General features: G+C 36.9%; 3 protein-coding genes across 3 annotated transcripts; 2 read left to right on the top strand and 1 right to left on the bottom strand.

Moving 5' to 3' along the window:
* Window positions 1-2641: 2641 nt before the first annotated feature.
* LOC106875792 (structure-specific endonuclease subunit EME1) lies at window positions 2642-36463 on the top strand. The gene is made up of 11 exons (XM_014924060.3): window positions 2642-3205; window positions 6284-6833; window positions 10404-10526; window positions 15654-15824; window positions 18762-18854; window positions 21648-21763; window positions 24840-24921; window positions 25778-25893; window positions 31144-31318; window positions 31655-31711; window positions 36288-36463. The coding sequence occupies exons 2-11, from the start codon at window positions 6390-6392 to the stop codon at window positions 36396-36398; spliced, it is 1488 nt and encodes a 495-aa protein (XP_014779546.1). The 5' UTR covers window positions 2642-3205; window positions 6284-6389; the 3' UTR covers window positions 36399-36463.
* A 3041-nt stretch (window positions 36464-39504) lies between these two features.
* On the bottom strand, window positions 39505-59896 carry LOC106875805 (uncharacterized). The gene is made up of 2 exons (XM_014924077.2): window positions 59578-59896; window positions 39505-39884 (listed from the first exon to the last, which is right to left on the bottom strand). Exons 1-2 carry the CDS (start codon window positions 59894-59896, stop codon window positions 39616-39618), a joined length of 588 nt encoding a protein of 195 aa, XP_014779563.1. The 3' UTR covers window positions 39505-39615.
* Window positions 59897-60009: 113 nt separating this feature from the next.
* Window positions 60010-81241, top strand: LOC106875804 (cytosolic Fe-S cluster assembly factor NUBP2 homolog). Its single transcript, XM_014924076.3, has 8 exons — window positions 60010-60143; window positions 68921-69045; window positions 69806-69894; window positions 73697-73806; window positions 75010-75164; window positions 77710-77820; window positions 79635-79704; window positions 80970-81241. Exons 1-8 carry the CDS (start codon window positions 60128-60130, stop codon window positions 81095-81097), a joined length of 804 nt encoding a protein of 267 aa, XP_014779562.1. The 5' UTR covers window positions 60010-60127; the 3' UTR covers window positions 81098-81241.
* Window positions 81242-121896: the final 40655 nt, after the last annotated feature.

The following is a 121896-nucleotide window of genomic DNA, read 5'->3' as shown; positions in this document are numbered from 1 at the left end:
CAGAATTCACTATTTTTAAATGCACCATTATCTTGCACTATGTAACAGGTGCTTGTTTGCATTTTAAGCATGTCCCAAATAATAGAAACCTTATTGTTGATAGAATTTTACTTCTGTAATATAACTGGCTGCATTAAGGCGTCTGATAGGTTTGTATTGGCTCTGACATGCCAACACAAGCCTATCAAGAGCAAGCAATATCCTGAATGTATTTATTACCTAAATATCTAGTCCAGTTTTTATGGATTTATACTAACATAAGGCAAAAAGGAATTTATAAGTGTTTCCTATCACACAAAGCCACTTGAATTGGTTACCATGACCTTTATAAAGCATTCAATGTTTATAAAACTGAGTTCAATTATTCTGGCTGAAGGAATGAAAAAGGTGTCTAAATGTTGAAAAGAAATAAGTTTGAGTTTCTTTTCAACCACTTCAGTTTCTTTATTGAAACCTCCAGTATGTCTTTGAATAAATCTACTAATGATTTTAAAGTGAAGATTTTTATAACTATGAGTTTTTCTATTTATAAGTTTCATATGAATACTGTTAATCTTTTATTTGATAATTTTATTAGAGAAAGTGCTGCTGTAGTAAATGGTTTATTTGTGCATAAATTAACCAGCTATTATGATTGAAGTAAATAAAAATCTATAAAATGTATTCTGGTTAAATATTTATGATATAATATAGTTCGTTTTTACAGTTTGTCTTGTCTCATCTGAAAAGATGAAAGATTGTATGTTTTGAATTGATTTAAACTTAGAATTATATATAATTCACAGAATTGCAATATTCACTAAACGATTTTGCTTGACAAGTCAAAAATGTTGAGATTGGTAGAACTGAAAGACACTTCTAACTTTGCATAACCTTTTCTATATTGCTAGCTACTACTCTTTCTTATTACTCCTTATATCATCAGTACATATTTTCATTGTTGTATACCACTTCCTCTACATTGTAGAAGACCTGTTTAATCCATGTTTAGCATACAAAACTATACGTGCATAAGAACATGTATACAAACACACATGCATGCATACACACATGATGGCTGCAGCTTGTTTTCAAGTAATGCCACTGTTTGGTCGTTCTTTTAAACATGAGCACCACGGATGTAGTTTTTCAGTCTTGCTAGGGACTTAAATGCTTTTGTAAAGATGTGGCAATGATTGGTGCATATAACACAGTAGGTGTTATAATATTGAATCTTCATGTGATGTTTCAGTCCGTCTCCTGGCACACATAATTTTTCACACTCACTGCAAAGAGAGATGCCATATTAATGCATAGTTAACTTGCCTCTGTGTGTGTGTGTTCCCTGATGACTTCTAAAACTTGCTTTACTAAGACAGACCTGCCCACACTCACTACATGTTAAATTGAACTGTACACCAACATAATCAAGCGGATTAGCATCTCTTTTAATGCTGCTTGTAACATGTAACCGAGTACGACCTGCAGCATGATTAGGTCGTTGGCAACTAAATTGGCATGCATACACACATGCATTTAAGGATATATATGTGAATGTCTAGACATGCAACTATATGCATGAGAATACATACATAAAACAAAACATACAAATCTACATATGCACTGACTCTAAACACTGCACATATATACATACATGCACAAACACACTGTTGATGTTGTTGAAATTCCAATGAAGGAGCTTTGGATCTAGGTTAGAAGCTAGCTCTTTCTTTATTTGCAAGAAATCTCGAAATAAACTGAATGACTTTCAAACATAGGCGTAGGAGTGGCTGTGTGGTAAGTAGCTTGCTTACAACCACATGGTTCTGGGTTCAGTCCCGCTGCGTGGCACCTTGGGCAAGTGTCTTCTACTATAGCCTCGGGCCGACCAAAGCCTTGTGAGTGGATTTGGTAGACGGAAACTGAAAGAAGCCCGCCGTATATATATATATATATATATATATATATATATATATATATATATATATATATATATATGTATGTATGTATGTGTATATGTTTGTGTGTCTGTGTTTGTCCCCCCAACATCGCTTGACAACCGATGCTGGTGTGTTTACGTCCCCGTAACTTAGCGGTTCGGCTAAAGAAACCGATAGAATAAGTATTAGGCTTACAAAGAATAAGTCCTGGGGTCGATTAGCTCGACTGAAAGGCGGTGCTCCAGCATGGCCACAGTCAAATGACTGAAACAAGTAAAAGAGAGATACATACATACACACACACATACATATCCCCATATGTGACATTTACATGCATTAATCTTGGATGTATATATTGAATTCCTGCCTAATTTGTATGAAATGTAATATGAACTGCAAAGCTTATATTGCTATTTCTTGTGGAATGATATAAGAATTGAAAAGAAGTGTGAATAAATTAACATATTTAAGATTGTTTGAAATCTTTTAAACTCAACAAGATGACAATGAGAATTATATGAATGTAAACTCTATTTTTGTCTGTTAATCAATAAAGAGTAGGGAGGTAAGCAATTCCACTGACATTTTGATGTATGACTGGTATTTGTCACTGAGAACCACAACAATTTTGATTTGTTCTTTTGTATTTCAACATAAAATTGTGTTAGAACAACTTTTTTTTTATATATCAGTTTACCATCGGTATACTCTTTCAGTTTGGCTAGTCAGCACAAACTGAAGGAATCTGTGTGATTGCTAGATTTGCTAGAAACAACAGCCAAATCTCCCTTAAAGCACCCTGTTGTCTTTCTTAAATAAAGAACATATAGGATAATGCTGTCTTAGATATACTCCCCAAAAGATGGGTGAACACAGATGGAATAACTCTGATCATTCCTGTTCAATCAGGGTAAACTCGGGGCTAAATAACAAACGAATTAAAAATTATAACGCAATGTGAAAAGAACCGATGTGGACAGAAACGATAGAACGGGTTAAATGCTTTCTCTAAGAAAACAATATAAATGAGCCTACAAGAAACGTCTATGTAGACATTCCACTTTCTAGAAATAGCAGTCAAATCTCCCTTAAATTACACCTTACTACCTTGAAAAGAGAAATCATATTGGATAATGAAGTAGTATTGTTAATAGGTCTCCTGGATCAGGGTTGACATCGACTAACCAACAACAAACAATATAAAGGCGGAAGAAAATTTGACAAGCCACTGTTTAAGTCATCACCGTTTTAAACCTACTTCAGGTATTAGATTCAAAATAAAGAAGGTAAGTATTTGTAATAAAGATTTCATTAATTTTCAGGAAATGTTAAAACCCTCTTTTCTGTGATATTTTCTTATCATTGCACGATTAAATCAGTAAAGAATCGCAAGTATTCTTTTAGTAAACAAGAGCGGTTACTTTGAAATTATCAAGTTGAGACTTTGACAATTGTTATTTGGTGATAAGTACGGAGAAAATATAATCACGGAAGGAAGAAAATATATTAAAACAAATAGATAAACAGCTTGGAAATAGTTATATGCTGCTATTAAAATTTATGATTTTATATGAATATGAAAACAACTTCATTTTTGTAGCATATTTTGTATTCGGATTAATGCCGAGAGTCTGGAACAAAATGCAATCGAAACATTTTCGACTTCCTTTTCGAACAATCTAAGATTTAAAGTTTCGTTTAGTTCCCGCGCTCGCGAAATTTTCTGCTTGTCCCGAACGAACTCCGCATCTTCTTTGCTCTTAGGACCTGTGTCGTCTTATGTAGCTGTGCGATATATTAAGGGTTACTTCATTCAAGGCTAGATTAAGTGTAATAGAGGCACTAAGCACTTTGCTACCCCCATGTATATGTAGTTTAAATATAAACAATAAACTGTAAAATAAATTTTTACGTTTCAAACATTAAACAAAGCTAACAGTAAGATGGAAAATGATCCTTTCTAGTATAGTTACAAGACCTGAAATTTTGGGGACGGAGACTAGTCGATTACATCGATTCCAGTGTTTCACTGGTATTTAATTTGTCGACCTCTGTGGAATTTGAACTCAGAACGTAAAGGAGGACGAAACGTTGCTAAGCATTTCGAGTTAAACTCTAGTGTTTGACCCGAGCAAAAAAACAAGAAAAAAAGAAATAGTGCAATAGGTGTAAAACAACATGTAGTAAACGGATATGAAAAAAAAAAAAAAAAATGCGCGCTGGCGAACGGGAGGCAGAGGAGAGGGGACTCGGAAAATTCACTTGCTCAAGGCGCCATGCAGTGGGACTGAACCCAGAACCGTGTGGTTGGGAAGAATATCCATTTTCTTGAAGGAAAAAATTAGATCGTGTGAATTGCCCTGGTCCTCACACGATCCGATTTTTTCCCTCAAGAAAATGGATATTCTTCCCAACCACACAGTTCCGGGTTCAGTCCCACTGCATGGCGCCTTGGGCAAGTGAATTTTCCGAGTCCCCTCTCCTCTGCCTCCCGTTCGCCAGCGTTCATTTTTTTTTTCATATTCGTTTACTACATGTTTTACACCTATTGCACTATTTTTTTTTTTTTTTTTTGCTTGGGTCAAACACTGGAGTTTAACTGTATTTTGTCTGGCCTGTTAACTATCCTGCCAGTTCGGCGCCTTAGTAAGATGGAAAATAATGTTTATCCCTTTGCACTTCCAATTTATTTATATTTTCAAAAAATTTCCACTTTTTTTAATTGCAAAGTCTTTGATCAGATCCTCACTATGAAACCATGAACACCTTGAATTTATGTTTCTGATCATACAAAAAACTTTGAATATTATTCTGGCAAGTTTAAAATGCTTTCTTTTGTGCCGTGAACCATATACCATTTCTGTGGCGCCCATCATTTCTTTGATTCCTTAAGCATGTGCTTATTTTGCATAATAGTTAATCCAGCGCTGACTTCATTAATTGTTAGGTAGACTGAATGGAGGTTGACTTGTTCAACGTAATAAGATAAATTTAATTTGCAAGTGAATCCTAGTAAAGCTAAATATCTACTCAGTTCCAGAACTGATTGTTTCTATTATCTATGCAAGATGAAACATTTCAGATAGGCTTATCCATTTTACCTGGGATCAAGGTATATGCTTTATATGCAATGCTACATTTAGTGTTGGTATTCTGTTGCGAAGAGGAAAGAGCCAAGTGTATTACAAGAATTATAATAGGTCTCCATAGACTTAGGGAGAATGGCTAGAGAAAAATATTGAGATGAATAGTCAAGATGTTTTAATCATCATCATCATCATCATCATCATCGTTTAACGTCCGCTTTCAATGCTAGCATGGGTTGGATGATTTGACTGAGGACTAGTGAACCAGATGGCTACACCAGGCTCCAATCTGATTTGGCAGAGTTTCTACAGCTGGATGCCGTTCCTAACGCCAACCACTCCGAGAGTGTAGTGGGTGTTTTTATGTGCCACCGGCACGAAAGCCAGTCAGACGGGTACTGGCAACGGCCATGCTCAAAATGGTGTATTTTACGTGCCACCTGCACAGGAGCCAGTCCAGTGGCACTGGCAACGATCTCGCTCAAATAACTTTTCACGTGCCAGGAAGGCAACGCTGGTAACGATCATGCTCGAACGGTGGTGGCATCACGATTTTGCTTTCGCTTGCCCCAACAGGTCTTTGCAAGCCGAGTTTAGTGTCCATTGAAGGAGACGTTGGCATGGGGGCCAGTCATCGAATTTAGTCCGATTTCGATTACACTTGTCTCAACAGGTCTTTGCAAGCGGAGTTTAGTGTCCAATGAAGGAAAGGTATGCATAAGTGGGCTGGCTACATTCCTGGCAGAGGCGTTGGATTTTGGTCTCACTTGGCTTGCTGGGTCTTCTCACGCACAGGATATTTCCAAAGGTCTTGGTCAGACAATTTTTAAAGTTATATTTGTGTGTGCTTTCATGTAAAATTAGTTGTGGGTATGAGAAAGTTTGAAGTGAATTGTTATGTATGTGTCAAAATGAAGGGCATGCTGCACAAAAGAAATAGGTTTTATGATCTTTGGACTTGTAGCATGAACAGTCATTACATTTTTTTCACTGAATTTTTTTATAACAATAACCTGTGAGCATTCTCATGGTAAGTTGAAAATGTTTCTGTAAATTATATTTCTAGAAGTTAATGCCTTCCAGATGAATTTTCTTTCATCCTTTCTGAGCAAATAAAATATTTGTGGTGATTCATTCCACTGTACTCTTTATGCCCAACAAAACTATACTCTATATTTCTTATTAAAACTGTACTAGAATTTTGTTAAAACTATCAATATTAAAGTCGTTGCCGTGGGCAAATTTAAAATGTTTTATTTTTTACTTTTTTGATTACAGATCTGAGTGGAACGTGAGAATAACTATCTTCCTTCAATTTAATCTGTTATTTTTTTTTTTCTGAGAAAAATAACCCACAAAAGAATAAAAGACATTTTAATACACAATGGATTTGGATGTAGAAATACCACTCAAGGAGAGAGTTTTAGGGTTATCTTCTAAATTTTCTCATGCTATCATTGATCTAGACAATGAAAATATATATTTTGATGATCATTCACATGCTAATGTTCAGTTTGATGAAGCTCCCAATTTAACTCAAGAAAACAGAGATCTCAAATCTGGTTCCATAGTCTCAAACTTTGTAGATGTAAATGAGGAATGTGCTGATAGTGATGATTCTGATTCCTTACCTGCATATACTGAATTAACGAGTTCTCACAGTGATGGCAAGTTATCAGAATTCCTAAAGAAGCACACAACTTTAAATACATTGCCACAAACAGAAGTGATAAAACACACAACTTTAAATACATTGCCAGAAACAGAAGTAATAAAGAAGAAAAAATGCTCATCAGAAAAGATGGCTGTGAAAAAAGTCCAGAAGGATGTGAGTTTAACATTATTTTTAAATAACAAAATAAAAAAATTAGTGTTCCAAGAAACTAGTAATAGTCTTCATTAGTAAAAACAGTTCATGTGATGAATTTTTTAAAAGATAATTTTGTGTGCCATAAGGAGAAGATGGTTCTGAGGTTTTGCATACAACCCTTTGAAGGAATGAGAAATATGTTAGAAGGTTCTGAATAATGTTGAGTAATACAAGGAAAAAAAAATAGCTGATGACCAGGTATTAATTGAGTAGTAGATCAATGATCTAAATGAACTATATGTGTTATGCTTGTGTGTATATGTGTGTGTGTGCACATGTGCATGTGTGTGCACATGTGCATGTGTGTGCACATGTGCATGTGTGTGCACATGTATGCACATGCATGTGTGTGTGTGTATAGACTTCACCATCTGTTGTGATTATTGGTAATCTGTAAGAATTCAGTACTGATATTCAGTGTTCTTATTTCTTACCGATAGGCATGTTTGTATTAAAATTAATGTGAGTTCACTGCAGAGAAAATATCTTTTGGGATTTGATTACTCCCTATCTGGTGGTTGTGTGCAAGCTAGCATAGCTTGTGATGAGCACAACATGGGAGAAGACATCGATGTTTGATACTTTATCTCATCGACTTAAGGCTGATATTGAAGAAAGTGTTCAGTTTCTGTTCGTGTTTAGTATGTTTTGTCTATGTTTTGTTGCCATGCCAAGAGATTACTGATTATACAATTGTTCTTTATTAGCATCTTGGTCTTGAGAATGAGTTTCTGATTCATCTAGACACATGAGTAAGCAAACCTAAAGTAGATGTAGCTTTCCCAATATGATTATTCGGAGACCTTTTTACTGATAGTAGGTCTGATGTATGTGAATTAGTATATGTGAGCAAGTATACTAGTTCCAGTTTCTAATAAATCAAAGGTAGAGTGTCATTTAAAGGATGATAGTCAATCTAAAATCTTTGCAAGTATTAGAGAAAAGGTCCAGAAAACAGTGAAGTTATTTCTTATTGGATGAGGACACTGGAACATAATTGCCTTTGATTAAGAACCACACCCTCCTTGGCTCCCAGTCTTGCACAGCTGACATTGCGCAGCTGTCTGTTAGTTTTGGTATGCAAATGGACTCCTTTGGTTGAAGTCTCAAAAGATGTTTGAGAAGCAGATAGGAAAAAGAATTTTGAAACTTTGTAGTGCTATATGTAGCCTTGATTCTCACTGCTGTTGATGTCTAGAGGTCCAGATGAATTACTATTGTAGTTGTATTCGGTTGTTGCCCTTGTGTCGTCATACAAAGATAGAATCCTGCTGTGTAACTTTGAGAGACATTCATTCTTAGGAGATTTAATCAAATTACTTACTATGTCACTAATATTGATAGATGGAGGCTTCTGTTCTCTACATTTCTGAATTTGGTGATTGTACTGAAATGCAATGTGAACATATTTCACCATTTTTGTAGACAAATCAGCACAGCTCCTGTGAAGGGAAATTGCTGTGTAATTACTCCTATTAGCTTGATTAGTGCATTTTTTGATAATAGCTGCCTTTCAAATGTTAATGGTTTCTTGGAGGTTTTCCATGCATCTGGTCAACTTTGTATGGATGTTATAAAATCACAGTTACAGAGTGAGCCTTTGAGATTTTTGTTTTCCATTTTGCTTGTGTGGTAAGTTACGCACTGTTTGTTGGAGTTTCTCCATTATCTTCATGGAACAAATGAGGAAGGTGAACTATGATGAGTTAACACCTAATTAGTTGGTAGTTGCCTTGTTCAATATGGGTGGTAGTTGTCCATTGACATTGAGGGCATGTTTGGCTGTATGGTTAATAAGTTTGCTTCAAAATGACATAGTTTCATGTTCACTTATGCTGTCTGGTCTGTCACCTTGGCCAGTGTCTTCTGTCATAGCTTTCAGGTCTTCATTATCATCATTTAATGTCTGTTTTCCATGCTAGCATGGGTTGGACGGTTTGACAGGAGCTGGTAAGGCCAAGGGCCACACCAGCTCCATTGTCTGTTTTGCCTGGGTTTCTACTGTAGGATGCCCTTCCTAATGCCAACCACTTTACAGAGTGTATTAGGTACTTTTTACATCACACTGTCATCAGTTCTTTTTATGTGACACCATTCACCAGTGCTTTTTTTTGTGGCACCAGCACTAGTATTTTTTACGTGACACAAACTCTTTGAAAGCTCAGCAGAGCTTCTTGTTTTGTGGTAGACTTAATATATCATCTGGTTCAATACCACCACCTGGTTCATGGGTACCTCAGTTGGCATGCACTCTGTTGCTAATATTTGGTCAAGGTCTCTTCCTTGAGGATAACTTCTCCCATCAGACTTGGAAGTCTTGAAGAGGTCAAGGATCCTATCTTCGTCCTCTGATTAAGTCGTTTAAAAATATTGCAAATTTCTTTCAATATCCACAGCAACCATTGGTACTACATTGATTTAGAGTAGCAAAACCTAACTTTCCTTGTTATGGTGATGTTGATACAAAGTTAGAGAGTTCTTCTCAGAGCTCTAGCTTTCAGTATTATTGAGGACCAGAAAGGCAGCAAGCAGAATCATTAGCACACCAGGCAAACTGCTTGGTGGCATTTCATCCCTCTTTACATTATGTTCTGAGTTCAAATTCTGCTGAGGTTGATTCAACTTTACCTTTCATCCTTTCAGGGTCAATATGATAAGTACTAATTGAGCACTGGGATCGATGTAATTCACTTAACCCCTCCCCCAAAGTTGCTGGCCTTGTGCCAAAATTTGAAACCAATATTATGGAGGCCAGTTGGTAAATCAGTTAATTTAGTCCTTTACTTTCTGCTGTATCCTGATCAAAGTATTTTCTCTGGCTATTACTTGGATTATAAGTTTTTATGAATTTCATATGATGGATTGTAGAAATGATATTGTATGTAGATCATCTGACTTTTTGAAACATAGAAAAACATAAAATATCTTTAAGTGTCCATGTTAGCAGGTTTGAATTCAAGTTTGTAAATTACCAAACATTCACTTCAACATGCTAATAGGATAGAATAGTGGGAGAAGAGGAAGTAAAAGAATAAGAGAGAGAAAAATGAAAGAGTAAAAAGATCGTATAGCATGTGCATCAGAATTATTAAGATAAAACTTACTTGGAAGAGGATGCATGGCATTCAATCATATAATAATATAATTAATATATATATATATATATATATATATATATCTGTAAATAATATGTGACAATAATTCGGTAGCCATGATAAAACTCCGAGTTTTGGATGCCGGGGTGGAAACCCATGCCACCATCTCTTCAGTTATCTGGCCATTCTTCGATGGCCAGATAACTGAAGAGATGGTGGCATGGGTTTCCACCCCGGCATCCAAAACTCGGAGTTTTATCATGGCTACCGAATAATTGTCACATATTTTTTACAGATAAATTCCTCTATTTACATAATATCGAGATCTTTTTCTTTCTTTTGTTGTCTTACCTTTTCTATCTATCTATCTATATATATATATAATATATGTAATATATGTATATAATATATATTTTTTTAATTGAATGAATAGGTGGTGCAGAAAAGTGATCAAAATGGAAAAATAACAAAGAAGCACATGAAAGAAAAAGCTGCTCAAATAAGAAAAGCTGAGCAAAAGAAGCGTTTAGCATATCAACCAAAAGAATGTCTGAAGGTTTGTGTTTCTAGTTTTACTTTGATATTTATCAACTGTTAGTTTTGACTTAAGAGCTCAGAGACTAAGTTGTCTCTCTCCAGGTTGAGCAGTTACTTCTCCAGATCGAGAAGACACAGCTCCAGTACTATGGAAATGGGGTTAGAAATGTTGCAGGCAAAAAATGATTAGATGGATTCTTGAAGCTGAGCTAATGGGAAGGAGACCAGGAACAGACCAAGAACAAGATGGTCGGATGATATTCATAGTCTCTGTAGGTCACATTTGGGGTGCCATGGATGAGATGCCTGAGAACTCTACCACAGGAATAGTGCATAGAGAAGATGGATGGATAAACTATTGGAGCCAGAGAAAGATGAACTGTTATTAAACTAGACTTCCATTTTATAGGATTTAAGCATTGAAGTTGTTTATTGTCTTTAAAGGTTTATTTTACTATGTCATCAGTATCATCATCATCATTTAATGTCTGTTTTCCATGCTGGCATGGGTTGGACGGTTTGACAGGAGCTGGCCAGGCTAGTGGCTGTACCAGTAACACACACCCATTTTGGTCGACCAGAGACTGTACTGGGGCTCTGTTGCAATGTTGCACCTCCCCCACTCAGGCCCATCAAATGACTTTCATTTCCTTGTGTCTTAGAACATGAGCCTTAGCTCTGACAATGCAACCTTCATGCTTAACATTGAAGAATTTGTCAAGGGCCAATCTCACTGTGAGCACGCTGGTTGTGATGCCTTTTCTAAGCACCTCTTTTAAGTTTCCATCCGTTCTATTTCTTTCTATCTCTAATGCCTTACTAAACCTAATTGATTCTACTCTAATTGCACTTTTGGTTTATTTTATACAACTGGATGCTCTTCCTAATGCCAGCCACTTCATAAAGTGTACTGGGTGCTTTTTACATGATACCATCACCAGTGCTTTTTATGTGGCACCAACACCAGTGTTTTTAATGTGGCACCAGCACCAGTGTTTTTAATGTGGCACCAACACCAGTGCTTTTTACATGGCACCTGGTAGAATAGTTCATCGAATCAGGACATTTATTAATCATTGCAACAAGTGTTTAATACTGAACACTTTTTCTGATTGTGACGTAGACTTGAGTAGACTCTCATTTTTTTTTTTTTTAATATATGCACTTCCATTAATGTCTTTAGTCATATTGTTTGAGTAATATGAAGTTCTAAAATTATGATGAGAATCAAAATATCTTGTTCTGGGTCCTTAGCTTCTTCTGAAGTTGTAGGAGTGCTGTGATGATATACAACATGTCTTGGACATTATTAAGTCTTTTGGAACTTATCCGCATCCAGGTCTGACCATACCCAATTTCTTTCAGAGGGGGTGGGGAGATGAAAAGAAAGAGGAGGGAGTGGAGATCCTCTGTACAGGATAGGTATCTTATTTTATCGAACTCAAACTGGTGAAAGGCATGTTTACTTAGCAATTTTTGAACTTGGAACCCTGCAAGCAGGAATGGATACTGCAGAGTCATTATGCCATCAGATAGATGGTATAATGACTGCTAATTTGCTATCTTCATATGACCTCAGAATGTTGAACCTTTCGGACAAGATGACAAAAGACCAAGATACTTGGTACCTTGTCTAAAAGACTCATTCTCCACAGCAGAAGTGTTAAGGCTGCATCCCCTGGTGAAGAGGATTGGCCTGTAAGAGTCTTGTACTGGTGCCACGTAAAAGCACTCATGCCGGTGTCACATTAAAAGTACAGAGTACTCACTGTAAAGTGGTTAGCATAAAGAAGGGCATCCATCTGTAGAAACCAAGTGAAATCAGGCTGGAACCTGGTGCAGCTCTCTGGCTTGCCTGCTCTGGTGAAACTGTCCAACCTATGCCAGTGTGGAAAACAGATGTTAAAGGATGATGATGATGTCTTGTGTTTAATATATTAATGTATACAGTATGTTTTGTAATTACATAGTGATTAAAAAAATCTATGCGAGCTGTTTTAATTTTTTGCACTTTCCTGCTTCAGTATTTATTGACAAGTCTTTCTAATTTTGGCGCAAGGCCAGCAATTTTTGAGGGAAATGGGCAAGTTGATTAAATCAAGCCTAGCACTTGTCTGATACTTTATTTTATTGACCAAGAGATGCTGAAAGATAAAGTTAACCTTGGTGAGATTTGAGCTCAGAACATTAAGTGCAGGAAGAACTGCTACTAAGTATTTTATCCAAATTCTAATGGCTCTGCTAGCTTTCTGTCTTAATAATAATGGTTTCAAATTTTGACTTAAGGCCACTAAATTTAGTGGGCAGGGATTAATCAATTACATGAAACCCAGAGAAGGATGAAAGCAAAGTTAACCTTCGTAGAATTTGAGCTCAGAATATAAAAAGCTCAAAAAAATGCCACAAAACAATTTTCCCAATTTCTCAATTTGCTAACAATTCTGCCAGCTTGCTGATGTGAGTGTTTACTAATAATAGGAACTCTGTCCAATTATATTAAAAAGTTGCCAATTCTTTCTACTTATGTTCAGTTATGGTTTTATTTCTCTCATGGTTACAATTTTCCAAAAATATGTAATCAAATTAAGTTCTCCTTGTTACCCCATATAAACAAGGCGTGTAAGAATAAAAAGTCACCATGATAGTTCCTTTTAGTTAAGATATATCAAAGAAAATATAGTGAATTCAACAGAAAAACATAGCATTATTCAGGAATGATATTTAAGTTGTTATATATTTATTATCATCATCATTGTTTAATGTCCGCTTTCCATGCTAGCATGGGTTGGATGATTTGACTGAGGACTGGTGAAACCGGATGGCAACACCAGGCTCCAATCTGATTTGGCAGAGTTTCTACAGCTGGATGCCCTTCCTAACGCCAACCACTCAGAGAGTGTAGTGGGTGCTTTTACGTGTCACCCGCACGAAGGCCAGTCAGGCGGTACTGGCAACAGCCACGCTCAAAATGGTGTATTTTATGTGCCACCCGCACAAGAGCCAGTCCAGGGACACTGATCCATGTAGGATTGTAGTAAAGTAAGCATTGTTAACTTCAGTTTCTGATAGAAAAAAGTATAGAGAAACATGCTTGAAGGTTGCCTGGTTGAAACTTGATAGATACAAAATAATTGATAGAGATGTAGTAACGCCTGCGCATGCGTAGTCTTACGCATGCGTAAAATTAAACAAGCAAGCGTTTGCCGCCCAATTCATTCTCTTTCACGCTGGCCAGCGATTGAGCATGGACGTATGTTTAAAAGCTGTCTCTACATCTTTCGGTCTTATACTCGACAGCTAGTTATTCTCACCTCTAAAGATGTATAACTAAAGATATGTTTGTTTTACCAAGTAAATAAATGTTGTTTAAGTTGTTTAGTCTAGAGTTCAGCGTTCCGTCTATTTCTTTAATATTATAGTAGAAAGTCAGGTATACAATCTAAAGATGTATAACCCACTTTCTACTAAAGTGGTGACCCCGACGACTTTCTACTAAAGTGGTGACCCCGACGACTTTCTACTAAAGTGGTGACCCCGACGACTTTCTACTAAAGTGGTGACCCCGACGACTTTCTACTAAAGTGGTGACCCCCGACGAAGAAAAAACGCAGCATGAACTACGGATTACCAACTTATAACTGGTGAACCTCGACTAAAGAACAAATACGGCTATGGAGACTGACTCATTACCAACATCTCCAAACATAGTCAACACGACTCAACAAGCGCGGTTTTTATTCTCGTCTCTGTTAGAGTGGATTTTTTCCACTCACGAAAAACAGACAGGATTTACGGCCTGCTTTTTATGTTTTTATATGTCGCATTTTACACTCTCACATTACACATACATCTTTTATGTCACACAATAACTCTTGTTAATCATTTCGCACGGTCGTTCTTTCATCTTGGGTTAAGAAAATTTTTCTTCGAGGTTTTCGCTAATGGTCGTACAGAAATTGTGTCTGTCGATCGTTCTGTAAAAGCGTACCTCTTCAAACACTCATCACCAAACAGCCTTTTCGCCACCAGCGTCGTGCGCCAACCAAGATTACCACCGTGACGACAACAATTACTACTATCAATTACAAGCTTTCCCCCCGACGTCGCCAAGTTTCAACTGAATCATTACCACCACACATACAGAACACAGCTAGAGCAGTTCCTGCGCCGACGTTTTCATCAATGTACTCTATCTCGGTGTTTTGGGTTTTTTTTTCGCAGTCTATACTACAGGCACTTTCACTTGTTCTGTGTTTTTTTCTCACACACACACTTGTGCACTCATACATTTTCTTTCCTTTCAGGGAAAACAAACTCTCAGACTTTTACATCTCGTGATTCCAGTTTCCTGGACAGTTGTCATCACGGTTGTTTTGTCATTGTCATTTCATTTATACGTTGCATGCATGTATTTCACAAGTGTACATTTCATTTCTTTGTGTGTGTTTGTACCACATCTTGTGGGTGGTTTTTCAGTGGCCATCCTGCCTCAGGCGTTCTAACAGATTTTATTTATCGTGCGTTTCCGCTCTGGTGAGGGAGCTCTGTAGTAACGCCTGCGCATGAGTAGTCTTACGCATGCGTAAAATTAAACAAGCAAGCGTTTCCCGCTCAATTCATTCTCTTTCACGCTGGCCAGCGATTGAGCATGGACGTATGTTTAAAAGCTGTCTCTACATCTTTCGGTCTTATACTCGACAGCTCGTTATTCTCACCTCTAAAGATGTATAACTAAAGATATGTATGTTTTACCAAGTAAATAAATGTTGTTTAAGTTGTTTAGTCTGGAGTTCAGCGTTCCGTCTATTTCTTTAATTTTATAGTAGAAAGTCAGGTATACAATCTAAAGATGTATAACCCACTTTCAAGGCCAGTCAGGCGGTACTGGCAACAGCCATGCTCAAAATGGTGTATTTTACGTGCCACCCGCACAAGAGCCAGTCCAGGGACACTGATCCATGTAGGATTGTAGTAAAGTAAGCATTGTTAACTTCAGTTTCTGATAGCAAAAAGTATAGGGAAACATGCTTGAAGGTTGCCTGGTTGAAACTTGATAGATACAAAATAATTGATAGAGATATATATAGTCAAATATAGTAGTCATACTGTTATTACAACTTCTTTTTTCTTATGCTTTGTTCAACAGTCTATGACAGTTGTCATTGATCCTGGAGTGGTTAACCAGCCTGGTGTCGGAACAGCTATTTTCAGTGCCTGTGATGATCTTGAAGTTACTTATAAAATTGAATCTCAATTCATGCCTTATGTTGTTTCTTGGAAACGAACTACACTGTGTTATGATACCGAAGATCAAGTGGTAATGTATATATATTTTTTCCTTGTGTCTTGGAATTTGTAAGCAGAAACTTTTATCTTGATATTCAAAACAAATTACATTATCTTAATTAAAAAAAAATGAAATAATTTCCTTTACTGTTCATACATTATGTGACTAACGATTGCTTAGAAAAAAAAATTGATGAAAAGTTTGCTTTCCAACTGCATAGTTCCAGGTTCAGTCCCACTGCGTAGCATTTTGGGCAACTGTCTTCTACTATAGCCTTGGGCTGACCAAAGCCTTGTGCATGGATTTGGTGGACGGAAACAGAAAAAAGCCCATCATATGTGTGTGTGTGTTTGTTTTTTGCACCCCCCCCCCCACCTTACCATTTGACAACAGGTGTTGGTGTGTTTATGTCCTTGTAACTTAGTGGTTTGGCAAAAAAAACAGATAAAATAAATACCAGGCTTAAAAGAAAGTATTGGGGTTGATTGATCTGATTAAAGTTCAAGGCGGTACCCCAGTATGGCTACAGTCTAATGACTGAAGCAAGTAAAAGATAAAAAATAATGAATAATGATTGATCTTTCATTTATATAGGCACAGGAGGGGATGTGTGGCAAGTAGCTTGCTTACCAACCACATGGTTCTGGGTTCAGTTCCACTGCGTGGCACCTTGGGCTAGTGTCTTCTACTATAGCCTCAAGCCGACCAAAGCTTTGTGAGTGGATTTGGTAGACGGAAACTGAATGAAGCCTGTTGCACACACACACACACTATATAATATCCTGGAAACAGCTGTAAGACCTTTTATTTATAAATGTTCTAAAATCTTCACAGCCTTGGTTTTTTATCTCATTCTGGAAAAAAAAAATTATATATATATAATATATATATATATATATATATATATATATATATGTGTGTGTGTGTGTATGTTTGTGTGTCTGTGTTTGTCTCCCCAACATTGCTTGACAACCGATGCTAAGACCGATGGAATAAGTACTGAGCTTACAAAGAATGTCTTGAGACTGATTTGCTCGACTAAAGGCAGTGCTCCAGCATGGTCACAGTCAAATGACTGAAACAAGTAAAAGAATAAAAGATTATGTTTAAGAAAATTCAAATTAATGAAGTAAACTACCAGAGAAGTAATCATGGAAAAGTAATGAAAATTAATAAATTAAGTGGCCAGGTGCAGGTATGGCTGTGTATAGGCACATACATAACTGTTTGATTAAGAAGCTTATTGCCCTACCATGGGACAAATATCTTCTATAGCTCCAGGTTAATGAAAGCCTTATGGGTGGATTCAGTTGACTGAGAAAAGCATGTCAGGTATATACATACAAGGGGGTGCTGAGAATCTCAGGTTGTAAGAAGCCACCAAGGAAACTGGCTAACCTTGCCATATGCACCTACAGCTGCAGGTCCTTAGCAAGGGGTGACTGGCTTGAATCCCCTGATGGAGGAGAGAAAGATGGACCTGTGCAGTTGTCGTGTGGTACCCGTGCAAATGGAAGAGGCCACTTGGAAGATCTCCAATCATGTGGGAAGATGATTTAGGAAAGGTGTTTGGAACAATGTGGAGGAGAATGGCAAGAGCACGAAGGGAATGGAGCAAATACTGTGGCCAGCAGAGCCAACTCAGCACCAAACAGCCTGGCTGATCCAGGTGATATTTCTTCCATTTTGTTATGGGGGAAATTAGGTATCAAGTCAAGTTCATTGATTTGGTTGTCATATAAAACCATTTAAACCCTGAAATCAGAGGTAAGACCTTCAGATTGTTCCCTAACAATCAGTCAGATTACTGTCATCTCATTGGCTTATTTGAACAGAACTAAGCAACAAAAACAGTTGGTTTTGTTTGAAATTGATCTAGATTCTATCTTCTGTTCTTATTTTCAGTATTAAAAACAGAATTTAAGTCAGCAAGCTGGCAAAGTTGTTAGTACATCGGACAAAATGCTTAGCAGTGTTTTATCCTTCTTTACGTTTTGAGTTCAAATGCTACCTAGGTCAACTTTGCCTGTTATCCTTTTGGGAGTGAACAAAATAAGCACTAGTTGAATACTGAGGTCGATGTAATCAACTTGGCTCCTCCCCTGAAATTGCTGGCCTTGTGTCAAAATTTGAAATCAATATTAGAAACAGAATTTTCCCCTCAAGTGTAATAAATTGATTGAAATATTCTTTGTCCATTCTGTAGAACCTTGTATGGCCCTGCTTGCCTGAGATTCGAAACTGAATCTGGAATTCTCCCTAGCCATACGACCTATTGTTTTTTCAAAAAGGAATGCTGATTAAAGCATTTTCCGTTTGACCCTTGATGTTGCTATACTATAAAGAGTTTTGGTAAACAAGTGTGACCTATATTAATTTAGCTGTAGTTAAAATGGTACATCCATTTTCCTAACTAGTCTGCACAATTATAAATATTAGCATTTTGTAAAGAAAATGCAGTGGGTGAGAACAACTGACAGAGAGCAGGCTGACTGGCTCGAAATACCGTCTCGACAGAACGTCATAGAAGGACAACTATGGAATCCACCAGTGATACAGTTGTCTTGTCCACCACTAGCTTACCTTTCTCACTCACTTTCATTTCGACAGTATCACTCTGTCTCTCTCTCCACTGCTGCTTAATTGACGGGGACATGAAAGTCTCATACTATTGACTTTCTAAACTTACCTTCACTCTATCTTCATCTGACCCCTATTTTAGCATCTAGTAGTTAGCAAACACGAAAACAGCAACATTCATACAAGAAACTATAACTCGTGTTGCCTCGTTTGCTTTCCAACTGTTTTTATACATGCCTGCCTGTTGTGGTTTGGCTATACATATTATGTAACGGTAAATAAAATTTGATTATCTACAATTTTGGCCACTGTCCTTCTTTCTTGGAATCAACATCATCATTTTTGCCTTCCAACTTATGCATTATCTGTTACAATTCTTATCTTCAGGTCAAAACTTGGAATTTGGACGTTGATGAAAAAGATATTGTGATAATGATACCATTAGACATCTTTACTGAAATGTTAGATCACTTTAAAACGGTAAAAAACATTTTCACTTCAGTCCCTTTTTTTTTACATGTAAAATTATGTAAAAATTATCATTGTAAAAACAATTTTGAAATGTATCATCAGATGGAAAAAGTTATTGTTTTAAATTTGCATAATCTGATAAAACTTTGTAAATTAGTTTTACTGTGAAGAAAAAGTTTCTCAGTTAAAAGCCTAGTATAAAGAGAAGTTGTGTAATTGATTGAGTATGAGAGATAGTGTTATAATTTTGACTCTTATTGTGTTCAGTCCATTTGATGGGATAGAACAAAAGCTGTATGCTAGTTTGCTTATATATTAACACTTTATAGAATTTGATATATTGAATTTAATATGTTGAAATATTTAGATTATGTTGTATGGTTACATTTCAACTCAAGATTAGCTAGTGTCTGTAAAGGTATTCATTGTTTGATTGCTGAGGTATATTTTTATGTTGATGAACATCATTTAATATGTTTTGTGGAATTATAGGAGAAGATTTACTGACACTTTGTTTGGTTAATGTTTTGTTTGTAACTTATACTGTGAATATTGCACTGATGATGTTTAGAAATGAGTTATGATAATGCAACTTGAAGTGAAGGAACATATCACTTGATGAAGTTGTTTGTAAAGTTTATTGTGGTAGCATGGAAACAATGCTGCTCTACTGACAGCTCAGATGGGCAGGCCATGTCTCACACATGGACAAATCCAGAATGCCAAAGGGCATTTTCTACAGTGAGTTCAGCCAGAGTAAGACAGACAGAGGAGTCCCTTGGGAGCATTTTGTGGATCAGTTGAGGATCAGTTTACCCAGGCAAGAATAGATTGCACGAAGTGGAATGAAGCCATCGCACAGAGGGAGGTGTGAAACTGGAAACAACTTTAAGAAGGCCAGAGAAACTGTGATGGATGAGAAATGCCAAAGAAGGAAAGACTCATTGTCATGATCTCTATCTGATCAAAGCCTTTATATTTACCTCAAGTGTGACAGAGCCTGTCATTGAAGGAATGGTTTACATAGCCACTTAAGGACTTGCTTCTCTTCTTCATGAAGTTTGGACACAAAGAACTGCCATCACATTATACTTAAAATGCTTGTCTTTCTGATGTTTAATGTGTGTCAAGAATAGCTTTTGGATGTTGGTCAAAGACTAGAAAAGATGATGTCTTATACTTGATGTTCTTTCTCTTTGTATTGTCTAAGTTGTACTGCCTGTCTGGCCCTCATGCCGGTGACACGTAAAAGCACCCGCTACACTCTCGGAGTGGTTGGCACTAGGAAGGGCATCCAACTGTAGAAACTCTGCCAGATCAGATTGGGGCCTGGTGCAGCCATCTGACTCGCCAGTCCTCAGTCAAATCGTCCAACCCATGCCAGCATGGAAAGCAGACGTTAAACAACGACGATGATGATGGTGATTGTCTGTGACATAAGTAGTTCTTTCATTTATCAATGTTACTACAATATCCTTATATGGTACAAGGCGGCGATTTGGCAGAGTCATTAGCATGCTGGGTAAAATGCTGAGTGGTATTTCGTCTGTCTTTATGTACTGAGTTCAAATGTTGCTGAGTTTGACTTTGCTTTTCATCTTTTCAGGGTCGATAAAATGAGTACGAGTTGAACACTGGGGTCGGTGTAATTGACTAGGTCCCTCCCACAAAATTTGAAACCAGTGTCCTTGTATGGCACTGTGACTAGCTGTACCACTACACTCACTTGTTAGATTTCAGGAAGAAGTCTCAATAGATTAAGGTGAATAAGTATATGTAAATAGTTCAACATTAAGGTTAAAGAAATATAACAAAAAGATGTGATTATACTGGGGGTTTCTTTTGGAAATTTAACTTAATTTTCTCATCTCCTTTCTTTGAAACATTCCAATATATTCTTGAAATACAGTTTTATATTTAAGAGATGAGGAATTATGTATAGTACTATCCACTCCAATTATGAAGAAATGAAAGGATGAAACCAATAAACGGTCCACAGTCTGTCTACCCTATGTGAAAAGTCTCTCCGAAAAGATACAAAAGATATGCGGCCCATATGGCATCAGGACAGAATCATGAATAATACAACACTTCGCAAGTATCTCCTTTGAGTAAAACCATCAATAGAGGAGAATATGACCAAAGACTGCATGTACTCCATCCCATGCAGCTGTGGTAGGTTATACAAAGGCGAAACATGCCACCCCTTCAAAATAAGAGTAGACGAACATCGCAAAGCTGTAACATGAGGAGATATTGATAAATCGAGTATAGCTGATCATGTATGGAAAAATGGAGACCACCTCCCCCTGTGGGATGAAGCTAAAATAATGGACAGAGAACACCACTGGAAAATACGAAAACTAAAAGAAGCAGCACATATGCTAGGATACAACAACCTCCTAAGCTGACCGAGTGCAGATATGAGTAGCATATGAGAACTGGTATTAAGGAAGGATAGGAAAATATTAAATTTATAAGCCCTAAAATTCACTCCATAATTGCCCACGGGCATATGGCATAGTGGTTAAGAGCGTGGGCTACTAACCCCAAGATTCCGAGTTTGATTCCAGGCAGTGACCTGAATAATAATAATAATAACAACATCAAAAAAATACCTTCGGAACGAGAACCCAGGTTTGAAATTTCCCAAAGACACCTGATGAAGGCTGGAGGGTATATCAGCCAAAACGTGTTAGCGACAAACGAGATGAGGACAAATATCTGTCAAATGTAAATAATGTATTCTTGAAATGTTTTGAAGTTTTTATAGTTAATGTATTTTTTCTTAATTCAAAACAGAATAGTATGGCTATGAGTAATGTGTCATCATTAGACCAATATGCTGAGAATATCCAGTCTCTCTACCCAGGTTACTCTGTGATGTTAGCAGTCATTGGATCAGATATTGGAAGCCAGTAAGTTGATAAAGACAGTAACTTTAATATCCAATGATTTTTGCTCTACAAAATGTTAATGTGTTTGGTCTACAATGGAACATTGTCTTGTATGATTTATTGTTGCTGTTTAACCCAAAGTCAGCTCTGACTGAGCAGATCTAAGATCAAAGGCAGTTTGCCTTTGGCAATTCCACCCTTTTTTTTTATATATATTGAGAACTACATTGTTCAATGTGTCATCCCTGTTTAAATATTGTAGGATATGATTTAAGAGTATTTGGCTGCTATTTCTAGCAAGCCAGATGATCACATAGAAGCTCTCTTTGTCATCATCATCATCCTTTTACATCTGCTTTCCATGCCAGCATGGGTTTAAGCTGTTTAGAGTTACTACCTTCGTAGGTAGGTTGAAGTTCCATGCTTTGCTTGTATGTTTCATTTTTTGCATGGCTTTCATAGTTGAATACCCGTTTTTAGTCACTAACCATTTTATAGAGTGTATTAGATGCATTTTATTGTAGTACCAGCGCATGAGAAGTTGTTATGTCCTCAGCAAAATTAAAAGAGTCCTTTCAGTCCTATCTCAATTCAATCACTAACCCCTTCACAGAGTGTATTGGAAGTGTTTCATCATAGCACCAACACTAGGGAGGTTGTCATATCTATGACAAGACTAAAGAGTTCTCTTGACTTTATATTGTCTCTGCTTGTTTCTAAACTGCTTTACACTGTGTGTTGGGTGAATTCTATCATGACATTGTCTTGTATCTTGTAACACTAAAATAGTCCTCGCTATTCTGTGATATGTTTGTTTACGTAAGGCAAATAATTGAGAGGCTAGATAGAAGAGAGAGAAGGAGAGAGAGAGAGAGAGAGAAAGCGATGATAGAAGAATGAAGAAGGAAGGAAATGTGGATGTTAAAACAATGATGATGATGATGGTAATTTGTCTGCCTCCTTTTCAATCCCCACATGCCCTTCTATGACAAACGCTGGGTTAGGATATGCTTGTGATAAGTTGAAATTTTCTACATTTCATCAGGAGCAAAGGAGAAATCCAATAAAACTATGCTTTGGCGATCCTCCGGGGAATGGTGCCATGTAAAAAGCATCTGTGCTGGTGCCACATTAAAAGCATCCATGCCAACAACACATAAAATGTACCCATGCCGGATTCATGTAAAAAGTGTCTGTGTTAGTGCTGTGTATCAAAAGAACTTGTGCTGGCACCATGTAGGAAGCACCTGTGCCGGTGCCCTGTACAGAGCACTCATGCTGGAACCATGTAAAAAGCACCTGGCCAGCCCCATGTGGAAAAAGCAGCCATGCTGGTGCCATTTAAAAAGCACCCAGTACACTCTGTAAAGTGGGTGGCACCAGGAAGGACACCCAGCTGTAGAAACTATGCCAAAGCAGACATCTGGAGCCTGGTACAGCCCTCTTGCTTGGTAGCACCTGCCAGACCTGTCTGACCCATGCTAGCATAGAAAAACGGATGTTAAATAATAATGATGATGATGAGGATGATGATGATGATCCTTTGAAATCTTTTATTATTTTTGTTATTTTAAATTATTTACATTCCAATCTTTCAAAAAGAAAAACAAACTGAACAAAAAAAAAAAAAGAAAAACTTGAGTTGTCATGTAACTAGATTTTGTACATATTCATACTGATGTATTCTTTTGACCAATAATTGCTATCATATCCTTCCTTGTTTCTCATAAACCTGGAGGAAAATGGAGAGCAAGAAAGCAGTGTTATATAAGAGGCATTACCATTGATGTACATCAGTTTTTATTTCTTGTATGTAAACTCCACCTCTAATACTATCGAGAAACATGAGTGTAACTGGAAGTTCTAGAAACTGGGAACTGGATACAGGGGACATAAAGCCTAGCAGAAGCTATCACTAATTGGTAATTGAGTCAGTGAGGGGGGCAGCTATATGATTACTTAATCTGCTAGAAATAGCAACCAAATCTCCCTCAAACCACACCCTGCTGTTTTAGAAAACTTTGCAGTTGGGAATGAGCCTAATCTTTGGTAAGTACAGTAACAACTTAGGACATGTTTCCATTTTATTAAACCTCCTCAGCAAAGTATAATCTTGTCAGTATTTACTAGACTTTAGAATGAATTTGAGAATACATAGGTTTCTTATAACCATTCTAAGTCCTTGTAAGCACTGTTAAGACTTATTCTTCACTTGTAAGCACTGATAAGACTTATTCTTCACTGAGGAAGTCTTAAGACGAAACACATATCCAGAGTTGTTACTTTACCAAAGACTCACTTCTGGCTACATTTCTTTATTCTGATTTTAATCACTTTGAATTTCTGAGAAAAGAATTGGTACAAATTCAAAATGATAACAAGCATAACTAGATAACTAGATATTAAGAGAAATGTTACTGAGATTTGCACAAACTATTACTGTAAGTATGGGTTGATAGTAGTTGTTCATAGTAATATAGTTAATTATGTGTAAATATAATGTAGAATGGCATGGCTGTGTGATTATGAAATTTGCTTACTAACCATGTGGTCTTGGGTTTAATCTCACTGTATGGCACCTTGGGCAAGTTTCTTCTTATAACCCTGGGCTAACCAAAGGCTTGTGAGTGGTTTTGGGAGATGGAAACTGGAAGGAGCCCACCATATGTATGTGTGTGTGTGTGTGTACATTTTCTTGACCTCATGTGATGGTTGTAAATGATCATCATTGTAATTCAAGCAAAGTTGTTCCATTTCCTTGTCTTCTGTGAGAAACACGTCTGGCCATATGGAAATATTACTTTGGAAATAGATGTGGGTTGGCAGCAGGAGGGGCGTTAGACTGCTGAAAATCTGCTTCAACAAATTCTGTCCAACTCATGCAAGCATGGAAAAGTGAATGTTAAATGAAAATGATGCTGAGGTTGGTGAATGATGGGAGAAGAGCTAAGGGAATTAGGATTGAATGAAAAGCTGATTAAGAGTTTGATAGAACAGACATGATAAACATATAAAGCAGTGTAGGAAAGCTATTAAAAAGTTTTAATGATGTATATAGCAAGTTTAATAAAATACTCTATATTTTTTTCTTTACCAGAGTCAGTAAAAGAAGTGGTTCACATCAGTCTTCTCAGAGAAAAGCGAAAAATGGAATTGATGATCGTCTTTCCATTGAAGAGGTTTGTTAATGATTAATTTTCTTATTTCAGTGACAGTGACTGAGAATTTAAGTGGTGCCAGGTGTGTGTGTGTGTGTGTGTGTGTGTGTGTGTGTGTGTGTGTGTGCGTGCGTGTTTATGTGTTTGAGTGTACCCTTGTTCTAACATCATGTAATGATAGTTAACAACAGCACCATCATACAAGTGATGTCATTTGACACAAAAAACATGTCTGGCCATGGGAAATATTACCTTGTTTGAAAACAGGTGAGGGTTGGCAACAGGAAAGGCATCTGACTGTAGAAAATCTGCCTCCACAAACTTTGTATGATCCATGCAAGCATGGGAAAGTGAGTGTTAAATGATGATATTGACAATGATAAAAGGATTTTTAAAAGTGAAATAAGATATATGATCAAAGTGTAAACTTGTTTTATTTTCTGTAGTGTTTATTTCCAGCTTGTGTGTGTGTGTGTGTGTGGGTGTATGTGTGTATGCAAATATATGTATGTATTTGTATATATGTATATACATACATATTCGTGCCGGTGGCATGTAAAAGCACCCACTACACGTGTATACACACACACACACACGTGTATACACACACACACACGTGTATACACACACATACACATGTATACACACACACACAGATGTATGTGCGTTTATATATATGTAAGAAAGTCTTCTTATATACTTAAAAAGTCTTCTGACTTTTTAAAACCATTTTAACAATTCTAGTTAGTGTTCAATAGTTTGTAATCACTATATCGTAATGTCTATTTACCACTGAGATGTTTTAAATTAAGAAAGAGATTGTTAATGTACATGTGCAATGAATCTTTCTGTTTCTAATGTTAATTTTCCATTGCAGGCATTTTTAACTCTGCAATTAAAGAATTTGTTTAATTGTCAACTTATACAGTCAAGCTCTGGCATTACTAATCTCATTAAATCATTTACGAAAGCTGTTGGTGAGAAACCTGGAAAGTAAGACCACTTTTGTTACCTACATTGTCATTATAGTCTTCTGATAATTATATATTTTACTAACAGGAGAACTGTGGCTGAGTGATTATAGTACTAGAGATAATTGAATGTGAGTTCAGTAGGCACAGGTGTGGATGCACCTGTTGTGGTAACAAATTTGCTTGCCAACCACATGGTCTTGAGTTCATTCACACTGAATGGCACCTTGGGCAAGTGTCTTCAACTATAGTCCCGGGCTGACCAAAACCTTGTGAGTGGATTGAGAAGACACGTCAAGCTAAATGAAATCATGGAAGGTCATGTAACCCTCTTACACACACACATTCACACCCAATCTGTTCTCTGTCTAAACTCCCTCACAACCCATCCTTCCAACATAACTCCATCCCATCATGCATGTACACTACCCACTGGCAGGCCCCCTCCTCTTTCCCTCATGTGCTTACCTGCATACTCTTCATACCCCCACATATCTACCATACCTCACTGCCAGCCACTTCAGTTTCTCACCATCACCTTGACTGCTAAATATACAAACTCTTTTTATTCTCTCTCTGTTTATTTTCTCATATTCCTTTCTGTTGAAGAGCATAGGCTCGAAATGTAAAAGACTTTCTCACTTTCCCGAGTGTGAAACTAATACACCTGCTTGTTGTTCATACACCTGTCTTCGTCTTTATTTTTTACTGTAAATTTCAACTATATATATATATATATATATATATATATATGCTCCGTTGGGAAGCCAGTATGCTCCGTTGGATGTGTAATGTCAATGTGAATACCCGTCAGAGTGTAAGTATCTTGAGAGAAAAGCTGAACATTAGAAGCATCAGTTGTGGTGTGCAAGAGAGACGATTGCACTGGTATGGACATGTGGTGAGAATGGATGAGGATAGCTGCGTGAAAAAGTGCCACACCCTAACAGTTGAGGGAACCCGTGGAAGAGGTAGGCCCAGGAAGACCTGGGCTGAGGTGGTGAGGCAAGACCTTCGTACATTGGGCCTCACCGAGGCGATGACTACTGACCGAGACCTTTGGAAATGTGCTGTGCGTGAGAAGACCCGGCAAGCCAAGTAAGATCGTTGCCAGTGCCCCTGGACTGGCTCTTGTGCGGGTGGCACATGAGATGCACCATTTTGAGCGTGGCCGTTGCCAGTACTGCCTGACTGGCTCCCGTAGGATTTTCAAGTGAGATCGTTGCCAGTGCCCCTGGACTGGCTTGTGCGGGTGGCACATAAAAGACACCATCTCGAGCGTGGCCGTTTTCGTGCGGGTGACACGTAAAAGCACCCACTACACTCTCTGAGTGGTTGGCGTTAGGAAGGGCATCCAGCTGTAGAAACTCTGCCAAATTAGATTGGAGCCTGGTGTTGCCATCCGGTTTCACCAGTCCTCAGTCAAATCGTCCAACCCATGCTAGCATGGAAAGCGGACGTTAAACGATGATGATGATGATGATGATATATATATATGCATATATATGCATGTGTGTGTGTGTTACTGTCACTTTGTCTTGATTTCATGTGATAGTTGTAAACAAATGTCACCATCATGCAGGCAGTGTCCTTCATATCTTTTGAAAAAACATGTCTTGTCTTGGAGAAATATTACTTTGCTTGGAAATAAATGAGGATTGGTGACAGGAAGGGCATCTGGTTGTAGAAAATCTGCCTCAATGAAACTTCATCCAACCCATGCAAGCATGGAAAAGTGGGCATTATAATAAAGATGATGATGATAATGATCTAAGACTTAGTCACTAGAGTTTTGGGTGCAGGTGTGACTGTGTGATAAGAAGCTTGCTTCCCAACCACATGGTTCTGGGTTCAGTCCCTCTGCATGGATCCTTGGACAATTGTCTTCTACTGTAGCCTAAGGCTGACCAAAGTCTTGTGAGTGGATTTGGTAGATGGAAACTGACAGAAGCCCGTCGTATATATACATATATGTGTGTGTGTGTGTATGCCCCCCCCCACATGACAACAGGTATTCATGTGTTTATGTCCCCATAACTTAGTGGTTAAACAATAGGGACTGATGGACTAAATACCAGGCTTAAAAAACAAAGTACCTAGTAGTACACTCTGTAAAGTGGTTGATTCATTCGACTATAATTTCTTCCAGGTAATGCCCCAGCATGGCCACAATCTAATGACTGAAAGAAATAAAAGGTATAACGTAAAACAAGACAAACACTAATTCTCTTAGAAATAGATTTTATCTTTGACTTCACTACGTCATTGAGATAATTAGTTGTTGCCAACAGCGACAGTATTTTCTATCTTCTATTAAAAATCTATATTGTGTGTATGTATATGTTTCACGAGCCCCTAGGCATCAGAACAAAGCAATTAGCAAAATACAGAGAGGGAGAAAACAATAGAGTAAGAAGCTAACAGAATAGAAGTAAAACCACAGCCAGTAAGAGAGGCGAGGGGAAGAATCACCTGTGTTGTTGTACAGTCACATGACTCTTCAGTAATAGTATATAATCAATACATTTCATTGAAATGCAAGCAATGGTTTTTTTCCATCTTCCTAATTCACAAACGATTTTATTTGTTTTTAAAACGTCCAGTTGTGAAGGGAATTTACAAAAAAACTAATCTATTGTGCAATGATACACTGTCGTTAATGGTGTTATAAAAATGTTGTAAAAGTAGAAATAAAAAAAAAGAGAGAAAAACACTTGAAATTATTGTTGGGACATTCTATTCATGTGTGTGTGTTTGTGTGTGTGTGTGTGTGTGTGTGTGTTTGTTTGTTTAACAAGTGTAAATAATTATTTATGTGAGACTGTCTTATCTTTCTATTCATCATCAATGTTTAATGTCTACTTTTCTAATATTTGCATTAGCCAGACAATTTGTTGAGGCAGATTTTTCTATTGCTGGATGCTTTTCCTGTTGCCAAACCTCACTTGTTTCAAAGGGGGGTAATATTTCACCATTGAAACCTGGAAATGAACATCATTGTTTGTATGACATTGATGTTCATTTACAATTATCAAATGATATCAAGACAAGGGTACACCCCAAAATATATACATACTTGTATATAAATATTCAATGGGCTTCTTTCAGTTTCCATCTACCAGATCCACTTACAAGGTTTTGCTTTGCTTGGGGCTATAGTAGAAGACATTTGCCCAAGGTGCTATACAGTGAGACCGAACCCAAGTCTGCATAGTTGGAAAGCAAGCTTCTCAACCACACATCCATGCCTGCACCTATAGACACAGCTCTGAGAGTGCCAATAACTCTATAATACCTTGTTCTGAAAAGAATAAACATCAACTTAATCTACAATCTTAGTAAAACTCTGCTATTCTAAAGAAGGTCTTAATGGAATGAAGAAAATTAACTCAAAGCAAAGCCAACTCCTGGAGATGACATCAGTTTTACTTGCCTGGTCCCTATTTTTTTTTTCTTATCTGTGAATGACCTGATAAGTGTGAGTGAGTAAAAGAAAGCATTGCAAAGGTATAATTCATCATCATCATCATTTAACATCTAGTTTCCATGCTGGCATGAGCTGGACAGTTTAATCAGAGCTGGTCAGCCAGAGAGGTGCACTGGGTTCCATTTGTCTGTTTCTATGGCTGGATGCCCTTCTTAACACCAACCACTTTACAGAGTGGACTGGGTGCTTTCTATGTGGCACTGACACAGGTGTTTTTATATGAATGCATTTAACTGGTAATTGCAGTTTGCTCTTGTTGAGCTGCCTTATAATACAGGGGTAACCAGCTAAATACTCAGTGGTAGAGGAAGCATCTAATTCAGAAGATTTCCATGACTAGATAGCTTGCCATAACAATACCGTCTTTGGAATAAAACCTTAAACCTGCCTCATTAATTTAACAGAGATTTCTTTGAAGGCAAGTTAGTCTGCTACATTAATTGGTGTATTGGCCCAGCTTGTTCTTGGATATTATTTTTGTTTTATCTGTTGCCTGGAGACATACTTAGATTACTTAGATAAGTTTTAACCAAAGTTGGCCAAGCCATGTCTCATTTAATAGTACCACCTGGAAGAGATACACAGTCAGCTCTTGGGCACCATAGCCCGTTCAAGCAGAGAGTTATTGTTTTCAGAGGTGTATCCGGGTGTTGTATTTGTTGGAAGTAATCATCTAGGGATTGTTTGAATGCCGTGAAATCACTTTTCTCCTTTATGTAGGCTGGCATGATGTTGAAGAGAGCAGGGCCAGTTGAGGTGAAATAGTTCTGTCGTAGTGTTGTGATACAACACACACATGGTTTCTGTAGCGGATGGATGGCACGGGGGCAATAATATACACACAATATATAGATATTCTATATTCCAGAATGTCTTAGATATAGTCTATGATCAGATTAAAACCATTCCACTTCAGTGATACTGAGTTCTAGAAGTGCTGTATATATATATATATATATATATATATATACACATACACACACACTTATACTCTCCACCTACACATTTCAATGATTGACACTTTCCACCTAAATGTACAAAACTACATCTCATAATGCATGATGCCTATCTCTACACCACTTACTCCTGCAGCCTAATCTCACCATATCATCTTTCTGTCCTGTCCTCCTTCCATGTCATTACTATTCGGTCACTTCTCCCTCCATCTACTCTCTTCTGCATCTCTACCCTCCCGAATTCATGACTCTTCGGTCATTATCTTTCAACCCTCCCTAACTTCTTTTACAAGTGCAGCCTACCACTTCATCTCCTCCTCTTCTGCTTCCCCTTAGAATCTTAAAATAATGCCACTTACTTGTACTTACCTTGAGCTTTGAGGGGCCACCTGGACACCGTCTCCTGCTGATTATTCTCTCCCTCTCCTACAAACTGAGTTACCATGCAGTTCTTGTACAAGAACCTGCTCATACTCTTACCTCTTGCCCCATAGCATAACCCTCAACTCCTTTGGTATTCATAGTTTTGTGAGCTGCATTGTGATTTCAATAGTGCTGTTGGCATGATAAAAGCACCAAATACTTTCTGTAAAGTGACTGGTGTTAGGAAGGGCATCCGGTCACAGAAACCATACCAAAGCAGACATTGGAACATGATGCATCTTTAGGCCCAATGGATCCTGTCAAACTGTCCAACCCATAGCAGCATGAAACATGGAGATTAAATTATGATGATGATTCTGTATGAGATCTACACCATTGTTATAAATGTATCTATATCATAGTTTTCATCTCTCATAATAACGTTGCTTTCAACTATCACTTTTAGGAAAGATCGTTTGCAGTCTGAGTTTTCCTTTCACAATGCGAAAGGTAATAACACTCACGGATCATCTAATATACAAGGGATGTGGAAGTTACAACTCCAACAGTTCAAGAATGTTAGTTCTGATATTGCTAATGCGATTGTTTTCCAATATCCTACACCAAAATCTTTGTTTGAGGTTAGTATCAAACAGTTTGATTTGTCAATGTCTACCATTCCTAGTATTCTGCATGTCTTGAGTGTGATATTGTAATTGGTATGTAATATTTATCAAACATACATTCTATAAATCTACACAACTGAAGCACATTCATTTTGTCTATCAGATAGTCTAGTAATACAGACAATAGAGAGTTCAAATAGAATTTTCTTTATTTTATATTTTTCCTTGGAGGTCATTAAAAAATATGCAGTGGGATCAAATTGTTTCATTAAGAAAGAATTAATTTTCTGGATAAAATTTATATTCAATATTTTTGCAAATGGTGTACTCTATATTTCCTGATTTTCTCAGGCATATGAAAAATGTTCCTCAGAGAAGGAAGGTATTAAAGTACTTGAAGATATTACGGTAAATATAAAACCAATTATTTGCTACTATTTTAAGTTTAAAAATGTTCTTATTCTGATTTCATGTCATTTTAATTTTATATAATTTTAGTTATTGTGGTGTACCTGAGTACTGTATGCAATAAGCTCATTATTATATTATTACATTTACATTTACATTTACATATTTGGCCTCGTGACTGACATGAACGGATTAGATTTTGGGATCGATTCAGTACTGGACAAGGATTCTGGATTATTTTTCTGGTGTTTTTACTTAATTTTTGAGTGGTCAGGTTTATTTTTAGCATTCTTGTTTGTGAGAGCAGTCGAGTTTATTTCTGTTATTCTCATTTTAAAAAGTAACTGATTGATCATGAGAGAGAGAGAGAGAGAGAGAGAGAGAGAGAGAGAGAGAGAGAGAGAGAGAGAGCCATCATTTAACACTCCAATTGTATAATATCTTAATGTAAGAATATGCTGTGTATTTCATGTGTGAAGTGTAGAAAACTGGAAGCTTGTTACATTGAGCGTGGCCGTTGCCAGTACCGTATGACTGGCCTTTGTGCCGGTGGCACGTAAAAGCACCCACTACACTCTCGGAGTGATAGGTGTTAGGAAGGGCATCCAGCTGTAGAAACTCTCCCAGATCAGATTGGAGCCTGGTGCAGCCTTCTGGCTTGCCAGTCCTCAGTCAAATCGTCCAACCCATGCTAGCATGGAAAGCGGACGTTAAACGATGATGATGTGTTTGTTTTGCAAGATTCTTGATATCAAATTGTGTGTTGTAACTTTTACATTTATATATAGGTATGGTCATTTTGTCAATAAACACATGCACTATTTATTTGATCTTTAATTTAGCTTTATATTATTATTACCTCCGCCTTAGCAAAGGCGGAGGCTTTGTTTTCAGTCGCGTTTGTTTGTTTGTCTGTGGACAAGATATCTCAATAACTGCTGGATGGATTTTGATGAAACTTTTAAGGATATTTGGCCTCGTGACTGACATGAACGGATTAGATTTTGGGATCGATCCAGTACTGGACAAGGATTCTGGATTATTTTTCTGGTGTTTTTACTTAATTTTTGAGTGGTCAGGTTTATTTTTAGCATTCTTGTTTGTGAGAGCAGTCGAGTTTATTTCTGTTATTCTCATTTTAAAAATAATCTCTGGCTAATTGTTGAGAGGATGTTGGTGTTGCCTTTGGCGGAGATATGCCCTCTCTGAGTGCTCTTATTATTATTAGTTTATTCATCAGAATTCTTTGGTCACACATTCTGTGACCTCTTCAGTGACTATCTCCTCTTCTCTCTGTTCAAAATAGACAGGACAAGACCAGAGAAAAGAAGAAACACAAAGAACGGAAAGTCAATTAATAATAATAATAATAATAAAGCTAATGTGAAGATAAAATAAATAGTGTGTGTGTTTATTGGCAAAATGACCGTCCCCAAATATAACAATATGTTATTATTCAAATAGTAAAATATTGGTTTATTTAACTGCTTTCAGTTATTGTAGATGAATGCCTTCATCTTTGTTTGAATAGCTTTATGAAATACATAAGTAACTGATTGATCATGAGAGAGAGAGAGAGAGAGAGAGAGAGAGAGAGCCATCATTTAACACTCCAATTGTATAATATCTTAATGTAAGAATATGCTGTGTATTTCATGTGTGAAGTGTAGAAAACTGGAAGCTTGTTACATTTATTTTGTTGGTTAGCTTTTTACTTTCTCTGAACATTTCGTTACTGGTAGTTGCAACAGATATGATCAAGAAGGAGTTAGTTGCAAGGTAGCTTTGATTCTTTGTTCTTGGTGACAAGAAAGGCTATTAGTTATCCAGTACAATGTGATAGCTTGTTATTGGAACTCAACACAATCTTCTGCCCTGTCAAACATCCAACCCATGGAATATTGAAGTTAATGATGATATATACTCTTTTACTTGTTTCAGTCATTTGACTGCGGCCATGCTGGAGCACCGCCGTTAGTCGAGCAAATCGACCCCAGGCCTTATTCTTTGTAAGCCTAGTACTTATTCTATCGGTCTCTTTTGCTGAACTGCTAGGTTACGGGGACATAAACACACCAGCATCGGTTGTCAGGCGATGTTGGGGGGACAAACACAGACACACATACATATATACGACGGGCTTCTTTCAGTTTCCGTCTACCAAATCCACTCACAAGGCTTTGGTCGGCCCAAGGCTATAGTAGAAGACACTTGCCCAAGGTGCCATGCAGTGGGAATGAACCCGGGACCATGTGGTTGGTAAGCAAGCTACTTACCACACAGCCACTCCTGCACCTATATATAAATTTATATCAAGATATACTTTAATGAAAATGTGAAACATATCCATTAGTAAAATATAAAAATGGGCTACTTTTGTGAATTATTTTTTTAAAAATGTATCCATACTAAACTCTCTTCACTTGGAAGTAGTTGAAAACTACCAAACTGCCTAAGGTATTGAAAGGAAAGGAAACCATGTTCAATTAGCAAATGTGTGGATACAGCATATATTTTAATAGTAAACATAACTGACAAGAATTATAGCAAAAAAAAAAAATCAATAGCCTTTGCTAATTGGAATAATATAATTGGCAGTTGCATAGTTTTAAAAAGAAACAGCTGTATATACAATTCAGTTTTTGGTTGAGCTAATTCATTAAACTTCTTTCTTGCTGAATTAGTCAACATTTTTGACTTAAAATTTCTTCTTTCTATTCCTTGGCACAACTGATATATCTTTGTTTTATATTTTTTTTTCTCTCATTTTAGTTACAGTACAAGAAATTGATATAGAAATATTGCTGAGGTGTTTGTAATGAGGATGAGATGTTTGGGTGTTGCTCACATGTTTGACATCGGACATTTGAACCCTTTAACATTCAGATTATTCTATCAAATATAATGCTTATTTATTCATTGTTTTAAATTAATCATGCATTATCCTGTAACTTTGAGATTTTGATGATAATCATCATCCATCATCATTTAGTGTCTGTTTTCCATGCTAGCATGGGTTAGATGGTTTGACTGGAACTGGTAAGCTATACCAGGCTCCTGTCTGGTTTTGCTTGGTTTCTACAGCTGGATGCCCTTCCTTAATGTTAATCACTTCAAGAGCGTTGTGGATGCCTTTTATGTCTCCTCAAGCATAGCAAAAAACCAAAGGTCTTGTGCATCTGTCATTGTCTCTGTGAAACTCAACATCTGAAAATCATGCTTCACAATCTGGGTCTTCTACAGGTTCCCTTCACATTTAGAGATTGGTACTTCTTTATGCAGCTGTCCTCAGCCATTTTTTAGAATGACATTGTAGGATAGTATGTTCACTGTTTATATTAGTCAAACTCATGTCCTCATCTTTATTGTTGCTTTCGCTATGTTTTTGGCTGGTGTACATTTCAGCTTTCTTTAGGTGTCTTGTGATTCACCTTAGTGCATTGCCTGGGATTGAACTCAGAACCTTCAGGCAACTGCACTGCATTAACCAATGCCTTTATCCACTATGCTATGCCTGTAGGTAGTGTCAGACTGAAATTTTAAGGCTTATAAATCTCCATCGATGCCTTATGGTGGCTCTGTACTGATTGGACAATACAATTCTTTATTTCTGAGATAAAGAATCTATATTATGTGCACTCTCTTTTACTTGTTTCAGTCATTTGACTGTGGCTATGCTGGAGCACCGCCTTTAGTCGAGTAAATCGACCCCAGGACTTATTCTTTGTAAGCCTAGTACTTATTCTATCGGTCTCTTTTTACCGAACCGCTAAGTTACGGGGACGTAAACACACCAGCATCGGTTGTCAAGCGATGGTGGGGGGACAAACACAGACACACATACAAATATATATATATATATATATATACGACGAGCTTCTTTCAGTTTCCATCTACCAAATCCACTCACAAGGCTTTTGTCGGCCCGAGGCTATAGTAGAAGACACTTGCCCAAGGTGCCACGCAGTGGGACTGAACCCAGAACCATGTGGTTCGTAAGCAAGCTACTTACCACACAGCCACTCCTACACCTATATATATTTTTTATTCATATTTTGCAGAAGTAACATACGTTAGTCAGACCAGTGTCTTCATCTTGATGGTTGCTTTCACTAAATTTCTCATCTCAGAAAGATATAATTGTATTGTAGAATAGGTGTGAGGGGCTGGAACTGGCAAGTTTGAGCACAAAACATGTAGAGTATTTGGGCCCGATATGTCCAGTTTAAATGCTAAAGGGTTAATGTTCTTTTCCTTTGCTCCCCTCTTCTCCCTGTTGATGTGTGTGAGCCTATTTCTCTGACAAAAGGGAAAGATGTTTGCATCACTCATGTTCAATAAATAAATTGTAATGTATCGCTTGCTCTTCCTTTCTATTTGTATGTTTCTGCGCACATAAGCTTGTGCGTATGTGTTTGCCTTCAGCACCAAAACATTCTGAATGCCCAGTCAGCTGTACCAAGTTATCTGTATCCAAACAGCTGCACCTAATCGTTTCATTCGGGTTAGCAGCATACATTGAATATGTGCCTTTCTAAATATAAATATCTTAAGCTTCTCTGTTTTGATTTTCCAGGTAAGGAGACATGCTGGTGTGTTGCAATCAACCAAGCGAATAGGTAAAGAAGCTGCACGGAGAATTTATCAGCTCATGACATCAAAAGATCCAAATTTATTGTTAAAATAAATCCTTTTAGGCTTATTTTTACAATGTATTTTTTTAAAAATTAAATATATCCGTTTTTAACCGTTTCTCCAGACTTGAACTAAAATTGTTTTTGTTTAGCCTCATATTAGTCCTGTTTGAGTGGAGGCGCAATGGCCCAGTGGTTAGGGCAGCGGACTCGCGGTTTTGATTCCCAGACCGGGCGTTGTGAGTGTTTATTGAGCGAAGACACCTAAAGCTCCACGCGGCTCTGGCAGGGGATGGTGGCGAACCCTTTTTTAGTATGTTCAGTTTTTAAACACCATATAGAAATGGAACACAAGCTAAATAAAGTTATTTAGCTCCAGGCAATGCTAGCTGGAGCAGAGTTTATGATCAAAGCTATTTCAGCTATTGACCATCCTGCCTTTTTAGAGATATGTACACTCTTACTTCTTGTTTCTGTTGTGCCTGTAATTCAAAGGGTCAGCCTTGTCACACTGTGTCACGCTGAATATCCCCGAGAACTACGTTAAGGGTACACGTGTCTGTGGAGTGCTCAGCCACTTGCACGTTAATTTCACGAGCAGGCTGTTCCGTTGATCGGATCAACTGGAACCCTCGACGTCGTAAGCGACAGAGTGCCAATAAATAATAAGTCCTGTTTGGATAGACCTATATAGTCAAAGATGTTCCAACAATGACCATCCCATCCATTCTGAAGCATTATATTATCCAGCCTCCTTTTTTTTTTTTTTTAAGTCAGTAAGGTATATCTGAGGAATATTTGACTGCTATCTCTTGCAGTACAAGTAATACATGGAGGATCTCTTGTTTAACTAAAATTGTTTAGTCCCAGGTCAGCCCTGATTAGATATACTCATGGTCAAAAATATTCCAGTTGTGAACATCCTGTTTTTTTTCTTGGAGGTAGGGGTTATCCTATACTACATTATCTCATGTGTCCTTCTGTTTTTTTAAAGTCAGTTGGATGTGATTGAAGGAGATTTGGCTGTTATATCTAGGAGGTTAAGTGACCACATACAGGTACCTTTATTGATGCATTTAACAAAAGTATGAGAAAAGGCAAGATGATCACCTTATGTAGGCATTAATACCAATTAAACTACATTCATTTTGAATATTTCATTAGTTTTTATAAGGTACTGCTATAAATTTTAGCTATTTGAGACTAATGCTGAAACCCCCTTTGGTCATGACTGACCATGGGATTGCACCTAGAAAGTTCCCTTCCAAGGTACAAGTCCGGGAAAGGTTGTTTATGGAAGACCAGCAGTCACCCATGCATACCGGCCTTCCCTCTCCACACCACCAGTGTCATCCAAGGGAAAGGCAAAGGCCGATACAGCTTGGCACCTGTGACGTCGCAGCTCATTTCTACAGCTGAGTGAACTGGAGCAACGTGAAATAAAGTGTCTTGCTCAAGAACACAACATGCAGCCCAGTCTGGGATTCGAACTCACGATCGTAAGCTCGACGCTCTAACCACTGAGCCCTGCGCCTTCACATTAAGACTAATATTATCCTAAAAAAAAAAAAAAAAAGAGGGTTTGTATATTTGTAAAAAAATATATAAAAATCAAATTGTTTTTAGAAGTAGATAAAGCTATAAATATTAGGATAAAAAGTCAAAGGCTGTCTGTTGGACTTGAACCCATATCTATGAACTTTTTCTAAATGTTTACAGATGTGGGTTCAAGTTAAAAGGGCAGCCTTCAATTTTTTTTCATCCAAGTGTTTTTTTAACCCAGTATTATTTATAGGTTTTTTCTTCACGCTCATTATTATCATTATCCTTTAACGTCTGTTTTCCATGCTGGTATGGGTTGGATGGTTTGATCTGAGCTGACAAGCAGAAGAGCTGCACCGGGCTCCAATCTGATTTGGCTTGGTTTCTACAGCTGGATGCCCTTCTTAATGCCAACCACTTTATAAAGTGTACCGAGTACCTTTTATGTAGAACATGGTCTTTACGGGTGAAATTATGTGGTGCCGACATGGGTGCTTTATACATGGTGCTTTCAAGTTTCTTGAAGGTTCTAAATTCTTATGACGTAAATAAAGATCAACATTTCAAATAAAGAAGGCTGCTTTAAAAGAATGATGTACACAATATATAACACACAGACACAGACACACACACACAAATCATATCTCCAAGAGCCATATGAATTCATAATGCTGTTGCTTGGTGACCGGTTTTGTCAACTGTTACAAAAGGTACAGAAATGTGCTAGAGAATGGTGATTCCTGAGCCTCAATAGAACAAGTAATGATGATGGTGTAGCATGTTAGAACAAGATAGAGATGAGGTGAATAAGATACAGTTTGCATCTGTACTAGACTGTGTGACAATAGCTCTTATATTATTGCTTTCTGATTTAGGCATAAGGCCAGCAATTTTGAGAGGAAGGAACTAGTTCTTGACTGATACATTATTTTATTAACCCCGGAAGGAAGAAAAGCAAATTTGATCTAGGAGGAATTTGAATTTAAAGAAAATGCTTTGTGATATCTCTTCCAGCTCTTTTACATTATGACATTAACAGTTCTGTCAGCTCACCACATTTATAGCTTTCTATATTATTGAGAGCTACAAAGAATATATGGTAAAGGACAAATGACTCTACTTGAAATTCATTGGCCTAGACATGCTGTTAAGTTTTGATCAATTAGTTTCTGGTGAAAGTATCATTACAGCAGTAGAAGAATTTGGCAGCATGGAGTTGAATAATTTTAGAAGAAAAATGGCTCTGTTACTGTAAAAAGTATATAATCCATTCCTGGTATGCATGGTTAGAATTAGAATTCAATAGTTTATAAAATTTGTTTTGGGATCTTAACTTTAGATAATGCACTGGAATAAATACCAGTTATTACACTGGATTGCTGTTTATGATAGTGTTTCTGTAATGATTGACGAGAAAATTGAGATACATTTTTAAACTTGTTCAATACTATAGCAAAGGAAGAATTATATGGATGCAAAATCTGTTTTGTATTCTCACAAATAAAAGAGGGTTGGGAATATAAATATTTTTTGGTTGGAGAAGAATGGTATTTGAAAAAACACTGATTCATATCAGAGAAAAAAAAAATGAAAATAAAGATAATGAAATACAAAAAGTTCCCCCAAACATTTATTCATAAGTTAATAATTTAGTAAACAACAATACAACAGTTAAGATAAATAATATATAACTTATAGTCTCTGAGATACACATCTGCTAACAACTGTTTAGTTTATAGAATAGAGATTCATTTGTTGCTTCATCTCATTGATGTCTGCCAATCCAAATTTATCTCCTTGAGCTTTCATGAGATTAAACATTTCCTCCAACTGGTGTCGTTGAATCGCTCTCTCTTCTTCTAACTCTTTCTCAGAAAGTTGTATATTTTTCAAAGTGAGGCGCTGTTTCGCTTTCTTCACTTCACTTGGAATGTGTTGACAAAATTGCATTGGGTCTATTTCTGAATTGGTTTGAGGATTTTGGGTTTCTTCACAGCCTGAAAATAAAATAAATGAAATGCTTTTAAGTATACACAAAAACAAATAGTTGTTAGAGAGTTGGACAGGCTTCTGCACAATATTTGCTTTGACTCCTTGCACTTGAGTTCAAATATAACTGAGGTCAACCTTGCCTTCCATCTATTGAAGGTCACTAAAAAATTATCAACAAGGGTGGTGGATTACAGAACTGTAAGATTGTTTGGATGCTTTGTGGTATTTGTTCTGGTCCTCAGTATTTTGAGTTCAAATCCTGCCATGGCTTACTTGGGTGGTGGGCTTAATCTGTCACTTGATTTAACTCCTCTACCTGGTACCTTGAGTGCTTTTAGCAGAATCCACTTTTTGAAAGCACTCAAGCAAGGTGTCTCTAGTTTGTCCTTTCTGTCCACTTATCTCAAATGCTTTGTAAAAGGATTAAAATAAAACAAGAAAAAAAAAAAACAACAAAAAAAAAAAACAAGAAAATAATTTAGGTAGCAACCTCATCAATTAGGTGGTCCATTAATGAACTTTTTCTAATGTGAAATACAAACACAAGAGTTTAATATTTGTGAATTTTTTGTCTGCCTCTAAAGCAAAGGCTGCAACATTTTAGTTTACGAGACATTTATTTTAGGGAAAGGGGATCAGAAATAGCTCTATCCAAAAAGTGAACTTTGATTGTTGGGGTGATTACTTCCAATATATGATGTATGCATCAGTTTTTATTAACATTAAAACTTATAGTAATGAAGACTAAGTTCAAATGTCAGTGAACTAATTCTATGACCCAGTTTTCAGTGTTGTTTGAAGACATTGCATTTCTGTTATGTCATTAACCCTCTCAGACCTGAGCCCCTATGTCTAACTTTACCTTCAACCTGGGCTCCCAAGCCAAAAGACGCATATACAACTCGAGTGTAACGATTGCAGGCAAACAGATGGACAGAATTATCTGCATCTTTTTTCTCTACATGTGGGGTTCATTACCATTTCACTGGGAATTCAGCAGAGATGATTTTTAGCCTCTTCCTACTACATGGGAATACAACATGGCAGGGTAAATATACTCTTGGTAAAGTTATGAATATCACAATTCCTTTTTCTCTTTTATCAATTTGGATATGAAATCACAAGTAAACTTTTTTAGTATGTTCAGTTTTTAAACACCATATAGAAATGGAACACAAGCTAAATAAAGTTATTTAGCTCCAGGCAATGCTAGCTGGAGCAGAGTTTATGATCAAAGCTATTTCAGCTATTGACCATCCTGCCTTTTTAGAGATATGTACAGCTATATCAGCTAAAGTGTCCTATCCTTATAGAAAATGTCAGGGAATGATTTATGTAAAATTTGGTTGTTATTTCTAGGAGGCTGAAAGGTCACATAGTAGATCCTTTGACAAAGATAAGGGCATGAAACTATTTAACTTGGAAAATACCTTACTCATAAGCTTATAAGACATTATGGAAACTAATATATTTTGCATTATTGAGATTCCGGGATTGGTGGGGTGGGACCCCACCTCATTTTTAGTGAACCAAAATAAGGGATTTGCAGCATATTAGGAGGTCAGGGTACTTGATTCCATGCAAAAAATCAAATTTTTAATTTTTACTTAGTGAAAATCGCGTGGATGTTAATATAGAAATTTACCATAATGTTGTTATTTAGCCTCAAATCAACCCTGATACTGCAAACGTATCATCAAAGACATTCCACCTTTCAGCAACCATCTTTTTAAGGATAATCTAGGACATTATATACAATGGGCATGTGATTCAGGTAGGGGGATACTTTGGCTGCTATTTTTAGCGTGTCGAGTGACCAGGTAGAGGCTCTTTCATTGGTTCAATTGTGTGATGAGATTTTTTTACACATGTAATATATATCATCGGCAGAAGTTAGAGAGTAAGTCAAAAGCTGAGAGTTTCATGTATTGGCACTTATCAAACACGAATTTGTCCATTGTTACATTGTAACTTCTGACAAAATAACTTCTAAAATACAAAATTTTGTCAAAAACGTTAAGAGTAAACCCTGTTCTATGTGACACATTCTACCAGTATTGGAAGTTTGAAAGTGTTTAGTTAAAAAAAATTAATTGAATAATCTGTACATCAGAATTTGAACTCAGAACGTAAAGACATGAAATACCGCTTCTAAAATACAAAATTTTGTCAAAGATGTTAAGAATAAACCCCATTCTATGTGACATATTCTACCAGTATCAGAAGTTTGAAAGTGTTTAATTAAAAAAACATTAACCAAATAATCTGTACATCAAAGTTGACCTCGGCAAAATTTGAACTCAAAACATAAAGACAGATGAAATACTGTTAAGCATTTCACCTGGCGCTCTAACGTTTCTGCCAGCTTACAACCTTAGAATGCAAAAATTCATTATAGAAATATATTCTTTATTCTTATTGCTTAAGCGTTACTTCTTACTTCTTTACTGACATTAAATTTCGTATCATTTTACCTCTTAACTGTTTTTCTACTAATTTTTGTTCAATGCGACTAATGATTCTGAATTTCTCATGCATTTTTCTATCATTTAAGCCTAAGAAAGTATACTTTTAATCTAAAATTAAAATATTTATGTTAATTGAAGATGAATATCTGCATTACTGCTCCACTTGAGGTCTGACATATTTTGATGTAACTTTTTTTCTACTGAACCAAATCTCAAACTATTTATGCTAAAGTGTAGCTGAGGAGGAGCCCTCTTTAAAACTATTAACAGTTTGCAATTTAGTTAAAAACTGAATTAGTGGTGAAGCTTGGAAACTGCTACGATTGATGAAATGGAGGACTTAAGAATATATTCAACCACTACGTGGTTTTGAAATTTACAGACAAACAAAAGACGAAGACAGGGCTATTAACAACAAATAGGTGTATTAGTTTAACGCTTGGGCAGGGGAGAAAATTTTTTACGTTTTGAGCCTATGCTCTTCAACAGAAAGGAACACGAGGAAATAAACAGAGAGAATAAAAAGAGAATAAATACACACGTATATATATACACATACATACATACATATATAGATACACACACACATACATATATATATACATACATACATACACACACATATCTATATATATATACAAATATACACACACACATATATATATATACACACGTATATGCATACACACACATATATATATATACATACACACATATATATATACATACACACGTACATATATATATATATATATATATATATATATATATACACACACATACATATATATATATATATATATATATATATATATATATATATATATATACAAATTCCTTCCACTGTTTGGGAGTGGTATTTCTTCACACGGCTCTCCTCATCCATCCATAGTACATGACCATGCCAACACAAACATCTCTCTTGCACACGACATCCGATGCTTCTTATGGCCAACATTTCTCTCAGGGTGTTTATACTCTGTTGTGTGTGCACACTGACATTACAAATCCAGCAGATCATGCTAGCTTCATTTCTTTCAGGCCTATGCATGTCTTCAGCAGTCATGGCCCATGTTTCACTGCCGTGAAGCATGGTAGTTCGCACACATGCATTGTACAATCTACCTTTCACTCTGAGCGAGAGACCCTTTGTCACCAGTAGGGGTAGAAGCTGTCTGAACATTGCCCAGGCAATTCTTATTCTAGTTGTAACACTCTCTGAGCATTGATCCCCACTACAGACTTGGTCACCTAGGTAGCAGAAGCTATCAACTACTCCTAGTTTCTCCCCCTGGCATGTGATGGAATCTGTTTTCTGAGCATCTGTGGTGTTTATTGCTCCTGTGCATCTGCTGCACACGAAAGCTATCTTCCCAGTTAATCTTCCTTTGATGTTGCTGCACCTCTTATGCATCCATAGCTTTCACCGAGTATATCTTATGGAGTTTCTACCTACACCTTTTCTATAGATTGAGCAGGGCCACCTACCTGAAGGGGTGTGTGATGTGCTCACTTTCCTACTTACTAGAAGTTTTGGTCTTTGCGACATTGACTATAAGGCCCTTCGACTCTAAACCTTGCTTCCACACCTGAAATTTCTTCTCTAGTTCTGGTAGTGATTCTGTTATGAGGGCCAGGCCATCAACAGAGGAGGTCCCAGGGGTAACCTGTCTTGAATTCCTCTGTTATTGCCTGGAGGACTATGATGAATAAGAGGGGGCTGAGGACTGATACTTGGTGGACCCCTGCTTCTACCCGGAATTCTTCACTATACTCATTGCAAACCCTAACCTTACTAACAGCATCTTTGTATAGGGCCTGTACAGCCCTTATGAATCATTTGTCAATCCCCAGTTTCTGCATAGCCCACCAGATACACATTCATATACATACACACATACATACATATACATACACACACATATATATATATATATATACATATATACATACACATGCATGCATATACATACACACATACATACATATACATACACACATACATACATATTTACATACATACACATACATACATACAGACACGTGTTTCTGTTGTACCTGTATTTCAAAGGTCCAGCCTTCTCACACTGTGTCACGCTGAATCTCCCCAAGAAGAATATTATCATAAAGTCAGTAAAGAGTTAATAAATAACTTGTGACTAAACTGTGCAAACAGTTACTAAAAGAGTGCAGCTTATCATGTCTTACATTTGATGAATGGAAATAATATAGTTCCATTAGAAGCCTTTACAACAATGATCTGCAAACAAAGATTAATCCATTGTTTTCTTTGAATAAGAATAACATGTCTCAACAGATCAGATTAAAGAATAAAGTTCAATATGTTAGTGCAGCAGTTACAAATAAAAGGGATAATCTAAATAAGAAAGGACTGACCTTGGGCCTTGTTTAGTCTTTGTTACTAGAGAAATTAGATATAAATTGAAAACAGAAACATGAAAAGTGTGGAGAGGATAAATAAATATTCAATCAAGAAAAGAAACGATACGAAAATATATTTAGTGCTTTATCAATGAAAGTAAAAAGTATAATAAAAAATAATGACAAAAACCTTGTAGCGAAGCTGCTCTCTCTCTCTCTTGTTGAACGCGACCTTATCTGAAGGTGGCGATTGGTTGGGTTGCACCCTGGTACGAGATAGAGTAAGAGAGAAAGATACGCCAATACCAACCAATCAGAGTGGTGGACATGAGGTCCAAAGAAGTGGCCGAAGGCTAGCTGTTATCTGCTACATCTGCATTCATGTATATATAATGGAAAGAGAGAGCAGCTTCACTACAACCCCATACAGTTTAGAAAAAGCTATTCCTTGATATAAGCAATCATTCACAGGTTTTCTCTAAGTCTACTGTTTTTATATCTGGGGTGGTGCTATTGTTTCACAGACATCTTAGTGTTCTCCACTTCCCCACCCTCCACAAAAATAAAGAAATAAAAAGTCATTTGATTGACAAGCTTCATGTCATTCCCTAATATGTACCAACCTCTGGACCTCACACATGCTCGCTTTCTTTCTTATCAGTCTGCATTTCTGCACTTACTAACCGTAATCACTACATTTCAGGATAGGCTGCTTTTATACCATTTCCACTCAGGCTTTCCCCAACTCACTTGTCTCTTACCCTCTATTTTCCATAAAGTCTCCACTTCAAAACTATTTACCACTCCAAACATGTTAATCATCTAAAATTCTCCTTCAGCTATTCAAAAGGAAAATCAACTACAACAATTCCAGGCCATAGGTACAGCATCCTCCTTCAAGCCTGTTCTGTCTGGCACTCCATTGGTTATGCCAACAAAGGTTCCAGTTTAACGTAACATCCTGCTCGTGAAATTAGTGTAGTTCTCAGGGAGATTCAGTGTGACACAAGATGTGACAAGGACTGACCCTTTGAAATACAGATACAACTCATTTTTGCCAGATGAGTAGACTGGAGTAACGTGAAATAATTTGTCTTGCTCAAGAATATATTCAATGTACTGCCAGGAATCGAACCCACAACCTTATGACTATGGACTGAATACCCCTAACCACTAAGCCACGTGCCTTCAAGTCAAATCATTAAAAACAAAACAAGACACTGGCCCTGCCTACTGTTTTTCTTTTTTGCCATAATAACAATGACTGCTTGGCTATGCCCACCTAAACCAATGCAGTAGTTTTTGTCTTTTATTAACTAATGCTTTTACTCAGATGCTACACTAATCACTTTGTAAAATCTACTATGCTCAATTAGTAATATTTTTGTTACCAAATTTTTCATCTTGTAAGCTATTCATATCAATTATCATCATCGTTTAACGTCTGTTTTCCATCTAAAAGAATATACAATATCTCTGGGCATTGCCTCACCGTCTCTGAGAGGAACTCCTCCCCACAAATAAAACTAACAAAAACTAATGAATTTTTAAAAAAGAAATTGAAAATTTTATGCAATTGAGGGTGTTGATGAATAATTTATATTTTTTCCCCAGATGTTATACTAATCAATCTGTAAAATCTACTGTACTCAAATTGTAATATTTTTGTCACCAAATTTTTCATCTTACGTTTCATCAATATCAATCTTGTAAGCTATTCTTATCAAATATCATCATTTAATGTTCATTTTCGATGCTGGCATGGGTTGGACAGTTTGTCACAAGCTGGCAAACTAGAGGGCTCCACAAGGCACCAATTATCTGTTTTGGCATGATTTCTATGGTTGGACACCCTTCCTAACACCAACCACTTTATAGAATGTACTGGGTATTTTTCATACATGGTACCAGCTTGTAAACAATCTAGAAGAATATACAATATCTCTGGACATTACTTTACTTCTCAGAAAGGAAAAAAAAAAATCCCCAAAAACAAAAACTAATGAATTTTAGAAAAGAAATTGAAATTTTTTATGCAAACTATAGTCACAAACTATAGTCACAAAAGCTTAAAATTTTTTTTTTTCTTTTTCATTATTTAGTCTCAGGAAGACAGACATTGTACATTGTCTTTGCAGATCTTTTCAAACTGATGGATGTACTAAATGTTCAGTTTGAGGTTTTGCTGATTGATACCTGTAGAGTAAATGTAGACAGGAAGAGCATTCCAGTATTGCTATCCAATAGGGGAAATTTTTAGCAGAGTGTCTGGGGGTGAAGCACCAGGGATGGTGAGAGGAGAGTGCAGTGGGGTGTGAGTGGGTAATACAACTTACAAGTTCAGAGAAGCAGAAACTATTGTAGTGGTGTTATAAGAAATAAAATGAAAGCACAACATATTATTATGATTATAGTTGTAGTGGTGGTGGCAATGTTGTTTAGTCTCAGATCAATCCTGATTTAGCAAATCTGTAATCAAAGGCAATGCACCTTTGACCATCCTCATATTTCATACATTAAAAACTAGTGTTCTATAAGTCTTTCCTGTTTGGAAGAGATAAACTGTGATTTGAGGTAATTTAGCTGGATAGAGGCTCCACCACTGATCAACAGTGTTGTCAGTCAATCAGTCAGTTTGGCAATTTTAGAGGATCAGCCTTGAGTGCTTGTCCTAATGTAGGTTACACCTTGTAAAGAATTAGTAACTGATCACAACTGAAGTATTTTCTCGCTCCAATTATCAAAAGGTCAATTATTTAAATGTTAAATTTCAACATTCATTTTTGTATATAGTCAAAAGTTTATCTTTTAACTAAAAGCAGGAGCTAGTATTTGTCATTTCAGTCACATAATGGCCAAATGGGTGTGATTGCCAGGTTCTGAATTTGGCATTTTAATTTTTATAGGATTAGCCAAGAACAGTGGTTCTCAACCATTTTTCTCTAAGGGACCCCTTTGATTCCTATTTTACTCAGGTGGACCCTCATAGTAATTTGATGTCTAAAAAACCCTATTATATTTTTATAATCATATATTATTAAGAATTGTATTAAAAAATAGCTAAAATATTTTGTGTATTGTAAACATATAACCAATTAATTTCATTTTAACAATAAAATGTTATTTGGACCCCACCTGGCCATATGGACCTCAGTTGGGAACCACTGGTCTAGAAGAAGGGGCTGTACCGATGTCCTTTGCAGGCTTTCCAAGACTAGTAAGGTTGAAGTGCTTAATGTTATAAACATTAGACCATGAAGGTGAACATGCAAGTCAAACAAGCTTCATACTCATCAGGAAATGAGACAGACTAATCATCATCATCATCATCATTTAGTGTCCATTGTCCATGCTGGCATGGGTTGGACGGTTTGACCAGGGCTGGCAAGCTGCACCAGACTCCAGTCTGTTGTGGCATGGTTTCTACGGCTGGATGCCCTTCCTAATGATAACCACTCCGAGAGTGTGATGGGTCAGCAGAGGTAGGAGCTCTCTGAACTTTGCCCAGCCTAATCTTATTCTCAGAGCTATGCTCTTAGAGCATCCATCCCCGCTACTAACTTGGTCACCTAGATAATGGAAGCTATCTACTACCTCTAGCTTACCACACTGGCATTTGATGAAGTCTATTTTCTGTACATTTTCAGTGTTTACTATACCTGTGCATCTTCCACACACAAAAGCTATTTTCCCTGTTAACCTCCTTCTGATATTGCTGCACCTTTTATGTGTCCAAAGGGATCTGTGATTTGTCTGCCTTCTTACTGACTAACACTTTGGTTTTTACTAGGTTAACTAACTCTAAGGCCCTTCAATTCTAGACCTTGCTTCCATATCTGGAACTTCTCTAGTTCTGGTAGTGATTCAGCTATAAGAACAAGGTCATTAGCATAGAGGAGCTCCCAGGGGCAGCCTGTCTTAAATTCCTATGTTATTGCCTGGAGGACTATGATGAAGAAAAAGGGGTTGAGGACTGATCTTAGGTGAACCCCTACTTGTACCCTGAATTCTTCACTGTACTTGTTGCCAACCCTCACCTTACTAGTAGTGTCCCTGCATATGGCTTGTACATCTCTCAACAACCACTTGTCTATCCCTAGTTTCTGCACTGTAATATCTGACCACCAGATAAGGGATTGGGAGACCCTGCCAAAGGCTTTCTCCAAGTCAACAAAAGCCAAGTACAGAGGTTTATCATTGGCTGTACATTTTTCCTGCAGCTACCTTACCAGAAATATAGCATCAGTGGCACAAAACCTAAACTGCTGCTCATCTAGACTCTCTCGCTAATTAGTTGGACTAAATCTCTGACCATATGAAGTGTCTTTAAGCTTCCAAATCCTCCTTTTCCAAATTGGTCTGATTCTTGGCATCCTTCTGGCCCGGGGTCTATGTTGGGGGGGGGGGGGGGGCTACATTCTTCACTACGGAGGGTCTTTGTATTTGAGAGCAACCATGCATCCCATTGCCTGGTGAGAATGTAATCAATCTGATTGATAGCTTATCAGGTGGTTGGCTGGTTTCCTGAAGTTGGTGTTGCAGACCAATACGTTATTTGCATCACAGAACTCCAGTAGCCTTGTTCCCTCTTCATTTCGGGAACCAATTCCATGGCCCCATGGCTCAACTCACTTATGGTAAACGACTGCCAGGCCAAATCCCAAAAGTGGCAGGAACACTGGGGACTGGTGTATTGCTGTGCAAGTGTCTTCTACTATAGCCTCGGGCCGACCAAAGCCTTGTGAGTGGATTTGGTAGATGGAAACTGAAAAGAAGCCCGTCGTGTATATATATATATATTTGTGTGTGTGTGTGTGTGTGTGTTTGTCCCCCCCCCCCCCCCATCATCGCTTGACAACCAATGCTGGTGTGTCTACGTCCCCGTAACTTATCGGTTCGGCAAAAAGAGACCGATAGAATAAGTACTAGGCTTACAAAGAATAAGTCCTGGGGTCGATTTGCTCGACTAAAGGCGGTGCTCCAGCATGGCCACAGTCAAATGACTAAAACAAGTAAAAGAGAATAAAAGAGAATCATAACATTCTACTAACGCTCCATCTAGCTAACTGTACCAAAGAATGTAGTCTTCTATTATAATTTCATTCACATCTAAGATGTTTTATAAATCACTCCAAGTATTTTTGACTGATAGGATTTGAATTTAGAATGTAAAGGTTTATAAACTTCTCTAACAATTCTGGCAGACTGTCACTTGGTTGTATTGTAAATTGTTTTGTTAGTTTTATAAGTGAGGAGGGTGCAGACAAATGCAGTTGATGGTCACCTTGAACATCAACAGGAGGACATTCCTGAGAGTTGCAATCAGGGAAGATGGACTGGGATGTGTTTACTGGAGAATCTGGGAAGTCTAGTTGTAAAGTTGTCTTTCCAATTCATCATCATCGTTTTATCGTCCATGCTCGCATGGCTCAGACAGAATTTGTTGAGGCGGCTTTTCTATGTACGGCCAGATGCCCTTGCTGCCGTTAACTCACGCCTGTTTTCAAGCAAAGTCATTTTCCCCCTCATGTCCAGAAGAATAGATGCAAAAGAAATCACTTGCATAACGGTGACACTCGTTTACAACTACCAAGGCACAGAGTCAGTAACACACATACATACGACAAGCTTCTTTTAGTTTCCGCCAACCAGATCAACTCACAAGGCTTTGGTCGGCCCGGGGACATAGAAGAAGACACTTGCCCACTGTACCACACAGAGGAACAGAACTCGGAAACATGTGGTTGAGATGCAAACTTCTTACCTCACAGCCACACCAGCACCTTTTAATCATTTTATAAGTATGAGTTGTTCGACTCATTTTAAGATTAAAAAAAAAAACACAAACCTGTGACTAAGCATGGAATTAACGAGGAAATACACTTTCTCGCCATCACTATAGACAATGCTTGCCAGGTTTCTTCTCTGGGATCTAACTATTTCTATCTTTATGAATTCCTTTGAGAAAGCTTTATTGTTTTCGATAGAATCTATCTTATTCCAAGCGTTTCGTATTTTTTCTTTTTGCCATAAAATTGATTAGAAAAAAAAAAAAAAAGTGAAACTATGCTATATTATAATATTTTTTTGTAATAAAGCAGAAATGAACACAGTAAAACAATATTTACTATGCGAAACTATGTTCGTATGAAATAATTTCCTTGTAAATAACATTACGCAGGTGCGTTAACAAGACAAGACAAATTTATACATATTGTTAATGTAAAGTTAGAAATAGAATACTAATTTGAGAATATTGTAAGCATTCAATTAAAACAATGGGTTCGGGCTGTTTCTTTCCTTTCTTTTTTTTTTTTATCAATTTATCGACGTAATTTTTTTGGCTCGTGATTTTGTATTAACTATTGATATTTCTGCAAGGCTATGTGACTAGATATACAGCAGTTATATGAAATTCTGTTGTCATTAACACCATCTAACTGTCCATATTTATTGTGATGCTATTAAGTACAGAAATGTTTTTTTACATCCGTATATATATATATATATATATATATATATATATATATATATATATATATATATATATATATATATAAAATAGAACGATAAAATACGTATTCCACATCCAACCTAAAAAAAAAAAAAGATTAAAATGGCAATATTGAAAACCATGAAAACGTGTATTTCAAAAGATTCGACGAAATTTCCATCCGCAAAGGGTGTAAGACAGGGTGATTCTATTCCCCCTAAGCTATTCCCAAGCTACTTAAAAGTATTTTTAAAACTACATTAGAAAATGGGAAATCAAAATCTACAGTCAATTTCTTACGCATCTTCGATTCACAGACATGATTCCTGTGTCAGGAGATCCGACAGAACTCACCACCATATGCTACAGGCCCCACGCAAATACTTTATCAGAGTGCTATGTCGCTTTTGTTATGTATGCTGGGTGTTTAAAGTTGATCCAATACGTAGAAGAATTACGAGATCCAATATCAAGTTAAAACAAATTACAATAATTAAATTGAATGACACCAGCAAATAGGTAAATACTTAGTTTTTTGTCGGATGCTAATGAATAGATTTTCCATTTTATTTATTTTGATGTATTAACCCTGTTATATAATAATTGGGATCATTATATAACAAGGTTAATACATCATAAGGTCTGCTGAATTAATCAGACTATTACTGGTATATTTACCCAAAACACCATAATGTTAGTTATCGTTGTTAAATAATATCGGAATTTTATTTCATTTACAAAAGCAAACAGTAGGAAGGAATGGTAGATTTATTGAAAATTTAGTTAATTCAATAATTAACACGTATATATATGAAACATATACTACAAAACCACATTAAAATATAAATCAAAACCGAAGGAAACACTAACAAGGGCGAATAAACAGAAAAGAGAAAACAAAGAGGAAGACAGAAAGAAAAAGGCCATCAGTTCAACACTTAAGTGCTTCTCCGGTTGCACACTACAAAGTTCGGCGGAACCTACTGAAGCAAGCCAACAACCTAGTGACATTTACCACAGGCGGCGCCGATGCTAAGGCGTTGGAATAGCCAAGCACCCTCACTGGCATCGCCTGACACCTCGGTAAGGCGAGCCGCCGACCACAAGAACTTCGCAGTTAGCTGTCCAGCACCTCCAAACGTCTCAAACGCCACAGGCTGGAAGAAAAGGTTCACTAATAAGTCCCGATACTTATTACGGAAGCAGTGACCCTTACATTTACATCAGCATCTTGGATGTGTGTGCGTTCGAGAGAGAGAGAGAGAGAGAGCAAAGGTGTCACAGACTGGTGTCGCAGACGAGGCATCTACCTCTTACCAAGGGACAAAGGATCTCTTCCCATCACTTCTGAATAGTTCCGCCGGTTCCAGAAGAAAATGTGGCGGAGCGTAAGGCATGCGTGCGCAAAAGACAGACCCCTTCTCAATGTTTTCGAGACAACTCAGAAGACCCATAGCATTACTGTTGGGTGGATTGCTAAGGCGCTGGAACAACCAAGCACTATCCAAAGTACCATCTCATAATATCGCGTATAGTTTCAACGCTAAACGAAAAGTTAACATTCAAGTACAAGCAACAAATTTAATTTATAAAGACACATTTTCAACATTAGACCACAAACAAATTCATATGATATTAGGGTTGAATATAAGGAGAAAATGTTCAATTTGTGCATCACAGATGCCGAAGTAACAATGTTATATAAATGAATACGTAATGTATCATTTAAGGCTTGGTTCACCCTTTCAAATTCGCCAATATAATTTACCGCGTCTAGGCGGTCGTCTTCCAGAGTTAAGCCTCTAAATGTTTCAAACATGTCACTTAGCAGATAAATATTGAACTTTTGGTAAAATAATAAAGTGAAAACCTATGATACAATTCGATTACCCCTTGTAATAGATAACATACAAGTCATTCAATATGCAGTTGGATTTATAAAAATAATTAATATTCTACAAAATAGCCAGGTCCCCTTTGTTGCATATACTACGGCTCTGCATAAGCTTAATTCAACAAAGAATGAACATGAAAAAAACCATCTAACAAACTGTTAGACGAAGTTTCTGATATAAAAGTTGAGGAATCATCCATTCAAGTGGTAAAGCAGTTACATCTACATTGTGTAACTTAATAATGCGAACAGGGAAATAAAGAAATAAAACAGTGAATTACCATGGGCTGGGAAGCCTTCAAGAAGTTTTAAAATCAAAATGCTCCTGAGCTTTAAAAGACGAGTTTACCAAAGTGCTATCCAACAATTTCTAACTAATAATGTAGACACATTGAACCTGACAGAAGACATAACAAGCAAGCTAAGACACTTCAATCGTGTACAACACATTAAGCTTGGCATAATGTGGGAGGCTATAAATCATCGAAACAGAGTCCCCTGCGCCACCAAAATAAAACTGACATTGTCGAATCCATAAAATCGTTAAAATAGAGTTTGTTTGGACATGTCCGGAGGATGAATGACAAGTGGACGGGAAAGCTGACAAACAGGATTTGGAGAGACAGCGACAGAAATGGAGGACGGCAACGAATAAAATAAATCGGATCGATTTGACAAACGCTGTAGATTGATTACCCCAAGCCGAAAGTAGAAAGCTTTTACTTAGCAGTGGCTGATTCAATTGATAGTAAAGATATATTTAAAACGAAACACAGAACATGGAAACATAAAACGAGATTTATTACGGGTAATTTCCTTCATCATAAAACAAAAGTCGGATCTTTTTTAAAACGGGGGCCACATTTTTCATTAACGAAACACTTTGAAACTTGGAACACTGGTAGAATGTGTCATATAAAACATCTTTTTCTCTTAGTCTTCTTTAAAAAAAAAAAGAAATCCCTAAGTTATTCCATGTTAAAGTTGTCGTATTTCTGTAATTTCAACCAATCACTGACGTCCATTCAGCCGATATACATTAAGTGCCGACTACATAAACAAACGATTCTGAAACAATTCTATCGGTGATAGGGTTAGGGTTAGGGTAAAACAGCAAATTTAAAAAGAAAAAAGCAAAACGAAGCTATGGAAATTAAATACGCTTTACACCGCTTAATCAGCCAAAGGAGTAAATATAAACAACTGAATACTTGTCAGTGATTGGTTGAAATTATCGAAATAAGACAATTTTTTACATGAAATAAATTCGAATACAAAAATATTTCTCTGTTCTATAACACAAAATAGATAAGTATACAAAGTTTGAAAGTCTTTCGGTACCAAAAACACTACGTAAAACATTAATGAAAAATGTGGCCCCCGTTTTAAAAAAGATCCCAAAAGTCATCTATGAAGTGTTCGGTACTCATGAAAAAGAATGGACCCACGCTAGTCATTAAGAAAGTGAAAATAAGACAATTTTGAAATTGAAATAAAATGTCATTCACTTCGGTATAATTCTATTGTTATTTAAAATATTTTATATTTTGCCATACATTCAGAGTTCTGGTGCTGCTTATTCATTTCTAAAGGAGAAGAAAGTGTTGAATTATATAAACGCAGATTGATGAGTATGATGGGAGTACAAACAAATATGATTGAATCCCATCTAGATGAGTTTCTTTGGAGCGAAAAATATGAGAAAACCGGGGATAAATGTTTTCAGAACATTCTAAAACAGCTTTCGGAATGATTTACTTTTGCATGACATTTTATTTCAATTTCAAAATTTGTTTTATTTTCACTTAATAACTAGGGTAGGTCCACTCTTCTTGTGTATCGTATCTTTCAACCCTCATAGGCCGCATAAATTCTACCAGGTACATTAACAGCATGTTGGTAATCATTCTGTAATGGCTCCGGATCCTATCTTCGTTATTTGTCGCATATTTTTCGTGTGATTTCTAGTTGCTCTCCTCACTGGGTTTAAACAATGCGGTATGTTGCTCATTTGCGAGAGTATACAGTGGTAAGAAGCTTGCTTCTCAACTGCATGGTTCAGTGCCACTGCATGTCACCTTCGGCAAGTGTCTTCTACTATAGCCTCGGGTCGACCAAAGCTTTGTGAGTGGATTTGATAGACGGAAACTGAAAGAATCCCGTTTATATATATCATCATCATCATCATCGTTTAACGTCCGCCTTCCATGCTAGCATGGGTTGGATGATTTGACTGAGGACTGGCGAACCAGAAGGCTGCACCAGGCTCCAATCGGATCTGGCAGAGTTTCTACAGCTGGATGCCCTTCCTAACGCCAACCACTCCGAGAGTGTAGTGGGTGCTTTTACGTGCCACCGGCACGAGGGCCAGTCAGGCAGTACTGGCAATGGCCACGCTCAAAATGGTGTTCTTTACGTGCCACCTGCACAGGAACCAGTCCAGCGGCACTGGCAACGACCTCGCTCGAATGTTCTTTTCACGTGCCACCGGCACAAGTGCCAGTGTGCCATTGTGTCTGTATCTGTCCCTCACCACTGTTTTATAACCGATGTTGGTGTTTACAGCCTTGAAACATAGCGGTTCGGCAAAAGTGAGCGATAAAATAAACACCACGATTTCAAAAATAAGTACTAGAGTTGATCCATTCGATTAAAAATTCTTCAAGGCGGCGCCCCTGCAAGGCCGCAGTCTAATGAGTGAAACAAATAAAAGATAAAAAATATTTCTTACATTTATCATTAAATTAAATAGTTAAAGAAATATCAAAGTTGCTGCATCCCTTGGTAGTGCCTCTTAATAAAATTCCATGCCCAGACAATTTCCATCAGCCCAAACTCCGACTTCTCTCGTACGATATCACCAAAGTGATACTTCTGATGAGTGGCTGTATCCTTCCCAATGAGTGAAGTAAGTTTAGTACTTGGTGAAATTTGAGTTGGGGATTTTGAGAAAAGTTCTCTCTCTAAGCCTCACTTCTTTCCTAATAACAGCAACTGGTAGAACGGTGCAGAAGCCGAAACTGGCGAGCTTGCTGCGAACTATCTGAAGTGGGTTGTGTAAGGTTCGTAGGGCGTTCGTTTTGCAGAGCTTTGGCTGGGCATGGAATCAGTAAAGAGTATGAGGCAACAAGTTCCGTCACTGAAGTTATAGAGAAAGTGGTTAATGTTTACTTTAACACCCGGCCACAAAAAAAAAAAGGAAAAAAAAAGTGTATTAAACAAATATGAAAACAAAAAATTGCGCTAACGCATCGGGGGTGGTTGGGTGGGAAGAGGACTTTCGGAAAATTCACACGATCCTATTTTTTCCCTCATAACCTTTAGGGAAATGGATACCTTTTGATGAAATTTTATACAAATACGTTTCAAACGGCATAGATTACGAATATAAAGAAATTTGGGATCTATATCAAAACGGGGGCACCAGTATTTTCTTAACGAAACACTTTGAAACTTGGGACACTGGTAGAATGTGTCATATAAAACATCTTTTACTATTAGTCTTCTTAACAAAAAAACGTACATCGCAAGTTATTCCATGTTAAAGTTGACGTATTTCTGTAATTTCAACCAATCACTGACGTCTATTCAGCTCAATAGGGTTATTGCTGGGCGGTCATAAAAATGTTATTCCCTGTGACATATTTCAACCGGTTTAATCGTAATTTATACGCATATATTGTTTATATAATAAATTACGCTGTGCGTATCTATGTGTGTAACAATTTTAGAGTTCGGTTTCTAGAGTTAGGGTTAGGGGATTAATACGATATACACCGTTACAGCGCTAACTGTTTTCAACTGAATAGACGTCAGTGATTAGTAGAAATTATCGAAATAAGACAATTTTTTACATGAAATAAATTCAAATACAAATTTTTTTTTTCTGTTCTATAACACAAAATAGATAAGTATACGAAGTTTGAAAGTCTTTCGGTACCAAAAACACTACATAAAACATAAATGAAAACTGGTGCCCCCGTTTTGAAATAGATCCGAAATTTGTGGGGATGATTCTTTTCAGAGGAGGTAGGGAGAGGACTTTCGGAAAATTCACACGATCCGATTTTTTCCCTAATAACCTTTAGGAAAATGGATATCTTTTGATGAAATTTTATATAAATACCTTTCAAACGAAATAGATTACGATTATAAAGAAAATTGTGGGGATAATTCTTTCCAGAGGGGTGCGTTGGCGCATTTTTTAATAGTGTAAAATATTCAACACAGCCCTTCTTACCCCCAACGGTGATGTACTATAAACAACAGTTAAATCACCTTTAACTTCTTTCTTTAGTGAAACCATATTCAACACCGTAGTTATGAAATTGTTTCTCTCACCATGATACATAGGATCTTTTAAAAAACCTTTTTCTATTACTCAAACGAAGAATAAATGAATCTAAAAAATTTTTTTTCAAAAGTTTTTTTTCCATTACACTTCAACCAAATAATAATTTACGAATTTCTCTCTTTTCGAAAGTCCCCCCCCCCTCGGAAAAAATCCCCCCCCCCAAATTTCGGTAAATTTTCAGATTAACACCCGCAAGATTTTCACTAGGGTTTTAGGGTTAGGGAATTCCGTCCCTAACCCTAACCCATAACCCTAAAACCGTAACACCCTAGTGAAAATCATGCGGGTGTTAATCTGAAAATTTACCCAAATTTCTTTATAATCGTAATCTCTACCGTTTGAAAGGTATTTATATAAAATTTCATTAAAAGATATCCATTTTTCTAAAAATTACGAAGGAAAAAATCGGATCTTGTGAATTTTCCGAAAGTCCTGTCCCCACCAACCCCGATTCGTTAGCGCAAATTTTTGTTTTCATATTCGTTTAATACACATTTTTTACACCTATTACACATTATTTTTATTTGTTTTGGTGGTCGGAAAGCTACTAGAGTGGCTTTGGACAAAAAAGGCGGCGTGTTAGTTGTTGCTGCAATGGATACAAGTCAGGACTCGACCAATCCCGGCTGAGTTAACTGGGTCCAATGTGGAAAGACTCAAAACATCCTACGACCCCAGGAACATCGCAGACGATGTTTCCCAGAGCATCCGAAAAATATATTACGCAACATACAGATTCTGCATAGACACCTTCAACTTCGTCTGTAATTTTAGGTGCAGTAAAGAATTGTAATTATTGTTCTTGAGATTGCAGGACATGGCTGTTCTCACAAACCTGAACCATCGATTGAGTTACTCGAGGAGTTTCTACGTGGTCGTTCGCTAGAAACAGCAGCCAAATCTTCTTCCAAATAAGCATCTATTGTCCGTTTTTAACGAAATATGGAAATAATGATGGTAGTATAGGAGCAAAAAAACTGAATAAATGGTTCTCTACCACTTCCGTCAGTGCATGCGTTAAATAATAGGCGGTATAGTAGAGTACGAGAAAATATTTTTTTAAATAACAGACACTTACATAGATAATTTTTCATGGGTTTGGAAAATAGGGTAGAGGTATTTTCACTTTCACTATTGATGGTGGTGGGAATGAAACGCGAATAAGTCCCGGGAGTTGATTGAATTAAAAGAGGCAAAAAAGCAAAATCAGTCATACAAAATTTCGTTCGTTAAAATATTTAGTGCCGTGTTTTATTAGATTTCCCTCCTAATAAATAAATGAATGAATAAATAAAAGCTTATCTTATGTAAATTACAATATAGAAACTACAAGCTGTTGGTTGAAGTTTAGAAGTTGGCGGCTCGAATGAAACGAATAACATTTCATATAAAAAAAACATTTGATCTTAGTAATTGTGAGATGTAACAGCTGTACTTTTGTTTGGTGTTTCTAATAGAGCAATACGGAAGTGTGTGCGTATATATACACTGAGCAACAGAATTATCCCATCGCCGCCTTTGTTTTCCGTATAACTTTCGTAAAGACGAATATTTTTTAATGAAATTTCCCAGAGATGCATTTTAGATAGTATAGATTATGTTTGAAAAAACTGTAACAAAAAAAAAAAAATTGTTTTGGAGGAGTTTTGGATAATCTCTCCTTCATCCACACTTTCGTTCCTCAATTTTATACATACAACCAGCGTTGGTTTGTTTATATACCCGTAAATTAGAGGTTCGGCAAACGGAACCGATAAACAAGTACCAGACTTAAAAGTAAAAGTTACTGGGGGTCGAGTTTTTCCAATTAAATCAGACAAGGGTAACCTTTTTTCGAGAAGCGGGCCGCATGAGACATGGTTCATCATCAGGTGGGATACAGGTTGCACACAAGTTGACTAAACACTTCAAGGCGATGCCACTGCATGACCGCAGTCCAGTGGATAAAACAAGTAATTGAGACACATACACACACTCAGTGTATGCGAGCGAGTGTAAATATCAAAGATAGAAACGCAAAGAGCGCTGATGAATTTTTGCTCAATAAAAAGAAAGAAAAATGAGCGTTGATAATGATAGATAGAATGGCAGATATTAACTTACTTACATGTTTCCTTGCAATTCTTTGAGTCATTACCATTTGTATTAGTTGTTTGGTTATCTTGCACGTTAACCTTTCCTTGTGTTCCATGATTATTACTGGAATCTTTTTTAATGTCTTTATTTTCTGTATTCGCTGTTGCAGTAGGGTTGTTTCTTTTTCTGGTCTTCCTGTTACCCAAAAACCATATTCTCTTAATATTTCGAATAGTGTACATAGCAGATATTACCATAATGACTATTGTAGCTAATATTGACAAACAAATTATGTAAATATTTCCGTATGGACCGTTTTCAGCCTCACTGACTCCGCTTTTAGACTCCATCCTATTTCTTGAATTGCAATAATTTGAAAAAAAAAATGAAATGTAAATAAAAATATTCTTCCTCTCTCAGTCTGTCCACTATTCGACCAGAACCAACAGTAAAATTTGTTTACTGCATGTTACTACGAAAACCCGAATTGTCAGCAACGAGCTATAAGGCGGAACGAACCAAAATCTAGTATTATTCAAGAGCAGGGCACCGTTTACTTAAATTATTCAACTTGCAGGAGGATGTCTAATCACTCGGGTGAGATATTTGTCAATGTTACCAATTTAAGCTCGATCTCTGAACGTTGATTTGTTATTTTGTATTTAAATTTTTCTCTCTAAATTTAATCTTAAGGAAAAAAAAAATAACGTAAAAAAGCAACTTATCATAAGTTGCTTGCAACAATTGATTATTAGTATATTTATACATATGCCTTTTAAGTCTATAAGAATAGCATGTTTCGAGGGAATTAAAGGAATTGATTTTTAGTATGTATGTACATATGTGGCTAAGGGGCAGTTAAACAAAATAATTTCACATCCCTATGCATATGTTCATTTATATTTTATGGATAATTGGTATCGTACTGAAGCTTCACGAAAATCTCATCGGATATTACTGAAAGTGTGCACTCACTGTAGCTTCGTTCACAAACTTGTTGACTTTCAATAAATATTTTTTGAAATTTTTTGATTAGTTAACTGTTAGTATTAGGAATGTGTATTACACGTTTCTGTTTTAACTGGATGGTTAAAAATCATCATTGACAACATATAGTGTCACATGTTTCACCTACTTATTATTAACCATCGAAGGGGCTCTTTACGTGTTCGCCCCACCTGCCAGAAACAGTACTAAATGCCGTACATAAATAAAAATCTAGCAATGATAATGTAGACCTACGTGCTCCTAACAAGTCGGGATGGTCACAACTGGAATGCTTTTGATAAATTTGCTAAATGTTATGGTTTCCACAATGTACTTCGTTGAATTTTGGGATATGCTAGTAAGAAAATACCGTTTTCAGTTTCTTACGTAATAGTTAAGATAATACTATTTTGCTTTATTTTAAATTAAAAGACACTTCTGGAATTGGGCTTTTGATTTTAATTTGAGTTGACCTTTTTTTTTAATCATGTAGTTCTTGCTGATAAATATATTTTCTCAAATCACACAGTACGGTTCTTTTTCCTCTAAAGAAAGAACGCATTTAGATATCCCAAAGACAAGATGGGCACAACTGGGAATTGTTGTCTGTCGAGCACTAAGCAACAATATATATTTAGAAGGCAATGTGCACAGAAAGAAAGCAACACGGGAAGGACAAGTTTTAACACACTCACACACATGTAATTTAAAGTTGGTTTCTTATATTCTCAGTAATTAAGAAAAATTAACCTCTTTAATGTTTCTTTCATTGAATATGTCTGCACTATATCATATCATGTTTTTTTTTTCTATATAGTTTACATTTATTTACATTCTTATGTGAAATACAAATGCATTAAATTATTTATTTTCATTGATCGATTGCCTTATTTGCGATCACAGGTTTTCGGTACAAGGGAGATAATAATCAAGAAAACTTGCGACTTGGATCATTCTGTTACTGAAGACATGTGGATGTGAAGAGGTGTCGTTGTCACTTGCTTCTCCAGAGATGAATTAAGCTATTTCATTTCTTGCCCTAACACTTTTAAGATTATATTGCGTCCATTTGCTATAGTCGAAGCTATATTACATTCAAAGAAAGGGGCAACCAATTTGACTACCGTGGCAAAAACCCATGTTATACCACGGTCCACATTCGTATACTATATCTTTACTGATTGTCACTCGTGTCCCAACCACTTCTATTAACCACTTCTATTAACCTAATCGTCCCCTTCTCGAAATCTTTAACCCCCTTCTTCCAATTCCTACGCCTTAGCTGACTGCGAAGCATAGTCTCCAACTTTCATTCAGATTCCAAGAGGTGCAATATTTCTTCGATTGGTTGTGGGTGTAGCTCTTTAACTAACAAACCAGAGCTATCAACTGCATCGCAACACTCCTGCAAACTGCAGTAGACCTCCTTGTTTGAAATTTCACCCAGTCATTCTTCTATTAAAACGTATCCCCTGTCACTTCCGGCTTATAGTCTCCAACTTGTAACCTTCATGGTATTTGCTGCACCATCTTTTCTCTCGTTTACACTTAACTTTTTCAGTCGTCACACTGCAGCTATTCTGGGGTACCGTCTTGAAGGGTTCAGTTAATTAAAACGATCTCAGTATTATTAGTCTGGTATTCATTCTATCGTTCTCCTTTTGATGAAACACTAAATTTCGGGAATGTAAATAAACCAAAGCCGGTTATCAGACAGTGAGAGACAAATGCGAATGAGTGTTTGAGTGTACCTTGTCTTGGCATCACATAATTGTTATAAATAAGCATCATCATCATACAAGTATGTTTGTTTCCAATTTTCCGTTAATATCATGTCTGGCCGTGGAAAAATATCTTGTTTTGAAACAAGTGACAGGAAGAGCATCCTGCTGTAGAAAATCTGCCTCAACAAATTCCATCTAACCCATGCAAGCATGGAAAAGTGGATGATGATGATGGGGGGATATATATATATAATTATGTGTATTTTTTCTATCTTAATGAATAAAAATTCTTCTGATAGAATAAATGGGTTAATAGAGACCAATGTAGCAAAGAACACAAAATAACTGTGGTTTAGTTCCTGTTTTTAAGGCAGGAACTCCTTGAAATTTTGGGTATTTGAGTATATTTAAGGATTGGAGAAAACGCATGTTATAATTGCATACTTTATTCCTACATATGTTTCAAAGGATTACAACCTGTGTGATCCATAGGGATCTTTGATATTAAAATTGTAACCTTCTCATCAGGGAAAGCATGGGAATCATCTTAAACGTAAGACATTATGACCGATTATGAAAACAATAGATGGATAAGGTTATGACTTGATTCATTTGAAAAAAACCGCTAGAGAATTGGACGCTGCCGGATAGTGGGTTGGACAACACATACCAATCAATGTGTAAGAGCGTACATGCATACATAAATACACATACACAAACATACACATATACATGCATACTGATACATATACATATATATATGTATATATACATACACACACATGTGCACCTGTATATACATATGTATACATATATATATATATATATATATATATACACACACACACACACACATATATATATATAGATACACATATATATACATACACACACTCATACGTCCACATTTATACATATGCACATACGTACCCACGCATATACAAATATACACATGTGTGCGTGTCCCCATATACACATATGTATCCATCTAGATATACACACATGTATAAATAGAAATATATTCATGCACATACACATAGCTATACATCTACGCCTATTACCTAATCAAATAAACAGATTCGCATATACATATACATACATGTATGCATACGTAAACACACGCATGCACATACATACATATACATATACATATATACATATACACATATATATACATATATATGTGTGTATATATAAAAGAAAAATAACTCAAGTGTTTTATATATACATACATACACACACCCCCATATACATACATCCACATATCCATATATGTGTGTGTGTGCATGCATACATATACATATACACACACATACATATACATACATATATATTTTTTCGTACACACACACACACACACACACATATATACACACATGTACACATACATATACATACATAAACACACATACACGCATACATACATATATACATACACACACACACACATATAGAAATATGCACTTACATACAGAACCTAATAACGTATATATATATATATGGTTTTATACAAATACATACACAATTATATATGCTTACATATACGTAGATTTGTACACATACACACATATATATGTATATATATATACTTACAAACATACATACACCCCCCCCCCCCCCCCCCCAGGTATACATGTATACATACATACACACAGATACACTCATCCACACACCTATATACCCATATACATACATATATATATATACACATACACATACATATAGATATATATGTATATATATATATATATATACAGATACAATTTTAATATCAAAGATCCCTATGGATCACACAGGTTGTAATCCTTTGAAACATATGTAGGAATAAAGTATGCAATTATAACATGCGTTTTCTCCAATCCTTAAATTCTTATATATATATATATATATATATATATATATATAGTTAGGTTAAATCTCAGCTGTTTCCTGTTGAAGCACATCTGCTTATTCCATTATTACAATCAATATATATCCATAGTTGCTGCTGTGTGTTAGCCAAAATGTATATTAAAATTGAAAATTATGGAAATATAATTTGCAGAATTGTTGTATAAGATGAGAGGAAATTTGAAATTTTTTGGTACTATTTATTATCTATTACATGAATTTCATTTGCTGATAGGAATTACAAAGATTTACATGTTAAATAGACATCTAAGGAATATCCTATTTGAAATTCAACAGATAGAGAAAGTTTTTTTCTTATAATAAAAGAACTTGCTTTATTATAGAAAACTTACTCTGCTTGACAAATTTCAAATAGAAAATTCTTTACATGTCTATCTAACATGTAAGTCTTTGAAAATCCTTATTAGCAAATGAAACCTGTATAATGGTGAATAGATAATACCAAAAATTTCCACCTTCCTGTTTTGATATATACATACACACACACACACACATTCATACAAGCTCACACGTATACATGCACAAAATGTCTTTTCCTTCCTGCTTGGTTTTCCTCTCTGTTCAACTTGTCACTTTTCTCTTTCTACTCTCAATATTTCCTCTTTACTCTGTGAAACTCCTATTCATCTTTGTTTTCCCCATCACTATCCCCCCCTTTCCACACTGCACCTTATCATTCTATCTACTGAACTACTACCTGCAGCCAAAGTGATTTGTTTTCTCATTTAGAATTACAAACTTTGTAGTTTGAGATTGTGGTTTGTGGTCATACTGGGGCATTGCTGTCAATGTGGCTACAGTCTATTTTTGTGTAGTTGGTTTTTGGTGAATGATGGAGTTTGATATGGTTGTCTTCAACTGTATTTTTTTCACTTTGATATGAATTCATCTGTGTCTGTAATCTTTGACACACAAATAGGATATGGCAAAACCTCATATATTCTTTTACTTGTTTCAGTCATTTGACTGTGGCCATGATGGAGCACTGCCTTTAGTCGAACAAATCAACCCCAGGACTTATTCTTTGTGAGCCTAGTACTTATTCTATCAGTCTCTTTTGCCAAACTGCTAAGGTACAGGAGCATAAACACACCAACATCAGCTGTCAAGCAATGGTGGGGCGACAAACACAAACACACAAATATATAAATATATATATATAGGTGGGCAAAGTTCAGAGAGCTCTTACCTCTGTTGGTGACAAAGGGCCTCTTGCTCAGAGTAAAAGGAAGACTGTATGACGCATGTGTACGAACAGCCATGCTACATGGCAGTGAAACATGGGCCGTGACTGTTGAGGACATGTGTAAGCGCGCAAGGAATGATGCCAGTATGCTCCGATGGATGTGTCTTGTCAGAGTGCATACTCAACAGAGTGTAAGTACCTTGAGAGAAAAGTTGAACCTAAGAAGCATCAGTTGTGGTGTGCAAGAGAGACGATTGCGCTGGTATGGTCATGTGGTGAGAATGGATGAGGATAGCTGTGTGAAAAAGTGCCACACCCTAGAAGTTGAGGGAACCTGTGGAAGAGGTAGGCCCAGGAAGACCTGGGATGAGGTGGTGAAGCATGACCTTTGAACATTAGGCCTCACCGAGGCAATGACTAGTGACCGAGACCTTTGGAAATATGCTGTGCTTGAGAAGACCTGGCAAGCCAAGTGAGACCATAATCCGAGGCCTCTGTCAGGGGTGTAGCTAGTCCACTTATGTGTACCTTTCCTTCATTGGACACTAAACTCTGCTTGCAAAGACCTGTTGAGGCAAGTGAAATCGAAATCGAACCAAATTTGACGACTGGCACCCATGCCAACCTTCTTTCATTGGACAGTAAACTCTGCTTGCGAAGACCTGTTGGGGCAAGTGAAATTGAAATTGAACCAAATTCGATGACTGGCAGCTGTCATGACAGCACATGGCTGTTGTACATAAATGTCATTCATTTCCAAAGTTCTGTGAAAATGTGTCAGACCCATGGAAAAGTGGATGTTAAAATGACTATGATGATAGGCAGTGGATGCTTGTCATTACAATGAAAAAAAAAAATGATAATTTAAACACAGAACAAAACAATTGAATACAACATGAAAAAACACAAGCATAGATATATTCTTTTATTCATTTCAGCTATGCAGCTGTGGCCATGCTAGAGCACAGCTGTTGTCTGACTGTCAAAATGTGTAAATATGTTGACATTTACTCCATGTAAATCATGTTTTTCGCTCAGATATTGAAAAGTTTTGCTCTATCCCCTACACTCGTCTTTGTATACATCAGTGGCATACTTGCTGTTGTCTTGAACAACGCTTACTTCAACGTATCAATTTACTCTGCATAACAAAACATTGTCGAAAGTGAAGCGGTGTTCTTTGATGACAATATTAGTGATAAAATATTCACTTTCAAATTTGCCAGAATGTTTTAAGAATCAATAGATACATTATCGGTTGGTTTCTTGCTGCTCTTCTTGCATCCCATAAATTAGTAGTTTCCTTTCTAATATCTTTTTCATTATCAGTCATCTCCCTCTCTCTCACACACATTCTCATTCCCCTCCTTTTCAATCGATATTTTATAATTATAAAGATATCCATTATTTACATTCGACGGATATTTGTCCTCATCTTGTTTGTTGTTAACACAACGTTTCGGCTGATATACCCTCCAGCCTTCCTCAGGTGTCTTGGGGGAAATTTCGAACCTGGGTTCTCATTCCTAAGGTATTTTTCAATGTTATTATTATTATTATTATTATTATTCAGGTCACTGCTTGGAATCGAACTCGGAATCTTGGGGTTAGTAGCCCCACTCTTAACCACTACGCCACCTGCCCACGGGCATATGGCGTAGTGGTTAAGATGAGGACAAATATCCGTCGAATGTAAATAATGTACATAATTCCTCATCTCTTAAATATAGAACTGAAAGATGTTCATATTCAAATTTGCATATGTATTTCGTTTATGCTAATATGATATCAGGCAAATAACATTAAATTATTTTCACCACGATCATTTAATTTACTTTATCTTTTAAATTTCCAATTACATTCAACCATGGAGTAGTTATCTCCCTTCCGTAATTAGTTTTGTCGGTGCTGCAGAGAAGTGATGTTATTTTAGTACATCGTATTTAGCTCACAATAATTAACACACGTTGGGGATATGATCATAGATTACAGACTGACTTCAACAACAAACTATGAAAAACCAGGTACAAAGGTTGCACAAGAAGACTGAATAACAAAATAAATAAAATAAAGATAATTGTTTTCTTAACTTGCAAGTATCTTTAGTGTGAGCTTATTATGAAGTTATATTTTGATAAAAGTTGCTTTTAGCCTATATTTCGTTTTGTCAGTTTGCTTTCTGTGACCATAACTACAATCTGGTTCTGACTTCAGGTTGGTTACTCCATTTCAACTGCGAGTGATGAAAAAAAAAAAAAAAAAAACCTTAAAAGTTTAATCCTGAAAAGTGTTATTGGAATAAGTTTTTCTGAAATAAAATATTCACACAGTTTGGATTTGTGTTGGGATGTTGCAGAGGAAAGGTGCTTTCTATCCATTTGGTTTTGGGTTCAGTCCCACCATGCAGCACCTTGGGCTAGTGTCTTCTCTTATAACCCTGGGCCGACCACACACGCACGCATTACTTTTTCATACTTTAGTTTACTGAGAAGTGAAAACCAGATGTAAGTTGAGAACTCATACAATAGTGAAAGCTATAAAACATAGTTTAGGTTTTTACTTATAAATCTTGATATTTTTCTTTTCTGGTTTAAAAAGAAAAAAGTTCATTAAGTTAATGAAATGCCATATCATCAGTATTCAGAAAATATTAATGAAATATTACAACTTGAGTATTTAAAAAAAAACCTTTTAATATAGAATGGGGTATATTTAATTCTTAAAATTTATTTTAACTCTTGTTACCAAATTTATATTGAAATGCACTACATTTGTTTCAATTCACTTTGAAAATAATGAAGAATTTAGTAAAATAACTTTGTAGCATGAATGAAATTCCTCTCCTCTCTATTATATATACATACATACGAACGTAGTAAATAACAGCTAGCCTTTGGCAGCATTTTGGACCCTGTTGTGTCCACTACTCTGATTGGTTGGTATTGGCGCAATCTGTCTCTTGCTCTATCGCGCGCCAATATGCAACCCAACCAATCATAGCCTTCAAATAAGGTCACGTGTGACAGTCTGTTTTCTACCTCAGCTGAGCCCACAACTCCTTATAAAAAAACCTAACTTTTTCCTCGTCTCTAGGTCATTCGGTTCTAAACCTTTTAAGGTCTAGCCACTGACCACACAAGACACTGCCAGTTCCAGCGACAACACAACAGCAGCCATGTGGAGACTCATCAACTTCGTCCAACAGCATTCAGCGACCTCCATCTCCTTCGCCACCATTCGTCCTAATGTCAACATCTCTCTTCATACACATGCATAAATGCACTCTTGTCTATAAAACCCTGCCACCTCCAGTGCTGAGATCACTAGATCATGTGATTTCGACCTTCCTTGATCTTGTCAAAAGGGTTAATTCAGAAGAAGGGTACTTGATATCATATAATCAGAAATGGTGCTAAAATGGTAAATGTCAAGCCAAAGTAACACTTAATAAAAAGTAGAAATTTAAAATCAATTTTTTGTATAGCTTTTGGAATCATTATTCTTTCTTTGTCATTTATTTGCAGTTGGAATGTGTTTTTCTTATTTTTCTTTTTGTTTTAATCCAGAGTCTGATGTTAGCCATTTGTCTGGTGTGAAGCATGTGATACTCATTCTATCGGGCAAAGGTGGTGTCGGTAAGAGTACCGTTGCTGTTCAGCTTTCACTTGGACTACTAAAAGCTGGAAAAAAGGTAATCTATTGTATGAACCAAATACATATTTTGATATAAGCCCAGGTATTGCTCTGTGTCTTATGAAGTTTATTTGACGACCATGTGGTTTCAGATTTGATCCAACTCTGTGGATGTCGGGCAAGTGTCTTATGCAATAGCCCAGGGTTGACTTATGATTTCTGAATGAAATTGGAAGATGGAAACTTACAGAAGCTTGTCACAAGCATGCAAACACACACACACACACACACATACACACCATCCCCCTCCTCCTCCTCCTCATCATCATCTGTCCAAATTCCATGCTGGCATGGATATATAATATGTGTGTGTCTGTGTGTAATTTCTTCTTTATATTCAGTTGTAGGCACAGACATAGCTGTGTGGTAAAGAATTCAATTTCCCAACCACTTGGTTTCAGATTCAGTCAAGCTACTACAACAAGCAAAAGAAAACAAAAATTGGTTTCAAATTATGGCACAAAGCCAGCAATTTTGGGGGAGGAGTTAAGTCGATTACATCGACCCCAGTTCTCAGCTGCTACTTATTTTATTAATCCTGAAAGGGCTGAAAGGCAAAGTCAATCCCGGTGGAATTTGAACTCAGAACATATAAATGGATAAAATGCTACTAAGCATTTTGCCCAGATTGTTAATGATTCTGCCAGCTCACCACCTTAAAAATAATACAGATATTATTTTCTACTTAACGAACTATTTGTTTGACATATGTGTTGCTTATTCAAAAAAAAAAAAAAATGTTTTATTTATTTTTATAGGTTGGTCTTTTGGATGTTGATCTTTGTGGTCCTAGTATCCCCAAAATGCTAAACCTTGATGGTAAAGATGTCCACAACTGTCCTGAAGGGTAAGTTGAGGATTTTCAATTAAATTTCAATTGCCTACATTAAATCTAATGTTGAACTTTCTTGAGAGAAAGTAAAACACAATTGTAGTTTTATAAATTTACATCATTAGGTCATGTTGTTTTTTTTCTTCTGTTAATGTCAAAGCTTAGGCATGGCTGTGTGGTTGCAAAGCTTGCATCCCAACCATGTTGTCTTGGTTCAGTCCCATTGTGTAGCATTTTGGGCATGTCATCTATTCTAGCCCCAGTGAGTAGATTTGGTAGGCAGAAATCAAAAGAAAAGGTGGTGAGCTGGCAGAAACGTTGGTAAACAGAAACTGTGTGGAAGCCTCCTCCACCTGAATTACTTCTCTCTCCCCTTTCCTTTCTGTCTTAAAACTTGACCTATTTACCCAACACACATCTCTCACTTGATTTGGGATATCCTTTAAATAAACCACACGCAGTATACTCCGGACACGATATGACATATATCCACCTTTGCTACAACAATTATCTCCGGAAAATACCCACAAGGATTATTTACATGAATATTTACTACTTGAATGAAGCTACACTCCAAGTACTGTTTTTTCTTTCTTCTTTCAGCACATCACACTCACTCTCACTTCCTACTATAACTCTCCTCTTATAGATATAATAATCGATTCCTCTACTATTTCTGCATTGGATTTTCCCTGAAACAGCTGTAAGACTTTATCTATAAAATATATTTCTAACTTTGCCATTGTTCTCTTTATCCTTTTCTCTATTTATACATACATATATATATATATATATATATATATATATATATATATATATATATATATATATATATATATATATATATATATATTGCAGTCATCCATACATGCAGGCATGTCCTTTTCAGGTGACGATGCATGTTAAATGCATTCAAGCCAGTGTCACATAAAGTGCACTCATGCCAGTGCTGCATATACACACCTGTGCTGGTGGCATGTAACAAGCACCCATCATACTCTGTAAAGTGGTTGGCATTAGGAAAGGCATCCAGCTGTAGAAACCATGTCAAAATCAGACAACTGGAGTCTGGATAGCTCTTCAGCTGGCCAGTTCCTGTCAAACCGTCCAACGCATGCCAGCATGGAAAATGGATGCTGCTGCTGATGATGAATATATATATATATATATATATATATAATAGGTGCAGGGATGTCTTTGTGGTAAGTAGCTTGCTTACCAACTACATGGTTCCGGGTTCAGTCCTACTGCGTGGCACCTTGGGCAAGTGTCTTCTACTATAGTCTCAATCTGACCAAAGGCTTGTGAGTGGATTTGGTAGATGGAAGCTGAAAGAAACCTGTTGTTTATATATATATATAGATATATATATATATATATATATATATATATATATTGTGTGTCTGTGTTTGTCTCCCCACCATCACCTGACAACTAATGTTGGTGTGTTTACATTCCTATAACATAGCAGTTTGGCAAAAGAGACTGATAGAATAAGTACTAGGCTTAATATATATATATATATATATATATATATATATATATATATATATATGTCAAGTAGTGATCCTGTTGCTTATTTTGATTTTATTCACCTTACTTCAAGCTGTGCGAATAATACTAGACTGACTTGGTGCTTCAACTTAAATACCTAATTCAACTAAATCTCAATTATATATATATATATATATATATATATATATATATATATATATATAGTGTAGTATATTGCCACTTAAGTGTGGCTGACCCCTAGGGGTGGATGTTACTGTTGCTTTTAGCCCCAGGAGGACATCTCCTCCAGCTGGCTTATCGACACACGACTGTGTCCTGTTTGCCAAGGGAGTTATCCCTCTCACCTCGACCAGCAGCACGAACGTATCCGGATTTCAGGGTTATTTCCCTTCGTCGGCGTTCGACAGCTGATGACCTTGGTGAGAGAGACAAAAACCTGGCAAACCTTATATCTTCTTTTCCAGTGAAGTTCTTCACTGATATTGAAAAGGTGAAAACAAGCAATGTTAATTCTCTAAATGAAGTATTAACAGTAACTGCACGATAAAGTGTAGTATATTGCCACTTAAGTGTGGCTGACCCCTAGGGGTGGATGTTACTGTTGCTTTTAGCCCCAGGAGGACATCTCCTCCAGCTGGCTTATCGACACACGACTGTGTCCTGTTTGCCAAGGGAGTTATCCCTCTCACCTCGACCAGCAGCACGAACGTATCCGGATTTCAGGGTTATTTCCCTTCGTCGGCGTTCGACAGCTGATGACCTTGGTGAGAGAGACAAAAACCTGGCAAACCTTATATCTTCTTTTCCAGTGAAGTTCTTCACTGATATTGAAAAGGTGAAAACAAGCAATGTTAATTCTCTAAATGAAGTATTAACAGTAACTGCACGATAAAGTGTAGTATATTGCCACTTAAGTGTGGCTGACCCCTAGGGGTGGATGTTACTGTTGCTTTTAGCCCCAGGAGGACATCTCCTCCAGCTGGCTTATCGACACACGACTGTGTCCTGTTTGCCAAGGGAGTTATCCCTCTCACCTCGACCAGCAGCACGAACGTATCCGGATTTCAGGGTTATTTCCCTTCGTCGGCGTTCGACAGCTGATGACCTTGGTGAGAGAGACAAAAACCTGGCAAACCTTATATCTTCTTTTCCAGTGAAGTTCTTCACTGATATTGAAAAGGTGAAAACAAGCAATGTTAATTCTCTAAATGAAGTATTAACAGTAACTGCACGATAAAGTGTAGTATATTGCCACTTAAGTGTGGCTGACCCCTAGGGGTGGATGTTACTGTTGCTTTTAGCCCCAGGAGGACATCTCCTCCAGCTGGCTTATCGACACACGACTGTGTCCTGTTTGCCAAGGGAGTTATCCCTCTCACCTCGACCAGCAGCACGAACGTATCCGGATTTCAGGGTTATTTCCCTTCGTCGGCGTTCGACAGCTGATGACCTTGGTGAGAGAGACAAAAACCTGGCAAACCTTATATCTTCTTTTCCAGTGAAGTTCTTCACTGATATTGAAAAGGTGAAAACAAGCAATGTTAATTCTCTAAATGAAGTATTAACAGTAACTGCACGATAAAGTGTAGTATATTGCCACTTAAGTGTGGCTGACCCCTAGGGGTGGATGTTACTGTTGCTTTTAGCCCCAGGAGGACATCTCCTCCAGCTGGCTTATCGACACACGACTGTGTCCTGTTTGCCAAGGGAGTTATCCCTCTCACCTCGACCAGCAGCACGAACGTATCCGGATTTCAGGGTTATTTCCCTTCGTCGGCGTTCGACAGCTGATGACCTTGGTGAGAGAGACAAAAACCTGGCAAACCTGGGGCTAAAAGCAACAGTAACATCCACCCCTAGGGGTCAGCCACACTTAAGTGGCAATATACTACACTTTATCGTGCAGTTACTGTTAATACTTCATTTAGAGAATTAACATTGCTTATATATATGTATATATATATATATATATATTAGTAATTGGCAGAAGTTACAGAGTGACTGAATGGTGAGAGTTTCATGCATTGGCCAACACACAAAACTCTTGGCCTTTGAGTCACCCTGTAACTTCTGCCAATTATTAATAAACACTATATGTATACTCATGTTTTGATTTTTTTTTTCAAGTTTGCATCATGAAACCTATACACACACACACACACTCTCTCTCTCTCTCTCTCTCACACACACACACACACACACACACACTCATACATACACATATAAGCACACACATAAATTGACAGAATTGTCTATATATGTCTATATATGCAAGCCAATGAAGACTAGGTCTATGTTACAGGTGGGTTCCAGTATACTTTGACAAAGAGCAAAGACTGGCTGTTATGTCGATAGCATTTCTACTGGAAAATAAAAATGATGCAATTGTTTGGCGAGGACCAAGGAAAACAGGTAAATATAGACCTAGGTTTTAATAGAAAACATGCATGGCAACTTGGGCAAGTGTCTTCTACTATAGTCTTAGGTCGACCAAAATTGTCTTTGAACAGGTGTATCCTGTGTTGAAGTGATCGCAATCAGGTGTTGAAGTGATCAGTATATATGTATACTCATGTTTTGATTTCTATTTTTCTTGATTGCATCATGGAACCTACACACACACACACACACACACACACACACACGCACACACACACACACACACACACACACACACACACACACACACTCATACATACACATATATGCACACACATCATGAAACCTATACACACACACACACATCAGGTGTTGACGTGATCACAAGGCAACGAGAAGAAGTGTTTCGTTCAAGAGCTCAATGCACCACCCTGTCTAGGAATTGAAACCACAATCTCACGATCATGTGTGTGTGTGTGTGTGTGTCTTTGTGTCTATGTTTGTCATTAATAACCACTTGACTGTTGGTGTTGGTGTGTTTATGTCCCCATAACTTAGTGGCTCAGCAAAAGAGGCCAATAGAATTAAGTATCATGTTTAAAAAGATGAGTACTGGGGTCGATTCATTTAACTAAAATTCTTGAAAACAGTGCCCCAGTATGGCCACATTCTGACTGACACAGGTAAAAGAAAAGATAGAAGATGAGTCACATCAATGAAGTCTTGAAGCTATGAGATACTCTCTCTTTTTACTCTTTTTACTCTTTTACTTGTTTCAGTCATTTGACTATGGCCATGCTGGAGCACCGCCTTTAGTCGAGCAAATCGACCCCAGGACTTATTCTTTGTAAGCCTAGTACTTATTCTATCATTCTCTTTTGCCGAACCACTAAGTTACGGGGACGTAAATACACCACCATCAGTTGTCAAGCGACGTTGGGGTGGGGGGGACAAACAGATGCACAAACATATACACACACACACACACACACACACACAAATATATACGATGGGCTTCTTTCAGTTTCTGTCTACCAAATCCACTCACAAGGCTTTGGTTGGCCCAAGGCTATAGTAGAAGGCACTTGCCCAAGGTGCCATGCAGTGGGAATGAAAATGCATGATTTATTCAAAACAATGTGAATAATTAAGCTTTACATTTGACGAAGTAATCTGAATGCTAAAGGGTTAATAACAGCAACAGCTGTTTATTGTTTCATTCGTTAATAATTTCAGCAATGATTCACCAGTTTATAAACGATGTTTGTTGGCAAGACACTGAATATCTGATTATTGATACCCCACCTGGTACATCGGATGAACATTTAGCTGTTGTGGAAAGTCTTCGAAGTTATAATCCAGATGGAGCTGTTTTGGTTACTACACCTCAGGTAAAGTCATGAACATCATACAACAACTTAACACAGCACCTAACACATGGACAGCACATGACTAGAACTTTCATAATCACTTCAAAAGCTAGCTTTCACCAAAGTCCTGTTTTGGTCGATGTGCATCCTCTTCATTGCAAAGAGAGCATCACAAAGAATAAGTTTCCCTCTTCAGAGCCAGAAAATACTTCAGTTCCCCGAAATTGCAAACATTCTACACACATGAAACCCACAATGGAGTATAGTTCCCACATCTGGGAGGGTACTCTTTACTCTTTTACTCTTTTACTTGTTTCAGTCATTTGACTGTGGCCATTCTGGAGCATCGCCTTTAGTCGAGCAAATCAACCCCGGGACTTATTCTTTGTAAGCCTAGTACTTATTCTATCGGTCTCTTTTGCCGAACCGCTAAGTGACTGTTAACTGCTCATGCAGATGTCCTTGACTAATTACCCACCGGCCACAAAAACAAAAAAAAAAATCTGACACTGGCTGTGTGGTTAAGAGGTTCACTTTACGACCATGTAGTTTCAAGTTTACTCTCACTGCATGCCTTTTTCTATAACCTGAGGCCAACTGAGACTTTATGAATGAATTTGGTAGATGGAAACTGTGTGAAAACCTCTCTCTCTCCCTCTTTCTCTCTCACTGCATACACACACACACACACAAACGTGTACATGTGTGTTCCTCCATCACATGAAAATTGGTGTCGGTTTGTGTATGTCTTTCTAACTTAACACTTCATCAAAAGTGACCTGTACTTTTGACCTGTACTAACAGTTACATTTTGTTTTTCCTCACCAAAATACCATCTCTCTGGAATTCTATCATAGCACATGCTTTTATTCTTGTAGCTTTGGTATTGCAATTGTTTAAGAGGAATGTTAATAACATTAAATTTACTGGTTTTGAAGGTTCTGCGATAGACTAAAGCAATAAATATAAAAAAAAAAAAAACAAGAAGGAAAAAGCAAACAAAAAGACCTTAAACAAATGGATATAGCTGTTTTAGTGAATGAAAGATTTGAACCAAACCTCTTTGTAATTGATCAAGGAACTGATCTAGGAATAAATGACAGTAGCTTCTCTTTATTGACCAACAAAGGGAACTTCTACTTGGTAACTCAGCTATGCTAGAAATAGCTGTGAAGTTACACTCAAATTACACCCTAAACACGGGCCAAAATTAGTTGATGTAATGCTAGATACACTATGTTAGAAAAAGAAAGCAATATGATTATGACTGGAAGATGTTTTCATGATATGGTAGGCTCATTGGAAGCCAACCTGGGACTAAAAAAACAAAAAAAAACAATAAACAAATAAACAAATATATAAAAGACTCTCTCTCTATGAAGAGTACCTACTCTGGGATATAGAACTGTGTTACTAGCTATCTCATCCACAAGGAAAGTAACACTATTTACCTTGTTAACTACCAAGTTAACATTCTTACATCAAACATTTTTTGCAGTTGTGGTTGGTTGTCTTCCATTCCACCAAAATGTCTCTTTACTGTGTAGATTTTGCAAACTCAATCCACAGGTGACATTACTTTACACCCTATACCTGTGATGTCTTGCCATTGAAAAAACAGTTTCTGCTTGTATAAGGCATGAGTATCTCCTGGCAAAGTTCTTCCTGATTCTGTTACTCTGGCACCACTGGAACAAAAGGGTTGCAGGATAACTGAATTTTCCAAATTTCTGATCATTACCTTTTAAATTACCATAGTACTTTACAAAATTCTTTAAAACTCTATATATGCATCATTAATATTCTGAATATAGTCTAGAGACAAATCAGAAGAAATATAAATATAATTTAAGTAAAGAACAAGTTTTATTAACCTTACAAAATACAGGTTAAAGTATATCGACAGTTTGAAAAAAAAAGCAGTGAACTTAGGCTTTTATTTTCTTACAATTCAACCAGCTTTTGAAAACAATATACACACTTTAATTTATACTTATTCAGTAAGATAACAGTAGGTTATTTTACTAAATTCTTATATTTAAAATTGATTGAAAGAAACACAGAAATATGGTAATGAAAGGGTTAAATCAGAAATTTCCTGACATGTTGATTCATAAAAATATGTAATAATAAAACTCTTTCCAATTCACATTTTATGGACTTTTAGATCTCAGTTGCCTCTCTAATATTGTTTTCAAATTTTGATACAAAGCCTGCAATTTCAAGGGAGAGGGTAAGTTGAATACATCAACCCCAGTGCTCAACGGGCACTTGTTTTTTTGAACCCAAAAGGATGAAAGGCAAAGTCAACCTTGGCTTCTGTAATAATGTATTTTCTCTCTCTACAGTAATGATTGATAATAACTTGCCTTTACCTCCAGCTACAAACTCTCATATATAGTTGATACTATTACTCATTCTGCTCTATCAGGCTTTATTTTAACAACCTTAACACATTCTGTCACCCCTGCACACCCTCATTAAATCAAAACTTACAGCTTCTTGTTAATCATCTTTTATCTTATTGTAAATGGTGAAAAATTTCCCTTGTCTCTTTTCATTCTAGTCTGTCTCTGTTGGTGATGTCCGTCGTGAAGCTACTTTCTGCCAAAAGACAGGCATACCTATACTTGGATTGATTGAAAATATGAGTGGATTTGTTTGTCCATCATGCAAGGTATAATTGTTTTAATATTATCAGAATTTTGTGGATTTTGAAACTTCTCTTGTCATCATGTGATAGTAGTAAATGATAGTCATTGTCATACAAGCAGTGTCATTTATTTCCAAGTTTCTGCAAAAACATGTCTAGGCATGAGAGAATATTACCTTACTTGGAAACAAGAGTTGGCAACAGGGAGGGTTTCCAGCCATAGAAAATCTTCAACAAATTCCTTCTGACACATGTGAGCATGGAAAATTTGATGTCAAATGATGATGATGATATTATTATTATTATTATTGAGTGAGAAAGTAGTGCATGCCATCAAAGTGACACTGGGGTAAAATATACGAAGCCCATTATACCCATCATGACTACCCGTCTGATAAGGGTGCACCAGGCACATGCATCACAGCCATATATGTGCATGACATGGTGATCTCATATCAAGATAAACAGTGCAAGACCTCGCAGGTGGCACCCAGTTAGATTTTCTTCAGGTCGAGTAGCCCATCCTGCTCAAAAGGTCTCTGAATAAGTATTGTTTAAGGATGTTGAATGAAACACCCATGTTTCCAGAGGCGAATTATCCAAACTTCAAAGAATTCCTCTCAACACATGGCTATGATGCTCCCCAACTACTTCTGCTTGTGATCAGAGATGCACATGTCATCAGCCACTAAGGGACAAGCTCAACTGGTTAAGGTCAAACAACTGACAAGCAAATCTGTGGTATTGGGCAGAATATTTGTTGTAGCCCATCTTTTATACAAAGACAAGACTGTGTACATGATAACACTTCCAGTCAGTTAAGATCAGAAACCATGAGAGCCAGTACCTGGAGCATTGCATGCCATCAAAGTGACACTGGGGTAAAATATACGAAGCCCAGTATACCTATCATAACTACCTGTCTGATAAGGGTACACTAGGCACATGCATCACAACCATATGTGCATGACATGATGGTCTCATATCAAGATAAACAGCGCATGACCTTGCAGGTGGGGACCAGTTAGGATTTTCTTCAGGTCGAGTAGCCCATCCTGCTCAAAAGGTCCCTGAATAAGGGTTATTTAGGGATGTTGAACAAAACACCCATGTTTCCAGAGCTGAATTATCCAAACCCCAAAAAATTCCTCTCAACACATGGCTATGATGCTCCCTCACTACTTCTGCTCGTGATCAGAGATGCACATATTATCAGCCACCAAAGGACATGTTCAACTGGTTAAGGTCAGACAACTGACAAGCAAACCTGTGGTATTGAGCAGAATATTTACTGTAGCCCATCTTTTATACCAAGACAAAACTGTGTACATGATAACACTTCCAATCAATTAAGATCAGAAGCCATGAGAGCCACTGCCTGGTATTGCATCAAGGCATAGTGCTTGGTACTGCATCAGAGCATAGCATTATAGTACTGCAGGGCATTTATTATTATTATTATTATTATTATTATTATTATTGTTGTTGCTGTTGCTGTTGTACTTTTACACTATTTCTGGTTTCTGAATATTTTCTGCAACATCATCATCATCATCATCTGCTTTCTATGCTGGCATGGGTTGGATGGTTTGACTGAGGACTGGCAAGCCAGTATGCTGCACCAGGCTCCAATCTGATCTGGCAAGGTTTCTACAGCTGGATGCCCTTCCTAATGCCAACCACTCTGAGAGTGTAGTGGGTGCTTTTTATGTGCTACCGGCACATGGTCTGAAAATTGATATTAGGTGAAGTTAAGGTATGAAGCTTTAGCTATGTGGCCCAGAGACCGTAATTTAGTTTGTTTTCTTCATTATTTATGAAATTCATTTTAATTACAGGAGTGTTCTAACCTATTTTCAAAAGGAGGTGGAGAATCCCTGGCAAAAGAACTCAACATTCCATTTTGGGGTGAGTAAACTACTACTACTACTACTACTACTACTACTGCTACTGCTACTACTACTGCTACTACTACTGCAGCAGCAGCAGCAGCAGCAACAAACATACTTGTATAGAGATGGGTATGTTTCTACAGCAGATAAGTAATAGTTGTTTTAACACAGTTTCATTGTGATACTGTTTGAATATCAAATTCCTTTAAAAGGGATGCTTGAACACCCCTCCTTAATGAAAGATGCGTATATTTTGCAGAGGCAGAGTGTAATTTGGGTTGTGAGGGGAGAGTAGAAAGTTGAGTTTTCAATTTGATTACCATATCATATTCATTTGTGTATAATATGTTCATTTGTGAATCATGTTATGCTCATCATGGATTGATCTGTGATAATGTGTTGGCAATCGGTCAAAGATTCTGCTTTGTACTATAAAAACATACTCCACCAACCAACCACAATGCTCAGCTCCTCAGAATGCACTGCTGTGAGGCTGCATATTTCTTTATATGCATTTATGTACTCGTACCCAGTGAACAGAAAAAATCCTAAGGTGTCTCATCCAAAAAAATTACACAGACGAGTGTATACTCTACAGGAGAAGATAGAGATGACCAAGAAAATACATGGTGGAAGCTTTGCTGTTGTGAACCCTGAGTTTGGTGTTTATGATCTTACCATTCATTTCATTTAAAAGGTGTCATGTAGCTAAATGGTTAGGGTGTTCCAGAGAAACAAGCAGCCAAACTGTTTATATACTCAACAAATGCAGCAGTTACTGTATGAAGGAGTCCCTAATTTGCATACTAAAAGTGTTTAACCCTCTATAAATGCCAGTGGACTGTCAACGGGGATCTTAGTCCACACAATACCAAGGTATGATATAATAAATATGTAACATATGGTATAATTATAAACAGGGCAAATTTTAGTCATTTCTCCGCAGGCTGAAAAAGTTTTGAATTTTGGTACAAGGCTGGCAATTTAAGTAGAGGGCGAAAGTCAACTGGTACTTATTTTATTGACCCTGAAAGAATGAAAGTCAAAGTTAATGTTGGCAGAATTTGAACTCAGAATATAAAGTCAGATGAAATGCTGTGAAACATTTTGTCTAGCATGCTAATGATTCTGCCAACTTGTCACCTTAGGACAATGTATATATTGATAACTAAGACACCCGATGAAAATCAGAGATTGAACCAATTGAAATGCTTTATAAATATACACTGCAAATGATGTATATTCATTTATAGTATGTTTATGTAATTGTGCTTTTTTCAGGATGTATCCCCATTGACCAACATCTTACCTCATATACAGAAAGTAATCCTGAGACCACAGACTCGCCTTTGTTTGATGCTCTTTCTTCTATTGTTGAAAAAGTAATTGAAGTTGAGAATACATCTTGAATATTCTTCATTTGAGCCGTTCTTGGATCAGACATTTGTTAATAAGGCTGTTAATTGTTAATAAAGATATTTTCTAACGATTGCCTCAAATACAAAATGATGGTAACTATTCTTTGATACAAAATAAAATTTTTTAATATTTTGGTTATTTATACGATTTCAATTGATTCCTGATTTTAGGCAGTTTATGGTGCACTAATTTCATTTATTTGTTAACTTATTAATCTATTAAGACGTTAACATGAACGTGCAGTTGTCTCCCTTAGAGTATGTCACCTCCAGATTTGGAAATCTGCTGGAAACTTTTGAAATTGCTAAAATTAACAAGAGATCTTAATAACATGGACTTTCAGACTTCATCAAAATCTCATTCAACCCTGTCAGTCAAGTTTCATTTTATGAATTTTAGATTTTAAAGTTATATAACTACGGAGAACATAATATTTTCAGTTTTTGATTATGAATGAAATGTCATATTAATTCAGTTAATATATTTTATTCAATGGCAAATATAAGGTTTAGTAAACATTGTCTTGGTATTACTCATTGTATTAATGCTATCATTTGTATAGTGATATTGCTCCCAACCCTGACTGTCACTTCATCAGTTACGATGATGAGTGTTCCTGTTGATCTGATCAATGAAAAAAACAGTTCAGGAAATTAACATGCAAGTGACTGAGAACACCACAAACATGTGTACCCTTAATGTAGTTCTCAGGGAGATTCTGCATGACACAGAATGTGACAAGGGTGGCCCTTTGAATTACAGTTTCATCTCACTTTTACCAGTTGAGTGGATGGGAGCAACAAGAAATAAAGTGTTTTGCTCAAGGGCACAATGTGGCACCAGGATTTGAACTCACTACCTTACAATTGTGAGCTGAATACTCTAACACAAAGCTATGTGCCTTCACAGTCATGAGGCTGTATTACAGCAAAGAAGAAAAGAAGAAAACCTGTTCCTTCTCTCATATTTTTTACTCCTCATCCCCTAATGTAAAGCCTCTCCCTTTAGGCTTGTAGTCTTGCAAGCTGCATGGTGACATCACTAGTGCTCGTGGCACAAAAAGAAAGAAAAAAGCCCTATAGAAGCTATAGAGTGTTTGACATAAGGAAGGGCATCTGATCATAGAAACCATACCAAAGCAGACACTGGGGCATGATGCAGTCTTTGGGCTTGTCAGATCCTGTGAATCTATCCAACCTATATCAGTGAACATGGATGTTAAGTGATAATGATGATGCATATTCACATGATAATATTTTTATTGTTAAAATTTTGTTACCATTTAGTCAGAAGGGGATGGGTAGTGTTCACAATCCTTTTCTGAACCTCTAAAAAGGATTGGAGAAGAGAAAGAAATTTTCTTCAGACTAATGTTTGATCTGAATGCTTACATCAAAATGAACTTAACTAAAGGACTTCAACAGCCAAATGATGGTATTAAACCAGGTGATGAATTAACTGTATCATCCTAGAACAGGAATAGTCTCTTCTAATTGGCTTCCACACAGTTTCCATCTCCCAATTTCATTTTACAAAGTTCTGGTTAACAGAGATTATGATAGAAGACACTTACTCAAGTAGAATGTAATTTGTTTCAAATCTTGACATTAGGTTAGCAATTTCGAGGGCGGGGGGCAGTCAGTTACATTGATTCTAGTACTTGTCTGGTACTTTCTGTAATTGACCCTAAAAAGATGAAAAGGGTGAACGTAATAATAAGCCTTTTTACTGTAGGCACAGAAATTTTGTGGGTGGCAGTTAGTCAATTATATTGATCCCAGTGTTTAACTGGTACTTATTTTATTAACCCCGAAAGGATGAAAGGCAAAGTCGACTTTGATGGAATTTGAACCCAGAACATAAAGATGGATGAAATGCTGCTAATCATTTTCTCTGACATGTTAATGATTCTGCCAGCTTGCAATAATGAATATAATAATCCTTTCTATTATAGGCACAAGGCCTGAAATTTTGGGGAGGGTGATAGTTGATTACATTGACCCCCAGTACTCAACTGATACTTATTTTATTGATCCTGAAAGGATGAAAGGCAAAGTCAACCCCAGCTGCATTTGAACTCTGAATGAGAAGACAGACAAAATACCACTGTGTATTTCACCTTGCGTGCTAACGATTCTGCCTGCTCACTGTCTAATAAATGTAATAATAATAACAAGCTTATTGTATACAGTGCACACAGACATGGCTGTTTGATAAGAAGTTTGTTTCTCAATCACATAGCTTTTGATAGGCAAGCGTCTTGTACTATAAACCTGGGCTGACCAAGGCACATGAGTAGGTTTAGTTGACAGAAACTGTAAGAAGTCCATTGTAAATGTATGTGTATAGGTATGTATACTCTCCTTACCACAAACCTGACCAATATCTTAAATACCTTAACATCCACTCCAATCACCACAAATCCACTTTTGATAACATAATCAAGAGTATCTCAGCCCGAATATCCGATCTCTCTTCCACTGAGGAAATTTTCAATAATCACGCACCATATTACAATCAAGTACTCGCTGCTAGTGGCTTTTCACAACAAATAGAATACATCCATAACACCAGGCTCAAACAATATATATCTCAAATCACATCTGAAAGATACATCAACCATCACAATCGCAATCAACCACACACTCGTTGATAGAACCCTGGAAAGTCTTACACCTAGGCAACCTAGACCCCACACACATACATTTAACTCTAGGTCAAAAACTAAAACAGCTAAAAATAACAGGCCTTGCCACCCACCTCCATTCTCCAAATATATAGATAGGACACCTTTATCTAAAAACATAGATAGCACTACTCCCAGACACCCTAAAAAAAGCGGCAGACGCTCTATTCTGTAGTACACACCCCCATTCTCACTTAACGTTAAGAACTTAGCTAAATCCTTCTTTAAAATGCTCGACTCTAATTTCCCTCGGCAACATAAATATGATTCTATCTTTAATATATCCACCCTGAAACTATCCTATTCTGCCCCACTCAACTTCGAATCTATTGCAGCAGCCTCTAATAAGCAAAAGCTTTCTCTTTACTATCAAAACTCACATAATTACAACTTCTAGTCATATGAACGCGCAACACACACACAGTTCCAGCACAGATACCCTTACATTAGACCACAACCCAACCCATCCTACTAACACTGCCTGGAATACCACCACAATCTCTACCACTCTTACAAATGGTACAATTAATAACAACAATAGTAATAATAACAATGATGTAATGATAACGTTAATAATACTAATAATATAGACTTTTCTACCCCCTTCTCTAACCTCTCATCATCATCATCATCATCATCGTTTAACGTCCGCTTTCCATGCTAGCATGGGTTGGACGATTTGACTGAGGACTGGTGAAACCGGATGGCAACACCAGGCTCCAGTCTGATTTGGCAGAGTTTCTACAGCTGGATGCCCTTCCTAACGCCAACCACTCAGAGAGTGTAGTGGGTGCTTTTACGTGTCACCCGCACGAAAACGGCCACGCTCGAAATGGTGTCTTTTATGTGCCACCCGCACAAGCCAGTCCAGGGGCACTGGCAACGATCTTGCTCGAAAATCCTACAGGAGCCAGTCAGGCGGTACTGGCAACGGCCACGCTCAAAATGGTGCATCTCATGTGCCACCCGCACAAGAACCAGTCCAGGGGCACTGGCAACGATCTTACTTGGCTTGCCGGGTCTTCTCATGCACAGCACATTTCCAAAGGTCTCGGTCAGTAGTCATCGCCTCGGTGAGGCCCAATGTACGAAGGTCTTGCCTCACCACCTCAGCCCAGGTCTTCCTGGGCCTACCTCTTCCACGGGTTCCCTCTGACAATATTACCTCCTCCATTCCTGAACACAATCCCCAAAATTCACCTAATTGTAACTGCCGTCTTGGAACCATCTACCCGTTACAAAACCATTGCAGAAAATATAATGTAATTTACAAATGCACTGTCCTTAATCTATTACACAATTGTACAGCCACATACATAGGATCAACCAAAAATTTTAAGCAACAATATGCTGCTCATCTCCATTCTTTTAGATACGATAAGCATAGTAAATCTACAACACTCGCCAACCACATACATCATCTCAAAAATACAAATATACCCTATACTTTATCAAGGTCCATACTGGATTCAGGGCTTCCCTACCGAGGTCAACACTTAACCGGCAAGCTTTGCCTGAAGGAGGCGCTTCACATATTAAAGCACAACTCTCCAACACTACTAAATAAGCATAATGAGGCACTAAGCACATGCAGCCACTGCTTTTTTCACACATTCAAATTCTATCACAAATCCAAATGCCTAAATGACCATACAGTATATTTCCACAATACCCCTTAGGTAATCCCAATAACCTTATAAATCTACATTTTAACTCCTAATCCCTATCTAATTCCTCTTTCATACTTGAATATCAAAATCATTTAATTGTATTTGTATGTGTATTCGTATGTACATATGTACGTGTGTGTGTGTGTGTGTATGTATGCAAGGTATATATACCTGCATGTGCAGGGGTGATACTTACATCATACGATGGTATGATGTAGCAATTCAGCAGAAGACTAAGAAATTACAAATTCTGTTTCATCAGTTTGTAATAAGAAGTTGACAAAAAAAATGCTGCAAGTTATCATGATTAAGAACATGTATGAAATACCTATTAACTCTTGACATGCCAGAGAAATGAACTATGGCTCAATAGAAGATAAAACAATATTGATGAGAATTATTGACCTCAAGAAAAGTAGGGTTACTTTTGTTTTTGTTGTACTAAATTAAAACTAACAATTGTTTGTAAGAGGAAAACTCTGCTAAAGGAGAAATTTCGTAAGGGAATTATCTATTATATATGCTTCTGCAAGGCACAATGGATGAGGGTGGATGTGGTAAAAGGATAAAAGAAGTTTGGAATTTACAATCTGGCAGGCTATGAAAGGAAAAGTATTTGCTTGTGTGGACCTATTTAGGGCACATCTAGAGAAGAACATTATTGAGAACCTCTGATCACAAAATACTGCCATAGCTTAATTTCCTGGCAGGCACACTACTGTTGCAGCCATTAGATGTTAGTATCAAGAAATCCTTTAAGGACATGAGAATCAAGTGGAATAACTGAATGTGTAATGGAGAGAAGAATATGCATAAAAGGAAGCAGTATGCAGGCTCCATCCCTGTCTCCAATCTGTGAATGGATCATTGATTTATGGAAGGAAATAAAAACTGACATGATAGTCAAATAATTCAAGAAATGTGAGATTTTGAATGCATACAGAAGATGATTGTCTGTTGGATGACATGTCTAAAGAGCTTGTAACTATGGACAGCAAAGATGAAGATAATCCTTACTGTGATATTAAATCTTAGTCATTATGAAGCTTTATTCAGTGCTGAAAATGATAAAGAGTGTAATTTAACAGGATTTTAATGAACTTTTGTGTTTGAAATGTTTAAGATGTACCATGCAATTGTAATTTAAAACTATTAAATTTCTGCTTTACTTTTTATATGCATAAATTAAAGTTTACTTGTTAATTTTGTTTCTATTGTTATTATTTACTTTTATGTTTTATATTTTATGACCTTAAGCTACAATGATTTTATTATAATTAAAAATTCAACAAAGAAAATGGATATCCCTAACTCAAGCAGGAAGGAAAAGAAAACATTTTCTATGGAGATTGTATCAATTTTGGCATTTAAACATGAAGGAACATTGAAATCCTAAAGGTGCATTGAAGCCTTAAGGCACATTAATTAGTAATTATGATGCAGCACAGATATGCTGTAATTCTGATGCGAGTGGTTTTAACCACAAATATGAAAATAAGGTGATTAGAGAGTTGTGATGTGAAACACATTAAGCAGGTGATGTTATGCAAGCCACCAGCTGAGCAGATATCAGCCATGTGCATTCTATTACAGTAAATTAGTGGTAATAATTATACAATAATTCTGAGGTGTAAATTGATTTCACTAAGTTAGTCTATTTAATGTGATGGGTAGAGGTAAAAGAGGCAGTGTAAATTTTTATAAGAGCCACATGGTTTATGTGAGGTTGTTGTGAGGTCATATGTTTTGAAGCATAAAATTACTATAATTCATTGTGTTTCATTTAGAGGTCATTTGGGATTCTGCTATGATAGGAATCTAGCATGAATTTCAGCCCCTCAAAGTAGCATCCATGTAATAGGTGATCCCCATAAATTTTGCCTAAAAAAAAAAGGTCTAAAAGATTTGATTTTTACATTGATACATACATTATATTATGCTTGAGAAGATGACCCATCAAGCCAAGTAAAATCTCAGCTGTGGCAGATACTGGTATCATACAAATGGCATTCGTGCTGGTGGCATGTAAAAGCACCCATTACACTGTTGGAGTTGTTGGCGTTAGGAAGGGCATCTAGCCATAGGAACTATGCCAAATCAGACTGGAGTCTGGTGCAGCCTTCCAGCGCTTGCCAGCCCTGGTCAAACCATCCAACCCATGCCAGCATGGACAGCAGGCATTAAATGATGATGATGAGTATCTTGGAAATATGGATATAAGTTTTAAAATATTATTTGATTAACTTATGTAGAGGGACCTAACCTTTGTTGAAAATTGTATATCTTGTCAATTTAGAAGAAACATTTATTATTTTGCGTGAAAAGACAACATCGAAAAAATACCTTAGGAATGAGAACCTAGGTTCGAAATTTCCTCAAGACACCTGATGAAGGCTGGAGGGTATATCAGCCCGAAATGTTGTGTTAAAAACAAACAAGATGAGGACAAATATTTGTCACTTGTAAATAATGTACATAATTCCTCATCTCTTAAATATAAAACTGTATCACAACTGATGTTGGTGTGTTTATGTTCTCTGTAACTTAGTGGTTTGACAAAAGAAACTGATAAAAAAAAGTACCAGGATTAATAATTAATGTGGTTGATTCATTTGATTAAAATTCTTCAAGGTGGTGCCCCAGCTTGGCTACAGTCTAATGACTGAAACAAGTAAAAGATAAAAGACAAATGAAGAAAACAGATGTTGATTAAACATCTTTATGCTTTTCTAGAAAGATGGATGGATCCTCTTGCCATGATATAAATAACTGATAGAGAAGCTACTAATGGCTTCTAACAAATTGAATAGATTATTAAATATTACATGAGTCTGAGTCTGAGAAAGAAGATAAATGATATATCGCAATGATATAACATATCTCTTATACTATCAGCTGATATTTAAAAAACAAAATGTTTTACGTTTATTTTTTTATTCTTACATGGGTAGGGTGGCCTTTGTAAATTCATTGTTTGCATATTGTCTAAGCAGTTTCTTTTTACTGTTGAATAACCTTTATACTGATAATTATTCAGTCATAAAATATATGGAATTTAACCATAAAGTATATGAAAGACTGAAGCAAGCAGAGTGGTGTGATCAGTTTAATCTTTAGTCAGACTTAATCATCACTGTCTTTCTTTCTCATCATTGTTGTCATCATCATCATCATCGTTTAACGTCCGCTTTCCATGCTAGCATGGGTTGGACGATTTGACTGAGGACTGGTGAACCAGATGGCTACACCAGGCTCCAATCTGATTTGGCAGAGTTTCTACAGCTGGATACCCTTCCTAACGCCAACCACTCCGAGAATGTAGTGGGTCCTTTTATGTGCCAGTCAGGCGGTACTGGCAACGGCCACGATCAAAATTGTGTATCTTACGTGCCACCTTCACAGGAGCCAGTCTTTTCACGTGCCACCGGCACAAGTTGTCATCATTGTCATAATTTTATGTCCATTTTTCCAAGATTGCATGGGTTGGATGACTCTTCTCCAGTGCAGTATCTCTTTGTCTTTTTGCAGTTCCTTGTCATCCTCTTGAAGTTCTGTATTCAGAGGATCAGCCTTCACAACTTCCCACGTCTTTCTTGATGTTTCTCTCCTCTGCATGATTCTTCCATTTGGATTGCTTGGCACTTCTTTGTTTATGATTGGCTTTCATTCATTGTTGGTTGGCATATTGCTGAAACAGTAACTTAATCATCTCTGTTGTGCCTGGGCTGTTTCCAGAAGCGAGCACCTAGACCCCAGTGCACTTCCCAGCTCTCCACTCATGGATGTGCCATAAAGGAAAGACAAGTCAATATATTCACAGCATCCATGAAGCTACAGGGGATGCCAGATATGGAAGGGGTTACTGCCCATAAACTTATTTAAATGCTCAATTAATTACCCAACAAAACAACAGGGGTTTATTATTATAGTGGGCATGATTTGGGCAGAATCAGTCCCACTCTAAAGTGGCGAGCTGGCAGAAACGTTAGCATACCAGGTGAAATGCTTAGCAGTATTTTGCCTGTCTTAACGCCTGCTGCTGCTGTTGCTGCACCTCTTCCTCCTCCTCCACCTCCACCTCCACCACCACCACCACCACCACCACCTCCTCCTCCTCCTCTACCTACACCACCACTACCTCCTCCTCCTCCTCCTCCGCCACCACCACAACTCAACACTTTGGTGACTCAGAGAAGCATCATACATCTATTGTTTCTATATCTTCTACGTATATATGTATATATATATATGTGTGTGTGTGTGTGTGTTTGTGTGTCTGTGTTTGTCCCCCTAGCATTGCTTGACAATCAATGCTGGTGTGTTTATGTCCCCCATCACTTAGTGGTTCGGCAAAAGAGACTGATAGAATAAGTACTAGGCTTACAAAGAATAAGTCTCGGGGTCGATTTGCTCGACTAAAGGTGGTGCTCCAGCATGGCCGCAGTCAAAATGACTGAAACAAGTAAAAGAGTAAAGAGTAAAAAGAGTATAAGTATAATTGGTAAAGAAAGAAAAAAAATATCCTTTGTTTTTGGTGACTAGTTTGAACCAAGAATTCAGCTTTGGCATAGATTCCTGGAATGATTTTTATCATTTATATCACAAACTTTAGTATGTCAGCCAACCAATTTCTAATCTGTTTGGACGAGTATTCTGATTAATTGTGTTTTAATAACATAGGATATTAGGAGGTGGTTGATATGAAGAGAATCTCCAGTAAAGAGTGTGATTTTTAGCATCAGTTAATGAGATTTATTTTAAGAGCAAGGGACAGTAGCAGAGTAGCTTTAAATAGGACAGGGACAGTAGCAGAGTAGCTTTAAATAGGACAGGGACAGTAACAGAGTAGCTTTCAATAGGACAGGGACAGTAGCAGAGTAGCTTTCAATAGGACAGGGACAGTAGCAGAGTAGTTTTAAATAGGACAGGGACAGTAGCAGAGTAGCTTTAAATAGGACGTTATGTGAAAGATAAAAAGTAACTCTACGAAGTAAAGGTTTTATGAAATATCATATATGTTTATAGACAGTGAGACTGGCTTTGACACATGAAGAATATGTGGAGATTCATAAAGGACAGGGTATGTTTTCAACTGAAATGAAGATTTATTTATTATTTTTACTTTATCTTTTAGTCAGGAGGGAAGAGAGTACCCTTGACCCTTTACAAAGCCACCAAGACTGGGAGAAAAGAGGGAGGAAGGTGTCCTCAAGTTGGAGATTTGGTCTGAATGCTTGTAACATGGTGAACTTTGCTAAGGGTACCCAAGTTGTCAGATGGTGGTGTTAAACTGGATAATGGATTAAATGTAGAAAATATTGTACAGTATGACATAACAAATTAACCATATAAATAATGATTTGAAATTTTGGCACAAGGTCAGCAATTTGGGAGGGTGTAAGTTGATTACACCAACCCTTGTGTTCGACTGGCACTTATTTATTCAACCCTGAAAGAATGAAAGGCAACGTTGATCTCAGTGGGATTTGAACCAGAATATAAAGACAGACGAAATACCACTAAGCATTTTTCCCGGCATGCCAATGATTCTGCTGGCTCACTGTCATAAGCCATATAAATAATAAGAGACTGGAAGGCATAAAAAGAAGGAATACCAAGAAATTATATGTATACATAACAACTAAGAAAGTCTTGTAACATTTTTATTATTCTGTTTGTCGGCTGAATTTGTAGAACTTAAAGAGTTTAAAATAAGAAAGAAAATTTTTACCTCACTATAGAACCCAATCATTAATTGCTTTCACACTTGGCAATGTTCCTAATTGTATCAATGTTTATAAGTACACTATTGATCTGTAATCTGAAACAACAAATTCTGAACCAACCACTTTGTTACTAATTTTCAATGAATTGTTCACATTACATTTGTAATGCTGTATGTTTTGTTTTCTGCCCTAAGATAACTCTATTGGCTTTATTGTTGTTGTTGTTGTTGTTTCACACTAGGTCTGCCTGAATGAGACAGACTTATGGCAAATGTCAACCAGTCATGTCAATCTAATCTTGTTTCATTTTTAGGTGTAGTGTAGCTCCAAAGTAGTGAAAGCATGTGGCTTAGTGGCTAGGGTATTTGGCTTGCAATTGTAAGGTCATGAGTTCAATTCCTGGTGATATGTTGTGTCCTTGAGCAAGGCACTTTATTTCACATTGCTCCAGTCCATTCAGCTGGTAAAAATGAGTAGTACTTGTATTTCAAAGGGCCAGTCTTGTCACAGCATGGCCACAGTCTAGTGACTGAAACAAGTAAAAGATAAAAGATGAAAAAAAAAAAAAAAGAATGTGAACCCCACTGAAACTCCCTTTTAACTACGTTGTCGTTATTATTGTCTTTATGTAACCCTTACTGAGTAGTCCTAAGGCACATAAGTAACTAGCTGGATGATTGAGGCATGGCCCACAAACCTGTTCTTCCCAGTTATACCATGTCTCTGCTAGGCTGAAGAATCTCTATATCTTCCCCAGAAGCATTGCCTTGCAGCTGTTCAAGTTAAGCATTAACTGTATTAATCTATCTAGCCAGGAAGGGCCTGTGAAGTTTATGGGTATAATTCCTTACTCTAGAATGAAACCATAAAAGAATATATTGGTAAAACATGCATCATTAATCTTTTTGGGTTGAGTCAATCGATTCCTTTTCTGTAAATTTGTTGCCTTCTGCTTTGACAACTGAAATCATTATAAGAGAAAAATCAAATGAATATCCCTACACACACACACACACACATATTCTCCCCCCCCCACTCTCTCTCTCATGCACACATGTACAGTTCTGCAACAAACACCCACATGCCTACATATGTGCACAAGCTTCTACTCTCTCTCTCTCTCTCTCTCTCTCACACACACACACACACACACACACACACACACACACACACAGCATACAAGTGCATCATCATCATCTTTGTCACTGCTGCCAACACTGCCGCCACCTCCACTACCACCACCACCATCACTATCACCACCACTACCACTATCATCATATTCATCACATAATGATGATGATGTACACGCATTGTCATCATGCTTATTACATGCACAAGCACTCAGGTATATACTGGCACCCATTTATAGACATTCACATACACCCACGTACACAACACACACATGCATGCACACATGCATACACACATGCATACAAACATGCATACATTGTCTATAGATATGTATCACTGATATATATATATATATATATATATATATATATATATATATATTTCTGACATTACAACTCTAAATGAAAACTGCTGTAACATGGCTGCAATAAGAAGCCTCATGAAAAGAGAATATCATTATGCTCTCACTTAATGATATTATATCAATGTCTGAAATTGGTAAAAGATTAATATTAGAGGAAACTATTTCTTTGAAAAGGCATGTGTATGATGAAAGAACTGCAGTCAATGCCCGGAGTAATAAAACCCTCCGCTCCAGTAGTTACATGCATGTTCAGTGCAGTGTTATTGTCCTTTGTATGTTCAATGTAATGTTGGTTTCAAGTTTTGGGACAAAGCCAGCAATCTCGTGGGAGGGTGTAAGTTGATTACATCAACCCCAGTACTCAACTGGTACTCACTTTATTGACCCCCGAAGGGATGAAAAGCAGAGTTGACTGCAACAGAATTTGAACTCAGAATGAAAAGATAGTTGAAGTACCACAAAGCATGCTGCCCGGTGTGTTAACGACTCTGGCAGTTTGCTACCCTCTTGTTCAATGTAATGTTATTTCTGGCTGTAGTTCCTATGCGTGCTGGGTGTAGTTATTATGTGTATGTTGGATATAGTTACTTGGTTTAGTGTTATTTCTCTTTGCACAATGTGTATAGTTATTTGGTGTGTGCTGGTTGTATAGTGGATGCAGTTATTGTATGCATACAGGAAGTATACTGGGTGTAAGCTGGCCTTAACTAAGTATAATTACCAGGTATCTATAGGGTTTAGAGTTATTGGTTACAGGTATGAGGGTACAGCTATGTCTCTCTCTCTCTCTCTCTCTATTTATCTATCTATCTATCTGTCAGTCAGTCAGTCTGTCTGTCTGTGGTACCTTGGGCAAGTATCTTCTACGACATCCTTGGGCCGAACAAAGCTTTGTGAGTGGATTTGGTAGACGAAAACTGAAAGAAGCCTGTCATATATATATATGTATATCTATATATATATATATATATATATATATATATACACATATATATACATATAGACATATATATATATATATATATATATATATATATATATATATATATATATATATATATATATATATATATATATATACATGTATGTGTGTGTGTTTTTGCCCCCCCCCCACGTTTGACAACTGGTGTTGGTGTGTTTACATCTCTGTAACAAAGCAGTTCAGCAAAAACAGACCAATAGAATAAGAATTAGGCTTACAAAAAAGTTTTGGTGTTGATTTGTTTGACTAAAACTTGTCAAGGTGGCGCCCACGCATGACCGCAGTCAAATAACTGAAGCAAGTAAAAATAAAAGATACATATTTAAAAGAGAATACAACCAGAAATTCCACATATGCACCCGAGGAAAACAGGGCCTCCCTCTTGGACTGTAACGGAAACAGTAAATGTGACTACATAAAAGGACCATTATGCAAGGCAAATTAATGTTGGATCTCTCTCTCTCTCTCTCTCTCTCTCTCTCTCTCTCTCTCTCTCTCTCTCTCTCTCTCTCTCTCTCTCTCTCTTTATATATATATATATATATATATATATATATATATATATATATATATATATATATATATATATTTAATTATATGTATTTCTTCTATCTTAATGAATAATAATTCTTCGGATAGAATAAATGGGTTAATAGAAACCAATGTAGCAAAGAACACAAAATAACTTTGGTGTTGTTCCTGTTTTTAAGGCAGGAAGTCCTTGAAATTTTGGGTATTTGAGTATATTTAAAAATTTAAGGAATGGAGAAAACGCATGTTATAATTGCATACTTTATTCCTACATATGTTTCAAAGGATTACAACCTATGTGATCCATAGGGATCTGTGATATCAAAATTGTAACCTTCTCATCAGGGAAAGCATTAAATTTATATATATATATATATATATATATATATAAACAAATAGTAAATGAGTATATGCATATATACGTACAGGTATGTGCATACCGACATCCACCTGTATGTATAGGTGCATATCTGGGTACAGGACATTGCAAACAAAACAGAGACGAGAAAACACACAAGCCACATAGAGAACATTCCACTTCATCATCTACCTCCGTTTTAACACCGGCGTTTCGAAGAGCTAGGCAGGACGCATCGTTAAAACAGCTCTTCCCATGGACCGCAAATTAAATTTGTATACACAAATTAAATCTTGCCATGGAGGAATGTTGTGGCGGACAAAAAACAAGACAGGAAAACAAACAGAAAAGGCTTTACGGCCAGACGAGAAAAATTGTTTGTGTGTGAACGCTGTGAGGCACGAACTTGAAAGTAGGGACGAAATGGTTCGTGTGTTTGCTCGGCGACAGCCAAGGAAGAAAAGGATTATTGACCGGAAGCATGTGACCATGCCGGTGTAAGGAGAAGAGAGAGAGTGGCAGAGGGAGAAACAAAGGGAGGAAGTAGAAGAATAGGTGAGCAACGAGAGGAAAAGAGAAAGAGAGGAAGTACGAGGGGGGAAAAAAGAGATACGTAGTAGTAACAGAGGAAGAACGAGAGGGGTAAAGCGAGATACGTAGTAGTAAAGAGGAAGAACGAGAGGGTGGAAAATGATAGAGGAAGAGAAAGAGAAAGAGATAGAGTAGCGTCGGAAAATATGAAGTTACGAAAAACTACTTACAAATTGGAGACGCTGCGTTCAATCATGTAAAAACAAATAGTAAATGAGTATATGCATATATACGTACAGGTATGTGCATACCGACATCCACCTGTATGTATAGGTGCATATCTGGGTACAGGACATTGCAAACAAAACAGAGACGAGAAAACACACAAGCCACATAGAGAACATTCTACTTCATCAGCTACCTCCGTTTTAACACCGGCGTTTCGAAGAGCTAGGCAGGACGCATCGTTAAAACAGCTCTTCCCATGGACCGCAAATTAAATTTGTATACACAAATTAAATCTTGCCATGGAGGAATGTTGTGACAGACAAAAAACAAGACAGGAAAACAAACATATATATATTAATCAAAGGAATTCCAACATTGTCTGATTTTCATGTTTTATTTACAATCTTATAATAATATAAGATAATATAATGAAATGATAGAATATCAAATGTTGATTCTGATTGAACTAGTACTTTCATGCATTAACCTATGCAATCTTCAGGTTCATATAGTAGTGGTGACAGTTATGTTTTACAATTTACAACTGTAGTGAGATGGCTAAAAGGTGTGCCTTAAGTACATTTGTATAGGCTCCAGAATGTTAAGTTTTGCAAACTGTATTCTGATCAATCAGTGTGCGGCTTCACTAAATTACTTAAGTTGATTGGTGTTTGGTTTAGGCGACACGGTTTGTTAAACATGTCAAGAGACGTGTATTCTGATCCTGGCCAAAGCAGTAATTGTTTGGCTATTTTTAGAAATGTTGTAAAGGTGTTTGTGAACAAAAAGGGAAGAGTTCTTACCGTAGTTTATCTTCAATTCGTGGTGAAACGAGTGTTCATGTTGTAACGTGTTCTGGCGTATGTTACGTTGGTGAGATTGTCCACTTTTAATGCTATTTCTCAGAGTTCTAGAGTCTTTACCGTAATTTGTAACATTTGTCGAGAAATAATTGTTTCTGCTGCCATAACTTTCTTGATCTGCTTTCTTCTTTTGAGATATCTCTGATCCATAGTTCTCGCATTTTTCTGCTATATTGCCAGTCGTTAGTTTTGATATTTAGTCTCCAATTTGACCATCAATAGCTTCACATCGAAGTTTTGTTTCCTCCTCTGGTTCTCCTAAAATTTCTTTAATTAGGTACTTCCGAGGAAGTATGGGTGCCGCTAAAGAAATCTATTTCGAATGTGCTTCGACATATTTTTCACGCTTATATGCTTTCCAGAAGTTTTGTTTTCTTATGTTAAAATTTTTTTTCCATGTCTGTCACATCTCTTTTCTTTTTCGATGTGCTTCGTTTTCCAGATTTCTTTCTTTTATTTCTGACATCCAAGGAGGTTGTGGTAGGTTTTCTCTATCAGTATAATTTCAGCTAAATTCTTAATTTAGGAGTTTATATGTTCATTTACAAGTTTTCTGTCTGCAGACTGTTTTTCTATTTCATTTGAAACAGAAGATTGTGTGTCAATCATAGTGATGAGTGTTGATAATTTCGATGAAATTTCCATTAGAATTCTTTCTGATTCTGTTAATTTTGTTTGTTGCCTTCCAGACATGTTGGCATATACACAATAGGAATATATATATATATATATATATATGTATATACGGGTGTGTATGATTGTGTATAGAATATATTAATCAAAGGAATTCCAACTTTGATTTTTACGTTTTATTTACAATATTATAATAATGTAACATATGGTATAATTATAAACAGGACAAATTTTAGCGATTTCTCTGCAGACTGAAAAAAATGATGATCAATCTTAATCGATTTTCGAACCTTACTGGATTCTCTTCAGAGGCATCCACACCATTCTGACACTCTCCAGAGAAACAAGCAGCCAAAGTGTAGTCCTTAATTTGCATATCGAAAGTGTTTAACACCATAAATACCAGCGGCCTGTCACCGGGGATCTTAGTCCACACAGTATCAAGGTATGGTAGTGTTTCGGTACCAAAAACACTACATAAAAAAATGTTGCCCGTCAAATCACAAAGATCCGTTATAATTATAAACAGGGCAAATTTTAGTCATTTCGCCACAGTCTGAAAAAATGCAAGATTGAGCTATACCTTCCATGCATTAATCTATGCAATCTTCAGGTTCATGTAGTAGTGGTGATAGTTATGTTTTACAATTTACAACTGTAGTGAGATGGCTAAAAGGTGTGCCTTAAATACATTTGTATAGGCTCCGAAAATATTTATATTTCCATTCGACAAACTACACAGTCCAAGTGAAATCGAGAGAAAAATCAGAGAAAAGAACTTTATTGATAAATTCCAACCCAAGCTAAATAAACAATAATAATAATAATAATACTTAGAAGTACTATTTCTTCTGCTACGACCACTACCACTAATAACAATAATATTAAAGGTTCTCATGATGACGATATTCTTTTTTACTCTAGGCACAAGGCCCGAAAATTTTGGGGAGGGGGCCAGTCGATTAGATCAACCCCAGTACACAACTGGTACTTGATTTATCGACCCCCGAAAGGATTTAAGGCAAAGTCGACCTCAGCGGAATTTGAACTCAGAACGTAAAGACAGACGAAATACCGCTAAACATTTCGCTCGGCGTGCTAATGTTTCTGCCAGTTCACCTCCTTCTCTCATGGTTACGATAGCAAGAAAATACTAGCTAAGAAAAATCTGTAAAAACAATCTTATTTAGGGTTTAAAGTTCTATTACCACCACCACCACCACCACCTGATCAATGCCTCCTGATCAATGAAGAAGTTTTGAGACAACTTCCGGGTGACTGCCGCACATATTATAGTACAGATAAAGTCTTGACAGATGATCCTACTGAGGCTGAGCGCTATCCACTTGAATTTCTAAACTCTTTGACACCATCAGGAATGCCTCTTCATAAATTGAGTTTAAAACCCGACTCAATAGTAATGCTTCTTCGTAACATTTCTATCCAGAATGGACACTGCAATGGTACAAGACTGGAAGTGGTGGCCACGCATCCTCATCCCCTGAATAAAGCTGGCGCCAAGCGACCCTAACTTGCCATTCACCTTGGACAGAACATAGTTTCCTGTCGGTTTGTCATATGCCATGACTATTAACAAGTCACAGGAGTAGACATTTAAGAAGGTGGGATTGTTCTTACCCCAGCCAGTATTCAGTCACGGCCAGTTGCATGTGACATACTCTAGAGCTCGCAAACTCTCAGATATAAGGGTTAAGGAGATGGAGACAGACAGACAAAGAAGGAGAAGAGGGCGAACTGTTACTAAGAACATTGTCTGCCGAAAGGTACTGACTTGAAGGAGTGGAGTGTTTTCAGAAATTCTGGAGAGCCTTGATTGCATTAGGTATGTGTCGTTGGTTTTTATGCACACACACACACACACACACACACACACACACACACACACACACACACACACACACACACACACACACACACACACACACACAAGTATAAATTAAATGAATATCTTTCCAAGGAGGGAAGTATTGATATGTGGCATATATTATATAGTTTTGTACATATATAGGTCTCTCGTTTTCTCTATTCATATCGGAGGAAACTGGCATGGATCTATGTTGGGAGGAGTAGTACCACGGACTCACTGGCATTGGCAATCTTTGCACATATGATGGACATTCTCAAGTATCTCTATATGTTGTTTATTTTCCCAGCCTATGAGTATTGTATATTAAAAAAGGATAGAATTAATAGCTAAACTTTATGTATTTGTAAATAGAACTGAACAAATATACGCAATTTTAGTATTTGCTGTCTAAATATCTCATTCTATTAAATATGTAGAGATTTTAATAACCCCTTTCTTCAATGCGTTATTTTTATACTAACATATGTATAGAAAAAGTTTATTATTTACTCAACATTCTATTAATCAGTTCGTGGAAATTCCACGGGTCCCGTTAGTATTATCTTGTGTTATATTATTATAAGATTGTAAATAAAACGTGAAAATCAGACGGAATTCCTGTGATTAATATACAGTCATACACAACCGTGTATATATATAAAGATGAAAGAGGCAAGATGTTCCAAAACCGAGTAAGAGGAGTTTCTCTCTCTATTTCTCCCTATCTCTTTCTCTCCCCCCACTTTCTCTCCACTGTTATAAAAAAAATCGATTGTCGCTAACTGAAACTGAGATGAATGGGACACTACGCATTCCTCACGCCTGATTTTTTTTTAACAAAGCGGTCTTTCATTCTGAGTTGCAAGCGGGAACCCGATGACAAGGAAGCCAAAAGAAGAGATGTAAAGTTCAGCTTTGGTACATACGGAAATGGGAAAAACTGGTATAAGATCGTATTAGTTGGTTTTCAACCGCTGCAAGTTTGGGGATCTATCTTAAAACGGGGGCCACATTTTTCATTAATGTTTTACGTAGTGTTTTTTTACGGAAAGACTTTCAAACTTCGTATACTTATCTATTTTGTGTTATAGAACAGAAAAATATTTTTGTATTCGAATTTATTTCATGTAAAAAATTGTCTTATTTCGATAATTTCAACCAATCACTGACAAGTATTCAGTTGTTTATATTTACTCCTTTGGCTGATTAAGCGATGTAAAGCGTATTTAATCGCCATACCTTCGTTTTATTTGCTTTTTTCATTTTAAATTTGCTTTAACCCTAACCCTAACCCTAACCCTAACCCTAACCGTAGGGTTAGGGTTAGGGTTAGGGTTAGGGTTAATTGTTTCAGAATCGTTTGTTTATGTAGTCGGCACTTAATGTATATCGGCTGAATGGACGTCAGTGATTGGTTGAAATTACAGAAATACGACAACTTTAACATGGAATAACTTATGGATTTCTTTTTTTTTAAGAAGACTAAGAGAAAAAGATGTTTTATATGACACATTCTACCAGTGTTCCAAGTTTCAAAGTGTTTCGTTAATGAAAAATGTGGCCCCCGTTTTAAAAAAGATCCAAGTTTGGTAAACACTATACGAGTATATTGACATTAAGAAACGGACATAGATATCAGTTAAAGTTGCTTCGTTGTAGCAACAACCACCAACTGGTATGACCACAATGCATATGTATTCCACACGTGCAAAAGCATGCGAATTTCGAACCACTTTTTAAAATGCGCACCTGAGCGCTCACTCTTGGATGACAGCAACGAGATCATTGGCGGCAACAATGGACGGCTAAGAAGAAAATCATTTGGTCCATAATTTCGAAGTAAAAATTCCCAGCACTGTTTGCAGTAACCTAACAGTTTTGATTTCCATTTTATCCCTCATCTTAAAGTGATCTGAATGATTTCTTATGTTTTTTTAATGCTTGCAATGAAAAATTTGAACGGAAATTTCTATATACATAAGGAGTGGGACGAACGAGAATCGACCGTTGGATTTTAAATATCAGAAATCCTGTTTCTTTCAAGAACCAGACACATCTAGAAAGGCAGTGCCAAATTTTCCTTCGGGTTTCTTAAATTTGGTTAGAGCTCGTTAGAATCATACCCTCCAGACTGATAATCAGCACTCATTAGCTGAAAAGTTATTCCAAAATCCTTTGTATTTCTTTTTCAGTTTTCTATTCGATATCTTATATTTTCTCATCTTCTTGGCTCATTAATCAGTCATTTTGAAACTGTCACTAGCCTTTCTATATATATATATAAACTAATTCTCTCTCTTCAACGTTATCAATAGCTACTCATCGGTGTTGACTTAATCTGATTTTATATTCCCCACTATAATAACATTAAAGAAATGAATCGCAAAGCTCACAGGTTTATCCAGTAGTCCGTGCTGGATTAACCATTAAGCAAAGTAAGCACGCACTTTGCGCATCAAGGTAAAGGGTCACCACGGAAATGGTAAATGGTTTACGGAACAAAAGAAATCACTTTAAACTTACTAAAACAATACTCGAAGTGGTTTATATGATCGGAAATATAATTTCAAAATGTTCATGGTGCTATAGCGAGGATTTGATCAAAGACTTTGCAATTAAAAAAAGTAGGAGAAAACTTTTCAATAAGTATTCAAAAATACTTTGACCTGAAAATTGCAGCACAATCCTTCTAACTCTTGATAGACACCATGTGCAGGTGTCTTGATTTTGTCATTGCATACTTAGATGACATCCTTATCGCAAGCCAAAATGCAGAGCTACACAAGACAAGAATGGAACAGTGTGGTCTCTTTTACTCTTTTACTTGTTTCAGTCATTTGACTGCGGCCATGCTGGAGCACCGCCTTTAGTCGAGAAAATCGACCCAGGACTTATTCTTTGTTAGCCTAGTACTTATTCTATCGGTGTCTTTTGCCGAACCGCTAAGTTACGGGGAAGTAAACACATCACCATCGGTTGTCAAACGATGTTGGGGGCACACAGACACACAAACATATCCACACACACACATACATATTTATATACATATATACGACAGGCTTCTTTCAGTTTCCATCTACCAAATCCACTCACAAGGCTTTGGTCAGCCCGAGGTTATAGTAGAAGACACTTGCCCAAGGTGCCACGCAGTGGGAATGAACCCGGAACCATGTGGTTGGTAAGCAAGCTATTTACCACACAGCCACTCATGCACTAGTAATCAACCCCGCCAAGTGTATTTTTGATGTTACAGAAATTGAATTCCTGGGACATCGAATCACAGGTGCTGGTGCAATGCTCCTGCCAGAAAAAGTGAAAGCTATCTTATCCTTTTCACGCCCCACCACAAGCAAAGCTCTACACCAATTTCGGGGCATGGTAAACTTTTACCATCGCTTCATCCCTTCTGCAGCAGGAGTGATGAGACCCCTGTACAAGGTACTGTTAAAAGATAGTTCAAAAAGACAGGTGGAGTTGTATGGTGCAAAAAAAAAAAAAAATGACCTCAGCCTTCAAATCCACAAAACAAGCCTTGGCTAAAGCAACCATGTTGTACCATCATCATACGTCAGCTTGGATTGCACTCACTGTCGATGCCTCCGATACAGTCATTAGGGGCGTTTTGGAACAACGTATCAATGGTCAGTAGCGACCACTTGCCTTCCTCAGTCGACCACTACGACTTCCTGAACAGAAATGCAGTGCTTTTGACAGGGGACTGCTGGTTGCCCATCTAGGTATCCGCCACTTTCGCTATTTTCTTGAAGGCCGTTTATAATGTTAAGAAACCACAAACCACGTCAGCAACAACAGCTATCAGCCGTTTCTGAGTACACCACGGACATCCAACACATAGCTGGAAAAGGCAAATTAGTCGCTGACGCACTCTCTCATGCCCCTACTTTCTCTCACACCTACCTATTTCCAATAACAGAAGGCCTGGATTACGAGGCTATGGCTGCATGTCAACAGATAGATAACGAGATCAGGGCCTACCGTACTTCAATCACATCACTTTCCTTACAAGATGTGCACTTTGTCTCCAACGTCACAACCCTACTATGTGATGTATCCACTGGGAAGCCATGACCGATTGTCCCATTAGTCTGGTGCAGGAAGGTTATCGACGTCATTCACAGTCTGTCCCACCACCCGGGTACTAAAACCAGACGGTGCCTGCTGTCAAGCAAATTTATCTGGCACGGTATGGCCAAGAAAATTGGGGAGTGGACCAAGACCTGCATCCCCTGTCAACAAATCAAGGTCCATCAACACACCTAAGCACCCCACGGTAACTATGAACCACCACAGTCCCGTTTCAACCACGTCAACATTTACCTTGTCGGCCCCCTACCACCTTCACAGAGTTTGCTAGTACCTACTGACCTTGGTAGACCACTATATTCGTTGGCCTGAGGCTAGCACTCTCCGCAGCATGGAAACACAAGAAATTAGCCGGGCCTACATTACAAACTGGGTTGTCCGTTTCGGTGTCCCAGACAGCATCTCATCTGATCAGGGTCCACAATTCACCTCTAAGCTGCAGAATGACGTATGACTTTTTTGGAATGGCAATGAAGCGCACAACAGGTTAGTGGAGAGATTTCACAGTTTCCGTTGATAGGTTGAAACCGGCCCATCTCGATATTGACAGCCCTGTCGAAATAGCTCAACCACCAAACAGGGGCCGCCCCAGGCAAATCGCACCAACAAATGACTAGGAACAGTCAACGAAGAGCTGAGTAACCACACGCACGAGCAGGCCAGTTAAAACGCCTTCCCGGTTTCAATGACAGTCAACAGTTCTGATGGGGATTTATGACGGGCGATCTGTAGACAGGAACTTCGCTGCGGGCTAGCGAGGGAACTGGTCTGCAGCGAAGTTGTCTTTCGGTTAAGCGGGCTTCTACGAAGCAGGAGTTAACTGGCGGCTGTCGTCCTCATGTATTTAACTAAATAAATCTTTCACCAACATACTCTGGGTTTCTGTAAAATTTTTTTCGTATGTATAGCTTAACTAAAGCTATAAGAAGAGAAATACAAATAACACCACCGTTAAATGTTATCTATAATTTATTATCACGGACTGAATTTATATTTCTCTAACTATTTACTGTATATAATCTTTCGATGAACATTATAAAATGTGTTAAATCTTCATTAGTGTTCGGTAGAGTTCTGCAATATCTTAAAATCATTAGTATATTTTTATTTTACTCAACAAGATTAATGTCGTTTGTTTCAAGTGCTTTTTCTTTTTATACAATAACATTTCAGTTAAGACGATGGATCTGATATTTAAAACAATGATTCAATTTCTATCGTGAATCAGTTTTCGACTAAATATTAGAAACTTCAAACATTATAATATAACAATTTCACTTCGGATAGTCATCGCAAGAAATGAGATTGAAGTATCCAAACTTGGAAAGTGGCGAATTGGCAAAGTCGTTGAAGCATTTGGCAGAATACCTCGCAGCATTTGTTTGGACTCTCAGAGATTTGAGTTCAAATCCCGCCAAGGTCAACTTTCTTTTCATCTTTTCGGGGTCAATGAAATAAGAACAACCCAGGGCGGTGTATTAGTGAAACTGCTAGTGGATTGTGCGAGACGTTTTGTTGTATCTTTTCCGGTTCTTTCTGTTCTGACAGCGATGACTCTGTACCAGCTCAAGATGGCGGCCTTTCTCTAGAATAGACATTAATGGTATGGTGAGAGACTTGCATACGTAAGCATCAACCAGTCTTCCTAAAATGTTCTTGCTCAGACCTGCGTATCCATATGCAGCTGCATGGTTAATCTTGACCTACAGAAACCCTATATATATCTAAGGCTGTAACAAAACACTAGAGTCTGGTTATAGAGAAATTTGGAAGCTCATTCTAACAGGTTTAGTGAGTGCGTCCAGGCTACTAGCTATCCTAGGTTGATATGGATAGCGAGTAACCTCTCTATATTTTTGTTATATTTCTGATATATTTTGTCAGAATATAACATTTACGTATATATTTATTTAAAAAATTTATTCCATATTATTTGTGAACAGTATATGCATTGGTTATAAGTTTCTTACAAGCCAATCACTGATTCAAAGCTTTTCCTGTTGTGAGAGACCAGAGATTGTCTTATTCAATGGGTTTCATTCGAAGAGTACTGGTTTTTCGCCAGTGATTATCTATCTATCTATCTATCTATCTATCTATCTATCTATCTATCTATCTATCTACATGCAATCATGCATTCATATATGCGCAACAAGTAAAATGTAACGCGTGAGGTGTGACAAGTTAATATTTTTAGGATATTTTTATATGTTCCTGCCTTTGGGCTGGAACATATAAAGAAATATATATATGCATGAGAGACCACTCACAAGAGAGGCCTTAAGCCAACAAGTCTTGGGATCTGATGATACGCCACACAAAGCTAAACACTTTATGGACGTTAAACCAAAGGTAATCCCATAAACCAGCCCATTCTAACACACACACACACACACACACACACACACACATACACACACACACACACACACACAGAGTTAAAAAAGTAATTTTTGATTTGATATATATATATATATATATATATATATATATATATATACATACATACACATATGCATACGGACAACTTTTGAAGCCCGTAGCTTCTTTACGATGATTATAAATTTACAATTATTCAAAAAATTAATGCTGTACTTGGTTATGTTAATAAATGTTTAAGTGACAATTAGGAAAAGATGCGATTTACAGTCAAAGAAAGCGACTAGCTAGCACACACTTTACAAATGTAACCTGTAAGCGGATCAGTAAATATATGCAAGACATTTTAAAAGTTCATCATAGGCGCACGAGTGGCTATGTGGTAAGTAGCTTGCTTACCGACCACATGGTTCCGGGTTCAGTCCCACTGCGTGGCACCTTGGGCAAGTGTCTTCTACTATAGCCTCGGGCCGACCAAAGCCTTGTGAGTGGATTTGGTAGACGGAAACTGAAAGAAGCCCGTCGTATATATGTATATATATGTGTGTTTGTGTGTCTGTGTTTGTCCCCCCCACCAACATCGCTTGACAACCGATGCTGGTGTTTTTACGTTCCCGTAACTTAGCGGTTCGGCAAAAGAGACCGATAGAATAAGTACTAGGCTTACAAAGAATAAGTGCTGGGGTCGATTTGCTCGACTAAAGGCGGTGCTCCAGCATGGCCGCAGTCAAATGACTGAAACAAGTAAAAGAGTAAAAGAGTAAAGAGTATGTCGCATGTAGCATGATATCCAAATTCCAGGTGTCGAGCTTTGTTTCTTCGTCAGAAGCTAGCTTGTTCTTGTATGAAGAATTCAAATAATTAAAAAAAAAAACTGCATATATCCACACATATATACATACACACTGATAGACTCTATCTAAGAAGAGATGAATAAAGTAGACGCTTGAGATCAGTGCAGACAGGTATCGAATGTCCTGTAGTATCTCTAGCCAAAAACCGAAAGAACTATCTTGATTTAAACAAAATGCCTTACCACTTTGTAATATCATGAAATAACATACATACATACATACATACACACACACGCACGCAGCATACATACGCAGGCGTGCACGCGCAGACATATATAAGTACATAGATATACATACACACACACATACATAAATAAGGCAGGCTGCCGCGCTGTTGCAGTCTACTAGATTTTACTTGGCGAATTGGTCAGGCTGAGTCAGCCGTAGAAGATACTTACCTAAGGTACCTTGCAAAAAGATCGAACCGGCATCACAAAGTTGCGAAGCGAACTTCTTAACTATAATAATGCCTGCACAGACTGTTTATCATTGTTTACTTTATAGCCAGACTTTGAGATTTAAGTAAATACCCAGTATGATACGAGACTTGTTTAATTCTCATGATGTTATGTGTAATTAATTCCGTAATTCGGTTGTAGAAAAAGGTTCGGTTCTTAAACACATGTTTAAAAAAAACTTGCATGAAAAATACAGCTGCCAAATCTGTGCAAAGTAAAATGTTGTAGTCAGGAATGTGTAGGAACGAAATCTAAGATGATTTAACTAAAATAGTTACCTTTATTTAATCTCTACCTGCAAAAGCAGAAGTCGTAAATAAAGCAAAAGAAAAAAAAGTTAAAAGATGAAAAAGATCTACATACCAGGAAAAGAAAAACATTTGATTTGAATTAAATAGGAAGGTTTCCATTTTCACTACTAACCCGGATATATTAGGATGTTAGTAAGTATAGGTAGCAAATGTAGTTGGATTTCATATACGTAACACAGTAACACAGTGCATCGAAAACCTTCGATTAACTAAGATTATCCTAGCGGTAATTAAACAAAAAGTTCCCGAAGGTTGTTAAAAACATTATGAAAATAACTAAGAAAGGAGATAACTAAAATAATTCATTTATCGAAATATTTGTACATTACTGATTGGAGTACATTTGATCATTAAAGCAGAGACTTTATCAAAAGGGAAAGCAATGGGCAGCAATTACTCCCCATCCTGCAGTGTAGGTGCGAAGGGCAGCAGTCATTCCTCATCATCAAGCATAGGTGCGAAGGGGCGCGAAAAAGCATAGGTGCGAAGGGGCGCAAAGAGCATAGGTGCGAAGGGGCGCAAAAAAGCATAGGTGCGAAGGGGCGCAAAGAGCATAGGTGCGAAGGGGCGCAAAAAAGTATCGGTGCGAAGGGGCGCAAAAAAGCATACCTTTTCTGTTAATTAAAGTGGGTGGGGGTCGTCCAAAGCGCTATTGTTCTACGAGGCAGTAGCATAGTTAGAGGAAGGCATGGAGAGATGGTGGTCTTTCCTCGGGCAACGTTTTAATGGTGGTGGCACTTTTGGGTCAACTGTAAAGCTTATATAGGGGAAAAGGTAACAGGAGAAGCGCAAAGTAAAGGGCTGCTCGGGGCGGGTCACATACTAGCTACATCACTGCCCTGCACTTGAGAGTCCTGGCTATGCAATCAACTAAACTGTTTCGATTTTATTAGATCGCCTCAGTTGGCGTGACCGAGAATGATCTATCTATCTATCTATCTATCTATCTATCTATCTATCTATCTATCTATCTATCTATCTATCTATCTATCTATCTATCAATCTATTTATCTATCTGTCAGTCTGTCTGTCTATCTATCTATCTATCTATCTATCTATCTATCTATCTATCTATCTATCTATCTATCTGTTTGTATGTCTGGAATATATATGTATATATGTATATATATGTGTGTGTGTGTATGCATAGGAAACGAATACACATATACATCAAAAATATGACAGGCGGAAATGCCTCAGACGAGCGTTTTACACATGAAATGCAAATATGAAAGTATCGTACATACATAATATAGTACAGTGATCTTTAAGTTCATCAAATGAGATTCACCAAGCAAAGAGCAAACGAAAACAACTTTCAAGGTGTTTTGAAAACAGAAATCAAGGGAGGTAACTCTAACAAAAGAGGGGAGAAATTTTTGGCTGATCTAAACAATACTAATTAGAGTGGATCTGGTCTTTTAAAGCCAAATGGCGAGACAAGCTGATACGTTTCGGCATTATAAGGCATCCTTGGCGAAGCATATTCTCGACACTTACAAAAAAAACTAAGAATGACACACAAATATACATATATGTACACACACACACACACGCACGCACACACACACACACACACACACACACACACACACACACACACACACACACGCATACACACACGTGTAAGCATATATACATGTATATATTTATATATTTAAATATATATATATGAGTGTGTGTGTGTATATATATACATACAATGATATATATATATACATATATATATACATACAATTATACACATATATATGTGCTCGTGTGTATATATATATATATATGCAGTTATATATAAATATGTATATATATATATATGTATATATGTATATGCATACGTACACTTATATATGTATATATGTTTATATATATATATATATATATATATATATATATATATATATATATATATATATATATATATATATGTATGTATATATATATATGTATGTATATATATATATATATGTATACATATATATCATCATAAATATACAGGGATTAGCAATTGCTAATCCCTGTATATTTATGATGATAAATAGTTTTACCGATAAAGGTTTTTTTCATACTGAACTACTTGGCAAAATTGTTAATTATTAATTCTATTATTAATTGACGATTCTCTGCCCTTATTCTTGTATACATATATATGTATATATATATATATATATATGTATATATATATATATATATATATATATATATATATATATATATTGTTATGGTATATTTTGTTAAAAATGTAGTAGAGTACAGTATAAAGCTCGTCCGCCTTCAGATTTACCCTGTGCAATCCAGTAGTAGTGTTATACGTATTTCCAGGTTTGTGTTTAGGCTTCTAGCGTGTGTGAATAGATAATTGAAAAAATTGGAGTCAACAAGAAGGAGCATGGTTTGGAATTTATTTTTTAATCACTACAATTGTCTCTACGCACTGTAGTTCTCCAAGCGTGCAGGCACTTGATTATGTAACTATTTCCCTGCATTATGATATCTAGTTGTGTTTCGTCAGGCGATATTTAAGTATTGTCTGTCTCCGTAAGTTCAAAATCCTCAGCTTCAAGAACATCCGAGGATGTTTCCTGTAATGAGCCATCGTTAAATATTTCGTCGCAAAAGCTAGTTTCTTCAGAAAAATCTGTTGAACTGAGCCTATATCTACCAAATATTTTGCGAGAGTTGAACTTGATTTTCCAAATTAATAAACCGTTTGTCAAATTGATAGTGATGCTGCTGCTTAGAGACTTGTTCTCATTTTAATTCTGAGTATTTATTTTTAGCAAGGAGTCACGGAAATAAGATTTAATAACTTTTAGATCTTTTCCAAGGAATTAAATAATGCACCTAGGAATAGCTGTAATTGAGAATTAAAGTTCGACTGTAGACTTGAATGTTCGGGAGCATAATATATAAAAGAATATCTGTCATGTTGTATAAAAAAGAAAAAAACTGTCTTGATCCCAGAATTACCCGAGCCAAAGGTAATACTACAAGAGGGAATTGTCGGTAAAAGTAATGCGATAGTTTAACTCAACAGACAAGTGAAAGAAAATGCTGATCAATGTCGACATGGCCTAGATAGCAACTTTAGTGAACTAGAACTAATCAAGAAAATTTCTAATTTTTTTTCTTTATTCGACTGAATTCAAGGAAAAGAGAATTGTCATAGTAAGAGTCTTAAACCATTAGATTTCTATTCGTTTATATCAAGAATGAGCCAACCAGTCGGTAGTTTCATTGACAATCAAGTCTTGTAGATTCTCGACAAGATGAAATTCGTTCGGCGGCCATATTATTTTACTCAGTTTACTCGGCATCAATCTCTATTTGAGATTGATTCTCTATTCGGGATAAATTCATGATAGAATTTGAACTCAATACAATAAGCTAACAATGACATATGTGTATGGTATTTCATTCCCATTGCTTTCAGTAATAAAGTACACTTTTTTAGGCTTCTTATTTATAGCTAGACAGATATAACTATTGAGAGAGTCTTTACTTGAGATACCTCACAGCACCTGTGACAAGATGTTAACCACCAGCAGTCGACCTTTAGGCTAATAGGTAGCATCCTATTGACTCAGCTGTCTGCGACTCTTGAAGAGATAAAACTGATGATTAAATTATTTTCAGTTTCAGTACCCGGATGTTGACCTTTCACTTAAATGACGTCGGTTATTATATTACTGAGAAAAATATGAATATCATACAGTTTTATTTTCACTGCTTTATAAAGAAAGTTTGCGTCATTGCGAGAATTGAAATTGTTTTAAGGACCACAAACCTATGATTTAAGTTAGGTTTTCATAACGGTGTCCCCAGTTTACAAATTAAACCAAGCATTGAATTGAAAAATCGATCTCATGATTGACATTGGTACCTTAGTATTTCTTCGAACACCAATTTTATGCTGGCAACATTCCAGCTTGAAAACCAAAGATAGAAGACAGAAGAAAGCAAATAAATTATTAATACCTATGCACTTAGTGCCAACATGGGTCTATCGCAGCCAAACAACTGATATATCGTAATGGAGCTGCTAATGTGATTTTGGTGTGATATTTGTTTACAGAATAATGCTCTATGAGACTAAATATTCGCCGAAATTTTGTTGGAAACAAGCTTTACAGAAATCAAATAGGTAATTTGATCGTAATCACTGTAATATAAACACTATCAAAAGAACAGAAATTCAGGTTTTGGGAATGGTCACACTTCTTTGTTGAGAGTCAATAAGCTTTTAGGAATACCAATGGGAGAAGTAAAGAGTTTTACTATAAATCCCTGTGACAAGCTTCCGATATGTTTTAATCTAGAGATTTTCCGTTTATAATGCTCGTATGGGGAGTTTGTATTGTTATCAGTAACTGACTGAAAGCATAAAATAATCTATGATGCACATATCAACAACATTAAGGAACATATCTTTTAAAAATACCTCTCTATTTATATAAGATTGTTACCACAATTATCTCACAGACTTTATATCAGGGAGCACACAATCGTACAGAACTTCTAAGCAAAGGACAACGCCAGTTAGCTGATAAGAGAACATTCCAAATTCGTTGCACTTTTAATGTCTGAAAATGCTGTTCTCTAGTTGGTTAATTTTTAATTCTCTTCTTATATCCCGGACGTTAACTAATTATATACATACATAATATTTTTCATTTACTACTCATTTGCTGATTTCATAACCGGACTTTTGGATTTTACGAAGGCGGAGCGAACTATGGCAGATTTATGATGTTCTGATGTAGTCAAATATAAAAATGTCATCGGGAATAAATGCAAAAACAGCTCATGACTAGTGAATCTACAATATGAATTTCTATAGCACCAACAGTTTGAACTGATTCAAATAAAAGTTATTGAGATACCTATACAGTAATTAATATTCAGCAATTAACTTAATAGTTGAACAATCACCAACTTCTATAGATTCCACGAAAAATTCAGTGATTTTAACTTTAAATCTGCTTGTGTCACTTTTGATCCTTGGTTGCAGAAACGAAGATTAAATAAAACGACTTTGATGAGCGTAAATTGAGTAACATATTGCAAATACTGCGCAAGTTCTAACTTGTCAAGAATTTACAAGACTTCATTTTCAATGAAACTACTGAGCCATTGGCGTAAATCTTCGTCTATCTGTTATCTTAGTTTATCATCAGGTATTAGTTTTTAAAATTGGCAGATTAACTTCTACAATGCTCTCATCTCTACCGGCATCGTTCATTAAACAACTCATCTATCGCGTTTCGCGCCGAATGGACGAGGGCCGTTTTCGCTGCTCGCAAATCGCATGCAATGCGTTTTCTATGCATCTTCTCTGATCACTTGACTTGCTCCACCTCACCAAACACCACTGCTCTCTATAGCCATTTCCTTCCTCAAGTTATCGGATACTGTTCTAATTGCTATTGAAAATACTATTCTCCAGTCGGTCAATTTTTTTTATTTTGTGGAACATTTTGTTGTGGTGGAACCCTCGCTAATTCTCTTTAATTGATTCGCTAATTCAACCCGTGAATTTTTTTTGCTTTGTAAAGTTCTGAAACTCGGTTTTTGTCTACTGGTTTTTATTTAAGTTAGCTATTGTGTTAAATTGTTGTTATGGTTATAGTAGTCGGAGAAATTGTAGCAGCGGTAATGCCCTTCATTCGTCTCCTCCCCACGTTAGGTAGAAAATTCCGACGTAATCTGGTTTTGTGCAAATGCAATATTTAAATTTCCTGCTCTGGAAAAAAAAAAAAAATTACCGCAAAGCATTTTCTCCGGCATTCTAACATTCTGTGCCAATGCAATAACAACTACAACAACAATGACGACGACGACGACGACGAGGATGATGATGATGATGATAACGAGTGAAGTAGAATTCAAAGCAGTATGACCAGCTTCAACTGCAGAAGACCTGTGGTGGTCAAGTTTATTTATGCATGGGAAGCACCCAAAGCCGACGCAAAATGGAGACGTGGACCAAGTAAAGGCATAGCAGTGGATCAAGAGCTCTGGACTGAAAACAGACACGGAATGCCTGATATTGTCTTTTTATACAGTTTTTGCTTGTTCTGATTCCGTTTTCTGTTCGTCAATTTTCTATAGGCGTTCTATGGTTTGGTTTTGCTGTTTTCGTTATTTTACTTTTCGTGTGTTAGATCTATCTTGGTGGTTTATGTTCTCAATGTCTATTTATTTAATTTATAAAAACTACTTTTGTCATTGTTTGCTTTTACCTGCTTTTTTTTTTATAAATATATTTTCGTTGTGTGTCCTGTTTTCACGTCTGTTGATAACTGTTTTTTGAGAATGTATATTCTTAAACGAGCCAGTCTGTTGGTATCCAACGTTACATTAGATCAATGTTATTATGTATCCAAATTTCACACGAGAATACTGTTGTAGTTTTGTTTTGGAGGGAGAACATACCCATAAAATATACATGTAGATTAGAAGCGTATTCCTTTCGTGTTTTTATGCTTTTGCTGTTTTACTAGTGAGAGAAAAGAATAAAAACCAGCTCTTTAGAATAAGCAAAATTTTCGTCGGGTGCCTGTTCGTTTGTTTATACCGTAATCAATTTTGCACTCTCCATTTTCACACTTTCTATGCATTAAATCTAAAGTACATTTTCTCCATTTAACCTTAGACTGAATAATATAATTTTTCATTTGTATTTGTTTTATCATTTGTTATTTTTGTAATTTTTTATATCTTGTCACAGGCACCATGGGATATCTCTTATAAAGTTTCTCTCTCTCTCCCAATAGATATGACCATCTAGCTATAAATAATTTCCCATTCTTAAGTGTTTTTCATATTCTCATTCCTTTTTATCTGTGTTCGTGTTGTTCTAGTTCACTTTTTTTAATGTTTGTCTGTCTTCTGTAAATGTTCTATGTTTTGGTTTTACTGTGCTTTACCATTTATCCGTCTGGTGTTCGTATGATTCACGCTTCATTAATTCGTCTACATGTAGTAAATTCAGAACATGCAGAGGTTGAAAAAGAAACAATTTATCATATTGTGTCTTGTTGCCAAGTCTTAATCAAGGAATGGCATATCTAGGAATGACGGGACGGGATCTTTCATACGCTGGAAATTATACCAGCATTACAACAATATGAAACAGCAGAGAAGAGATGGTAGGTACACTAGAAAGTGTGTTATAGAATGACTAATTACGCATAATTTGCAACACATTACTTCAGCCAGTCAGTCAGTCAAGAGAGAGAGAGAGAGAGAGAGAGAGAAAGGGGAGAGAGAGAGAGAGAGAGGGGGAGAGAGAGAAAGAGAGAGAGAGGTGGGAAGAGAAAGATAGAGAGAGAGAAAGAGAGAGGGATGAAGGAAGAGAGAAAGGAGAGGAGTGGTGAGGTAAACAGATAGATAAAGGGATACACATATATATGTATATATATATATATATGTGTGTGTGTGTGTGTGTGTGTGTGTGTGTGTGTGTATAAATAATATAAAATGGGACTAGAACGCAAAACATCCAGACAGTTAGGTGATACAAGAAAGGGACAACAAAACATCCAGATAGACGACACAAAGAAAACAAGAACAGGTCATTCGGAGCTTCCTCAGTCGAGATCCAGATTATCTTTGCAATTTCGGCTGGTTATTCTCGATATTGCTCCAATCTGGCCAGCCCCAAGGAAAAGCTAAGCTAAGAGCATTAGATTCCTTGGAAAAAAGCAGCAAATGTATACAAAAACAAGGACGGAAAGAGACGAACAAGATTACACAAATACAATAAAATAATAACAGGACATAAAAACAGATGTCTTTCAACTAAGGACAAATTATATTAAGCTGGCGTGTGTGGAAATAAAGCCTTACGGCAGGGATACAGGATTTCACTGGCACAGGGATGAATATCGATGTTGCAACGCACAACGGCCGGCCAAGAAAGATAGATCAGGCTTGGTCGAACTCTGGTCACGTGGGAAGAGAAGAGAGATAGGTAGAGGCAGAGGGACAAAAGAATTAAGGAGGGGCGAGAAAAAAGGCAGGGACACAGTGAAGTGAAAAGTGGAGGGAAAGTGAGCAAGAAGAGAAGGCAAGGAAATGTGAGCGAGGGGGAACGAAAGAACGAAGAGTGGAATGAACGAATGAGGGTGAAAGGGCTGATAGACAGAAATAGAGTCGTACAAGATTTAGAAAAATGTATACTTACATATAAGAGACAAAGTGTACGTACGCCGTTATATATATATAAATAATACAAAATGGGACAAGAACGTAAAACATCCTTATGCTTCGTGCTAATTTTTAATTTTATAGCAATATGATGTTATTAAATCTAGAACCGTCTATATTACTGTTGTTAATACTATCAATTAAAAATATTCACCACAGATAATATTAACAGTAGCAATATCTTATTTCGAATGTAAGCATTCGAATATTTGCTCTTATATATATATATATATATATATATATATATATATATATATATATATATATATATATATATATATATATATACATATGATGATGGCTGTCCACTCGTGACCGAGGAGGACCATTGCTGACCTTCAGGAACATTGTGCGCTGTAGGAATAGCTTGTATTTTGAATTTGTGGCTCCGTTGGTGGCTACTGAGCCCTGCTCTTGACAAGCATACACGACTGCAAACATTGCAAACCAAGCTTACACCAGCAGTGCGCTTTCGAGCAACACGCTTAAGTTCTTCATGTAGAATACGTGCTCTCTCAAAGGTGTCGACACCCCTCCTTAACCTACTTCCTCCAACTGTGGCGATGTCAGATATTGCTCTCCCAGTCAGTCTCCTGCATATCACAGGCCTTATATGTAGGGTGCGGTGAATAAACTGACGTCTAATTTACGCAATAATGAAAAATAATACTGACATCTCATTTTAACAGCTATATTATTTGCCAAAATTACATAAAAATATCTTGAAATACTAAAGATTAAATTTATTCAATAAAACCGCCATTGGCTTCAGTCACGGCCTCCAAACGACTTCAGAATCTCTTCTGACTCTTCTGGATGGTCTCCTTGTTTAAGTTGGTGAATGCTGCCATAATCCTTGTCTTCAGTACATCTTTGGTGTTACAAGGAGTTGTTATCTCGCTCAACTGCGCCCCACACATAATAATCAACGGGGTTGCAGTCTGGGAAGTTAGGTAGCCAGATGCTAAGGGTGATGTGGTCGTAGAAATTGTCTGACAGCTATGACTGGGGTCTCCTGCTTGTGTGGCATGGTGCAGAGTCCTGTTGCCAGACATAGGGTCTTCCAGCAGCCACCCTCTTCACCCAAGGCAGCACTACTCCTCCAGGTACTTGATGTAGGACTCTGTGTTGAGTGTGAGGCCATATGGGAAGATGAATGGAAGCATAACGTCGCCATCACTAGCGATCACTCCAAACACCATGATGTTGCCTGGATGTTCGATTTTTATCACTCTCGGTACAAGTCCTCAGATTGCACTGTCCCCAGATTGACACCTCAACACTCTGAAATGTTCGTATTGTAGCTTCTGGCGTGAATGCCAAGCAGTACAGCATGTTGTTTCCAATTTGCTGGCAAAGTGAATTGCGTCATGGTGCTGTTTTTATCATAGACGGTGCCCAACTGATCTTACTATACTGCGTAGTCGACAAAATCAAAAACAAACAATGCACATGCGCGAAATTAACAGCAATATAAAATGGTGACAATTTACCCGTCGCACTCTGCACGAACACACACACACACACACACACACACACACACACACACACACACACACACACACACACACACACACACACACACACACACACACACACACACACACACATTTATATGCATCTATATGTGTTTGAATAAAAATTTTGTCTTTCTCCCCTACCTCTGTCTCTGTCTATCTAGCCATACATACATAAGGATGGCGGTGATGCTGGTAGTGAGGGGGAAGAGAGTGAGAGAGAGAAAGACAAATATCAACCGGATATAGTTGTCAAGGACTATCAGGAAATGCCATTTCTTCAAATCGAAGTATTAATCTCAGTAGAGGGTGATGCAACTTCAAAAGAAATTGGATATTATATATATATATATATATATATATATATATATATATATATATATATATATATATATATATATATATATATTTTTACATTTACAATTCATATATATATATATATATATATATATATATATATATATATATATATATATATATATATATATATGTATGTATGTATGTATAAATATTTGGAAGTAGAGAAAACCAGAATATGATGATTGAAAACAAACAATTTCATTGTAATTAATAGATGCACTGGCAACGATGAAAAGACAAGTAGACAAATGCATGACCCAAATCACTGGACTTTCACATTTACTTAACATTTAGACAATAACTACTAAGCACTGGACGCATAGAAAACATTTCAAAATAATTTACATTTATGAATGTGTGTTGCAAGATTCCTGATGTGAAACCGTGTCCTGAAACAGATATTGTTGTATCTCGAGAGGGTCATTTTTTTTTTGCCAAATAAACACACGCACTATATATTCGTTCTTCATTCGTTTATTACTGTTCTCATTTTATATTATGTCCATTGCCTGCAAATCTTTCGTCACACATCTGTGACCTCTTCAGGATACACGTGGATGGAACAGTTCGCTGAAGAGGTCACAGATGTGTGGCGAAAGATTTCCAGACAATGGACAAGAGTTAAAATAAGAAGAGTAATAAACGAGTGAAGAACGAATATATAGTGCTTGTGTTTATTTGGCCAAAAATAAAAAAAAATGGCCGTCCTGAAATAACAGATCCAATGCGTGCAGAGCTATGTATGATTGTCCGGCGAAAGTACGTAATAAAAGAGACTTCTAAAATAATAATCTTTTCTACTATCTTTTCGATTAGGGGTTAGTCGATTACCTCGACCCCGGTGCTCTACTAGTACTTATTTCATCGACTCCGAAAGGATGAAAGACAAAGTCGACCTCGGCAGAATTTCAATTCAAAACGTAAAAATGTTGCTAAGCATTCTTCTTCTTCTTCTTTTTCTTTTTCTTCTTAGTAATAAATACGAACAACAATAATACTAGTAACAACAACAACGACAGTAACAACAACAATATCAACTTACATTGTGAAATATAGCCAGTTGCTGGCAGCTCTACCTCGATCACGCTCGTAAAATTTATTGTTTTCCACTGTAGCACTTCCAGACCAAAAGACTTCTAATAGTCCGGACTCGGAAAAGACTACTCGAACGTTTCTTGACAAACTCCGAAGTTGTTCCCAACTCATCGTTTTCCCTACCTTCCACCAAGCCTCTATAAAATGCAAGTGTTGATGTTCCACCGATCACATTGCCTAGCTTGTGGTGTGCTGTGTGTAGCTCGTGGAATTCCAGATGCCAAATGTTCTAACTCGGACTGTACTTGTTCCAGGACTGCAATTGGGTAAAAAAAAAAAAAAAAAATGACAGGCGGCTCACCGTCGTCGTTCTTGTATCTGTGAAGGTGTCGTAGCATCAGCAAATGCAGGCAGTCCGGCAATTACGGTACCTTGAGACCTTCTGGAGTAGTTGGTAAGTGAGGGATCTTCTGATCAGCGTAACTTGTACCTTTTAAAAGAAGCGAGAAAACAAACATCCTAATTTTTACAAATGTCAAACGCCAGCGAAACTCTGAAGTTATGTAGGTGTTAGTCACTTCCATTCGAACATTCAGAAACAGCTTCCTTCCATTCTATTTCTGAGTGAGACTAACCATCCTGCTTTTATTCACTTGGACGTTTGAACGTCAAGAACTTTAAGCGGGTCGAATTCGCAGCGACGGAAACTACTGACGCTCATGGACTTGCCTCTCGAGGAGCTGAACATCAGGTCCACCGATTTGTCGGTTATTAATGTGTTCTTCTAACCACCGATATCCCTCTAGTTTGGTGCCGGTAAAATGAGTTCTATATCATGATGGTCATCTCGTCCAAGTAATTCAGACACGGTCCTCCTGGGTTCCCATCTGAATGAGAAACCCCACAACATCTGCAGCCTACACAGCAACGGCTGATATACAGAAAAATGGGACAGGGCGGTGGATTGGCGGAATCGTTAGAGAGTCGAGTGAGATGCCTTGTGGTGTTTGTTTTGAGTCTTTTGGTGGTTAAATTGAATAAGTCAACCAGTTTGATATAATCCTCTGATCACTGCGTGGGTGGGTGGTATTTAGCGGAGTTCACTCTATTGTAAGTATTTAGGCTGAGGATAACTTTCTCCCTTCCTCCTACAAATCTTGGAGATTCTGCACCTCACTCTAAAAGAAAAGCTACCCCGCAAAACAAAACAACTCCTCCCCTCCCAGAAACGGGTACATGAACGCTGCCCTTCACGCTTCATGAAAACAGTAAAAAATAATTCGATCATTTACATGTATATTTACATTCTGTTCAGATTTGTCCATTCTCATCTCTTAATCTGTTCGTTTCCTCATCTGTTCATCTATTCATTTGCAAACAGGTGTTGCTGTTCTTTAATACCAAGTCAGCCGTAACGAAGCGGATCCATAATGAAAGGCTCGATAGATTTATCGAACTCATCTTCTTGTTTTTTCAGTTATAGTATATTTAATATTACATTATCTAATCTTGCCTTGTGCCAAAATTTGATACTAATGTTACATTATCAAATAAGGCAGCAAACTGACAGAATCGTTAGTACGCTGCACAAAAATACTTGGCGGTATTTTGTCCGTCCTTACGTTCTGAGTTCAAGTTCCTCGCAGGTTGATTTTTGATTTTCATCTTTTTGGGGTGGATAATTGACTTATCTCCTCTTCCAAAATTGCTGGCCTTGTGCCAAAATTTGAAACTACTTCTACATCATCTAATGTATCACCAGTCCCTTTGTAAGATGGTAGGACGTGATTCGAAAGAAATCTGACTGCTATTTCTTGCAGGTCGAGTCATTTCATAGCGTCATCCGTGAAGAAATTTGGCCCACAATGAAATCTAAAACAGCTGCTGACGAAGTTTCTAAAAGCTCTTACGGAAAAATAGTTAAATCCTCAAGACAACATTTTTATGTAAGCTACATACCTATGAATTTGTAATTTGTAAAATTAAAAATCCTTATTTCTCTGAGAAGCTACGAGGTCTTACAGGTAGTTATGCATTGGCAGCGTCTCTGGTACTAAATAGGCTCCTCACATCTGATGTAGTGGTTCCTCATTTGTAGTTCTTTTGGTAATATTTAAACTAACGTTTGGTGAATTATTTCGTTTCAGTCATATCGGTCTCAAGAAGAAATAACGAGTTAATTGAAGAAATAATGAGTTAATCATTCTCTGAATAATTTTGTAATTTGAAGGATATTGCAATGAAAGCAAAGACCATTAGTTACAAATAGTTGATAGAAAAGAATATTCACACATACAACACGTTACGACGTCTGGCGATATACGATTAAATGACGATAGAAACAAATCATTAAGTTACATTACACGTGAAAAAGAAACACGAGTGAATCTGAACAATCTGCTTGCAACTTCAAGCTAAAGCAAACTCATTAAAGTCTTCATCAAAATTGAGAACGTACACTGTATATAGACGGTATCAGCTGCATCCAACTTATAAACTGCATGAGAGGTTTTATTTTATTGTTATCAACAACAATGGCATAATTGTATTTATACTGAGAAAATAACACAGCTAATAACTGATTTTAATAAAACCTCATCACTCTTAGTCTTTTCGTTGCAAAATCTCGCTGCCTCCTCTTCTCCTCATCCAATTTCTATTTCATATGATTATTATTAGAATTTTTCTCAGCAGCTTTTAATCTTTCTCCACTTGGTTTTCTTAACAATTTTATCTTCACCATTGTAGATATCATTGCAATCATAGCTTTTAGCTAGGTATTTCATATACAATTTCCTTATGTCAAATATCCAACTGGTTTGTTTCACTTACCGGAGGCTTTTTTTCCTCTGCTGTCGTTTCAAATTCCGATTTGTTAAGATAGAATATAAAAAAAAAGTGAATGATATTATTCATAAAATAAAAACCAAACAAATGTCCTTTAATTTTATTACAGAAAATGATTGGAGAAGTTTGTTATAAGGTGTGGCTAAATGGTTAAGAAGTTCACTGCGCAGCTACGAGTTTTCTCGTTGTTCTACCGCACGACACTTCTCGACATTAGCTTCGGATCCACCAAAGCTTTGTGGTAAAATTAATCAGTCGCTCGGTTTGACCCCCCACCACCTGTCACTTCATTTACCTTTAGCAGAGTCCACGCCGTCGTAGAAGCACGCTGATCATGTTTTCCATTAAAAAATGTGTCCAAAGAGGGTGGTATGTATGTGTGTGTGAGATAGATAGATAGATAGAGATTGATAGATAGATAGAAAGAAAGAGAGGGAGTGAGAGAGAGAGAGAGAGGATTTGTAGATGATTATCTTATGCATCTAATTAGTTTGATGAAGAAATTTGTGTTGATGACGTTTGGAAAAAATACCAAAATGTATTGATAATTTGGGTGATACTCTTAGTCATTATGCCCCGATAGACATGATGCAAATGACACAAAAATTGATCCAGACAATATCGTTGATTTAGTTTTCTACGAAACTAATTAGAAAAAATCGTAACCTTCAAAACCAATGTAGTTGTTTTTTTTCTGAAAAAAATCTGCTTCTGTTTTCAAAATCAACCAACATTTTTGTGCTGAACTGTGAACATTTTACTTCACAAAGAGCAATCTGCAATTGATTGATTGATTGACTGATTGATTAATTAATGTAAATAACAGTGATGAAGCAAGATCGAAATCATTAAGCAGAATGATGGATATGTAAATTCCAGCATAAAATACTTTTATCGTTTTTCAGGTAAGAAGGAACTAAAACGCTTCCTTTTATTGATTGACAAAATTGTTGCAAGAAATACAAGGCTGAATGCAATGTTTATGAAGCAGCAGTATATAACTCTTAGTAGCAATACATCTGTATAATTTCTCGAGAAACCCTGCCGATGTAAAATATATAAAACAATTTAGTATCGGAAATCATGAGGAGAGATTTCAGTCAGTGAGCTACTCTTCCAATAGGATGTGCGATTGAATATTTTATC

Source organism: Octopus bimaculoides, chromosome 5 (assembly GCF_046866305.1).
Source record: "Octopus bimaculoides isolate indiv1 chromosome 5, ASM4686630v1, whole genome shotgun sequence".
NCBI classification, from domain to species: Eukaryota; Metazoa; Mollusca; class Cephalopoda; order Octopoda; family Octopodidae; genus Octopus; species Octopus bimaculoides.
This window is presented reverse-complemented; position numbering and strand designations above follow the sequence as displayed.

Excerpts from the sequence above, each read along its gene's own strand:
- LOC106875792 (XM_014924060.3), top strand. The coding sequence starts at position 6,390 with ATGGATTTGGATGTAGAAATACCACTCAAGGAGAGAGTTTTAGGGTTA. Across the intron at positions 15,825-18,761 it reads ATGATACCGAAGATCAAGTG|GTCAAAACTTGGAATTTGGA; the intron begins GTAATGTATATA and ends TCTTATCTTCAG. Across the intron at positions 31,712-36,287 it reads AAGTACTTGAAGATATTACG|GTAAGGAGACATGCTGGTGT; the intron begins GTAAATATAAAA and ends TTGATTTTCCAG.
- LOC106875805 (XM_014924077.2), bottom strand. The coding sequence starts at position 59,896 with ATGGAGTCTAAAAGCGGAGTCAGTGAGGCTGAAAACGGTCCATACGGA. Across the intron at positions 39,885-59,577 it reads AAAGAATTGCAAGGAAACAT|GCTGTGAAGAAACCCAAAAT; the intron begins GTAAGTAAGTTA and ends TTTTATTTTCAG.
- LOC106875804 (XM_014924076.3), top strand. Across the intron at positions 69,046-69,805 it reads TACTAAAAGCTGGAAAAAAG|GTTGGTCTTTTGGATGTTGA; the intron begins GTAATCTATTGT and ends TTATTTTTATAG. Across the intron at positions 69,895-73,696 it reads GTCCACAACTGTCCTGAAGG|GTGGGTTCCAGTATACTTTG; the intron begins GTAAGTTGAGGA and ends TCTATGTTACAG.